Below are 144179 nucleotides of genomic sequence, written 5' to 3'. Positions count from 1 at the left end.
ATATCTTCCCTCCAGCCCCTCCTATGCCATGTCCATTCGAAAATGAATAGCCTCCATTTCTTTGATTATTAAATACAAACTGCTGAACTACTAAGTTTATTTGTGTTTTTTTTTTTAACTCATATGGATTCTTTCTTAACATGAGTACTACATGTAAAAATGAAAGGACAAATCTTTTTAAGTTCAGGCTCCACTTTAGAGAACCTAACCTAAGTCTGAATTCAGATAAATGAACAGACCAGTACCTAACATTAGTTTCCAAGTTACTTCCAAACAGAACCTGAGCCTAGCTCCAGTCTCTAGACTCACCCCCAACAAGACTTGTGTCTCCTTGCATCTTCTGGTCACACCCGAAACAAGATCAGTGTCTCCAGGTTATTTCCCCACCAGATCTGCACCCCCAGGATACAAGCATAACGACCACCAATGCAGAAATTAAGTTTATTACATGACTCCTAGCACCAGCCAATTATGTTAAAGGCCATAACAACTTTCCAATTAGATGCTTGCACACTTACCTTCCTGCTTGTTGCTTACTATAAAGTTTTGCTGCAATAGACATTTGAGGCTCCCTACCCCCCCACACCAAAATTGTCCTAAGTGATGGTGGTGTTTTGGAGGGGCCTGAGCTAGCTCAAATAAAATATAGATCTTGCTGTGAGTTTCATAAGATCTGCTCCTGTTTGGTTTTCATAGAGATCACTACACTCACCTGGCAGGACAAAAGCCCATTTCTATGTCTACTTGGCAAAATTCAACCAAGGACAAATGATATATCACAATAAGACAGTTCAAAAACAAGAACTAACATGAACCTTTAGTACTGGGTTGTCTATAACCTAGCTGGCAATAGGAACATCATTATTGTTCATACAAGTAATGTCTGGATCTACTAAAGACAGAAATTGCTGACTTGGGTGAACGGAGATCTTCTGTTAATGGATGATGAGGACCAGTAGTGTTTCTGAGGACAATTAAATGAGGCTGCTAAAGGATAATAAAGTAAAATAATGTAAAATAGAACAAAAACTAATACATCAGGATAGAACAAAACAAACAAACAGAAAGAAGAAAGCCCAAGAGAAGGAAAAGAACCAGAGACATTTGCACATTCAGGAATCCCCTATAAACACAAAGAGGAAGCCATACTCAAAGGACTTGTAGGGTATAACAAGAAAAAGTAGATAAAAATGAAATAAAAGTATAAAGTAAGCCGGGCGGTGGTGGCGCACACCTTTAATCCCAGCACTTGGGAGGCAGAGGCAGGCAGATTTCTGAGTTCGAGGCCAGCCTGGTCTACAGAGTGAGTTCCAGGACAGCCAGGGCTACACAGAGAAACCCTGTTTCAAAAAACCAAGAAAAAAAAATATAAAGTAAAGGATATATATATATATATATATATATATATATATATATATACATGAGAAAGGGAACCCCCAAACTCCAAAGATGCTGTTGAGTTAATTTTCTGTTGGCCCTTTACTGCCGGACATGCAGCTTATACTTAAGAATTTATTTATTTATTTATTTATTTATTTATTTATTTATTTCCCCAGTTAAGACTCCCTTGAAGAAAACATAACATTTTCACTTGCAGTTAGTTACCCATTGAAGATTGCTTCTGAGTTAGGGATGGGGACATGTGTTCATTTCTCCTTTCAGCTACAGTGCCCCAACTGGAATGGACTTTTTGCATACTGGCACAATCTCTGTGAGTTAATATGAGCATCAATCCTATTGATTTAGAGGGCTTTGTTTCCTTCATCCCCTCTGGCTCTTATATACTTTTTCTGCCTCCTCTTCTGCAGGGCTCCCTAGATCCCTGGGGAGAGAGATTGAAAGGAGACACCCTGTTTAGGGCTGAATGCTCCGAAGTCTCTCATGGTCTGAATAATATCTAGCTGGGTCTCTATTAGTTACTATCTGTTCCAGGAGGAAGTTTCTCTGATGAGCAAAGTATTGCTCTATGCATGTAGCAGAATGTCATTAGAAGTCATTTTATTTCTATGTTCTTTTACTCCAAAGGTAGCATTTATTTTTCCCTAGGTCATGTGGCTATCTAGTCTTTTGTACTTGGTCACCCAAGCAATGTTGTATATGGCTTTCATCTTGCAAAGTGGTCCTTAGTCAAATCAGTTGGCTACTTCCACAAGCTTTGTGTCACCATTGAATTAGCATGTGGGACCATGAAAGGATTGCTTGGTTTCTGGTGAACCACTGGCTAGAATTGGCCAGAGACCCATCCTGCAGGAGATGGCATACATTTCGCCACACTCCAGGCTCCTGATATGTGCCTTTCAGCCACATAGGGCAATACCCCTACAGTCCCTCCCAAAGAGAGGTTTGTGTCACCTAGCACAGGTAGAGGGTGTGATTACAGGCCTCAGAGCCTCAAGAGATCTCCCTATTAATGAGATACCTAAAGGCCAGAGGGAATAGCCAATTAAGCATTCCTTCCCAGACCCTCCTCCTTACAAACAGTACTTAACCAAAGGCCAGCCCCGGGGGTAAGGGGGTACAACCACATCTACTTTCTGCCATGACAATAAACCTTTCAAAACCATGGACTTCCTCGTGTCTTTGGGGCCCCGCCATGGAGAACCATGGAGAAGGCCTTTGACTACCGAGAGCTGTTTAATCTCTTACTAGAAGACTTCTCTATGTTCCAGCCATGGAGCCCACTGCCAACTCAAACAAGCCGAGATAGTGCCATAAGCAAGATTCTCTCACCCCGCAGGGCACTACCAGAGCATCTCTCCCTTGTCCCTCTTGGCTGTGGGCTGGTCCAACCCATATGCCCTTGTGTCTCAGTTCTGTGGCTCCCAGCAGCATCTGGAAGCCCAAGGACAGAGACCACCAGTCTCCCAGTCAGCCACTTCGGACCTGGAGATGCCCAAACCAGGAGCTCTGCTCCCACAGGACTTTAGGCTGAGACCTCTCCCTAGTGAGCTCAGGAAAGCTTCTGCCTTCCTGAGCTGCAGTAGATATGCTGGAACCACGACATAGCCTTACAGGACCCACACCCACACTCAAGCTACAGCCCCACATTAGCATACCTTGCAGGCATGTCTCCATTGTATATCAAAGGGTTTGGAGCTGTGTTGGTGTTTATGTTTCTACTTTGGTAGCATGCAGAATAACTTTCTGTACCAAAGATGCTAGCCAGTAGGGGTGAATGTTCTATGTAGGTTCCAGCTCAACTTCTTCATGCTCGGTGAGTCGTATAAGTGTTGCATTCAACAACAGGGCCTTACCATCAGTTTGTGGAGAGCAATGTATACTCTTGGCAAAAACCTGGGTTGTGTGCAAATTTCTATGCTATGTGACTCCTTTGGCCAATAATTCAATCAGATAGCACCCATTGCCAGTACTAGGAGCTTCATTTGGTAATAAGCGCTGTTCTTTATTTGATAGTATAATTTAGATCACCTATATGCTTCTACTATATTAGGTTTCTATGTATCACCACTTCATCCTACCACAGAAACACTTGTTCAACCATGTTCATTACTGATCTGTTTATAATAACCAGGAATTGGAAACAACCTAGATGTCCATTACCAGATGAATAGATGATGTGGTGCATTTACACAATAGAATATTACTTGGCTGTTAAAAAATTAAACCATGAAATTCTCAGGTAAATGGATGGAACTAGGAAATCCACAACACAAATCCTGAGTGAGGTAACCCAGTCCCAGACAGACAAACATGATATATATATTCACTTATATGAGGATATTAGCTGTTAGTCAGTAATAATCAAGCTAAAAGATATGTAACCACAGAGGCTGGGTTTAGAGTAAGGGAGTAGTGAAGGACAAATAGATCTCCATAGGAAAAAGAAATAAAATAGATATTTATGGATAGATGTGTGGTTATTTCAACAAGAAGAGCTAGTGGGAAGGAGGAAAGAGGGGCATGAGAGAGAGAGAATAAGTGTGCACATTGTCTAACCAATAACCAAGTGTTCTGAAGCTTAGCATTAGACCAGATGCACTGCAAGAATAATCACAGAGGTATATAAGACTCTGCCCAAGCGTGCCCATGCAATCTAAATGATCTTTCACAATTTTTATGTGGTTAAAGTCACATCTGCCCTTAGTTACCAAATTTTCAATAAATATTTTTCAAGAATTAATGTTTATAATTTTTCTTTAATTTAAGGATTTTATAGATCAGTACACAGTGTTTGTATCATTTCTGCCACTTTTATCTCTCCAACTCTTCTTATTTTCACCCAATCAGCTTCTTTCAGATTCATAGCCTCTTCTTTGATTATCATTTATAAATTAATGATGCCTGTGTTTACATGCATTTAGAACTGACCTCTTAAGACTGGTGTGTGAATCCTAAAAATCAATCAAACAAAACTCCCTTTTCTGTGTATACAAGTAACATTGTACATGCTGAGCAGGTTAAAAAAAAAAAAAAAATATATATATATATATATATATATATATATATATATATATAATGAAATATATATATTATGAAATATATATATTATGTAACATGTATATGTATGTGTAACAACAATTAAAGAAAAAGAGAGAATATAGATATGAAAAAGAACAAAAGGTTTACATGGGAGAGGCTGTAAGGAGGAAGGGGACAAGGAAATGAGGCAATTATATTTAAATTTGTGAAAATAAAGTGTAAAATTTAAATATTCAACAACAACAGCAATAACAACAACAACACACACACACATAGAGAGAGAGAAGCACACACACAAACTGGTCCTTCTTCCTTTGGCAGCCATTTACTGCCTATAGATTTTCATGTAGTAGTGAGTCATTGTGAAATTTCTATCATCCAGTTTGGTTTGTCAACTGATGTGTTCTTTGCAGTTCTTGGGCAGATAACCATACCACACTGTTGATAATTCATGGGTATAATATCACCCCTCTACTGTGCGAATGACACTATTCTACAGCCATTTTCTCAGTCAACAGACTCCTGTAGTCTTTACGCCCCATTTTCCATAATGTTTCATGAGCCTTCTGTTTCAGAAGGCTGTTCTGTTACTTCTGTAACATATAGTGACAGGCATTGGATGGTCACTTACTCTCACATTCTACTGCATTTTAATTTTGGATTTTTTTCCCCTGTTATAAATCCAAACTTAGTTGGGTAGTAAGTTGTGTATAGGTATCATTATCTTAACCAGTTGTCTTCCTAATGGCTTTCTAAATGTACAACACACTCAGAGGTTAGCATTATGTCATCTATAAAGCAAAACCTTTTCAAAGTACGGACAGAACACAGTGATATTCTGAACTACTATCCCATAACAAAACATGTAGCTACAGAAGCGAACTAGGTAAAACACAAAGTCTGTTGTCATGTGTTCTGAGTAAGTGTCAGATGACCCCAAAGTTTCCAAGTAAGAAGTCAAGCATAAGTCAAGCATATACTGAAGTCAAGCACAAGCAAATAGAGCATAGAAAGGCTTCATCCATTTGTGTCAACTGTTTTCTTTCCACAAGATTTGGTGCAAACATGGGTAAGAGGCACTTACTTAATTAACTCTCTGTGACCCTCAGTTATTCTTTCTGAGCCATTGCATTTATTATCCTGTAGCTCTTCGATGGAGCCTTGCTTTATTTCTCCATGCATGCTGCTGAATGACCTCATTGGGCCTCACACCTATTCATGGCCACAAGTAAGTGTGGCCCTGCTCTCTACTGCTGCATGGCTGGTTCCATCTCCCAGTGGCCCTGTATTGACACTATGGCTGTAGCCGTAGTTGTGTTGCCTCTCTACTCACCATACCTGGCTGTTGGGGAATTTCTGGCTAGACAAACCATCTCCACTCCTAGAATAGCCTTTTGCTGGAGGAAAATGTACCCTCCTTAGTCTTTGGTCATGGATAATTACCCACACCAGAACAGACTTGATCGCCTTTCTCTGTATTTTTCTATCTCAGATGTCTTCTGGGAACTGCTCTTCCGGCTTCAAAGCCTCCAGAAGCTCCTTAGCACACACAATTTGTCCTTCTTTAGGAATCACAACTCAACACAGTCCTGCAACATTTGTCTTAGAGTAACACAGACAGGCTTCTTCCTTTGCTTTACCATTTTCTCATCTTCTCTATTTTCTGCTCTCTCTTTACAGACACTCTTGGCATGCTGTTACTAAATCTGCCAGAGCCTTTCCTTCTTTATAAAGCTCCCACCCCACCAAAGGGCTTAGCATAGTCACTAAAAGTCCATATGGGCCTCAAGTTCCTTGTTAAAACAGCCTCCTCTGTGAACATAGTTCTATCTCATCTACTGAACTGGGGTTCAGACAGAGATCCTCTTATTTTTAGCTCCTATAATAGCATCTTTTCCTCATCTATTGTTTTACATTCCTGGACATTTACAGGACCTTCAGAGAGGGGGACGGGGGAAGAAAATCAAGTGTTCCTGATGGCTCTGCTAAGCCAGTCTACCAGGAACAAGCTTTTCTCATAATAAATGAGTGAAAAGACACATTTGTAAGTTCCTCTCTTTGTAGTTTACTTTTCTTCTTTCTTTTTCTTTCTTCTTATTTTTTTTTTAACTTGGATCTCTCTAAGTAGGCCAGTCTGGCTTTGAAATCACAATCTGTGTTCTTCAACTTCTTGAGTGCTGGAATTACAAGCTTAGTTCTGGTTTTCATTCATCTCCTTCATTGACAAATCCCATGAACTACTGAATTTACACACACTTGAGTCAAATTGTTGTCAAAGACAGGGCCACTTAAACCTGTTACAGCTGTCACATACTGTGGTGATTGCTATGCGTCTCCAAATGCTATACATTGCTATGCATGGACCATACAGCCTGTGCAGGTACAACTACACAGCCCTCTTCTTGCAGACTTTAAAATGAGTACTAACAAACTAAGCAATGGAACCCATCGTTTAATGACAATTTGTTCAGAATTATCTCCTTTTACCTTTACTCTGTTTACGTCATCATTAAAACATGTTGTTTTTAGCACTTGACTATTACACAAATGTAATATGTGAAATATTTAAATGTAAAACATCTTTTTTCTTCAGTGAAGACATAGTCATTTTTATTATTATTATCCCAATAGCCAACACTGAAAGTTTAGCTTAAGCTACCATTGCCCAAATTCATTCAATTCTGTCTATCATCTGAAACAATTACTATAGTATTTTAGTAGGCTCCTTCTTGAATCTGTTGCTACCCACCTTCCCTTATCTTCAGAATGATATCACCTTTTAGTAAAATTTTATAATATTCAACCAAATTCTCCAAATACTCCAAGATACAATTTGATCCCTTGACACTATACAGTACTTTTACTTCACTGAAACCTTTTATTGATTAATCTTCTAATTGCATCAGCACATACTTGCATATCATTCATTTCTGAAAATAAAATAAACTTTTGTGTTTTCACATACTGATCCTCTCTACTTAGAATACTGATTATGATATGGAAAAATACTATTAAATGCACTGGGCAGGGTTCTATAGAGTGACAACTCAGAGGATGTAATAATAATGCAATAAGAGATTAATGTAATAAGAGACTTCTTAGGTTCACTTACACAGTTGAGACTGAGTTGTCCAAAAGTGGCCATTTGCATACTGGGTAAGCTGAAAGCCTGCTCAGTTCACAAAGGTGAGTAACTTAACAGTCGTTATCTGATCATGGCTGAGTGGCTGGTATTCAGTCATTACAGAAGGGCTAGGTGTCTGGTGTCAGTGAAATGCAGAAGTGACTTTAGATGCACCCTCTCAGAAAGAAGCTAAGGCAGGCAAATGAACATGCCCCCCCCCCAACTCTTTACATTGCGCCACTCAATGGACTGCACTGCCCACTTTCAGGGAAAGACTTCCCTAATTATTTAACACTCTGGAGATACTCCTGAAGCACCCCTACAGGTGTGTCTCTTAGGAGATTCCAGATCTTGTCAAGTTGATAACCATGTTTAACCATCATTGAGGTTGGCTCAGCTGATACGATGAAGCTCTATGAATATTTTTCTGAAAGGTTTTTAAAATCACATTTTCTATTTTATAAGCTCTTTTCATCTTGCATCTACAGGGAATTCTCTGCTTATAGACAGCCATTGTGGTGAACTATGAGCTCCTTGAACCTAAGACTATCTTGTTCATGTTCACAATGCTAAGGCACGAGTCATAGGTGCTCAATAAATAAATATGTGAGTTTGTAAATGAATTGTCTAGGATCTTAACTTTCATTTCTAGAGTTTGAGAAAGGATTGATTTCTATCAAAGTTTACATAGTTATAATTAAGTACACCCATGGGTAAACAGGTCCTTGCAGGGCTAGAGATTAAAGAGAATTCTCTTCTCTCGAAAAATGAGGTGGAAAAGGTGACATAAACCTCAAGTAGGGATATAGTCTGAATAATGCTACTGAATAATGTCAATGGCATTCAAGGTATTGTTTATTTTTTTTTTTTTTGTAACATGATGTCAGAAGGGCTGTCACATTTCCAGAATTATCTTTACATTGAAAGAAGGAAGAAGAAAGGAAGAGGCAATGAACTTTCTTGACAAGATCTTTTATTAACTTAATCAGGAAGAGAAGGCAACCTCAAATGATATTCTGATATACCTTTTGCTCCATTGGCACTAAGCAGCCAAAAAGAATGAGCTTGTCTCTACTGGCTCATCACACTCATGCCCTATTGTTGGAGATGGAGGCATCCTAGCATCTGTTCCTTATCACCTGGAGATGGAGGCATCCTAGCATCTGTCATTTGTCACCTGGTGATGGAGGTATCCTAGCATCTACTCCTCATCACCCGGAGATGGAGGTATCCTAGCATCTGCTCCTTGTCACCTGGAGATGGAGGCATCCTAATACCTGCCCCTTTCTTTCCATTTTATATGGACAGTAAAGTTTATGCCATGATAAAAAATAAATTGGAAGATGGCTTTTGGGTGTGTAATATAGAAAACTTGACCTAATTTTCAGGAAAAAAAATAACTTCAAGAAAATCCATGATACCCAAATGGATACAGCAAGCAAATATATGAGTAAAGTATAACTACAGTCCTGTGTTTATTTACAAGAAATCAATAAACAGCTGAATTAGCTTATAACAGGAACAAGGAGCTCTTAGTGAAACAATAGGGTCTTACCTATCTCCAAGATAAGGACCAAAATAATGAATAACAATGGCATCATTAGATAGCATGGGTTTATACTTGTTAAGAATTTTATAAACAAATACAGACACACAAAAGCCAAATGATAGTGTTTTTAGAAAATTGTCTCGCTGTAAAAAGCCTTAAAGGATGAAAATAATTAAAATAAAAGGAATTTTTGAACAAGGAAATTTACCAAATAAGAGACAAAAGTTGTCTATTTGGTGAACGGGAAAATCCAACTGTTCTTCACTTCTAAGCCAGGTGTATTAACTACTCTTGCTAGAAGTGAAGACTGCTTGTGAGTCTTGGCCTCATTGCATACACCCTGAAGTCCTTATTTCAGCCACCATAACCCTTTAACTCTTAACATACCATGTCTTTCTGTGGACTTCTATTTGTATATCTGTTTTGCTAAGGAAATGTTTATTATATCTATAAGATCACTTAAATAGGACACAGAAGCTAGTGTTACAAAATTTCTGAGTCAACAAACATTTGTAAGCTTAACTATGCTGGGCATTCATCAACACTGACAAATAGAATCTTGAAGTTTGAAAAATCCATTTTTCAGACATTCAACCTCATCACCTCCCTCTTTGTTGTTTGCTTGTTTGATTCTTTTGTCTAATATGAATATTCTTGTCCATAATTGTAAGAAGGGAATTGCTGGTATGAAGAAGACATGTTCATAAATATTTATTTTTACTATATTTTGTCAAAATGTGTATCTTTTAAAAATATATTCCTTCAGAGCACTTTGAGTTTTGCAATAAACTTTAGTGAGAGTTACTGAGTTTTGCTAAATCCTACACTTTCCCGTGAGGAGCTCTCATTGTAAATATCTACCTTTTATGGAATCTTATGTGAGAGCCACCCCTAAAACATTATATGCTTGCATGTCAGTCCAAGTACAATATTCAGAGTTGGGGTTTTGAGAAGTAACTCAGTCATGAGAGTAGAAACCTAACAGATGTCTCCATCCATACTGGATTCATAATTTGATGGTATTACTGGGAGATTATGGGAAACAAGAGATCAAACTCAGTTGAAGGAATTGGGTAACTGAGAACATGTTCTAAAGAAGATCCCTGTGTTGCCTCTAGTACCACCCCTTTCTCTGTTTCCTGACCACTATGAGATGAACAACTTTCTTCTGCCATACCCTGGCCCTGAGATGCTACAGTGTTGTCTGAGCTCCAGCAATGGAGTCAGCCAACCTTGGACTGAAGTCTCTGACACCCTGAGCCAACATAAATATTTTTTCCTTTTACTCACATTTCATGGGTATTTTTTTCAGAACATTAAAAGCCTGACTAATATAATGATTTCAAGTTTCTTTCTTTGTCAGTGTTCCTTTGCTGTGAAGAGACAACATGACCAAGGCAACTCTTATAAAAGAAAGCATTTCACTAGGGCTTGCTTTCAGTTTCAGAGGTTTAGTCCAGTCTCATCATGACAGGGACTATGGCAATGAGCAGGCAGACATGATGCTGGAGAAGTAGATTTAATTCTGAAAAGCAGAAGAGAAAACAATGTTAAGTGAAAATATTTAGAATTACAGTTTTAAAAAAGTTTAGAAGGAACCATGTAAGAAAAACAGTTTTTTAAATGAGATGGGATAAAAACCTAAGCCATTCTTTATAAGTGGCTTGGAGAAGTCTTTGGGGACAGTTCCATATCTGGATCCAAAGACAGCAGGAAGAAGAGGAACCCTTGGGCCTGCCTTGGGCTTCTAAAACCTTAAGACTCATCTCCCAGTAACATACTTCTTCCAACAAGGCCACACCTCCTAACCCTTGTAAGCAGTACAACTCCCTGATGACTAAACTTTTGACTATATTAGCCTGTGGGATTCATTCTTATTCAACCACCATAGTTGTAAAAGTGACCCTTTCTTCTGTCATGACAGAAAAATATATTTCATATTTAGTAAAGGCTAAAGAAGGGAACTATACATATACACTACACTTTATTACCCATGGCAATTTTGTTCAACCAACTCTCCAGAATGCCAGGTTCAAATATAGTTGTGCAAAAATAAAGGCAGGGAGTTCAGGTTGCTACATTTGCTGCCTTTTTATAACCAACTAACTGTGTGTGTGTGTGTGTGTGTGTGTGTGTCTATGTGTGTGTCTATGTGTGTGTGTCTATGTGTGTGTGTCTATGTGTGTGTGTCTATGTGTGTGTGTCTATGTGTGTGCCTGGAGCCACAAATGAAGAGACAACTGAGGAGAAGATGCTGATTTGCAAACAGAGCATCAGGAAGCGCAGGAGAAGAGGGCCAAGAACCCCAGGGAGTCACAATAACTTGCAAGTCTTTCCTGGAATGAGCTAAATATCAAGAACAACAGAGAATATAATTCAGGGGTGTGGAGCTTTAGAATAAACACGGCAGGCAGATTCAGCAGTACTGACAGCCAAACAACAGATCTGAAAGTGCTTACAGATTCATTTCTTCCATTGTTACAATTTAATGTTGGGCATTTAATTCTGAAAAGCAGAAGAAAAATAAATGTTGAGTGAAGACATTTGGAATACAGTTTTATAAAGAGTTTAGAAGAAACCATGTAAGAAAAACACAGATTTAGATGAGATGGAATAAAAACTTAAGTCATTTTTATAAGTGCCTTGGAGAAGTCTCTGGGGACAGATAAGAACTTCTGGAAGTGCCAACAAGATATATTTCATTGTGTTGTTGCATCTGGAAGGATGTTTGAAGAGGTGAAGCTGGTTACAGGATGAGGAGATCTTTTTAAATAAAATAAACTAAAAAGGCTGAACTGAAATCTGGCTTTCAGAATGTCAAGATTTAGTCATAGTGAAAATGATTCTTGGGAAAAACTGATAAGGATTCAAATGTTGACATCTTTTAAGAGTCTGATTTAAAAAATAATCCAATGAATTAATGTTGTGAGCAATAAAGGGATACTTTTCTATCCCTTTGCATAGCTTCCATTTCAATCAGGAGAAAAGAAAGCTGGCTTTAATGGGAGAAAATGTTACTTAGTGATTTTGAAAACGTTATAAAGCCTATGTTACTTTAGTGAAAATAATTAGAAAATGTGGATCAAAAGAGTTGGCATAAATACAAGTCTCTATTACTTCAAATAAGACACAAAAATTCATATTCCACTGCTTTAAAGTATTGTATTCCAGATTTATACAGGTAAAGAAACAGAACAAAAATTTATCTGAGTAATATCCATCAGTAGTCTTCTCCCAATAGACACACCACAAAACCTACACACCCACTACAACTAACACGGTCATATGAGCAACTGCAGTGACTGCTTTTAGTAGAACAACATAAAAACATATATTTAAAAATGTAGGAATAAAATGGCTGCCCACATGACTCTACATGTCTCTTAATAGCAGGACAGACAAATATTCTCACTGATTGGTTGAGGGAAAGATAGTTAAATCCTTGAAGCACAATATCATGTCCACAATCATGGTACCTAGTACTGGACAATGCCTTGCAACCAATGCCCCCAAACTTAGCCTATAGAACTGCTGTATCTTAGTATGTAAAGGGCATCACCACTTTTTGAACCCTGGGCGTCAGAGTAGAGAACCAGACATTGCCCTCTGGGGAGTACAAATGCTAAAGCACAGCTTTGGTTTAGAGCTCAGGGGCACGCCTACTACATTGAGACTCACTAGCACCAAGAAACGAATAAAAGACCTGCAATAGGCCAGAGACCACAGACTTTCGGCATTAAGAGATGACTTGTTGTTAGTAAAACAGATTAAGTTTCATCTAGCATTATGTCTTTCTTTGAATGAACTTAAGTTGAACCCATTTTATTTCTGATATTATGCAGGCCATAAGAGTTGTGACTTGAGTGTAATATAGTTTAATGTGAGTATTGGTGGCCAGCCCAAAGTTTCTGATACTTATAACCTAAATCTTGGGCAGTTTAACCATTGCCAGCCCAGCATTCACAGGTAAGACATAAAGTTTATCCCCCCACCCGAAATAGTGGAATGGACTTGTATTTTGGATTATTGTCAGCTTTGTTTAGATATTATTGTTTAGCTTTAGATATTATTGTCAGCTATGGGCATCAGTACACTGGAGATTATGGAAGTCCTTGATACTGTAAGACTCAAGAGTGGCTCAATTAAGATTAACCAAGTGAGACACAAAGCTGTCCATACTAATGCCAGCCTACAGAAGGCAATATGGTACAATTTCTCATTTACTGAAGTAGAACAAGATGGTACATAAGACTTTGTCCTTAATTTCAACTCTGGCTTGGTAAAAATTACCATTGGGCAGATCCTAGTGGCTCCTTGTTTCCAGGCTATCTGGAGATAGGACATCTTGAATACACGTGGTATCACATATCAGATATGTGGCTTCATACTAACAGACTTCTAGCCAAGCCACCATCTCCAGTGACTAGTTGCACCCTCCATAGGCTATAGAACCATCCCAATGATAGATACTTCTATAGCACTATGAGCCTGGGTTCTGCCTTATCCCAGCATTACATTGGGCTTTGAAGTATGAATATAACTCAGCAGCATTGGCAACACTTGACAATATTTAATGGACAAAGGTATAACATGATAGTGTATGAAGAATAGTTATTATTAAAATGAAAGATGTTAAGTGCTGGTGAGACTGTAAAGGAGGAGGATTCATCAAGCTTTGGTAAAAGTATATGTTATTGCAACCTTTATAGAGAATGGTAGGGGGCTGCTCAAATAAGTTAAAAAAAAAAAATAGTGGGTGACCAAGAAATCACTATTGTGTACAAGAAACGTAGTGAAGTTGGTATGGTGAGAAGACATCTGTTTTCACATGCTCTTGATAGTATTATTCACAGCCTGGAAGCTGAAATAACTGAAGTACCCTGAATGATTAGAAGGAATGTGGCATGTAGTGAACAGCTACTTGCCACTCAAAAGAGTGTATCACTGTCATTTAAAACAGAATGCAGCATGATGAAACTAGGGCTACCTGAGTGAAATGAAGTAAGGTTGTCATAGAAAGACTTTTTTTTCATTATTTCACTATTAGTAGAATCTAAAAATGTTGATCTTGCAGAAATTAAGAGTAGAACAGGAGTTACCAAGTTCTAGAAAAGTGCCTCAAACAGAGGTTGACCAGTGGATAATGAATTACAGTTAATAGAGTTGCCAAGGCTTTTTAAAGAAACAGAATGAGAGAGAGAGAGAGAGAGAGAGAGAGAGAGAGAGAGAGAGAGAGAGAGAGAGAGAATTTATCACACTGGCTTATGGAATATGACCCATACAATTCAGCAACGTCTGTCTTGAAGTGAGAAGCCAAGAATCCAGAGTTGCTCAGACTATAAGGCTGAATGTCTAAGATATATCTGGTGGCCTGCAGGATTCTTGAAGAACAGCTTGTCTTCAGTCTACAGTGAAATTGCAAAGAAACTGGTTCTAACATCAGTGAAGAAGTGGTCAAGCAACAGAATAGATGAACTTTGAGTGAGAGTGAGGGCTTGAAGTTAAAGAACCAAGGTTTTTCTTCCAAGCTCTCTATGTGGGTTATCAACCAAAGGTGTCATTCACACTTAAGACATGTCTTCCTGCTTACTAAAAGAAGCTGTCACAGGCAGGCCCAACACCTTGTGCTTTGGATGATTCCAGGTGCCTTCAAGTTGACATCCTAGATGAGCCATTACAGTTAGGAACAAAATGTTCTGATGTGAAATACACGATTCGGTACAATAACAATAAAGTGGTTGTTTATGGAAAAATTTAGAGGAAAATATTTTGAAACTTTTACCATAAAAAAAATAAATAAATGTTGCCCTCCGCCCCTGGCCCTGATACTGGTGGCTGGAGCAGTCTCCTAGCCGATCTGCTCCCCTCTGGAAACTGGAAACTAGAGGCACCCTAGGGAGGTCACAGACTGCAGAGCAGCAGGTAGGAGAACCTGCACTCTGCCCTAGGCCTTAGAAGCACAACTAGCAGTAGAGAGCCCCCAGAGCACACCTGGCATCCAGACCCTGCCCCTGCGGAGAGCCACTTCCCTTCCGCCCCTGGCCCGGATACTAGTGGCTGGAGCAGTCTCCCAGCCGATCAGCTCCCCACTGGAAACTGACTCCGGAGGCACCCTAGGGAGGTCATGGACTGCAGAGCTGCAGAGGTACCCAAGAGAGGACTGCAGAGCTGCAGAGGTACCCAAGAGAGGACAAGGACCATAGAGCTACAGGCATCCTAGAGAGGACACGGCCCACAGAGCTAAAGAGCAGAGGACACCATATCCTGAAGCTTCCTAGAGGAGCAACTACATTCAGAGCAGCAAACACATAGCTGGTCTACTTCTATGGAGACACCATATCCTGAAATATCCTAGAGGAGCTCCAGAGCAGCTGGAGCTCAAGATCATAGAGTCATCCGGAGGAGTTCTGACCCAACCAAGATAACTGGAAAGGCAGACTCCAGTCAGAACAAGTGAGTGCAAGTAGCATTACAGCTAACCAAATGTCGAAAGGCAAGCTTAAGAATGTAAACAACAGAAACCAAAGTTACTTGGCATCACCAGAACCCAGTTCCCCCACCACAACAAGTACTGAACACCACATCACGCCAGAAAAGCAGGACTCAGAATTAAAATCACTTCTCATGATGATGATGGAGGACTTGAAAAAGGACATAAACAACACTCTCAAAGAATTTGAGGAGAACGCAGGTAAGCAGGTAGAAGCCCTTAAAGAAATGCAAGAAAACACAACCAAACAGGTTAAGGAATTACACAAAACCATCCAGCATCTAAAAATAGAAGTAGAAACAATAAAGAAATCTCAAAGGGAGACTACCCTGGACATAGAAAACCTAGGAAAAAGATCAAAAGTCATAGACACAAGCATCACCAGCAGAATACAAGAGATAGAAGAGAGAATTTCATGCGCAGAAGATACCATGGAAAACACAGACACAATGGTCAAAGAAAATGTGAAATGTAAAAAGCTACTAACACAAAACATCCAGGAAATCCAAGACACAATGAGAAGACTAAACCTAAGGATAATAGGTATAGATGAAGGTGAAGACTCCCAACTTAAAGGGCCAGTAAATATCTTCAACAAAATTATAGAGGAAAACTTCCCTAACCTAAAGAAAGAGATGTCTTTAAATATACAAGAAGCCTACAGAACCCCAAATAGACTACACCAAAAAAGAAACACCTCCCATCACATAATAATCAAAACATCAAATATACAAAACAAAGAGAAGATACTAAAAGCAGTAAGGGAAAAAGGCAAAGTAACATATAAAGGCAGACATATAAGAATTATACCAGATTTCTCACCAGAGACTATAAAAGCCAGAAGATCCTGAACTGATATTATATAGGCCCTAAGAGAACACAAATGCCAGCCCAGACTACTATACCCAGCATAACTCTCAATCAATATTGATGGAGAAACCAAAATATTCCATGACAAATCCAAATTTACACAATATCTTACCACAAACCCAGCACTTCAAAGGATAATTGGTAGAAAACTCCAACAAAAGGAGGGAAACTACAACCTAGAAAAAGCAAGAAAGTAATCTTCCAACAACCCTAAAAGAAGGTAGCTATACAAATATAACTCCACTACCAATAACAAAAATAACAGGAAACAACATTCATTTTTCCGTAATATCTCTTAATATCAATGGACTCAATTCTCCAATAAAAAGACAGACTATCAGATTGGATACATAAACAGGACCCAACATTTTGCTGCATACAGAAAACACACCTTTGTGAAAAAGACAGACACTACCTCAGAGTAAAAGGTTGGAAAACAATCTTCCAAGCAAATGGCCCCAAGAAACAAGCTGGAGTAGCGATTCTAATATCAAATAAAATCGTTTTTCAACCAAAAGTAATCAAAAAAGATAAAGAAGGACACTTCATATTCATCAAAAAAAAAAAAAGTACCAAGAGGAACTTGCAATTCTGAACATCTATGCTCCAAATGCAAGGGCACCCACATACATAAAAGAAACTTTACTAAAGCTCAAAGCATACATTGCATCTCACACAATAATAGTGGGAGATTTCAACACCCCACTCTCAGCTATGGACAGATTGTGGAAACAGAAACTAAACCGAAATGGAAAGAGCAAACATTAACAACTTGACAGCACACCTGAAACCGTTAGAACAAAAAGAAGCTAATATACCCAAGAGGAGTAGATGGCAGGAAATAATCAAACTCAGGGCTGAAATCAACCAAGTTGAAACAGAAAGAACTATACAAAATATCAACAAAACCAGGAGCTGGTTCTTTGAGAAAATAAACAAAATAGACAAACCCTTAGCCAGACTAACCAAAGGAAGCAGAGACAGTACTCAAATTAATAAAATCAGAACTGAAAAGGGAGACATAACAACAGAAACAGAGGAAAATAAAAAAATCATCAGATCCTACTACAAAAGCCTATACTCAACAAAATTGGAAAATCTGGATGAGATGGACAATTTTCTAGATAGATACCAGGTACCAAAGTTAAACGAAGAGCAGATAAACCATCTAAACATTCGCATAACCCCTAAAGAAATAGAAGCAGTCATTAAAATTCTCCCCACCAAAAAAAAGTCCGGGGCCAAATGGATTTAGTGCAGAATTCTATCAGACCTTCCAGGAAGACCTAATACCAATTCTCTTCAAACTATTCCACAGAATAGAAACAGAAGGAACACTACCCAATTTGTTCTATGAAGCTACAATTACACTCATACCTAAGCCTCACACAGACCCAACAAAGAAAGAGAACTACAGACCAATCTCTCTTATGAATATTGATGCAAAAAATACTCAATAATATTCTCGCAAACCGAACCCAAGAACACATCAAAGCAATTATACATCATGTTCAAGTAGGCTTTATCCCAGGAATGCAGGGATGGTTCAATATTTGGAAATCCATCAATGTAATCCACTACATAAATAAACTCAAAGAAAAAAACCACATGATCATCTCACTAGATGCTGAGAAAGCATTTGACAAAATTCAACATTCCTTCATGTTAAAAGTCTTGGAAAGATAAAGAATTCAAGGTCCATACCTAAATATAGTAAAAGCAATATACAGCAAGCCAGTAGCCAACATCAAACTAAATGGAGAGAAACATGAAGCAATCCCACTAAGATCAGGGACTAGACAAGGCTGCCCACTCTCACCTTACCTATTCAATATAGTACTGGAAGTCCGAGCTAGAGCGATTAGACAACAAAAGGAAGTCAAAGGGATACGAATAGGAAAGGAAGAAGTCAAAATTTCACTATTTGCAGATGATATGATAGGATACTTAAGTGACCTTAAAACTTCCACCAGAGAACACCTAAACCTGATAAACAACTTCAGTAAAGTGGCTGGATATAAAATCAACTCAAACAAGTCAGTAGCCTTCCTATACTCAAAAGATAAACAGGCTGAGAATGAAATTAGGGAAATGACACCCTTCACAATAGTTACAACTGATATAAAATATCTTGGAGTGAATCTAACCAAGCAAGTGAAAGACCTGTATGACAAGAACTTCAAGTCTCTTCTATGACAAGTCTTCAAGAAAGAAATCGAAGACCTCAGAAGATGGAAAGATCTCCCATGCTCATGGATTGGCAGGATTAATTTAGTAATAATGGCCATCTTGCCAAAAGTAATCTATAGATTCAATGCAATCCCCATCAAAATTCCAAATCAATTCTTCATAGAGATAGAAAGAGCAATTTGAGAATTTATTTGGAACAACAAAAAAACCAGGATAGTGAGAACTATTCTCAAAAACAAAAGAACTTCTGGGGTAATCACCGTCCCTGACCTCAAACTATACTACAGGGCAATAGTAATAAAAACTGCATGGTATTGGTACAGAGACAGGCGGGTAGATCAATGGAATAGAATTGAAGATCCAGAAATGAGCCCACATACCTATGGTCATTTGATCTTTGACAAAGGAGCTAAAACCATCCAGTGGAAAAAGGACAGCATTTTCAGCAAATGGTGCTGGTTCAACTGGAAAACAACATGTAGAAGGATGCAAATCAATCCATTCTTATGTCCTTGTACAAAGCTCAAATTCAAGTGGATAAAAGACCTTCACTTAAAACCAGATACACTGAAACTAATAGAAGAGAAGGTGGAAAAGACCCTCGAATACCTAGGCATGGGGAAAAGTTCCTGAACAGAACACCAATGGCTTATGCTCTAAGATCAAGAATTGACAAATGGGACCTCATAAAATTGCAAAGCTTCTGTAAGGCAAAGGATATTGTCAATAAGACAAAACGGCAACCAACAGATTGGGAAAAGATCTTAAGCAATCCTACATCTGATAGAGGGCTAATATCCAAGATATACAAAGAACTCAAGAAATTATACTCCAGACAACCAAATAATCCTATTAAAAATGGGGTACAGAGCTAAACAAAAAGTTCTCAACAGAGGAAACTCGAGTGGCTGAAAAGCACCTTAAGAAATGCTCAACATCTTTAGTCATCAGGGACATGCAAATCAAACAACCCTGAGATACCACCTCACACAAGTCAGAATGGCTAAGATCAAAAACTCAGATGATAGTAGATGCTGGCGAGGATGTGGAGAAAGAGGAACACTCCTCCATTGATGGTGGGATTGCAAGATGGTACAACCACTCTGGAAATCAGTCTGGTGATTCCTCAGAAAACTGGACATAGCATTACCTGAGGATCCAGCTATACCACTCCTGGGCATATACCCAGAAGATGCTCCAACATATAACAAGGACATATGCTTCAATATGTTCATAGCAGCCTTATTTATAATAGCCAGAAGCTGGAAAGAACCAAGATGTCCCTCAAAATAGAAATGGATACCAAAAATGTGGTACATTTACACAATGGAGTATTACTCAGCTATTTAAAATAATGAATTCAAGAAATTCTTAGGTAAATGGATGGAACTAGAAATTATCATACTGACTGAGTTAACCCAATCACAAAAGAACACACATGGTATTTATTCACTGTTAAGCGGATGTTAGCCCAAAAGCTTGGAATAGTGAAGACTCAACCCGCAGACCACATGAAGCTCATGAAGAAGAAAGACCAAGAGGGGATGCCTCAGTTCTACTTAGAACGAGAAACAAAAATACTCAAGGAAGCAAACATTAAAAACAAAACATGGGACAGAAACTGAAGGAGGGGCCATCAGGAGACCATTCCACCTGGGTATTTATCCCATGTACAGCCACCTAAGCTAGACACTGATGTGGTTGGCTGGAAATGCATGCTGTCAAGAACATGATATAGCTGTCTCCTTAGAGGTCTGTCAAAGACTAACACATTCAGAGGACGATGCTCACAGCTAACCACTGATATGATCAAGGGTTTCCCAATGGAGAACTTAGAGAGAAGACTGAAAGAGCAGAAAGGATTTGTGACCCCAGGAGAAAAGCAACAATACCAAACAACCAGAGCCCCTCAGGGTCTAAACCACCAGCCTGGAGCACATAGGGAGGGACCCATGACTCTAGCTGTATATGTAGGGGAGGATGGCCTTGTTGGGCATAGGTGGGAGAGGAGTTTCTTGGTCCCATAAAAAATGAACACAGATGGGGGGGGGAATTTGAGGGTGGGGAGGGGTTAGTGGGGGGGTAGGTGCTGGCATTGCCTCATAGAAGCATGAGGAGGGGAGATGGGATAGGAGGTTTCTGGGTGGTGGGAGGAAGTGGGGTAAGGGGATAAAATCTGAAAGGTAAATATAATACCTAGTTTAAAAAAAGAGATGGAAAAAAGGGGGAAAGGAGAAAAAAGAGAAAAAAGAAAGAAAAAAGAAAAATAGGAGATTTAATAACACAAAGAGAAGGATTTAGAAATTTAGGAGGCAGTTTATGTTAATGGATACAACATCATAGAAACTGGAAAATCACACCTTCATAGAAGCACAAGGAGTGGGGATGGGATAAGGGGTTCCTGGTTGGTGGGGGGAATGGGATAAGGGGATAAAATTTGAAATATAAATATTACAACCAATTTTAAAGAGAAAAAAAAGAAAAGTTGTTAGAACCAACAACTTTAAAAAAAATGTCAGCCCTCTAGGAAAAAAAAATTTTTTTCTTAATACTAAAACTTGTTCAGAGAATTGTATATTGCAGAATACACAGCCTTGGTGCATCTACTCATCAAGCATACTGAGCAGACCTGCCCGAACCTCTGATGTCCTGGAATTCCATCTGGATGCAGTGAAGACACAGCGTCAGAGGCTTATCAACTTACTTTTCCCCCCACCCCTCTTCTAATATCTCAACGCCTGTAATCAGCTTGAAGAAGTTAAAGAAGAGTCAGTGCCCCTATTCACTGAGCTTGGGGACTAAGGTGGTTAATATTGGTCTGTCTTTCTAGGGAAAAGTAGTGGTTTTGTTGGAACAGGGAGGATTAGCTAGGACTTATTGCATAGCCATAACATATTGGTAGAAATCTGTATAATTAATATCAAGATGAAGTTATGATTTCTTAAATGGTACAAAATTTACTTTGATTTCAAATTTAAGGTTTTCATTGGTATGAGCTTCTTATTGATATAAAAGTGAGATGAATATTGATACTCTCATGGGCATTGTGCCTGTATAACACATTTAGGAATACAAGGCTTAGACCCAGTCCTTCTTTAACTCTTTTAATTGATTTGGGACGGTTAGCCTATGAGTTAAGGGACTACAGCAAATTCATGGCTTTGAGTTTATTGTTAGGGTGTTTTCCATTTTTTATTTAGAAATAGCTGAGAGGAGTTAACAGACAACAGTCCAGGTTACCTTACATGGATAGTTGGTTTTCAAAACGTCAGATGTCCATAGAATTGACGCTACAAATATTTATATATTAATGTCCATTCTGATTAGAGACCTGTCTGCTCCTGACAGCTTCCTGTTGTGGATTCTAAGAAGAAATTGAGCATCCTTGGTGTTACTCCAGTTGTGTGGTGACAGCCACTAGGCAAGAATTGCCTCTTTCCATCTACAGACAAATTACTGTCCAGAAAAGGACACACTTGCAGAATAGTCGACTGATTATATCTGCCTAGACAGAGTAATCAGCCTTTAATAATTCTGCATCACTAAGGTCTGTCAGATGATTCTGGGCCAGAAGGCTGAAGATTTGATGCTCCAACGTTCAGTAATATAGGGGCTTTCCAGGTGTTCAGCAGTCTCTATAAATTGGCTAAGTTTTAGAAGCTATGCTTAGTGCTTCCCATAATTTAACTCAGTCATTCTAGATTTCTGATGGGGTTGAAGACCTATAGTCTCATAGCCAATCCTGGCTATTTACTTTGAGACAAAAGACCGGAGTGGATGGTTTTCAGCTGACATTCATTCTAAAGCCAAGAAAAAAGCCAGGTTCAAAACTAAGTGTTTTAGTTAGGAGAGATGACAGAGGTTTTGGTTAGTCAACAAAATGTTGGACTGGGTATTAGGACTATCTTGTACCTCACTGGTTCAATTAGGAATAATTATGCTCTAATTGCATTTTGAGAGAAAAGTTTTATTTTATCAGGTAGGGTGAAGCTAGGTGATGAGAGAGAGAAAGGGGAGGGGGGCATGGAGGCAGATGTTCATGTGTCTCCACCAGTCAAAGATAGTTTATATATCTAGGTTGGGTATTGGGTTACACTTCTGACTGAGCATTACCAAACGTATAAAGCCTTTGATTAACATTTTTTAAAAATGTATAAAAGCAAAAAGGAAAAGGGGGCATGGGATAGGGGTTTTCTAAGGAGGGGAAATGAGGAAAGGGGATGGCATCTGAAATGTAAATAAAATATAAAAAAAATTAAAAAAAAGAAATTACTTAAAAAAAGAAAATAAATGTTTAAAAACTTAGATATGTTTAATCTTATTTAAATAATATATAATGTATATATGTGTTATCAAAGTATTATATGATACTCAAATTATACACACACACACATATATATATATAATCAAAATATAAGCTGAATAGAGTATAGAAAAGAGATTTATATAACTGATTACCTTGAAGTGAAAATATTTCTGTACTAAAAAACATGTAGCATAATCTATGAAATAAATGTGCATTTACTCAAGTGCTTCTTGGGATAGCAGACAGATCCTGGTTTCACACAAGGATAAGCCATATCACACTATGCATAAGCCATATCACACTATAAAACATTTTCTGACTTAGTTCATTTTAATAAATTATCTAAGATGTTTCACGGGACATATGAGAATGCTATGCTGATGTTTTGGACTTAATTTTCTTTCTTGTTTTGAGATTAAAAAAATGAAAACCAATTAAGCTAAATTTATTATTTAATTTACATTTTAACAGGGTACAAAATACATTTAAAAATATCAAATAGCTGAAAATGGAGGAATATTAAAGATAATTAGCACAATTTATAATAAAAATGTTAATGTCATGTACTCTGACAGTACTTATATATTGAGGTTAACCTTGATTTAAAATTAGATTAAATATATAAATTATACTTCTAATTTTTACCATAAGAATGTTGCTATAGATACATTACCCTGAAAAAATTAATAAATTGATAGCAAATTACATAGTAGCTAATCACAGCCTCTGAGAAATGGTAACAAAAGCTTACAATTCTTAGAAGTTTTACTGGCCTTCTTATTTACCACAGTTTCTCTCTCACATCAACATACCATATTCATCTTATCAAAATCTCAATGTTATTCTGCACAAAACTAGAAGAAATAATTCTATAACTCATATGGAAACACAAAAGATCACAGAGAGCCAAAAGAATTCTGTGTAAAAAGAAATGTACACCTTTGATCCCAGCACTTGGGATGCAGAGACAGATAGATCTCTGAGTTTGAAGCCAGCCTGGTCTACAGAGCAAGTTCCAGGAAGGCCAGGGCTACACAGAGAAACGCTGTATCAAAAAAACAAAAACAAAATAACAAAAAAAATCCCCATAGAGCCTTTTAGTATATATAATGAAAATCTGCTATTCTGACCTCACAAATGTCTTATAGAAACTGTTAACAAATATATTATTAACAATAAAAAATTGGGCAAAAGGGGAGGGGGTATATTATTTGCCTGTTAGCCAGTAAACATGCAAAGATTCTCAACTTTATAGCGATAAAATGCAAATTAAATTCAGTGGAAGCAATGCTTTCTAACAAGTCTTAGGTAGAGTATTTCAAATCTGTGGCATAGAATGTTGGTTACATATGAAGCAGCAGGCCTATCTTAGTTTGGTTTTCTATTGCTGTGAAAATAAAACAAACAAACAAAAATATGATCAAAAGCAAGTTGGGGAGAAAAGTGTATGCTTAGCTTATAGGTTATAATCTAACCAAAGAAAGCCAAGGCAGGAACCTGAAGGCAGAAACAAAATGAGTAACCATAAATGAATGCCTGATAGGCTTGCCTACAGGCAATCTTCTGGAGATGTTTTCTCAATAGCAGTTCTCCCTTCTCAGATTACTCTAGTTTGTGTCAAGCTGACAAATACTTAACAACACAAGGAGCTTCTGTTCTGTGCCCTGTGCTGTGAAGCACAACTTGGACCAAACACTATAGAATCAGATTGGCCTCCCATGAGTGTCTTGGTTAGGGTTTCTATTGCTATGATAAACTCTAGCATCATAAGCAACTTGGGGAGGAGGAGCTTATTTGCATACACTTCCAGATAACAGTCCATCACTGAGGGAAGTCAGGACAGAACTCAGAGCAGGAACTTAGATGCACAAACTGATGCAGAGGCCATAGCAGAATACTACTCATTGATTTGCTCTCCCATGGCTTGCCCAGCTTACTTTGTTATATATCAGCCAGGATCCCCAGCTCAGAGATGTCACCACCTCTCACAGTGGAATAGGACTTCCCATGTGAATTATCAATCAAGAAAATGTGACACAGGCTTGCCCACAAGCTAATGTGATGGAGGCGTTTTCTCAGTTGAGGTTCCTTCCTCTCTAGTGACTCTGGCTTGTGTCAAATGAGCACAAAACGAGCCAGCACAATGGTGCAGTTGACTGAGTATATAAATTGGACTCAAGGCTACCATTCCTGGAGTTATTGTTTATGATTATTCTCTATAAATTTTATAAGTAACCCAGATGTCCTCCAATGGTAAGTTTAGAGATGCATCATAACGTGGGAATGAAATACTGTTGAGCAGAGACGCAATAAAAGGAAGTGGAATGCAAAGTTCAGACAATGAAGCTCCCAAGTCTCATACTGAATGAAATAATAAACGCAAAATGTTAAGCAGAGTACAAATTCATGAAGCTGAAAAGTAGGAAACATATACATTAAGTAATAGAAACACTTAAAACCAAGGACAAATGAGACAGCCACGGTAAAAGTTGGAATAATGAAACTTGCTGGTAAGTTGGGGGTGGGGAACAGGGATCTTGGCCAAACCTGTTCAGTTTCTATTTCTTAACTTCCCAGTAGAAAGCTCATACATTGACACATCATTAAAAATCCTTTAAAACAACAGATACATTTAGACACTCTTCTCTGTAGGTTTCAATAAAACAAGATGGAAATTACACAATGAAACACCTTACTATCCTAAACCTGGATTACTATGCTTACTCCCAAAGCTGCATGGGGACAGAGGTTACTTGATTATAATTTTCTCAGCAATATGTTCCTGTCTCAAACTCATTGCCCCTTTAAAATAGCAAGTACAATTTCACTGTGGAATTTTGTTTAAGCATATGCAATTAAATAGTCACTTCTGAATTGTGGTAGTTTGTAATGTTTTCCAAGGGCTAGAGGTATCCCATACTATTATATGGTCTGAATCTGCTCCTACTGGACTTTACTTCATAAATTTATGTATTAAAAGTCTCTCCTTCATTATGACATACTCTCTGTCTGGATTCATAGGCTATAAAGTTCTTTTAGACAAAGAAAATACTGGTTCTTCATTCTAGAACATAGTACACACATTTAAATAGTATATTGTTAAACCCTAAAATTCCAGAGTGTTAAGTCTCTATATGCTGTGGTAGATGCCAAAGTCAGATCTGGACTATGAGAAGAAAGGACTCCTGTCCATTCAGCTAAAGAAGACTAGTTAGCAGAGGAAATCCACAGAAATGAATTGTAATCTCACTTATTTCTACTGCATTGTCTTTGACAGAAAACTCTTCAATTCAATGCGTTTCAAATGTCAGCATTTTCTCATTTCCTGCCTGCCATTCCTGCCTGCTCTATAATTTAAAACTGGAAATGTAGCTTTGAGTTTTCCTCCTTAGATGGATAATTCATACAAGATTCAGGGAAGATACCTTGAAACAAGCCCTGGGTTTTAGAAGACAGCTTCTATGTCCTATAATCCACTTTCCTTGCTAGTACATACAGCTATGAATAGGAGCATTTATATAAGGCTTAAATTCATCACTGTTTCACACAAGGTAGTAGTATATTAGAAAATGGATGGATTTGACCACTGGCAAGAGCTCCTGAATGCTAGCTTCTTTCTATGTGAGTCATGAGTATACTTTATGTCTATTATGCAGTAGATATAGGAGTAATAGTGTATAATACAACAGTTACAGTGTTCACAGAAAAGCCACTCTTGACATTCAGTCATGTGAGAAAACTCACCGTTTCTTCTCAAACAGATTCTACTACCACATATAGAAATATGCATAGGAATTATGTTGCAGACTTCTTGGAGCTAACAAAGAGCCTAAGCTAGACCAAGCTTTCCCCTAATAGTCTGGAAATTAAAACCACTTAAAACTTTAAAACTTATAAAAAGACACCAATAAACATGTGTGTGTGCATGTGTGTGTGTGTGTGTGTGTGTGTGTATTACCTATCTCATTTTCTTTCTTCCTAATAAGTCTTCAATTACAATCACTTGAGATCCATTCCTCTTCATTCTGAGAAAGCCATATTATGGTGCCGTGGATATGTGAATGTAGGTTTCTAAAAACCTATTTATCTAAATGCTACTAATGTGCTACTCTGTATCAGGGCTTAACATCAGTGATTCAAATTGAATATTATTATAGAATTTATCTTGGTTTTGACCAGCTTATCCTGAACCATATTAAAGGCCTGTAATATATTGTATAAATGTGTGTGTGTGTGTGTGTGTGTGTGTGTGTGTATGTGTAAGTGTACACAGAGAATAGGGATATAATTTAATATGCTTTTATAAAATAATCATAGTTTGCACTTTTAAACAGAAAAATACCACATCTTAAAAGTGTTTGCATAGCCGGGCAGTGGTGGCGCACGCCTTTAATCCCAGCACTTGGGAGGCAGAGGCAGGCGGATTTCTGAGTTCAAGGCCAGCCTGGTCTACAGAGTGAGTTCCAGGACAGCCAGGGCTACATAGAGAAACCCTGTCTCAAAAAACCAAAAAAAAAAAAAAAAAGTGTTTGCATAATTTCTTCCAGTCATCAGTCTGTCATCCAAAGAAGATAGCATCTGGCTTTTGATGCCATAGATTTATGTTGTCTGATTTTAAACTGTATGTATGTGAATCAAATTATATAACCTGGACTCATGTTTTCATGTTTTATCTACCAATCTCCCTTTGTGAGATCGTTCTTATTTATGTTTTCTCACATATATTACTATTTAGAATAAAATAACGATATGAATACATAGTACATCATAACTCATGAATACTAAAGTAATAGCATTTAAATATTAACACAGGTAATTGGGTCATATCTCAAGGTATAAAATAGATTGAAGGAACTAAATAAAAGTTACCTTAAGCAGTTCTTTTAAATTCCTCTATCCTACAAAGAAAAAAGACAACTCATTTCGATCTCAAATAGCAAACCCCTATTATCAGGATACTATAATTTACTTGATTCCCAACTTACCTCATTTGTTTGGCTATCTTTTATTAGGGGATAAACATCTGAGAAGAGGCATTTTTCTCTGTCTCTTATGTTTATTTTGTCTGGTTTATTTCTGGGATGAATCTCGGGGTTTCAGTCATCCTTTGGGGATATTAAATAGTGAGATTGAAATACAAAAAAGAAAAAAAATAATGAAGTGGTCAACTAGAATAGTATGGTACCAGTAACTTTTATTACAATTTCATGGTACTAAACCAACTTGTAGACTCATTGTTATTTAAAAACAGAAATTCTCTAAGTTAAAAATAATGTAGAAACTTTCAGTTACTACAACTGAGAAGCACTGCTGGCATATTTCATCCTTATAATTCGGTTAGAACTTGATGAGCCTTGCTGGGAATTATGGTGAATTTTACATTGAGCTCCTGAAAATCGGTAAGATCCAACTGGGGAAATTTGGTGTCTAGTTCATAGAGGAGTGTCATGGTGACATTAAATTTCTTTTAGGTTATGATTTCTTACAAGAATAGTCTTAATTTCTTGCCATTGTAGTAGGACTTAAGAAAACATCCAGCCACTTCACGACTGATCCTATGGGAAATATCCGAAGCCAATGGGCTTGTGAACATGGTTACTACCTTGCCAAGGACACAAAATGTCTCTCTTTATCTTCTTTTAAGAAGGCAGACTAAGTGTACTGTGATCTGAGATGATTTGCTTCCTGCTTACATAAGAGTGTCCCAGATGTGTATGGTGTGGAGGGAGGCCTAGACATGGTTCTCACCTTCAAGCTGGAACTGAAACTGGCCACATCTTTATGTGTAGTTGATTATTTCTACTTGCTCAGAAGGTCTCTTTATTTTACATGCATGGGTCTTAGACATTAGGTCACAGTAAACTTAACGTTATGCTTAGTCTCTTTTTTGTTAATAATTTTTAATTGTTTTGAAATTAAGTTAATAATTACATAATAATTGCATTATAATTGCATAATTGGCTGTATTTCTTGAGGACTGATAGAGACCGTGGATCCTATCATGAAACAGGACATCATATTAGCAACTTATATCTCTTATGTTTATGAGGACATCATGTGCCCTGTGGAGTTAAACAGTGAGGTTGGAAAGGCTGGTCTATACTATATTGTTGGCAATATGTTAGTTAGTTGAGGAATCATAAAAACAAATTAATTTTTTCTTACACTCCTTAAAGAGGAACTAGTTATATACAATTAAATTCCTAATTCTTAAATTTTTAGTTTTAGTTTTCCATGTTATAAAAAGAAAATCAAAAATTTGGGGTTTTTAAAGAACAATCTTACAGCAATGTTAAGCTTTAAAATCATTTTTAGTTATGAGAAACTATGCTTCTGATAAGTCTAGACTATTTTAATGAAAGCCATTCTCAAACTAAAAGTCAAAGTGTACCATGAAAATAATGTCAAACATTTCTCAGAAACCCCAAATAACTATTGAGTATTCAGTCTTCTTATGAACTGTATACAGAAGAGAAGCACCATAAAAACTTCAAACTGATCTTTCTTTTTTTTAATTGGATATTTTATTTACATTTCAGATGTTATTCCCTTTCCCCATTACCCCCCCCACCCAAAAATCCCCTATTTCATCTCCCCTCCTCCTGCTTCTTTGAGGATGTGACCACTCCCACCTCCCCACCCACAAATTCCCCCACACTGGACTAAGGGGCATCCAGCCTTCACTGGACCAAGGAATTCCTCTCCCACCTCTTCCCAACAATGCCAATGTCATTCTCCCCTACATATACAGCTGGAGCCATCGGTCCCTCCCTGTGTGCTCCCAGGCTGGTGGTTTAGACCCTGAGAGCTCTGGTTGGTTGGTATTGTTGCTCTCCTCATGGGGCCACAAACCCTTTCAACTCTTCAGTCTTCACTCCTCCACTGGGAACCCCATGATCAGTTCAATGGTTAGCTGTGAGCATCTGCCTCTGTATATTTCAGGCTCTGGTTGACCTCTAAGGAATCAGCTTTTTCTCATGCATGTTCACACTACAATTGCAATGTTTTAATAAATTTAGGAAGATTTAAAAGCATAAAATAAAACTCTTAAGGAAATACATGTATAAAAATATGTACATTTCCAAACTGGATCCAAGAACTCAAAGTGCTTACTATCTCGACTCCAGGTAGCTACTTACATAGCAGGCAAAGCAGCTGCTGGCCCGCTTTGGCACCTAGACAGGAGTCATATTTCTGGAGGCACCAATTTATTCTGAATAATGATCCAATGTCCTTTACACAGATATGGTTTTCTTTAATGCCAATGGCATGCCTTTTTCTACTTACATTTCCTGGAAAATACGTGCATATTTTGTAACCAGTCTATGAATAATGAAATGTCTCCTAATGAATGGCAGACTTCAGAAGGTTGAGAATTTTAACCTGGGTAAACAAGTACATGTTTGTATGTCTGTCTGCGTTTATGTGTGCTCATACTCCATTCCATAAACCATCTCACAAAAAGTCCTTTCTGCCACCCACCTCCCACATTTTATGGAGCAGTGGAGGAGGGTAGTTCTTCACAGGAGTCTAGTTATGTGTTTCTGTCTTGAGACAGTGCAGGAAACTTTAGAAACCAAAGCATGTATTCTCTCAAGATGTCCTTGCAGCAATAATATTTGGCTAGAAGAAGAAAGAGCATTCTCTTTGTTTATCAGATTATAGATCTTTTTCCTGTGGAAAGATTTTAACAGTGCTGAACACATGTAAAGAAAGGAGAGAGGATGGTGCTTGCAGCATCTGCCAGAGTGGAGGGCAAAGAAGAGCCTGGCTCCTGGGTGTCTCTGTCATACCTCTTTCATTCAGCATCTTATTGTCTTATTTTCCCATGTGTGTCCAATGCAGGTGGATGAAAATAGTAAAACCAAGAGTCATGGTACCACCCCATACAGTATTGGTGGAAAGGCATCTCTCAGGGTTTCTTTCTTAAACACAAATGATAGACTGTGTCTGTACATGGCTCTGCACAAAGCTAGTAACTTGACCCAGATTTTCAATTTAGACTTTTACCTTCTCAGATTTCTCAGAAATGGAATGAGATGAAAACTATGACAATAAATTCAAAAAATGCAATCTTATTTACTTTTGAAAGACAGCAGCAAAAAGGTAGCCATCATTTCTATGTTACTCAGATGATAGCTGTTGCATTTTTTACCCCCTCTGAGTTTTGGTTTGACAAGCACATTGGTGGTTTCATTTTTTCCCATGACTAACTTACCTCCAAGTTGGTACCAACAGTAAGATGCTGTGATACCCATGTAGGTCACCTTACAGGCCTAGTGTAAACTTTTCAAATGGAAAGCAAAACCAAAAGGCAAGAGTCAGTTTAACGTTCAAACATACAATTGCACACACAAACAGACACGCAAACTCATATGCATGTGCACACACACAGACCACAAATACCTCTAACAATGTGCATTGTAAATTCCCTTTATATGCATTTTACTTATCTGAGTTTTAAAAGTACAAGTGCTTTAAAAGTCTCTCCTTTTGTCAATTTTACAATCTTAACCAGAAAGAGACAGTAAGTGGGATATCGTATTTATGCATGCACGCCACTGTAGATCCTTAATGAAATGTCAGCTCTGTTCTACTGAATTGAGCCTTGGGTTTTGTAAGTGTTGGTTACACAGTAGTTTCAGAGATGGATCAACTGCGTGAAGTCGGATCACTCTAATTATGTAGCCATTTCGAAACAGGCGATAAACCTGAGGGATAAAAAGAAAAATAAAAGCCATTTAGCTACTAAGAAATACAGCTGTTGCTTTTAAAAGTAAAATGGCAGCTGATAATTAAGTAAAACTTTCACTTGCATGTTTGTTCCTCTTACGATACAAAACCATAGTAAAGTTACAGGAAGTATCAGCAACACTTCTGCACCCTGCAAGTCACTATCCAAGTTGCACATCTGTGCTGATTTGCATCCATCAGCGACCATTTCCACTGCTAGCTTTGAGGGGACAGGACTACTCCCTGGACACCTGTCACCACAGACACAGCTGTCTTCGATCCGTTCATGATCACGATACAAAGCATCTATAATTCTCATTTCCCTTCAGATTTCCCCAGGTTCCTCTATCTCCCAGTTTTGCTAAAGCCTCATCCTCAGCTTCATGTACCTGGGCAAAAGCAGGAAGCTCTGGTAAACCTCCCTTCTGTACCACCTTCCGACGGTTGCTCAGCTGTGTTTGTCACTCAGGCCTTGAGGCTACTCTATATTTATCAAGGAACTGAAAATACAAACACAGTTCTGCTTCTCCAACTCAGGCCACTGCGTTCAGGCTCTGTAAGTCCTCTGGGCTTCCTCCATTTTTTTCTGGTGTGTTGGCATCACTTTTCCAAAATTTGGCAAGATGGTGATGCATTTCTAATGAAGACTACTGTGAACCCTATCCCAACCCCTGCCTGTTAAGTGGACATTTTTGTTTTCTGACTTTCCTATGCCCCTCTGTCTCTCAGCACTCACCCAGACATTTTTGTTTCTGTTACATACCCATTTATCTTCATATATTAACTGTGAAATCCTCCTGAGAAGGGGATCTATGTTACCATTCCTGTTAATTTTATTAAACCCAGATGTCATGACTTGACTCTCAGTATTTGGTACTCTGTTGAAGGGAAAACAAAATCAAACCAGGGAATGTGTATTCAACATAGCAGATGTGATATATAATGAATGCTACACATAAATGTGTGTGTGCATGCACGCATGTGTGTGTGTGAGTGTGTGTGTGTGTGTGTGTGTGTGTGTGTGTGTGTGTGTGTGATGTAATAATGAAAATTTAATCCTGGGGCTGGAGAGATAGCTGAGATTAAGGACATTCCTCCTCTATACTTTATCAGATGACGACCAGAGTTCAGTTACCAGCCATGACTCACACCCCACCCCCCAATAACTCCCGCTTCAGGAGTATCTCTTGGTCTCCACAGTTTCCTGTACATACCTGCATGACACACACATACACATAATGAAGAAACAAACAAACAAACAAAAACCATGGTTTTTAAGAATATCTAGTGAAAAGTTCCAGTCTCAGAGATCTGTTTTGGATATTTCTTTTTGTACTTCCTGGAATGACATTAGAAGTAGGCTGTGAGTACTCTCAATTGGCCGGGATCATAGAAAATAGAACATGTGTGTGGAGAATGAAAATAAACAGCACCTACAGGGGAAATATGGAAACTATTTTTTAAACTTTCTGCTGAGTGATTCTTTGCAATGTTACTCCCTTTTGTTGTTGAGGGTGGAGTTACTGTCCTCGTAGGTCATCTCTAGATCATAAACTGGTTGATTTTCTTCTGGGCAGATGAAAATGTGGTGTGTTGCTAATGATGACTCCTACCCACAAGGCTTGGGCTCAAACTCAGACTGGTCCCCTAACAGCAGTCTTGTGGGTCTGCCACCACAGATTAAATTACTCATGGTCAACCAAGAGCTAAACAAGTTAAATGGAAAATTCCAGGCATAAACAATTCCTAAGTCTTTTTTTTTTTTTTTTTTTTTTACAGTATGTTATATGATGGTTCTGTTTCAGTATTGGCTATTATTGCTAATCTTCCACTAAATGTAATTTATAAGTTAAACTTCCCTATGGGTATGTGTGCACAGAAAACAAAACAAAACAAAGCAAAACCATCCAGAGAGCCATCTAGATCTTTGGTCATGAGCCCTACAGATTAGAGGGTATAGGGGTACCTCTTTCACTGGCAATTTTCTGATTATTCTCTCCAAGTCTGACCTATCTTTTTCTTCTCCACCCTCCCGTTTCTCTAGACAGAGGAATGTGCCTGGGTGTGTGAGGCCGTGGTTTACAGTCAGGCATAATTGGTCTAATCTTCCAGAGAATGTTTTTCTGAGATTCTGGCTGCGGAGAGAACATTGAATCCACATGTCTTCTTTTTTTCTCTTGTTGCTGCTGACATCCAGTGATCAGGATCTGCTCTGTTTTCAGTCTTATTACTTTTTCTTGCTTTTTGTTTTCACGTGGCCTTCTTACTTTTCTAAACTTACCCCAGATGCCAAGCCCTTCTAAATTCTAAACTTTTCTGCAGGTCGCTGAGTAAGGATTATTAGTTAGGTCTGTGAAGTGAAGGATAACAATCCATATTTACATTCTTTTCAGCTTTTCAGGAGATGAAGTGATGACTCAACCAAAATATTTTAAAGTTGAGTCCTGTGCTTTTTAAATTAAAAGGACATTTTAAAGCACGATTGATAAAATTTAGCCTTATTCGTGAGTACAACAGGACAGTTTAGTCTTAATCTCAGCTTGGCATGATTCTTCTTGATTTTCCACAAGCCAAGGCACTAATTCCTCCAATGTCAAATTTATTCATCTTCTGTTTGTGTTTTGTTTTTGAATTTGAGACGGTATTTTGTAGGTAGTTCTGGATAGCCTAATACTTACAGGCTAGTCTCAAATTAGTGACACTTCTCCTGCCTAAGCCTTCTTAATGCTCAGATTTTTAGGTGTGTATCACTGCGCCAAGCTGCTTCTTAAACCTGGTTTTGTTTGTCTCTTTTATTCTCACTCCCTACAAGCTGTTATTGATCTCAGGACATCAGACCTGCTAGACAGGAGCCCTGCCTCTCCAGCACACATCCACTCTCCTCATCTTACTCTGGAGCAGAGTAGGCTCTGTATGGGGTGAAAGAAGAGACACTGAGCCTATTATTTCCCGACTTACTGATATTTGAAAAACTCATGCTAAGACACTCCTTGGAGTGATTCATAGATTCAGCAGTGATCCTATGACCTTATGTTTTGCACTAAAATAATTATATGAGTCTCTGACTAGCCCTAATTTCAACTCCAAAACAACCACAAATTTCTGTTTATCCTTAACCTGCCCAGACTCCCTGAGTTCTCAGCTGTTTTGATTTTATATCTGGAAAGTACCAGGACCACCCTGAAAAAAGATGATAATTTTATCCTTCAAAAATATTAAATAAACATTGCTCTTCATGAGAAAAGTTGAACACACACACATCCACACCCAATAATTAGCTAATCAAGTTTGAATGCCCAAAAATAAATAGAAAAGTTAAAATTGGAACACGACTTTTATCAACCATTTGACATATATGTAAAATATTATAGCCAAACTGCAACTGAGTAGAGCTTAGGTTCATAAATGCCTTATTTCTCGATATAACTAGTCTATAAATAGTTAATAAAATTTTAATTAAACTAAATATAAAGTGCTATGTAAATTATTCTCCTTCATTTTTTGATTCTTTACTCATCATGGATAATTGAAAAAATACATTTTGAACAAAATATTACTTGAAATTATTTAGTTTAAAAATTAGCATAAATATTTCTGGCTATTCACATTTATTTGCTATATTTTCTTAATATTTCTATATGCGCTGCTACCAAATTGAATATCAGTGTAGTGACACATTGTATTGGGCATGAACAGGCCTCAGAGTTGTCACAGAACACAACTGGACTTCAAATTCTCAGTACAAAAGAATTTTATTTGCCTAGAAGGGGAAAATGGGGAGACTGGCTTCCACTGGATTGGGCAAAGAGTGTTGTTTTTAAGAAGTAAAAGGCAAAGTCCGTGTTAGGATGAATTGGTAAATCACAGTTGGACAGGTTAGCTAGTATAACCAAGCAATAAATTTTGATCATTGAGCCTTGATATTTTTGGTAGCTAGACCTTGGTGATCAGCCTTAGGAATAAAATGTGTCCAAATAAGAAAATGCACCTTAGTGGCTAGCTTAGGAGTATGGAAGTGTCTAAATGAGGGAATCTAATAGTTTAACAAGGGAGAGGGGAAAGGGAGGGCAATATCTGCCAGCACCATGTGTGTAGTGCTTAGGCCTGTTAGAGAGCCCTTCACTCCCACTGTTTGTTTTATTACTGGGTTGCTAGGTGTTGGGTAAACAGGCTTCATCCTGCTGGGTACTTCCTCCGGACATTGGGGCATCATTGTTAGGGCTATAAGGAAATTGGAGTATATTGTGCAAGGTCAGGAAGAGTGGGTTGTTTCACTTGATGTCAAGGGTCTGCTAGACCACCTGGGGCTAGGAAACTGTAAGTAGCATTGGAACAGTTTGTGAGGTTGGACCTTCTGGGGCTAGCCACTTTGGCACAGATACCAAAGGAAGCCCTGGGATGCTGAGATTTCTGAGCAGTCTGTAGTTGATCTGAAATCTACTGGAACAGATTGACTAGAGACCGAGGTAAAATTAAGGAGTTTATATGAAAAAAAATTTATTTTGAGTGTACATTTGAAACTTCCAGGTTCATGGTCATATTAGTTGGGGAGCACAGTCCTAAGACCAGGGAAGGTGAGAGGGATCCCACCTTCAGGAATAGTCAGGTAGGAAAACTTAGGCTGTTGGGTGAAGAGTATTTATTTAGTGTCCATTTGACCTGTGACAGGTGGATTCAAGTAGATTCCCTGAAGCTTCCAAGAATTTTTTTAAAGTTCATAACTGTACTGGAAGCTACACTGTAGAAAGGGCAGTAGATGTCTTTGAGTCAGAATAAAAGCTTAGACACCCCAAAATGACTTGGAGTTAAAGCATTAACACATTTTCCAGAGGCATAGATATATACATGCTTGTAGGTCTATTTTTAGAAGAAAACCAAAGGAATTTTTAAAATTTGAGCTTTTGACTGTGAAAATAGTAGTTGTGTATTATCAGGGCTCAAATAATACTTATCAGAACTTTACACAAGTTTTTATACCTTTATAAATTATATTTATAAACCTTAAACATCTTCCTAGGCCATCATAACTTAGATTTTTATATCCTCAGACCTTAATATACTTTCATAGGCCTTTATATTACATTTCCATATCTTAAAACATTTTTAGACCCTCACAACTTATTTAAGCTTTCATATCCTTAGTCTTTTATGACTTGTATTTATATATCTTAGAACACCTTCTTAGACCCTCAAAATTTACAGAAACATTTTTATCCATCCACTAACATAAGGCACAAGTGATCTGTGGGACCATGATAGGATGGCTTTGGATTTTGGTAGAAGCACTGGCTGGAAATAGCCCAGAGACCCAACAGGTGTCCATTGCCTGTGAGGGACAGGCATCTATTCTGCTGTGCTCCCAGAATCCAGGCTCCTGACACGTGGCAAAGACCTTCATTTGATCTGCATCATTCAGTCATGTAGGGCAATGCAGCCCTTCCCAAAGACCACAGGTAGAGGGCATGACTATAGGCCTCAGTCTCAAGAGATTTACATACTAATGAGATACCTGAAGACCAGAGGGCGTAGCCAATTAAGCATTCTTCTCCAGACCCCCTCCTCTTCTCCTTCCCTATTTAACTCAGGTCTCCCCGAGTTTCAGGGGGTGCACCCAGATTCAACTATCATCCACCATGTCAATAAAACACTTGGAACCCCGGACTTTCTTGTGTTATTGGGGCCTGCTGTTGTGCTGCTATCAAGGAGGACTTCTCTGCATTTTAGCCATGGGAGGCATTGTTCAAGCCAAGCGAGTATAACAAGCTAGCACTTCCTGTGGGGTGCTGCACCAGAGCCCTCTCCCTTCACACCAGAGCCCTCTCCTTTCCCCTCATCTCTCTCAACTTGTGGGCCGGCCACGCACTCATGCATTCCTCGTCTCTGTTCTGCTGCAGCCTCCAAGAGCCCCAGAGCTCCCAGAGCCCCAGAATTGAGACCAATCAACCCCAAGTCGCCTCCGGGCCCAGGGGTCCCCACTGGAAAGCCCTGTGCCCCCATGGAATCAAGCTTAGTTTACTCTCTGCCTGGGGGCGGCCTGAGCCCAGTGCCTGCCAGGTGTCACATGGAACGAACTCAGTCATGATCCCGCACACTCCTGCCACTCTGAGCCGAGACAGGTGCGCAGACCCATAACACAACAGAGAACTCACACCCTCGCCCAGGCGTGGTCCCTTCTACTTTTCCCCACAGTGATTGATTACCAACAGTAGTCATTTTAAAGGAAGTACCTTTAAATAAAAGAAGAGTAAGAAGTTACATCTGCTTAAAGAACCTGGTGGTAAGGTAAACTGTCTTTGTTTGTTTGTTTCTTTCTTTCCAATAATTTTTTATTCACTTTACATTTTAATCACAGGCTTCCTCCCTCCTCTCTTCCCATTCCCATCTTTACACATCCCTCCCCATACTGCTCCCTCCTCTTGGATACCACCCTACCCTGAGACATGTAGTTCCAGCAGAATTAAACACATCTTTTCCCACTGATGTCCAGCCAGGCAGTGCAGCTAGGGGCAAGGGGATTTGATGGCAGGGAACAGAGACTGAGACAACCTCTGCTCTGATTGTTAGGGGACCCACATGATGACCAACCTTCACATTTGATACAAATATATAGGGGGCCAAGTCCAGATTCAGCATGCTCCCTGGTTGGTGTCCCAGTCTCTGTGAGCCCTCATGGGCCCAGGTTAGTTGACTATGTGGGTCTTCTGGTGGTATCCTTGACCCCTCCTAACTGCCCACTTCTATTCCCTACTCTTCCTCTAGACTCCCAGAGCTCCACCTGATGTTTGACTGTGGGTCTCTGCATCTGTTTCCAACTGCTGCTGGATGAAGCCTCTGAGGAGATAGTCATGTCCTGTCTGCAATTATAGCAGAGCATCATTAATAGTGTCAGGGGTTTGTAAATAAGACAAATTTTTGGTTGAAGATTTTGTAGGTGGAGTGAGGTCCCCCTCCCTCCTCTGTAAGTTAAGGAACTGAGAAAGTGGCTGAAGCCTGGGAGGTACTGTTATCTTGATGCTGTTAAAGCATTCTTTAGTTTAGTCATCAACACCATCAGAAATCTGGGACGGATAAATTATAGGAGGATGTATAATACAAATGGCCTATATATCAATTAAAATAAAAGAGACTTACGCATTACCTAGACAGTTGTCTTAGGTATTTGTGGTCTCGATAGCTGGACAATGTTTGGTCATCACCTGTCATATATATAGATAGCATTTAAACATCAGCTGCTATACAGAGCAGCAGGCCTTCAGCTGTCAGACCAGGTCTGAGAGATTTTTCCTGTAGAGAAACTTGGGAAAACTGACCTTTCACTGATCAGGCAGAGCAGGGCAACCCAAAAATGTTCACAGTTAGGGCAGAACACTGGTTACAGGCAAGGCATGGGACTCATTTGACCAGCGGTTAGGATTACTGTAATTCAGGTGGAGTTGTTGTATATCATCTATTTTATTGTGAGATCATAAGATTCCCATTAGGAAGAGGCATTTGTCACTTTTACAGGAAGCTTAAACATTTTAAATGCCATCTTAGCAGATCTCTGAAGAGTTTGAGGACCATCTATTTAGTATACTTGATTTTAGGTTTAGCCTTAAAAACATATGCAAGAGTCTAAATAAAGCTTGTCATTAAATAATTAAATAACAGTTTAAGTCGATAGCTTTTTATAAGACTATGATTATATAGCTTTATTCCTGGTAAGTTTGAGCATTAAAAATTTGCACTAAAGATTTAATTGAATTTCCTTTAATATCAAAATAGTATATCATAGTTTTTGTATGACTTCGTTTATCTAAATAAGCTTTAAACTTTGTTAAACTTTAAATTTAGCAAATTAGATTAAATTAAATTAAAATTAAGAAATTAAGATTGTTAAAATTTAGTAAAGTGAGCAAACATAAAGAAACCAAGACAATATTTCTGTGAAGCTGAGTAAATCTTAGGACTTTACAAATTTTATTTATCAAATACACCTTATTTATCAAATGTACATTGTTATTTCTTTAAATTTGTTAGAAATCTGGTGTTGAACAGTTAGCAAAGACATCAGTAGGTAGGTATAAATCTCTAAGTCAGCTTTTATTAATATAAGTCTGTAGAGGAAGAAAATAAGATGAAAAAATGAAGTTCTGCTGGAGGGAATTTCTATAAACTCCAAGCGGAAGCTGAGAGAGAACATAGACCCCCCCCACCTCCCACCCCCCACCCACCCACCCCCCCACCCCCCCCCCCCCCCGGGCCCAAGCATAGAGAATCTGTGAAAGGGGGAGAAGCCTAGGAGCCAAGCTCTTCCTAGGAGGCCTAGGAAGATACAGTGCAGGCAGCTCCTGGGGGAAGAGGAAGCATTAGAGGGAGCTAAGAGCAGGAGCTGCAAGACTGGAGGCAGGAGCTGAAAGAGGCACAAAAAGTATTGTGCAGGCCAGGAAAGGCTTATGGAAGCTGCAGAATCCAAAGAGCAGGAGAGGAAAGGAGTCACAGTATATAGCAGGAGGGAGCTGAGAGAGGACAGGGTCATAAAGTGTCATAGAAGCCAAAAATGTATACAGAAGTGGTGTGAGCAAGAAAGGATCATAGCCATAGCCAGGACCAGAGTCTGAGAGGTGGTGGAGTGGGACAGCAGATGGGACTTGCAGTTTTTAGGGGAAAGAGACAAGGTCACATACAGGCCCCAAAAGGCATAAAGAGAGGTAGAGCAGGTAGCTCCTAGTGGGAGGAAGCAAGAATCCCAGGCTGCCAAAGGTAAGGTTGCATCTTCCAGGGGGAGGCAAGAGAAAGAAAGAGAGGAGAAGACAAGGGAAAGGGGAACATACGGGCCATTAGTGGAGATACTCAGACAGGTGTAGAAGGCCAGAGTCAAGAGATTTCAGATGATTGCCCCCGGTGGTGTCTTGGGAGGCTGTAGAATGCTCTAGGAGCTGTAGAGACACCTATAGCATAGATAAGGATGAGAACAGTTAGAGCACTCGGATAGGAAAAGGAGCTGAAAAGTTAGGTTTTAGAGTTGAGGGTCAAATTTAATTGAGAGGAGCCACTGACCAGGAGGGGTAGCCTAGGCCGAGATGAGAGGCAGAAAGGACTAGAAAAGGGACTGGAGGGAAGGGGCTGTCAAGGAAGGAAAGAGAAGGCAGGAGGAAGGGAGGGGTGGGTGTTTAATCAGTGGGATCAAAGATAGAGAATTTGGCTTTAGGGCAGGAGGGAGCTGCACAATAGCAGATGCAGCACTGCTGGCCTGATGGCAATCTCCTGGTAGTGGGGGAGGGTAAGACAGGGAGGAGGTGAGACAGGAGTGTAAGAGAAAGTGTAGGAGGTGAACAGAAAGGGTAAGGGGAAGGCTTGGGGCAGAGCTGGAATGCAGAGACAGTTCTGGAATGTCTGGAAAGGGCCAGGCAGGGAGGGAGAAGAGTAAAAGGGGATTTCCTTCCATCTTTCAGTGCCTATAAAAATTGTAAAGGTCTCTTGTTTGATTACCAAGAGGGTATAAGGGCCATTCAAGAGTGCACCAGTACTGTCATATAAGTTAGATTCCTTTGAGATTCTTTAAGGGACATCCCAGAGGCAAATAGATCGGGATGGCGGTGTTGTTGGTGTTGGCGTTGGTAGAAGCAGCTGCCATCAGTAGATGTGATCAAGAGAGCAAAGTTGGAGTTAAAGGCTTCCCCAAGACAATGGAGTGGTTTCAGGGAAGGGGTCTTGGATCCCAGAAATTTCTGGAGAGAGAGGAGGGTCTCTATGACCCTTTCAGCAGGAAGAATCCCTAATGTCCAGGAAAAATCCAGTGCCTGTCAATAGGATTTTGAGGAGGCAAAAATGCAGCAGAGCCAGATTTTCTGAAAAATTTCCACTATTGTGAGGTAGCCAATCTTTCCACAGCCCACAGTGTGCCTTAGAGGTCATTTGGAGGAGGGCACTGTGGCCTGCTGAAGGCAATGACAGGGTGAGTTCTCTCCACTCCTACCAGACACTGGACTACCCTGATGTTCTGGGGAGTCTTTAAGACTGCTAATTAAGGAAAACTCATCAATTAGCCTGTGTTACATAAAGAGAGCGGGTTGGTCCAGAAAGTGTGAGAACTGGACTGAGGTCCTAGAGATTGATCTGAATCACTATCAGTCTTGGTAACAATCAAGACGCCTTGGGGTCTGCACAGAACATACCCAGACAAGACACAAAATTCCCAGCATAAATGAGATTTATTTACTGGGGAGGGGACAATGGAAGGGGAACTACCACTGGATTGGGCAAAGACAGTCAGAGGAAGCTCTAGAGGAGTGCTATTATTTAAATTATTATTTTTATTCTTTAATCTTTTTTTTACAGTCCAGTTGTTATCTCTCTCCTGGACCACCTTCTGACAGTTTCTCATCCCATTCTTCCTTCACCAAGGATATCCCCAACCTCCCCATACACCCTACCAGACCTCCTCACTCTCTAAGGCCTGAAGTCTCTTGAGGGTTAAGTGCTTCTTCTCTCAAGGAGGCCAGACCAGGCAGTCCCCTGCTGTATATGTATCTATCCGGGGCCTCATATCAGCTGGTGTATGATGCCTGTTTGGTAGCTCAGGATCAGAGAGATCATGGGGGTCTAGGTTAGTTGAGACTGCTTGTCTTTGGCAGCACATATACCAAAGTTGAAACAATACAGAGAAGATTAGCATGGTTCCTGCTCAAGTAGTGTTTTTTAAGGAGTAAAGGGGAAGTCTGTGCTAGGATGAATCTTTATTGGGCAGGATACCTAGTGCAGCCAAATAATGCGTTTTGAATGCTGGACCTTGGTGGTTTGGTTGATGCATCTTGGTGTTCAGCCTCAGGAAAGAGTCAGGCAAAAGGAAGTCAAATAAGAAAATGTACCTTGGTGGCTAGCTTTAGGAATGTGGAAGTAGCTAAATGAAGGAATCTAATGATTTACAAAGGGGAGAGGGCAAGACCTTGTTTGCAATGCTTAGGCCTGTTAGATCTTCTGGGCACAAAGTAATATTTAGTACTTACTAAAAGATCCCATCTGTAAATTTCATATTTGGAAAAAATAAAGCCAGTGAAATACGATTTGATGGTAGAATTAACCAGATAGATTTTTTTTTTGATAGAGCATTCTCCAACCCCCAATACAATGTCTTAATGTCCAGAATTCAAGTCTGTCAGTACTACACTACCCTCTAGAGATCCTGATGTTATGTCCCTCACCCTGTAACATTGAGGGCTGCCACAGTTACTGGGATGCTCATTGTCTTTGTAAAAGCAGGAGCAGGCAGACCACTTGGCTTTTCCAGGACATGTTCTTAACAAAGCTGATGGCTACACTGATTCACTTTCCATCCAGGATTTCTTGCTTTCTAGATTTTGACAGGACTACTTTAAATTGTGAGATGGATTTTTTTGAAACAAAATCTATTTCTAGACCTGAGCATGAAATGGTTTGTTCTTCAAAAGACACCCATATTTACTGACACCTTCCCATTTGAGTTAAAGACTGTTATCTCAGTTTGCCTTACCCCTTGAATTATAGGCTGAGGAAGGGCTTAAGAGAAATAGAGTGCAGCAGTGCTTTGGCACAGATTGGAGGTGGGGCTATACATAGGCTGGATGGAAGCATCTTTTTAATAATATTTGACAGTTTACTTTGAAAATTAATTTTAATAGCATCTCCTCCCCGGATGGGAAGGCCCAATAGGATGTGTCTTGCAGTTGTTAATGGTGATGTTGGTTACCCAGTACATCCAGACCCTGGGCAAGGAATGGAGTGAAGAATTACACCTTATTCTCCGTGTCCACATAGATAAGGAACCGTAGGTCCTCTTATTGCATGTTTTGTAAAAGGATGAAGACTCCTAATCTTGATATTGCTGATGACTTGAGGATGCAAAGACAAAGAGTTAAGGAGACATTTCCCAATGCATATAGCAGAAAGATACAACTTCAGGGCCAGTGCTGGCCACAGTGGGGGAGACAGGCAACATCTGGGGAGTATGATATCCTGATGCTAGGATTATATGGCTCATTTCACTCTCCTTTTTGAGTAATAATTTTGTCTTTTTACTTAGTGCTCTTCTTAGTACATTTTCTTAATCATTGCCTGTGCTCTGAATCTGGCATCCCAGTTTTTCTGGAATTCTCTAGGTGGTCCAATAATGAAAATTCCCTTGAGATATATAAGACAAGAAAGTAGGGCATAGACTATTTGTATAGAAGGGACACGTGACAGACAGAGAGGATGCAAGAGAAGCTAATGAGGTATAATGAATAAGACTGCTGTGCATGACACAGATGAATGAAAACCAGATAACGAAATCTCTCATTTGTACAAAGGAATACACACAATTTAAAAAGAAAATCCCCTAGGCTTAACTCAGTTTGACTTATATAGTTGATTTCTGTAAAAACAACAACAAAAAAAAATACTTGATGATAGCTAAATTTTTGAATGGCTTCTGAATGTGGGACTCTCCAGTGGCTGCATTTGCTTTGGTACAAATTCCAGTAGCCAGAGAGAGGTGTCCAGCTCAGCTCCTCAGCTTCAAGTCTTTATTCCACATTTCAGCCCTTTCAGAATGCCCCTGTCATAAACAGCAGCACATGAGGGTAAATGGCTCAGTACCACTTTCATGTCAATTCCTCAATGGCTTTAGTGTAAACCTTTGGGCATTAGGAAAACATACACAGAATTTACTAAAAGGTTTACCATTTTCTTATATTCTCTTTCACGAGGAGCACCAGGTCAGGAGGCTGCTGTTCAAGAAGGTTAGACAGAGTCTGTAGAATACACATGAAACTCACTGTTCACTCCCCAGTTAAGTCTTAACTTCTCAACAGCTTCCAACACATAAAGTGTAGAGAAGGAAAATGTGCCTTTTTTCCCTCTCCAGCATCTATCAAAACAGCATCATTATCTACTTTTTAATAAAATATACTGGGCCAATAAAAGAAGAGTAGAAATAGTAAGCCTGTTTTCTTTTGGTAGAAGCTCACAAAATACAGATCTCAACTTTAAGTTTTGCACATTTGTACCAACAATGAGTGAGTTCTAACCATTGCCTAGAGAAGATACATACACGCAATTCTGAAGGTCTAAAGAATTCCATTCATTAAAATAAAGGCAGGCACTGTGCTGTGTGTAGGCGAAGTTTTATTTTGTGAAACACTAGACTTGTAATTTTCCAACATCTGAAGGAAGTTAAAATACAATCACTCCGATCATTTTGGTTACTCTGAAGTATATGAGTAATGCTTTGGCATTTATGGGTCATCCAAAATCATCAAACAGACCTTCAAAAGTGCTCACAGTAGAAACCACACCTCTTTTTTTTCCTGGGCATGGAAAAAACATGTAAAACTGACTTTCAGTGAGGCCAGAATTGTAAGTAACAGACACTCAAGTTTATTTTTAGAGACTTGGTTACCATTAATATATATTCAGAGACTTTAGTCTGAGTGAAACACATAAAGCCCTTCTCAATTATTTATTCAGAAATGTTTCAGTCTCTACTCTATGTCCTACAGAGCACATAAAATATATACAGCCCAATAATAGGAACATACTGAATTAGCATACTGATAGATTCACTTTCAATGCAATTAATTTGCCCTAAACAGTACTCACTTTATGAGGTTTTAAATTGTCAGAAATAGGCATGCTCAGCCCCAACTTCAACATGAGGCAATGGAAGATATTCTTTTTATGTTTTTTAAGTTTGCTTTAATCCATTTTCTTATGTATTTAATGCTTCTCCTCCCCCCTCCAAGTGAGAACTAACCAGTGGCTTCCACCCGAGCTGTCTGTCTCCCTTTACAAAGTCTGCTCTGCTGCCATGATGCCTCTCTTTTGTTGGAAGTTGACACTGTACTAATAAAAATTGCTGGCAAGAGGCTATAATTAAGACCTGAGAGCTTGGGATTATTCAGGAGAGACAGTTTAGTTCCTTGTTGCCCTTGAGCACTTTCAGAAAGCAGGAGGTACTTTTTGCTTCTAATTAAAGACAAGAATACCCCTACTAAAGGCCATTACGAAGAAGGTACATATTTGGACAGGTTTTATTCCCAGTGGTTGCTTCATTTACAGCCTAGCTTTTTGGTTTGTTTTTTAGTCCAGGAAAACCAGTTTCATGCAACTTTTAAAACTAAGAATAAAGTAGTCATGTCCATGATGGGGGGCATGCTGCTGTAGCTTCTAAGAAGATAAACATAACTGACTGGATTCATGTTAGGGTTAGGAAGAGAAGGTTAACACATTAAGATAAGTGCGTCTTTGTTTTACTTTTTATTTTTAAAACATTTTCAGAGTTATGCAAGAGTATAAGTCATACAGAAAAAAAAACATAAGCAAACATGGATTAGGGTGGAGAAATGATCTGGCTTAAGATTTTTGGCCTAATTTTGTCCATCTATTCAGATGTGGGGTGGTGCTTGGTCATGCTTTATTAAGAATACATTAAGAAGGTATAAGGCAAAGGTTTACCACAGATATCTTAGGAAGACTTCTGTCTTTCGTGTGTATTTACCTCTGATATTTAGATTTTTAGGATTAGAATGTATGACTATTTTATTCACTGCTGATCTTGAGGCCTACAAAAGTAGCCTGTAGTGAAGACTCAGTAAACATTATAAGAGAGAGAGAGAGAGAGAGAGCAAAGGAAAGAAAGGGTGGAATGAAGGAGGAAGGGAGAGATGAGAGATGAGGGAAGAGAGGAAGCTAGTGAGGTAGAGTGGAACATTCTCATTGAAATCATTTAGCAGAAGGAATCTTGTGTATGTGATTTTAAGCAATCCAGTGTCTTTAAGAAATTGGCTGTGGTATGCACAAATGAATTCATAGCATTCCAAGACAATACGTTTATAAAACAGCACAAAAAAAAATCTCCTTGCTTAATATAGTTACCCTCCTTGCTGCATTCAATTCTGTCAATGCTCCCTCTCACTGAGCTCTCATTATCTGGAATCTTTGGCTGTGGGACTGTAATGACCAAGGATTATGGAGGAATGGGCTCCGATGAGGATGGCAGGAGTTGGCTCCCTCCCCACTCCCAACCTGGTGCTATGCTGCCAGCTACACTACCAAAAACCCTATTATCCTGAAAGTTATCAGGCTTTACTCCTGGTTTGACATTTTAAGATCCCCCTCCCCATGAAGCTCCTGAGTATGCAGATGAAATATCTTCCAGCACTCTTTTCTGGCCAATGGTACAAAGCTACACAAACCATGCCCAGAGATCATGGCCACCTCCCCAAGGGCATATTTACTCACCTGCCTCCCACCACCATTAATTGAACTGGTTCTCTGAATTTGTTCATGGATGCTAAGTATGTGTTCTTTGCCCTTGCACTGGAAGCAGATCACCTATCCAGGCTAAGCTTCCCTCCTTCCAGTCCAGCCCGGTGCATAATGGTCAGGCTACTCTGAGGGAGAAGCAATCCTGGAGGGCACTAGATGTTTCTGTGTTATTCAACATACTAAGTCTATATCTATGTTTACTTATTAATTTTCAGGTAGGGGTCAGACATTTATTCTTCCAGTGGGCCTCAGGCATGCAGCTACCCACAGCTCCTCCCAAATTCTTCCAACTTTCTACTCAACTTCATGCTCTTCTCTCTCTCTCTCTCTCTCTCTCTCTCTCTCTCTCTCTCTCTCTCTCTCCCTCTCCCTTTCTCCTCTGTCTGTTCCTCTATCATATACACACAAACACATGCACACACACACATACACACACACACACACAAAAATCAAAAACAAAACACACACACTTTTTTTAAAAATTACTTTTATTTTTGTACAGTCAAGTTGTTGCCTCCCTCCTGGTTCACCCTCCCACAGCTCCTCATCCCATAACTCCTCCCCCAAGAGAGACTCCTGTCTCCAAGAGAAAGTTTCCTCCCCAGTAGGCCTTCCCACTCCCTGGGGCCTCAAGTCTCTAGAGGATTAGGCCATGTTCTCTCACTGAAGCCAGACCAAGCAGTCCTATGCTCTATACATGTCAGGGCCTAGGACCAGCTCATGTATGCTACCTGGTTGGTGGGTTCAGGTTAGTTGAGACTGAAGAGTTTTTCAGACAAATAGATGGAACTAGAAAATATCATCCTGAGTGAGGTAACTCAGAGCCAAAAAGACAGGCATGGTGTCATGGTTTGAATATGCTTGGCCCAGGGAGTGGCACTATTTGGAGGTGTGGCCTTGTGGCCATGAGATTTAAGACCTTCATCCTAACTGCCTGGAAGTGAGTATTCTGCTAGCAACCTTCAGATAAAGATGTAAAACCTTCAGAATGCACAATGCCTACCTGGATGCTGCCAAGTTTCTGCCTTGGTGATAATAGACTGAATCTCCAGAGGAACCTGTAAGCCAGCCCCAACTAAATGTTGTCCTTATAAAAGTTGCCTTGATCATAGTGTCTGTTCACAGCAGTAAAACCCTAACTAAGACACATGGTATATACTCACTAATAAGTGGATATTAGCCAAAACAACAACAAACAAAACCTACAGAATACCTAGGATACAATCCACAGAACTCAAGCATGTTAACAGGCAGAAGGGATCAAATGGGGATGCTTCGATCCCAGTTGGGAAGGAGAAGAAAAATCACAGGAGGTAGAGGAAGAGAGGGACCTGGGTGGGAAATGGGACAGGGAGGGGAAAAGGAGAATATGATCAGGTATGGAGGTAAATGGGAGAGAAGTCCTGATGGCCAGCAAAATGAATAAAACTATGCAACCTTGAGGTAGTGGGAGGAGGGGAGAACCTCTACAAAGTACCAGAGACCTGGGAGGTGAGAAGCTTTCAGAACTCAAAGGGACCTTAGATGAAATGCCCAACAGTGGAGAGAGGGAACTTGCAGAGTCCACCTCCAGTAAAAAGACTCTTCCAGCATCAAGATGGGGTTGCCATTCCACAGTCAAAAACTGACTCAGAATTGTTCCTGTGTAAGAGAACTGCAGGAACACAAATAAAGAAGAGGCTGAGGGAAATGAGGGAAAGGAGGCTCAGTGACTGGCCCAACTTGAGATCTATCTCAAGGGGAGTCTCTCAAACCTGACACTATTCTTAATGTTACAGTGCACTTACAAACAGGAGCCCAGCATGGCTGTCCTCTGATAGGCCCAACAAGCAATTGACTGAGACACATGCAGATCTGTCTCCCTCAACCATTGGATGGAAGTTGGGGCCCCCTGTGGCTGAATTAGGGAAAGGCTGGAAGAAGCTGAGGAGGTGGATGACCTCAGAAAAAGACCAGCAGTCACACATACACATACCATTTACTCTTAAAAACAGATGTGGTCTACAAGCCAAACAATACAACATATGATAGATATAATAGCGTGGAAATATACTCAGCTGTCCCTAAATTTATCATATTTGAAAAGTACAAATTCAATTCTGTGTCATAATGTAAAAAAAAAAATAAATAAATCAGAGGAAACTCTGAACATTTTTAACAGGAGAAAGTGAAATTTTAATCAATACCGATCCCATAGACTATGAATGAGAGTATTATACAGAGTTAAATACTCATATAGAGTTTCATTTGTTGATTAATAAGGTGTCTATATATTAGGATGAAATATTGGAGACTCTTGTTGAATACTGGAGTCTTGTTTTGCACGTTTTACTCCAGTCATTTACATTTCAGCCATAGCATTTAAGAAATCATCAAGCTGGGCATTGTCAAAATATTTTAAAGTATTCTGACAGCTTACTATTAATCTTGGGTTTTGAAGTTTACTTTAAACATAGTCTTAGGCTATGGAAAGAGAAGTTTACATTATATTCACATGTTTTAGTTCCTTAAAACAGCCATCTCTATGCTATTGTATCGCTTATTGCTGATTTTCATGAGAAAACTTAATTGACATATGGCTAGGCAGGCTTGTTTGGTGTTGGCTGGTGTACAAGCATCTCTTTACATAGATGCTTCCAAGGATATATGGCATGCTTTTCAGATCACAGGCTACCAGACACAGGCCCTCCTGTGAGTCTGTTTCAATTGTTTTCTAACCTTTCTTCAAAACATAGCTTGAATACATCTGAAGGGCAAACTCTACCATATTTGGTCTTTTCTCTAATTCTCCAGATTTTAGTAAAAAGAAAGTGTTCAATGACAGTAATTCCTTTCATGGTATTTCCCTGGTTAAGGTTTTATGTAGTATGTGTGTGTGTGTGTGTGTGAGAGAGAGAGAGAGAGAGAGAGAGAGAGAGAGAGAGAGAGAGGGAGAGAGAGAGAGAGATGTGTGGAGATCAGGGAGACAATTTGCCAACTTTGGCTCTCTCTTTCCACTAAATGTGTCAGAGCAAATAAAATTTCAGTCCTGATGGCTGTTACCCACTGAGCCATCTCTCTAGACCTCATATCACTTTTCTTAAAACGTATGTGTCTTAAGCTCTTTGGGAACCATATGGATGGTATATAATTACTTGCTCCATATAAAGTTATTCCTATGTGTATAAAGCTTGGAATAATTATCTGTCTTTGGAAGCAGAAAGAAGAAAAGAAGAAAGGAAGGAAATAAAGAGAAGAGAGAAGCCAAAGATCAACAGCTGTTTTTAGATTCATTCTAGCTTGCAGATAAAACAGATATTGGAAACTCACTTGACTTGAGGAAGCAGAGCAGTAGTTTCCAAGAGAAACCCAGACCTAATCCCAGAAGCTTATGAATGTGATATTTGACACAGCAAGGGGGGGGTTAAGGCAGAGGATGACTTTGTTTGCTAGTAAACTGATCATTAAGTGGAGTGATTATTATGGGTTTTTACTAATGAAATCACAATAGTCTCACAATATTGGTAGGTTCTCCTTCCATCTCGCATCTCATGATTGTAATGCTGAAGTTCTTTCTTTTTTGCTTTCTCTCTCTCTCTTTCTCTCTCTTCCTTCCTTCCTTTCTTTTTTCCTTCTTTTTTTCTTTCTATATAAGTGTTCTGCCTGTATGCACATCTGTGAACCATTTAGATCTGGTACTAAACTTTAAGACAGTTCTGAGCATCCAAGTGGGTGCTGGAAATTGAACCCAGGTCTTTTAAAAGAACAGGCATGCAGTTAACCATTGAGTCACGTCTCAGCCCTGATGAAGACTTCTTAAACTCCCATCTCTATGCTGAAGAATGCTAGTGACCTTTGGAAGTGGACAAGACCAGGACCCTAAATGTTCCCTATGAATTCACAAAAAGGAATGTAAACCTGCAGACTCATAGATTAATACTATGTAGCTCACTTTACACTGTTGATTCCAGAACATTCAAGATAATGAATTTGAGTTATTTGAATGTATGCTTGTGGTATTCTTCCAAGCAGTAATAGGAAAGTAACACTTAGGTAATCCAGAGTCACAGTGGAGTAGCTTTAAGCAGTAATGAAAGCCATAGGGTTCTCAAGATAGTAGAACAACCAAAAGGGTACCTGCCTAAACGCTGCTGGCTGAGGGCGCTGATTAAGAGTAGAAAAAGGACTGGGGTCACCGGTTTACAGAAGATTCAAAACTTTCATGGATGACTCTTCCAGGAACCCGTCCAAGGTTCCTGAAAAAGAGCTAAGAAAGAAGCCATGAGGCTCAAGCAGAGAAGGTAAGGATATTCCCTGTGTGCTATCTACAGTAATGAACACTATGGCAGGGAAAGAACATTTAGTTGGGCCCTGCAGCAGTGGCCAAGGGACATGCATCCAATTCCACTTCTCTCTACTGTAACCATGAAAAAGTTGTCCCATGGGCTAAACATTAGTGAAGGGTACTGCTTACAGAGCAGACTGACAAAAAAAAAAGACACTGAGCCATACTTGCCCTTGCCACCACTGCAGGACACCAACACACAGTAGCAACAGTGAGTCACAGTTAAGAGGTTATGAGCAGGTACAAAGTTGTAAGCCTTTGCAGAAGTCAAGAGAAAGACTTTTTACAGGTGGTCATGGCAGGCAGGTGAGAATAAAAACTCTTCAGATTGCCTTTGTCAACCAGGATCAAACCTTGGGATGTCTGATGCTAGGCAGTTTCTTTCCAACATATTTAAACATAATATACTTAGGAAAAACAGTTTCTTGGTATGGTATAATCTCTGGTGCACAAGGAAGTGTAATCCCATCAAAATTCAACTCAGGGTACACGTCATTTCTTCCACAAAGATGGGTTCTGTAGATAGGCTACTTGTACTGGCTTAAGGGCCTAAGGAAGTAGCTAGTCTATTCTCAGTAATATGAACTACCTCTAATTCTGGTTGTGGTATCTTGGGGAGTTCATGGCCGTAAGGGTCATTTAGACTACTAGCAACCTCTGGTTATAAGAGCTTGATGTGGTCTGCTCTAACAGAGATCACAGATCACTGGGATATAACTCATTCCCAATTCCCAGCTTTCTGGGTGAAAGAACAGATATTACCTCTTTCCATTAGAAAACCCAATTCTGCTTTCCTAACATTCCTGCTGTCCCTGGAGATCTGTGGGCACAAAGTCCTTCGTCCTTTGTGCTGTGTTCCTAAAGTTTTCAAGTTCTGAGCCAGAATTTCCTAGGCATTCTGTCTTGTGAGCCCAAAAAGTCACCTTAAGGAATTTACAAAGACAAAAATTATACCCAGCATGTTCTCAAACCATAAACTAGAAATTAATAACAAAACGATAGCTAGAAAGTCTCTTCATGGTGCCAAAAGCAAATTCTACATTTTCAAATTACATGTAAGTCAAAGGAAAGCAAGGTATGTTTTGAACTGCATGACACACAGTGTATCCATATGAATTGGCTACAGTAAAGGAGCTCCCAAAGGTTAGAAATAAAAACAAAAATTAAAAAAAAAACAAACAAAAACCCCAAACAAACAAACCCCTGACAGAAGCTAGCTAGGTGGTTGAGTAATACAAGACTTGAATTTTAGTAAAATGTGGACCTTCTACATGGAACCACAGACTATCCTTCTGGTGAGCAGGGACTGCTGTGTATAGCTACACTGGATGGACAGCTCTCCACAAGGATGTTTATATTATCACTCATGTTACCAACTGTTGGTGGTTCTGCGGTGGAAGTAACCTTGGAAGGTGAATGCCTAGAAATGCTGCAAAGACCCCACTTTACAACAGATCTTTTTGTAAGCGATTTATTGGGATGAAGGGAGCAAGAGGGCTTCTCAGATCTGGGACAAAGGAGAGAGGGAAAAACAAAGAGATAAAAAGAGTGAGAGAGACAGAACTATCGAGCAACAGAGCAGTGATGGCAGGGACTTTTTAAAGGGCACAGGTATATTTGTCTGCTGCTATGACTGCTGGCCACGGAGTTAGTGAAGTCAGGCTGGGATTAATACCAATAATTTTGAGATATTAAAAATTTCTAATGAATTTTCTTTTCTTGGGATTATTCTGACTCTCACCAAGAAAGGAAGATTGCAGAATCTCCCTTAAGTGATTAAGTCAGTATGATGTACGCCAGGCACACTACAATAATGAATAGGAAAAAATAGTTTGTTTCTATATTTCATAGGTGGAAACAAACACAAAAAGAGAAGCAAGAGAGATTTTTTTCATAAATATTAATTCTTGAGTCCCTTTTATGTGGTTGAGATTTTCAAAAGGTGCTTAATATAAAGATCAGGACAGAACAGAAGGCAGGAAGCAGAGGCCAGTATTTCAACATCTTATCTGCTGGAGGGACCGGGCCCTGTGCGTTGAAAATGTTCCAGATGTTCCCATTACGCTGTTCTTGTCTTTAGGAACACAGTCCTGGGTACCTGGAACCTGTCAGTGCCTCAGTTCTAAGCCTGTAACAACCTCCTCCTCTCCTGTCCGGGAAAGGACCTAGCATCTACATCAAAAATCAGAACCAAGGCCAGTACTTTCTACTGTGAGCAGACACCCTCGCCATTGTGAGAATGTCTGCAGATCTTTCCAATGTAGATGGACAAAAAGTCCAAAGCGTGGTTTGCAGAGTGAGGCCTGTTATAGGGAACCTGGCAGGAGGCCAGCACAGTTCAAGTGAAGTCCTGGAATCTCACCCTTGACATGAATTGAAAGCAGCCAGTGTCCTCTTACAGAATCATCTTGTTAGTCAGGAGCTGACTGCCCCAACAAGATGAGCACACACTTCCTCTGGAACACTGGATACACACATTCCCTTGGTTTTGAAACTTGTTTCTATTATTGCAAGACATTTCAGAAATTTTAACTTTCTGGTTAAAAGGGGAAACCATTACAGCGGTTTAAATGTCATTTGTGTTAAACAATTGAAGGGTTGTAAAATTACTTGTATTTGTATTTGACTGTAAGGTTTATGTTATCTATCAGGAAGATGAAGTCATGATCAGGAGTCTCTGAGCTATTTCAAACATAAAGACTCTTATTTGTGATTGACAGCTGCGATGGTCAAACTCTTTGTTAGCTTCACTGGGTTTGGAGACACACTGATGTGTCTGTGAACATTTCCAAAAATGTTCAGCTGAGGAGTGGAAGACCCACTCTGTAGATGCCAACTTCCTTTGGGTTGGGGGACAGAATGAATTTCAAGTGGTGTGTGTGTGTGTGTGTGTGTGTGTGTGTGTGTGTATAAGTGAAAAAAATCCCTGTACATATCTGTGTTCACCTCTTGGTGCACCTTGACCAAACACCTCAAGTTCTCAGCTCCATCTCTGTGCCCTGACTGGAACTATGACCTGCCACACACCTCCTCTTTAACTGTTCTTTGTCAGGCTCATTGTCACAGCCAAAGGAGAATTAACTCATACAATAGTGTTAGATGCCCACCATTAAAATATTGAGTTACATGTTTTATAAAATGATATATCAACCACTAATCATTTGAATTTCTCTGCAAGATGATATTGTAACAATTCAGTATAGCCAGGAAACATGACATGTTTCCAATGACCTCAGTGTGTGCAGATACCATGATTCTAAGGTTTAACCCTACAGGAAACAAAGTGTCATTACGCTTTACACAGGCCTCACTGTGAGTCATGAGAAGAGACAGTTTGGAGTAGTTTGGGGTAGTTTGTAAAGGTAGGGACATTGTCAGCAACACATCTGGCAGCCTGTAGAAATGCACAGGTCAGAACTCAGCTAGACCCACTGAGTCAAGAAGAACCTTTGGGAGTGACTAGGAAGGCTCTGTGCTAACAGGACTTCCAGAAGGGTCTAAGTTAACTAGTGCTTGAGTAACTAGGGGTCTTGAGATAGATACCTTGTACTATGGCTTGGAAGTGACTTTAAATCTTATGTGCTAAAAAGCAACCCAAAACACAAGTATAGTGGAGGGGGACCATTCAGAAATGAGAAGGACATGATAAAGTTGCCCTTCTAATGAATTAATGACATTATTATCAGGGAGAATTAGTTATTATCAGAGTCTGGTCTTGATCAAAAGACAGTATAGCAGTCCTTTCCTGATCTTACTACACATAATTTCTCACCTTTTTATCTTTTTCCACAGGACAATGAGGAACAAAGGCCCTCAACAGATGTATGCATTTGGGCCCCCAGAACTGTAAAATAAAATAAAAAATAGCAAAAAAGATTTCACATACAACTTCAGGTATTCTTTCACATCCTAATGCCCTGTGTCAGCATGGGCTGTCTTCTGTTTGAAACATCTGAAAGCTTTGTGCTTCCTTCGTTTTGTCAAAAGAAGGCCAATGTGAGCTAGCTGTCCTGTAATGTTCAGATCGGGTCATGTTGGAGAATCAGTGTTCCAAGAGCAGAGTCTGCAGACATCTTCTGAGCAGGAGGCAGAAATGAGAGAACGGGGCAGGCAGTCAGACTCCAGTGAGTCGCTGGTCATGGAAAGCATGAAAAGAAACACGTGGGACTGTCTGGCAACATGGTGGTCCAGTCACCCTCAACTCACAGGGCAACGCAGTGAATGTCCAGCAGTCTACATGTTCTATGAGGCAGAAGAGGCACAAGAGGAACTTCATTACCAAGGACGAAAGCTTAGAACAGAATTCTTTTATAAAGAACTTAATTGAGAAGATGTTGTTAATTCACCAGAAAAGCATCTTCATGCCCAGTCATTAGCTGACTTACAATTTTTGCCAATTTGGATTATTTTCTGGTATGAAAACATCTACGTGTTTCTCTGGGCAATCTTCTTGGCAAAACAGCACAAGAGAAAATATTTAAATTAACTACATGGGGTTACAACACATAAGTTTCTAAATTGCCGTTATCAAATAGCCTGCTGAGGACTTGAAATGCTTTTGCTGTCCTTGACAGTGCAGTGACAAATGATGACCACAAGAGGGCAGTAAAAGAACATAGCTTGCCTTTAGATTGCAGATACTTTCGGGGGCTGGGGTGGTGGTGGTGGTGGTGGGGAGCAGGATTTCCTAGTTTGGCCAAGATTTGTATTCATAGGGACACTTCTCCTTTATAAATAAAGTAACAAACAAAAACACTAAAAAAATGAATTTATATATTATTATATTGTTTATTTCCATCAATAGTGTCTACATGACAACTTTTTTAAAATGTGGTTATGGACTATTGCTCAATTAAGCAACCAGTTCAACTTAACTTCATTGTCTTTCAGGTTCATGAAAGCATCTTTCAACATCTATTCACGAGTGTGGGCTTGCACAGTGAGTGATAGACTGTACATGCGTGTGATCACCCTGGGAAGTCTGAGTAAATAAGTAAAATTAACTGTAACCGTGACAGTGGGCCAGAAGACTTCATTTAGACATGTTTATAAGGTATTTTCATTTTGTTTCCTGTAACTCAGGAGAGCACCCTACCCCAGATACTCACAGTACCCCACAACCTTTACTCTCACTGAAGTTCTTGGGGTTCCACAGTTTTCTCATTCCCCTCCAAGTCTGGCTGGTTCGCAGAGTTAAGTTTATGACTATGAATAAAAACTAGAGAGAGTTAAAAAAAAAAAAGAAGTGTGCTTGCTGACAGGAGCTTGGTATAGCTGTCCCCTGAGAGGCTATGCCAAAACCTGACCAATACAGATGTGGTTGCTCTAAGCCAAACATCAGACTGAGCTTGGGGACCCCAATGGAGGGGTTAGAGAAAGGACTGAAGGAGCTGAATGGCTTTGCAGCTTCATAGGAAGAACAACAATATCAACCAATCAGACCCCCAGAGCTCCCAGGGACTAAACCACCAACCAAAGAGTACACATGGAGGGGACCCATGGCTCCAGCTGCACATGTGGCAGAGGATGGCCTTATCTGGCATTAATGGGAGAGGAGGACTTTGGTCCTGTGAAGACTCAATGCCCCAGTGTAGGGGAATGCCAGGGTGGTGAGGTAGGAGTGGGTGGGTGGGTAGAGATAGCACACTTATAGAAACAGGAGGAGGGGCAAGAGATGGGAGTTTGTGGAGGGGAAACTGGGAAGGATGATTTACATTTAAAATGTAAATAAATAACAAATAAAAAGGGAAAAAATTAACTTCAAAGAGAGAACTCACAAATTGAAATAAACAAAAGAGACTAGATTCTTGATAAAATGTGGTTGTTACAAGTTCTTTGCTAGCCTCCTCAATTCATCTAACAGAATAAGCAAAATTAACACTATTAGATTTTTAAGTAAAAAAAAAATATGGAAAATGAAAGTCTCTACTCGTAGTTAACATTTTCATAGTCAGATACAGAAATTTCTCTGCTATAACATAAAAGTTTTATTTTGTATCTTAACAATTTATATACAATGAAAGATAATTCTGTGGCTTGATGGGCCAATTTCCTGTTTTGTCTAAGACACTTTAACTTTACTGGAGTCCATATTACATACAACCAACTGATCTGGAGTGAAAGATAAACTTTTTGAGTCTGAAGTATCTATTTTCAGACAGACACATCATTTTCTTCATTAGAAGAAATAATAATGGAAAGCAATAGAGATATGCATATACAAAAAAGATTAGCCTTTGGGAGGTTCTGTGAGAGAACCTTAAGGTCAAAGTATAGGAAAAATAAAGATTTGACTGTTGACTCACTCGTTTTTTTTTTAAACAGGAAAGATAGAAAGTCTCAACTAAGCAACACTAGATGTTGGCTAGTTCGGTAATGCGTAAGACAATGTTTCTTTTCCTCTCACGTGTTACAATATGTTTTATAGCTGCTAATGTGTGAGGATTAAAGAACAGGATACAGAATCAACCCCATTCATAGAGTAGAATCTCCAAGGTAACACTGTGTAGCTATAGCAGTGGTTCTCTATTAGGACAAGTTTGCCATCCCCAACCCCTCAACCTTTTGAAATGCTTGGAGACATGTTCTGGTTCTTACCTCGGGTGAGAGGTGCTGCTGACACCCAGGAGCTCAAAGCAGGAAACGTTGCTCAATATTTACAATGAGCAGAATATCTCCGAACGTACTACTGAAGAGTCTGCTGGTCTGAAATATCCAGTTACGTTTTGTAAGTACTTAATTGGAAGTACTTGGCCTGTAAGTAGTTGGTTGGTTTGTATTCAAATACTATTTCTTGGTTACTGGACCAGAAGAAAACTTCTAAGTTGTTATGCCAAAATTAATGTTATTATATTTTATTCCACTAGAGTGATTCTTCTTTTCTGTCTTTAGAAATAGAGCATTGTGCTGTGTCTGACCTAACAAATTAGAAGCTAAATTTGCTTCACACTCCAGAAGCCAGAAATAATCATCAGATGGAATTTTAGTTAATAGAAATAGACAGGAGTTATGTTTGTTTTGCTAATTTTAAAAGAGGGAATGCATAACACTATCTATCATCAAGTTCTGACATAAAATTAGTGTATGTGTAATTGTAGATATGAATAAAAAATCATGTGGTGTGGTAGAGAGATTGAATGGAAGTGGAAGATTCTGTGTCCTCACATGTTCCTTTGGGGCAGAGTCACCTACTTGCTGAACTGCTGAACTGCTTTGAACCAAAGCTTTTTATTTGGGGGTGGGGGCACCTTTGTTACTTCAGCTTGACTGCTATTAATATAAACCAGATACGGTTTTACTTTCCTGAATGACGATGGGAGTAAGTAGCATTACAGGAGACAGACTGCAAACTCACATAGTTTATAACACTCAACACAAAGGTAAGAAAGATTGATCAGTACGTTATACTGACAAACATAAGGAGACGAGAGAGCAGGAAGGGAGGGAGAAGTCTGGAAGAGAGGGAGGGAGAGAGAATAGCAAGTACTCAGATGCTCAAATCCTGGTGATGCAGAAACAAAATCAATATGAAGCACACAGAGATATAAAATAGTATACATGTACTCACCAAAATCTAGTACTTTATGTCAGCCATGTCTACATAATGAGGCTCTGTCCCCCAAAACATCAGAAGAATGACTACAAGTATATTAAAAAACTCAAAGAAGACATGAATATGTTCTAGGAAAATAAAAGCAAAGGGTTGAGTAAAATAAGATCAATATAAGATAAAAAATGCATTAAAAAGCAGATAGTGTTGCTGAATAAAAGGCAAATTGAAGTGCGATAAAAATAAAAAAAAGAATACTCAGTAAAGCAATAATGTCTCAGCACAAAGTTTCACCAATCAGATGGGTCATATTAAATACAAAGTATAGGTGCTGGGAAATAAGGTGGGGGGGGTTGAAATACAAGATAAAGATCAGCCCAAATATAAAAAGAAAGTGAACAGAACATGGGAAAAATTCTGGGAAACAACAAGACCTAATATTCTAATAAGGACACAGAAAAAAAATGGCATGCCAAAATCAGAGAAAATATTTTTAAAAAATTTCAAAGAAAAAAATTTCAATCTAGAGAAAAAGATGTCCATTCAGGTACAAGAGACCCAAAAGCACTGAATAAACAGGACCAAAAAAAAAAATTCTCTATAATATATTGACATATTATGGTGAAAACATTAAAAGCCATTTGGTATCAGATAATCAATTGGTGTGCTCCTCCCTGGGAGTGTGTGTGTGTGTGTGGGTGTGTGTGTGTGTGTGTGTGTGTGTGTGTGTGTGATGAAAGATGAGGCCATGAATTTGAAAGAGAGCAAGGAAGGATGTATGAGAGGTCATGGAGAAAAGGAAAGGGTGCATGATGTAACTGTAATTTTAAAATAGAACTTTAAAAGGGACTGAGAGGAAGGTCTATAGATATTGCTTCTGGCTGTTCACCATAACTAGATGGATAAATAGAGAAACAGTCTTGAACTAATCAGGAAATTATTTCCTGATTGCTAGCTTTCACAGTGTAGATGGTGCTCTTCGGGCTGCCTGGGAGTAAAAGCAATCAGTTGTTTTACCCAGCACTGCATATCGCATGCTGAAATGGATATCAACTGCCAGGAGAAATGTGCCTATTTGTACAATAATGGCAAAAATGTTTATTGGGGTAACCAAAGCTTTTGTGATTAGATTTGAGGCTTATTCTGCAGTACAGAATTTATTCTTAGTCATGGTCAAAAGCCATGGCCAGGAGAGTTATAGGCCTCAAAGAAGGCAGGGAATAGTGCTAATTTTGTAAAGGGTCATACTGTTGAGCTGCCTTACAAATGTGTATGGCTTGGAGCACATATTTGCATTGTTCTCAACCTCAAACTGTGAAATTTCTTACTACAGTGGGCAATTGTTAATGCAGAGACTCATACTATTCAAAGTATGGAGAATGAATGGTTGTGAGTGCCAGATGCTGGTGGGACACCTCTAATAACCTGCTCCACACCTCCTTCTCAGGGCTAGGGGAACATTGAGTGAGAAGGGTTAAAACATTAGAGCTGGAGAATACAGTAGAGTGCCTTGAAGTGCTATCTATTAGGCATGACGTGACTATTGCACAAATAAACTTACAACTGTGATTATCTGTGTAACACCTACATCCAGTTAAAATTCCACCATGAAGTGGAGAGGGGTACTCATTCCCCACCCCTAGCTGGTAAGCTTGGATGCCGGTGGCTGCTTGAGCTTAGAGGATCACTTTCATCTGTCTATAGATTGCCACTGGAAGATGCCTATATCCCAGTGGCTGGCCTCACAAACATGTGCTTAGTAAGTGTATTAGCAGCACTTACTGAAAACTTAGTGGGTTAAAATCAAACAAATAAATGCATAAAAAAGACATGATGTTAGGATGGGGCTGATTTTGAGGTTCCAGAGTGAGTTGGGATAGGAGGAGAGAGATGGATGTGATCAAGACACAGTGCATGCGCACACATAGCATTTTTTGAAGAATAAATTAAAATGTTATTTAAAAACTCACCGGCCAGGAATTTCAAAACCCAAGCATCATAACATCCAAGACTTTGAGATCACCAAGACTGTTAGAGCTACAAAGAAGCTTAGCCTCCAGAGGATGCTGGACATGGAGTCTTAAGGATAGGTGAAAATGTAGGCCGATATGAAAATGTTTTCTACATAAAAGGGAAGGAGGGCTTATCACACGGAGATTATTTTTAGGGGGGTTATTGTTAGAGTTGCAAATGTTGATGGTAACTGACCACTTGGATGGTAAAATGGAGAGTCCTAGTGGATTTGCAGAAAATTAGAGTGAAAGAGACAACTCTTATATAAAACCTGTAAGAGTACAAGCCTGAAAGTTTCAGCTACTCATTCAACATGTACCCCACTAAAGTCTTCTGTAACCATAGAGCAGTAGAAGCAGACTGCTAAATCAGAGGCGATGGAATAACCCTAGCTCCTCATAGTCTTACACTAGCAGACATCTTTAGAAAGTTGTCTCCAGCTGGAATGGTGGTGCATGACTTTAGTCACAACACTCACAAGGCAGAGGCAGGGGCATCTCTAGGAATTCAAGGTTAACCTTCTTTATATAGTGAGTTTCACAATGTCCAGGGCTAATAAGACACTTATAGAGGTCTGATCAGCTGCACTCCTTTAAAAACAATTTTATTAGATATTTCATTTACATTTTAGGTGTAATCCCCTTACTCCACTCCCCCCCAAGGAACCTCCTATCCCATCCCCCTCCTCCTGCTTCTATGAGGATGTGCCCCCACCGAACACCCCACTCCCACCTCCCCACCCTCGAATTCTCCCACAATCAGTGTCCAGCCTTCATGGGACCAAGGATCTCCTCTCCCACCTATGCCCAACAAGGCCATCCTCACCTACATATACAGCTGGAGCCATGGGTTCCTCTCTATGTGCTCCCAGGCTGGTGGTTTAGACCCTGGGAGCTCTGGTTGGTTGGTATTGTTGCTCTCCTCATGGGGATGAAAACCCTTTCAGCTCCTTTAGTCTTCTCTCTAACTCCTCCATTGCAAACTCCTTGATCACTTCAATGGTTAGCTGTGAGTATCTGCCTCTGGATATGTCAGACTCTGGGGGACCTCTAAGGAGACAGCCATATCAGTCTCCTATCAGCATGCACTTCCTGACATCCACATCAGTGTCTACCTTTGGTGACTGCACATGGAATGGATACCCATGTAAAATGGTCTCCAGATGGCCCCTCCTTCAGTTTCTGTCCCACACTTTGTCTCCATATTTGCTCCCTTGAGTATTTTGTTACTCCTTATAAGAAGAACCGAAGCACTCACACTTGGTCTTCCTTCTTCATGAGCTTCATGTGGTCTGTGAGTTGAATCATGGGTATTTCAAGCTTCTGGGCTAATATCCAATTATCAGTGAGTGCATACCATGTGTATTCTTTTGTAATTGAGTTACCTCATTCAGGATGATATTTTCTAGTTCCATCCATTTACCTAAGAATTTCTCGAATTCATTGTTTTTAATAGCTGAGTAATATTCTCTTGTTATAAATATACCGCATTTTTTGTATCCATTCTTCTGTTGAAGGACATCTGGGTTCTTTCCAGCTTCTGGCTATTATAAATGAGGCTGCTATGAACATAATCAACCATATGTTCTTGTTATATGTTGAAGCATCTTCTGGGCATATGCTCAGGAATTGGCATAGCTGGATCCTCAGGTAATGCTATGTCCAGTTTTTTGATGAACCACCAGACTGATTTCCAGAGTGGTTGCACCAGCTTGCAATCCCACCAACAATAGAGGAGTGTTCCTCTTTCTCCACATGCTTGCCAGAATCTATTATCACCTGAGTTTTTGATCTTAGCCATTCTGACTGGTGTGAGGTGGTATCTCAGGGTTGTTTTGATTTGCATTTTCCTGATGACTAGGGATGCTGAACATTTCTTCAGTTGCTTCTTGGCCATTTGAGTTTCCTCAGGTGAGAATTCTTTGTTAACTATGTACCCCAATTTTTAATAGGGTTATATGGTTGTATGGAGCCTAATTTCTTGAGTTCTTTGTATATATTGAAAATTAGCCTTCTATCAGGTATGGGATTGGTAAAGATCTTTTCCCAATCTGTCAGTTACCATTTTGTCCTATTGACAGTGTCCTTTGCCTTACAGAAACTTTGCAATTTTATGAGGTCCTACTTGTCAATTCTTGATTTTAGAGCATAAGCCATTGGTGTTCTGTTCAGGACTTTTCCCCTGTGCCCAAGTATTCAAGGTTCTTGCCCACCTTCTCTTCTATTAATTTCAGTTTATCTGGTTTTATGTGAAGGTCCTTTATCCAATTGGACTTGAGGTTTGTACAAGGAGATAAGAATGGAATGATTTGCATTCTTTTACATGTTGTTCTCCAGTTGAACCAACACCATTTGTTGAAAATGCTGTTCTTTTTATACTGGAAAGTTTTGGCTCCTTTGTCAAAAATCAAGTGACCATAGATGTGTGGGTTCATTTCTAGATCTTTAATTCTATTCCATTGATCTTTCTGCCTGTCTCTGTACCAATACCATGCAGTTTTTAATCACTATTGCTCAGTTGTACAGCTTGAGGTCAGGGATGGTGATTCCTCCAGAAGTTCTTTTATTGTTGAAAATGTTTTTTGCTATCCTGAGTTTTTGTTATTCCAAATTAATTTGAGAATTTCTCTTTCTAACTCTGTGAAGAACTGAGTTGGGATTTTAATGGGGATTGCATTGAATGTGTAGATTGCTTTCAGCAAGATGGCCATTTTTACTAAATGAATCCTGCCAATCCATGAGCATGAGAGATCTTTTCATATTCTGAGATCTTCTTTGATTTCTTTCTTCAAAGACTTGAAGTTCAGAGACTTAAAAATGTTTCACTTGCTTGGTTAGATTCACTCTAAGATATTTTATATTATTTGTGACTATTGTGAAGGGTATCATTTCCATAATTTCTTTCTCAGCCTGTTTATTTTTTGAGTAGCAGAAGGCTACTGATTTGTTTGAGTAGATTTTATATCCAGCCACTTTGCTGAAGTTGTTTATCAGGTTTAGGAGTTCTCTGGTGGAAGTTTTAGGGTCACTTATGTATACTATCATATCATCTGCAAATAGTGATATTTTGACTTCTTCCTTTCCTATTTGTATCCCTTTGACTTCCTTTTGTTGTCTAATTGCTCTAGCTAGGACTTCCAGTACTATATTGAAAAGGTAGGGAGAGAGTTGACAGCCTTGTCTAGTTCCTGATTTTAGTGAGATTGCTTCAAGTTTCTCTCCATTTAATTTGATATGGCTACTGGCTTGTTGTATATTGCTTTTACTATGTTTAGGTATGGACCTTGAATTCCTGATCTTTCCAAGACTTACCATTAAAGGGTGTTTAATTTTGTCGAATGCTTTCTCAGCATCTAGTGAGACGATCATGTGGTTTTTTTCCTTTGAGTTTGTTTATATAGTGGATTACATTGATAGATTTCTGAATATTGAACCATCCCTGCATTCCTGGGATAAAGCCGACTTGATCATGATGAATGATTGTTTTGATGTGTTCTTGAATTCGGTTTGGGAGAATTTCATTGAGTATTTTTGCATTGATATTCATAAGGGAGATAGGTCTGTAGTTCTCTTTGTTTGTTGGGTCTATGTGAGGTTTAGGTATGAGCCTGATTGTAGCTTCATAGAACGAATTGGGTAGTGTTCCCTCTGTTTCTGTTTTGTGGAATAGTTTGAAGAGAATTGGTATTAGGTCTTCCTTGAAGGTCTGATAGAATTCTGCACTAAAACCATCTAGCCCTAGTCTTTTTTGGTGGGGAGACTTTTAATGACTGCTGCTATATTTTTAGAGGTTATGGGACTATTTAGATGGTTTATTTGCTCCTGATTTAACTTTGGTACCTGGTATCTGTCTAGAAAATTGTCCATTTCATCCAGATTTTTCAGTTTTGTTGCATATAAGCTTTTATAGTATGATCTGATTTTTTTTTTTTTTTTTGGATTTCCTCAATTTCTGTTGTTATGTCTTCTTTTTCACTTCTAATTTTATTAATTTGTATACTGTCTCTGTGCCCTCTGGTTAGCCTGGCTAAGGGTTTGTCTATCTTTTTAATTTTCTCAAAGAACCAGCTCCTGGTTTTGTTGATACTTTGTATAGTTCTTTTTGTTTCTACTTGGTTGATTTCAGCCCTGAGTTTGATTATTTCCTGCCATCTACTCCTCTTGAAAACAGCCACTGCAGCCTATGCACAGCCACTGAGAAATGGGATTAAAACATTAACGTTCACTCATGAAGTTTTCACATGTATGTAAACATCAAAGAACAAGAGTAATGCAGAACCTTCTACCAAAAATGTATGAGACTGAATATTTGCCTTGTCTTTGCTAGATCTTCAGATACTAAAGATTTAAGCATGTACCCTTTAGTACACTACACTTTAGTACAGTTCTCTCTTCAAATAGTTCCTATTCACCTGTACTTCTAGGTAGTAATACAAAAAGTTAAGATCAGACACCCAGGAGCCCAGGTCTGGGGTTGCTCTTGGGTTTTGGGCTCATCCCTGAGCAGAGGCTAAGTCTATCTCAATGTTGATCCTAAGAGTAGAATTGAGCCTAGTTCTTTATTAGTCTTATCTGAGAGACATGGCTGGATACAAGCCCTACACTGGCACTGGGGTGAGATTTAGTCTGGGACTGGGACAAAGGCTAAATCAACTGAAACTGGGCTTGAGGTGGAGTGTTGAGATGGGGCTGGAACTGAGCCTGTGAGTCTCCATAGCAACAAGGAAGTCAAGGGTGCTGCTCAGCTGTGGAACCTTGTTCTTTACAGAACAGAAAAAAAAATCTAACAAAGGAGTTCTGTACTTTATTTTTCAAGTGGGGTGTGTGTGTGTGTGTGTGTGTGTGTGTGTGTGTGTGTGTAGCTCAAGATAAATTTACAATTTTGAGGCAACTTCTCTTCTCATTTAAGACACAATGGTCTCTGCCAGTCTGTTGATCTTCAAAGAATCCATGCAAATGGATTTTAATACTGAAGTGATACATTTGCAAAGAAGGAAAATCTGCTGTTAAACACCCATATAAGTCAGATTTTATTTGTATTTCACTTTGAATAACATTGCTGGTGACATCACTTCATCTTTAGGAGCACAGATCGTAGAACATTGTATATCTACATTTTGTATTCCTTATTGTGTTCTTTCATGATATTTGTCCTTCTAAACTAGAATAATTTAATTTTGTTAACTTTGTTTCCATTTTATGGAGACACAATCTCACTCTATAACCATGGCTCCCTCAGAAGTCACATTACATATAATCTTAGGTCAGCCTCAACATCATGCACTCCCCTGCCTCTAGCTTCTCCTGTAGGCATGACAGGCATGGGACACCTGCTCAACTTCAGTTGAAACATTTTGATCATTTTTTATTTTCCATTTTTGCACGTAGAAATAACATGTTTAGTATCCCTGAGTAAACACATCCAGGAAGCTCAGGGTCATGAGAAAGTCATGACCCATGACACTGAAGAGTTAATACCACTGTGAAATTCAATAATAACATTGTTAAAAAAATATTATTGCTAAAATTACTTTAAAAGGCTTATTTTAAATTGTGTGGGGGGGCATGCATGTAGGTGCCAAAGAAGGTCAGAGGCATAGGATCCTGTGGAGGTGGAATTACAGGCAGTTGCAAATGTCCTGATGGGGATGCAAGGGATCAAAGTCCTCTGCAAGAGCAATACACACTCTTCACCACGAAGCCACGTCACTAGTCCTTCATAGCATTTTTGCTTAAATACTAATAGAAAACTTTATTGAAGTTACTCCTTAACACTGTAGTTAGCCTGGATAACATAGTTATTATGATAGTCTATGCTGCTGCTCTCTGGGACTGTGTATTCTGCAATGAGTCCCAGGACCTTGACCTCTGAAATAAAAGAACTTGACCTGTTATGGAAAAAACTAAAGATTCCATTTTCTGCTTTTTAAAATAATTGTCACTATGCAACTTGTGCATAGTAACTTATTAAATTAATTAGACTATGATTTGATTATTACAAACAAAACACGAAAGAATGATCAAAGGAGAAATGGCTGATTTAAGAAATATCAAGTTTTATCAAGTAGGAAACTGTGCAGTTTCAGAGTTAAATTGACATACAGATAACCATCTGAAAGTGGATTGGTGTAAGTTCTCTGATGTCATGATAATAAAACCAGAAACTAACTACTTTCTACAGTCTCATGCCATCTGTGTTCTCCTTCAGAGTTTTGTAATTCAGATAACTCTAAGCAGTACAGCATCATACAATGCAGAGTGCAACAGGGGAGAGACAGAGCAGGATAATGACTGAGCCTAAGCCAGGGACACCTCCTAACCCAATAGCCTAGTCACTACATGACAAATGACTATTGTTTGGTGTAGTAGGGTTGGTCTGGTGCTGTTATGCATTCAAATGCTAAATTCTGTACTGCAAGATATGGTTGCTTGAAGACAATGAAGAGATTGTCACATATACTAGCTTTTGTTATGTGAACCTTGCACCATAGTTATCCCTGATGCCCTGTAGGCATAAAGATGCCTACATCTTAGCTGGACAGAAGAAAGGGGCTGGACTGGGGTTCCTGACCTTGGCTTCTAGGGAAGGGGCCATGAGGATACAGGGGAAGAAGGAAGCCACTGTGTGGTGAGTGGATAATAAGTGCATGGCCATAAGGGTAAGCCTGTTGGTGTAGGAGTGGCTCAGGCACAACTGGACAAGTGATATCTCAGAGTTATTGACAGGAAGTAAACAAAATAGCTTAGAGGATTGATATGTGGCCAGTTCTAGTGCTTTAGAGCTTATTATAAACATAAAGGTTTTGTGTCTTTTATTTGGGATATAAATGCTATAAGTAGGGTAGAAACCCTCAAATAATATTTACCACAACAGTACAGATCCCCTTTATTCATGAATAGATTAAAGTACATACTTTTTCCTAAGTATTTTTTCCTTTGACTGAAAATGGATGTTTTCTGACATAATATATTCTGATCATGGTTACCCTCTCTCTCCTCCCCTTAGATCCTCCCCAAGTTCCCTCCCAACCAAATCCATCCCCTTTCTGTTTCTTATTCGGAAAAAAAAAAAAAAAAACAGTTTTCTAAGGAATAATAATAAAATATAATAATTTAAACTGAAGCCTAACATACATATTTTTATGAGCTATTATTTCAAGATGTGCTCTAATTTTAGGTTTCAAGATTTTCATGGGAACTTTTGAAGGCAGCTATAAGTAATAAATGTATTGGACTTTACAGAGTGCTGTCTTTATTTTATTCATAGTTGTCTTGGTTGGGATTACTACTTCCATGATAAAACACCATGACCAAAAGCAACATGGGAAGGAAAGAGATTGTTTATTTGGCTTACTTTCATGCCACTGTTTATTGCTGAAGAAACCCAGGGCAGAAACTCAAACAGGACAAGAATCAGGAAGAAAGAGTTGATGCAGAGGCCAAGGAGGGGGGGGGGGCTGTCTAGTTGCTTGCTCTTTGCTTTCTTACAGAACTCAGGACCACTAGATAAAGCATGGGACCACCTGTAGCTGGGTCCTATGCCAAGAATCACTAATTAGGAAAATGCCCTAAAGGCTTGTCTATGAGGCTTTTTCTCAAATGCAGTTCTCTCCTCTCAGACGACTTTAGCTTGCATCAAGTCGATGTAAAATTATTCAGTACAATATTGCTAATTGCATTAGCTTTATTATATACCATCTCCTTTAAGTTAACTCTGAGGTACAATGCACCTAATATACTCAGAGGTTCAATCCAATATCATCAAGGTGCAAGCATGATAGCATGCAGACAGGCATGATGCAGGAGGAGCTGAGAAGTCTACATCTTCATCTGAAGGCTGCTAGGAGAATTCTGAATTCCAGGCAGTTAGGATGAGGGTCTTAAAGGTAAAGTCCACAGTGACACACCTGCTCCAAGAAGGTCACATCTTCTAATAGTGACACTCCTTGGGCTGAGTATATATAAACCATCACACCTGGGATGTACTTTAAAATAATATAGGTGATATTACAGAAGAAAATAAAATCTCAGGGCTATAGAGATGTCTCAGAACTTAAGAGTACTGACTACTTATCCAGAGGGCCTAGGTTCAATTCCTGGTATCCATATGACCACTAAAAAACAGTCAGTAAATCCAATTCTAAGGCATCTAATGCCTTCTCTGGCCTTCATGAACACTGCATGCACATGAAGCGCTGGCATGTAAACAAATCTCTGTGGGGCAGTGGGCTGTGAGAGGTAGCTGGATACCTGGTCGAGCGCAGGCTTCGAACCCCAGAGACCCTAAAGGGACAGTAGATATTCAGCCTTGCACCTGGGCTCTGGTTCCTTTCACTTAGGACAGCCCTCTACAGCTCCTCCCAAAGAAAGGTTTGTGTCACGTAGCACAGGTAGATGGTGTGACTACAGGCTGCCTCAGAACCTCAAGAGATCTCCATATTAATGAGATACCTAAAGGCCAGAGGGCATAGCCATTTAAGCATTCCTTCCCAGACCCTTCTCCTACTTGCAAAGGGTATTTAACCTCAGGCCCACCCTGAGAACATGCGGCACAGCTTCATCCACTTTCTGCAATGACAATGAACGTTTTAAGATCATGGACTTCCTCTCATCTTTGGAGCCCGCCATGGGGAACAGTGGAGAAGGTCCTCAACTACCAAGCCACTGCCTAAACTTCTGAAGGACCTTCCATGTTCCAGCCATGGAGGCTGCACAGCAACTCTAGCCAGCCAATGCCCAGCCAAGCAAGTAGCTGTGACCAACAGCCTCATTTCCCTGCAGGCCCTGCATCTTCTCCCCCTGTCCCCTTTTGGCTTCAGGCCAGTTCAGCCGATATGCCCTGGTCTCAACCCTTTTATGGCCTCTCAGTGGCATCTGGGAGCCCAAGGGCTTGAGACCAGCCTGGAGTGGAGCTCCATGGCTTCCCATAGCACGCCCAAAACAGCATGGAGTGAACTCAGTCGAATTCCTACTATTCTGTCCCCTGAGCCATGGTTCCAAATGCCTGCAGGGGCAGACACAAGGGACCCACAACTCAGCCCAACAGAACCCATGCCCATGTACAAGCTATAGCCCCAGAAATCTATAAACATAACATAAAATAAAATAAAACCTTAAAAGAAAATGTCTTCATGAATTAAATAAAGAGCTTACAGCAAAGGGATATTGAAAGTTAATTAACTTTATTGTTTATTTAATGTGGTACTTTATTCCCAAGTTGCAGAAACTCCCAAACTACCCAGGAGCCAATTCTTATGCAAACACAGAGGGTCTTTTATTACAGCTGGCAAGCAAGGTCTCTCATCATCCTGTCACAGGAGATCAGCATGAGAGCCCTGACTCTAGGGTTGTAGGTTATCTATTGTAGTTACAGCAAGCTTGGGGAAGTTTGATGGGTCAGCAAATTATTATTTTAAAAACTGCACTTCTGGCATAATCTACAGGAATCAAACATGGTCAAAAAACACCCAACAAACACAAACATGGCTAGGTTATCTGTTCTCTGCAGGATGCCTTAGGTTATCTCTATGTACCTTGTCCCTGCTGTTGTAGCCTGACTGGCTGTTGCTGGGGGCGGGGAGTTGTCATAGGATGATTGCTCAAGTGGACTTTGTAATTTTTCTTCCCAGAATTGGAGTTTAGACCCTGGATTCACACAAAATGGAGTTTCTTCAAAAACGAGGTTGGTTGGGCTTTACAGAACTATAGACTGAACCTAAGATCTTATGAATGACAACACTATTGTTTTACTAATACTGCCGCTGCAGCTGCTGCTACTACTAATATTATTACCTTACTATTATTTTTCATTGTTTTATAAAATAAAAATTAAAGCTTTTTAGATTGTTAGAAAGCTAATAATAATAATAATAAAACTTCTGTCAGGTTCAAGTTCTTGAAATTAGACAAAGGCCAGCATTCCTCAAGAACTTGGTTCCAGCCTACCAGAGGAAGCATTTCCTTATCTTTGGCAGAAAGGACAAATGGCTATCTGTGGTGTCGTCTACTAGCATACCAAAGCACATGCAGGTCTCCTTAGTATCACAAGTTCCTGCTACACATTTTGGAGTTTCCGCCAGCATCCTTGCTTTTCCAACATTGTCTCTTATTCTAACCCTCTTCAGCTCCTGGGTTTTCTTCTCCCCAGCTAACCATTTCTCCTCTAACTTTGCTACATTGTTTACGCTCGCTCTCCCTTGTCTTCCTCTATTTATGCCCCCCTTTAGCCTCCACATTTAGTCCTCTCTTTGTCTTCTTCTCTCACTCTCACACTCTCTTTATCATCGCCAAATCCAGCCTGCTGGCCATGGTCAGTATAGTATTTTCTCTCTCTGCTTTAGACTCTTCCATATGGCTCTCAATGTACTATCCCATACCTATAACAAAAACCTTCTGCTTAACCATACCTTGGGACAGTCATGTTGTCAGCCTATACACCTAGTACTGAGACCCTCAGTTATATAATGTCATTGTTCCTTTATTACTTCTAGTCCATAAAATTCTAAACAAATATTTGCTTAATTTTCTGATATTTACTTGTAGTTAAGCAGTTAAATGTCATCTTGGAATAGACAGATTGGTTATAAACGAGATGATTTCTTGAAATGAGGTGGTTTTGGAATTGTGAAAGTCTGTTGAAATTTCAAATGTCAAAAATAAAAAACTTAATAAAACAAAAAACTGAAACAAAACAAAGCAAAAACACAAAACAATACCCAAAACCAAAACCAAAAGATTTAGAGTAAAACATGCTACCAACTCAAGTGAATTATTTTCCAATGAAGCCATTTAAGTTCAAACATAAAACATAAATAAACTTGCAATCCCTTCCTTCTCAAACTCAACATAATCCAATTGCTATCCAATTTAAAAATGCTTTCATTATGTTCTCAAGGTAAATCACTCACGTGTTCATTTGGTGATACAATAATGTAAGCAATATATATCTGTTGATTTATATATCTAAAATTTAATGTGTTATTCATCACATAGAATACTGTTTTTTAATGCAAATTTTTCAGAATTTCATATGGAAGTACAGTATTTACATTATTTTTATACTTCCAACTCCCCCCTCCAACTCCTTCAGCATACCTCCTCAGTCAGAAGTTCAAGATGTTTTGTATCTTTGTTACACACATTATATATGCGTGTGTGTGTGTTTGTGTGTGTGTGTGTTTAACCTACAGAGTTCATTTAATGTTGCTTTTAAGTATACATATTCGGATCTAACCATTTGGTATTGGGTAACCTATTAGGGGGCTCTTTCATGGTCTTCCATTCTCGAAAGCCATTGATTGCCTGAAGATCTTCATCTAGTCACAGACATTCAACTTTTTCTTTATCTAAACTGACATCTTGACTGGGGTTGTCATTATCTGGATCTTGCTTAGTTAGTCAACCATATTGTTGAGAAAAGGCATACCACATGCAAAAGTCAAATATGAGTCTGAGTTGTTTAGGAGAAAGAACAAGCACACTGAAGAGTATACTGGAGGCTGTTATCACTGCATGATTACAACAGAGAAAATGGGACAGTCAGGATCAAGGGCAAGATGATGTCTGATAAAATAATTCCTTAACCATTCAGTAAGTTTTATTTTCTTTCTTGCTTGAAACTTCCTCAAATCCTTTCTAAAATGTTTTGATCTAAAAATTCTTGAAGGTTCCATATGTGCTGCAGTACAAGTTGCTCAGACTTCGAATGAGAAGACTCTCTTCTCCCAAAGACTTTGTTGATGCTGTCTGAAGCTGCACAGTGGTGGGATCATTTCTTTATCAGATTTGTCCCATTTTCTCACACAGGCTGTGTATCCCAGCTTCACTCTGGCCATGACAGATCTTTGTAGGATTTTCATTTCCCCCAAATTCACAATGAGCCAGAATTATGTAACTTCTTCCATGAGATTCTAGTCATCTTGGTACATTTCTCCATTTGTTTAGCCTATGATATCCCTGTGTGTTCATGGGTACAATACCCCAAGTTAGTAAAAGGAAGTATTGGTTATTTATTTATTTATTTATTAATAATTAACAGAATGTTTGGCACACATTAGATATCACTAAAGATAGTTCTTTAAAATTGGGTTCATCACAGAACTGGCAAGTTATCAAAACTTCTCCCTGTTTACTAGAACATGATTTTTATGCTTATGTTGAATGAATTTAGAATGCTTTCCTCATCTCTGGTTTATTTTATCTCAACAGCTCTTGTTATTGGGAGTTTAATGAGCAAATGGGACACGGGGACAGAATGATTGTGTGATTAATATAACAAGACTGTCGGTTCCTCGGATTTGTGAAAATGATGGTTATAAAATGTCAATGAGTTGCCTCATTTTGTTGTGCCCACTCAGAAACTCTAAAATCCTACTCAAGAATTGGTAGGAGGCCACAATGCATGTGAAGACATGTGCCTTACTTTTTCTCTGACATATGTTCATACTTTGGTGTTTGTTTGCTTGTTTTGGTCTTTTTTCTTCAGATGCATTTCCATGTGTTCCCTTGGGGTTGTTGAATCCAAGAGTTCTGACAAATTCCTTAGCCCTTGGATACATCTTCCCCTTTGTCCCAAATCACAGATTCTCACAGCCACCACCACCATCACCAGTGAGTATTATAAACATCATCTGTATTCCAAAATAACTTGCTGGTTTTAGGTTACATGTCATGTGGGAAAATATTTTTTTTCTTTCACTGTTTGAAGATTTGCTACTATTCGTGCTGGTTGTTTACAAAGTTAGATGACTTTTATTTCAGTGCTTTGCAATATTTGAGATAAATAACTCATATGGAAGCAGGATTTATTTATCTCTTCAAATAATCCAGACATTAGTGTTGCAGATTCAGGCCAGAAGAAAAACCCATGAGACTGACATTGTGTTTGGTCTCAAGCACTGCTTCCCTAAATGAGATGCAGCTGAATCTGCCTGTGACTTTTGTGTTTTGACAGTGGCAACATTCTGTTTAGCCTTCAGAGCACCCTTTCTACAGGGAAACCATATGCTGCTTTCCCCAGTGGACGAAGTAGTAAATGGTTAAGTGTGGTAATGATTCCAAAAGTATCTGTTAGTCTTATGAAATTTAAGAACTTTCTGACACAATGTTTATTATCTAGTTTGTCACACATTTGAACACCACAGAAAGCTTGCATAGCATGTAAGAGACAGCAGTGGCTTATGTCTAAGGATGAAGTCTCTCACTATGATCCATATTTTATAGCTGGCCACAAGTAAACCAGAGTGAAGAATTTTAAACATATGTGTTTGAATGTTTAACTTAATACAACAACTTTCTATGGACAGTTATGAAGTTAACATTCTTTACAATAACTTCAAACTCAATTCTCAATGATTAAATATATGACAAAATTTATATTTTTTTCAGGAAGAAATAATTTCTCATCAGATCAGCCCTTTCATATATCACCTATGACTCTCAATTTTTCCAAAAAAAAAAAAAAAGAAAGAAAGAAAGAAAAAGAAAAAAGAAAACCCTTGCCTAGATCTCTAGAGATTAACATTGAGGGTAGTCACTTGGACAGCATTTCACACACACACACAAATATGAAGAATTCATTGCTAGAGCAGGATTACAGCATATTTTGGAGCCAATGAGATCTAAGATTCAAAGTTACCTCTGACCTTGTTTCTGGAAACATCGTTACGAAACCTCTTAAGGCCTATTTCATGGGTAGCACATTGGAGAGAAATGTAACAGGCTCAGTAAGTTCAAGTAATAAAGGCAGAAACAATGCACAGAATATTCCTGGCTTTTTTTCTTAATGAGAATAATGCAAATACATCACTATAGCAGTGCATCTTACATGTAGGATGGCCCACGTGACATGAAAGGCAATGTGAAATAATTTACCACCTTTAGAAACCAGGATGAAAACATCAACATTTTTCCTAACTAGAGATAATATCCCAGCAAATTCTCTAATTTAAACATAGAATTACTTTCAATAGAAAGTAAACACAAATAGGTCATCTAATAAGGTATTATTTATCTGACTAGTGTGGGGGAGAATGTGGCTGTGGATTTTGCGGGAAATCTCACTAGTAAAGGGCTTTCTGAGCCATATGGAAGGATTGCATCACTAAAGACACAAGCTTTACATAGTTGGTAATTATTTAGGAAAAAAATTCCATTTAGTCAGCATATATATATTCCCAAGTTTATTGTATCTTGTGGAAAATATTATTCCTGGGCTCCACTCTCTATGACAAAGTTTAAAACTATTAAAGAATTTCCTATCCTGCCTGTGCACATGGACTTGCTGTGATAGCCTATTCTTGAACCCATCCATACATGGTCTTAGAGTCTTCTTCTGTAAAACTGTGACAGCAGATTTCACTGAGGTTAATCATATAATAATCTTCAAAGTCCATTGAAAATTGACACAAAACTATTATTCCTGCTGTTGTGTTGTGCTAGGTTTGTAAAAGGTCATGGTCTCTGAAGTTCAGCTATACGACCCTAAACAACCACTAAACTCCACATTTGTGTTCCTGTTTCTATTACCCCCACTGGTGTTAATGAGAGTTCATCAAGTTAATATATACAGAGTGACAGAGGCTGGCCTGAGTGCAGTGCTGCCAGTATGTTAAATATGTAGCATGAAATTTTATGCCAGAAATGTCTTTCCCTCTAAGGTTCTGAAAAATAAGTTTCTAATAGAATCCAAATAAAGAAAAAGAACAGAACACCCAGTTTGTAATTAATAAACATAGATTAGAAAGTTGACTTGACCCAATAACTAAAGCAGGGTTTCTACATTCTTTTACCCCTGTGAATCTAGTTAGAGACATTGCAGCTGGAAAACCTTAGGCATTGATTGTTCCCAGGTCTCCTACATTAGAATAAACTCAAAAGGAAGACTACCACAGAATGGTAAGCGGGTCTGAGTAAAAATGGATTTGTTTTTATGCATGTGCACAGGTTGTGTTGTTGTGCCTGACCTGACATTCTCAATACTTAAAGAGCTCACATTCCTCACTGAAGGACTGACTATATCTCCTGCTGATGGTGTTTGACAGGAGAGATGCTGGAAAGAGAACTCTCCTGGTCGTCATTACTGGGGTGAATGTACATGACTGGACTTAATCTGACAAGCTCTTCTCATGTGATCGTCATCATTCCTGTGTTTGGTCCAGATACCCGTTTCAGCTGGTTTTCTTGTCTGCCTATGGCAATGAATAGGGCACTATTTTAAATGTTTTCCTTAAAAAAAATCTGAGAAACGAAGCAATTTCAAATCCTTCTGAAATTCACGCAATAATTTCCTTTAGTAAGAACATTGGAATACGTAAGTAGTTTTGATACAAATAATAAAGAAGTAATTTGGGAGAACAAAATTATTTTTTCTTGGATAGGCTTGTGATGAGGAAATGGGAAACATAAAAACATAACTATGAGGAGGCAAGATGTTTGTCTTCAATGTGTGTGTGTCTGTGTCTGTGTGTGTGTGTGTGGTGTCTGTGTGTCTGTGTGTGTGTGCATGTCTGTGTGGTATCTGTGTCTGTGGTGTGTGTGTGTGTCTGTGTATGTTTGTGTGTGTCTGTGTTTGGTGTCTGTCTGTGTTTGTCTCTGTGTGGTGTGTATCTGTGTCTTTTAACATGGGGGCAGGGCTTTCTTGGGAAAACTGCCCAGTGCACATGGAGCTAATTGTTCCATGCCATTTATGCTAGTTTCTGATATTAATATTTTTCTTTTATTTTTATGACTTATTCATTTTATATGTGTGTGCCTGCTTGTGTACCACATGCTTTCAGGTGCTCAAGGAGTCCAGACTGGGGCATCTGATTCCATGGAGCTGGAGGGACAGGGAGCTGTTTTAGTTACCAGGACCTATTCAGTCAGAATGGTGAGAACCGAATCTACACCTCTGCAAGAGCAATAGTGTGAAGACTGGTGCCTCTTCACTAATAAGCTCCAGCCCTGGTGATGTGTGTTAAAGTTCAGTATTTAGAGGAAATGGGAATGGAGGCGACTTTTACTCTCTGTCCATGCACTGGGCTTCAGATTGTGACATCAAAATTCCAGGCAGCACAATCCCCACAGAAACAATGGACTTATTTTTTGGTGCTATATTTTGCTGTGAGTTTCTAACACCTTCTGAGTTCTGTAATGGTGAACTTTATGAATCCATCTTTGGCACATTTTTTTTCAGTATTTGAGTAAACTTCCTGTGGAATTTAATCATGACCGAATTTCCTAACAACCAAATTAGAATATACCAATTTCCTTTGCTTAACACTGAATATTCTACTAATCTAAACAAAGATTGTTTTTGCTATAGCCCATTTAATAGAAAAGGACCAATACAATACAGATAAATCACAATCCATGATCAATACAGAGAAACGAATTACATTGATTTATTTAGGCATTGCAGTTATTTAATTTCTTTCAAGAACTATAATTTCTGATCATAATAACTAATGCTGTGCATTGAGTTTATTAATTTTTCACATAAAATTTTAATATTGCAAGAATAAAAATAACAGAGCATTTCAGAAATATGCCTATCAACCTGACGAGTGATAAAATGCATTCAGCATTCAGTACTATCTATCTATTCCTTTTACACTGATAGAAAGAAGAGGTCTTAAAATCTCCAAGGTTTCAGGTCTTAAGTGTCCAAACATTGACAACATCAGTCTGCTTCCTTCAGTTCTCAAGTGAAGATGTCAATGCATTCTCATGCCTTATTTTTTCCATACCCTGGGTACAGCTTAAAATCAGGATACAGAGTTGCCTTTTGATTCATTTGTACCCAGATTGTACTCCAGCACTTGGGGTTGGAGAATGGTGGGTGCTAAAGCCTGGAAATGGTGGTCTGCTTTGTTAAAACTCAACTGCACAGCACGGTTTGTTAATTGTCTCATTTTGGCTGAGTGGAAACCTGCATCCAGTAGCTCATGTCCTGAAGGATGTAAGGGACTTGAAGTATTGTCTAAACTTACAAAGCAGCATCTCTCTGAAATGGTCCCCCATGAGGAAGTAAAAGATAGGGTTGACAGCACTGTTCAGAAAGGCCAGAGGCCTGGTCAGGATGTATAAGGATTTGATGGCCTTCTGTGTACATCCCTGTGGCCAGTTATCCAGGCGTGAGGCGATCCTCACATTGCGCATGATATGATAGGGTGTGAAGAGTACAGAGAAGATCACTACCGCCAGGACCACCAGGCGTAGAGGTTTGTCCAATGGCAGGGCAGTTGCCTGCTGCTGGCTCCTCCTCTTTAGGAAGACAACCATCTTGTAGTAGAAGAAGCACATCACAGAGAGAGGAATGAGGAAGCCCAGCAAAGTCAGGCACAGGCTGTAAATGAGACTGTATTTAGGGTTTCCAGAACTTGCATAGTCGATGCAGCTCATGCCCTTTTCTGTTGGGACAGAATTGATGAAAGTGAGCATGGGTAGAACTTCTAAGGTCACTACGACCCAGACAGCCAGAGAGATTAAAATGGCAAACTCTTTCTTTTGTAGAATGTGTTCTCGGAAAGGGAACTTCATGAGGAGATACCGATCTATGCTAATGAAAGTGAGAAAGAGGATGCTGGTGTAGAGGTTGGCATGAAGCACGTATCGGTTGCTTATGCAGAGAACATCTCCATAGGTCCAGTTCTCGTTGGCATAACTCTTTATCAGCATGGGAAGGGTGCACAGGAAAGCAAAGTCAGAGATGGAAAGGTTAAAGAGATAGACGTTGCTACTGTTCCAGTTCTTCATGCAGAAGAGGTAGCCGAACACCACAGTGACATTGCCAAGCATCCCCAAAATGAACTCGATCCCATAAAATGCAGAGAGGTAGTACTTTTTCAAGATATTCTCCACTGCCAGCCAATCTTCACAAGATGAATTCTGTGCCTAAGGCAAAAGGGGAAATATAAGATCAAACATTAGATTGTGAGCAAGAACAAATGGTAGAACAGTCACTGAAAACCTAAAACATAACTGGGAGTGGTTGGTAAAGAATGCGCTTCTTAGTCATGCTTAGTGACTCATGCCTTTAATACCAGGGCTGGGGAACCAGAGGCAAGCAGATCTCTGTGAGTTCCAAGACAACTTTGTCTACATAGAGAATTTCAGAAAAGGCAGGGCCATATATGGAGGTTCTCTCTCAAAAATGCATATTTTATATGCATTACTACATTGAATGCATATGCACACATTATATGTGCATGTGGATACATTATTTTAACAAGGCTCCATTGATATCTTCACAGTGTATTCTTGTAGCTGGTTGTGACAACACAGAGTAAAGCAAGTGACTAATGTGAGGCCATAAATGATTTCCAGAGAAGAACCAAGAAAAAATATTTATGTGTGTATATATATATATATATATATATATATATGATGCTATATTATAGATGTGAATAAAAGGAAGTAATAATTGAAACATTAGAAGTGGAGAAGTGATGCCTATAGTTTGTTCTCTGAACTCCACACTTTCATAACACATATGCTTGCACATACCTGCACACACACACACACACACTAAAGTAAGTAAATAAATGATAATGAATGAATGAATGAATGAATGAATGTAATATGAATGTGAGAGAGTTTGGGATGGAGAATATGTGATTACCTGTCTAGAAAATAAAGATACACATCTCTACCTGAAAAAAAAATTGTGTCCAAATACAGGACAAACATGCCCAAAGCTCAGTGTAGAAACAAGAAGAAAGCTTAATAATCAGGAAATAGGTACAAGTACATGGTAAAATAAGGAGAAGATGCTCATTCACCTTTGTTTCTTCAGGGTCAGCCACAGATCTCTACAAATTCTGATGAGTTAAACTGACTTGAACTCTAACCCAGTAAAGGAGGTAAGGTTGTTGAATACAATTGATGTTTGAATAACTTTTATTTGGTTGTATATAGTTAAATATTTTTTATTTTATTATATGTAGAACATATGATGCCACTTCAAAATATAATGTCTTAAAATTTAAAACAAGACAGAAAACATCAGGAATAATAATGATGAACACCATGTTTTCAAAGCTAAGAGTATAACCAGATGTTGTGCTCACCAGTGCCTAATGGCTGATTCACTTAAATAGTAATGAAAATATAAAGTAGGGACTAGTAGAATCATTTGAGAAATGATTTCACTGAAGTGTAGAAATTCCAGTGTCTTAATTGCTGCCAGTATAGCAATATATCCTATAGTAGTTAACCTAGAAATCATAAAACTATTTTTCTTTGTTACACAGAAAAATCCAAGACTAAAGTGCTCCAGATTCACTGTTTGGTGAGGAGTCACACACACTCTTCTCTCAGCAGTGAAATAAGGGCATGGCAGCTACCTTCAGCCCCTTTATCAGGGTATGATCCAATTCATGAGGGCAAAGCTCTCACACAACTCTCATTCAGATTCTGACATTCTGTATGATTAATTAAGTCTCAGCATATGAGTTTTGAGAGCATACTAGTTACAATTAGCCTTTGGTGAAGTCATGTACCTAACTGCTCTGATTCGTTTCTACTGTGATAAAATGCCCTGACAAATAGTAACTTAGGGAGAGTTTAATGTAGTTCACTGTTCCAGGTTACAGTCTATCATAGCATGGACGTGACAATGGTGGGAGCCTGAGACAGCTATCCACATCACATCCCGTAATCAAGAGCAGAGTGAAACAAATGTGTGGGTGCTCACTTTCTTGGACTCTGCTTGAGTCTTACAACTTAGGAAGTTGCCTAGCAACTGATACTGACCATCATGGGATGGACTTCCTACATCACTTAATTAAGACAGTCTCCCACAAACATGCCCACAGACCAACTGAGTGTAGTCAGTCTCTCATTGAGCCTCTATTTGCAAGTGATTCTAGATCAAGCCATTGGTCTTTAAAACTAACAATCACTCAGTTAAGAAAACATTGTATTAAGACCCTCTGAATACTAATGCTGTGATAATGGTCACCAATCTCTGATAAAACATGAGGGTTTTGTTTTTGTTTGTTTTGTTTTTTGTATTTTAATATTAGACCCCAGTTATTTCTAATAGAGAAACCAAGGTTGAAAACAAAATTTTGTAAAAAGTTCCTTCTTAAGGTTCAAGAGTATTAGTTATAGTGAAATAATTACTTCACTATAAGTAAAAGTACCCTGACACATATTTGTGCGAAGCATTTACACAGTTAGTTTTCTGTGAGGACGATATGTAGAGAATATATGTACTTTTGTCAAATTCAAGTTTTATCCATGTTGATTGTTGCTATTTTGGCAGTGTTTTATTTATGAAAATACCTCAGAAAGTTGTAGATAACATCACTATTTTATTGTTACTTTTGTGAGGTGTGTGCAAGTGTGTGTGCATGTGTATTAGTGCATTTGTGTTCACATACATAGTGGCTGGAGGCGAGTATATATTTTCTCAGTTGCTACTTGAAATTTTGAGACAAGCTTTCTCTCTGAACTGGGAGCTCACCAGTTGGCTAGAATGATTGTTCAGAAAGCATCACAGATCCTCCCATCACCCATCTCCAACTTTGGGAATTTGCATACCCCACCCCTCTTTTTAAGTAGGGCACAGGGCCTCTGCCTCAGGCCTTCATGCTTTCATGCTTAACCCTTCATGGTCTGAGTCAGTTCCCACAAACACTGTTGGAGAACCAAGCCTTATATTTTCACTGTCAATTCTGCTGTAGAGGATGAGAGAATTGTTTCTCAGTTTCATATTTCTGTTTCAGTCTTCTTTCCAGCTACTTTACTCAGCTTGCCACAACTCTCAGACTGCTGTCTTTGCATCTTAGCTCACCAAGAGGGAGATTCTTCATTGCTCAATCTGGATCCACCTTTCTCAGGTCCCACAGCCTTTCTTAGACTGAGCACTTGCTGAGGTCATATCCCTAGTGTTCTAGCTTCATTTCCAGATTTCTATCTTGTCTACCAGCATGTAAACACCCTTGTCTGTGGATCTGAGAATATTTAGTGTCAGACATCCCTGGCATCCCAAGTTGCCTTCATCTTCAGGCTTGGTTTCTAGAAAAAATGTCTCACCAAGTGCTTTGACATCTGGACCCCATTTTCTGTCTAAAACACCATATTCTGGTTTCTGTCCCCAAATTCTCCCAACAGCCAGAACACATCACAGTCCAGTGGTTAGTTTTCACCAGTTAATTTATTAGCTGGCAGTAAAATTGTTAGGAAAGCATTCTTATTTGCCTTTCATGGCAAGACAAAACCCTGGCTTTCTTTTCCTCTCTCTAGTTGCTTTCTGCATCTTTTGTGGCTCAGGAGTAAGATGCTAAGTTTCTGTTTCATTTCTGATTTCCCTTTTCTATTTTTGTCTTGGGTGATCTTATCCATGTTCTACCTTAATGACTATTTACAAACAACTCCCACTTTTCCAACCCATCCCAGATCTCTTTGATGAATTCCAGGAGTTTATTATTATATATTGTAGGAAGCCGCTGTTAACGGTGATATAATCTTCCATTTCAAGATGGCGCTGGCTGCGTGTCTTCTCCAGATGTAAACAATTAACTGCGCAGCTGCAAAGGCAGAAAGCGCGCCAAAGTCACTGCCAATCCCGAGGCATAATATTGGGTGGTGAGCGAACAGCCAATCAGAAGTGAATACGTCACTCTAGACTGTATTTAAGCCAGGCCCCTTCCACATCTCAGCCCTTCCGCATTTTCCACGTGTGTGATACAGAAGTAAAAAGTCCTCATTTGCAGTAACTACCCGATCTCTGCCTCTTGTGTTTTCTCTTCCACGGATGGTAAAGGGCTGGGGGGGGGGGGGGGTGCGCGTTAGATCATATTACTGTGAATTGGTTTTTTGCAGGCACATCTGACTTAAAAAATTCTTTAATTTACTAACAAATCTTGAAGCACCTTTGTTAATAAAATAATTTTCCATTTATCTAAATGCTTACCAAAGAAATCTTTAGTTATCTGCAATTTAACCCCCATCTAGAACAAACTACCAAGTCTTATTGATTTTATTTTCTCTGTGTTTCTCAGATCTGCCACCTGTTGCTCACTATGTATCCTTATACCAACTGCAGAAGAGGACATTTATAAGTGTCATATCCTCCTGCTGTGCCCTCATGTCTTTTCTTATTATTATCCATTTCACCTTTTCCACAAATAGCCAATCTTGAAAAGAAAACAAAACTATTGCTCAAAATCAAATTATGTTGCTATCCTAAGTTAAAATCTTTCCAAGGACTAACTTTAACTTCTTAATGACTCCACCCACACCACTAGCATCCACACTCCACTCCAGCCTCTCTGCTCTGCTCTAATTCATCTCTCCTTCTGTCCTCTGACTGCACAAAGCAGTCACACTGTGCCAGCCTCTTCTGCATCTCTTCACTGCTGCTTTTTTTGCTTGTTAATGCTGCCCCCCCCCACTATTTTGTCTACCCCCTGTATTTCTTTCAAACCTCAGCTCAAAGATTGTTTTCCCAAGATGGCTGTCTGTCCAACAAATCTAAATAAGCTCTGTGTCCACAGCATATGCTTTCTTCATGCATTAATTTTTGTCTTACTTCTTTTTAAAAATTTGTTTTGTCCCTTGTTATCTTCTACATCTGCATAGTGGCTAACAGACAGTATGTGGTATGGAATTGCATGCTAAATAGAGACAGCTGGAAACCTAACTGTTCATGAGGCAATTTTATAAATTCTTCCTCCAAGGCTAGAGAAGTAGTAAATCCACAAATTTGATCTACTAATCACCATAAAATCTTATCCTGTGCATAATAGAATACACACACACACACACACAAATCAGTCACTGTACTTACTAATGAGACCTGCAAATACAAATACATCTGCATAAAGCAAACTTTAGCATGTAACTTCTAGACGTGGTTTGAGTATTTAAGACATTTAATAAGAATTTAATCTGAAATTGCTAAACATATAAAAGTTCAAAAAGAAATAAACTAAAATATTAATAGTTTCAGTCTTACCAGTAAGAATCCAGATTACTTTTGTTGTGTCATTTCTACTTTGGTTTATCTGGATGTTCTGTCTGACTGTCTATGCTTATGTAGCATTTAAAACTAAACCACAGGATGCATACAATTAATAACATAAAATTTAAATTCCCAGAAATTAAAAACAATGCAGCCTGTACATCAATTCACACAGGTAAGAATGGCTCCCACTCTTCATCAAAGAAGTTTTTTCCTCTTCCCCTCACCCCAGATGGACACTATTACAGAGATCCTCAACTGGTCAAAGTAGAGAACAAGGGACCATGGGTGTGCAGCCCCAGTTAGTACATCCACAGCCTCTAACCCAATGTGCAGAGAACATTGTGGAATGGAAGCCGAATGACTTAAGAAGCAGAGAAACAGATGGCTACTGTAAATATAATGCCTTCTAGACATAGCACAGAACTTGCACCCATGAAATCTCAACAAAATGGTTGCCTTAACAAGACTTACATAATGACAACACCTGTTGACATACCAATGTGAATGGGACAAGTTTCAGAAGAACCCATCTTTAGATGAAGAGTTAGAGACAACCAACAGCTGTTCAGAGAGGGAAAATCAGTTCTCTCTTGGGACAAGTCCCCTGGTAGGTCATCAAATCCCAAGTGATCACATCTAAACATGTATTTTTTCAAGCAACACTGAGTGAAATTAATGGCAAGCTGTATGTGAATATAGATGTACACCTATATCTGTATCTATTTAAATCTGTCTCCCTCTGTGTGTACATGTCTTAGACTAAAAATTACAGAAGAAATAGAGGAATGGAAGAACACAGGAGACACTGAAACAGGGAGAGGAAGAAGAGGAAATAATGTATATAGAGAATATATGTGTGAAATTTGAAAAAAATCTCTTAAAAATAAAGTTTGAAAAGGAAGGGCTTCGACTTTTGAAAAGTGAACATGCATTGCTCTTTACATAATGGAATTCTCTCACCATTATGCTCTAATCTGCTTCAGCATCCAATGCCCTAAGTCTGGAAACTTTTTCCTCCCTGCTTTCTAGAACATTGCAATCTCTTTCCCCCCTTTCTCTACTGACCAGATACCTTGTAGCTAATTCTTGTTTGCCTAGGCTTTAATGCTGAAGTTCCTCAAGACTTAATGTGTGATCCTTATGTCATTTGAGAAATACTAAAGCGTCGATACACACATTAAATGAAAACTAAGACAATAGAAAATTTCCTTGAGATAAGAAACTCATTTGTTTTGTTTTGAATTTCCTCTTCCTCTTTGTCTGACAATCTTAGATCCCATATAAGCTGAGGAAATGCCAGAGGTTTATGGAATTTGTATGGATCACAGAATGGGATGGAAATTGTATCCATGAAGACGTGCAACTAGAAGCCAGGCTGTCGGTAACTACCAATCCCAAGTCAGGGGTCAAGTGGAAGTGATGAAGAACTCTGTTTTTTAGTGACCCAAAGAGACTAAAGACTGAGTGTTTAGTAAACACAGACAATAATACCAGGGCCAGAGTAAGAAAAACGAATGAGGAATAAATTTATTCATTACTTTTTATCATTATTCTGTACCTTTGCCTTGTTTGTCATACAATAACTCTTCTTTAAAAACAAACAAACAAACACACAAACACTACCAAGACAAAACACTTTGAAAGTGTTCTTTTCAAGTTGACTGTGTGACATTGGGTAAATAGTTGGTGTGTGCTTCCCTGGGAAAGACCATTTCTCCCACTCTCAGCCCATAGTTGACTTAGTTCTTTGTTTAGGGTGGAGACCTCCTGGGCCTTTCCCTGTCTATTTCAGCATGGCTATTGTTTTTGCCCTTGTTCAGCTCAGTTTAGGAATTCAGGTCGGTGAACCTTTATGGGATGTAGCTTCTGACATGACTAGGAGACACAGTTTCTCGGAAACACCCTGATCTTACAAGCTTTTTTTCCTCTCCTCCACAATGTTCCCTGAGCCTTAAGTATGGAAGTTGTTTTGTAAATAATGTTACACCAAATGAGGAGTAGTGTTTATGAATATAAATGTTCAAATATGCATGTAAGAATAATTAATGCAAAAATGAGGCCATAAATTAGAAAGTGAGCAAGGAGGGTTATATGGGAGAATTGAGAGTGAGGAAAAAAAAAGGATAAAATAATGTAATTATAATATAATCTCAAAAGTACAAGAAATATTTAAACAAACATAACAAAAAGTGTGTGGATAAAATACATATTAATTGTAAACTACAGTGTGGATACAAATAACAAAAAATCAGGGAAAGAAGTTTAAGCCAATTAGTCCTATTATTTTTATGCTTTAATGATACTGAAATTTGTTTGTTAAAATGAAATTCTTCTTTTCATGATGTCTTATAATCTATTCATTTAATATATTTTCAACTTGTTTTATTTTTATCCCTCTTCATATTCATAGCACTAACAGATTATTATTTTATACACTTAGGCTCTCTAATACTTATAGGTTGATTTAGCTTCACAAGGACGCATTTTGAGAATATTGCATCAGGTATATGTGCACCCAAGTGTCTTTTTTTACGGCATAATTATACAAATTAGGTACATAAGGTGTGTTCCTTTAGGCAAAAACAGCAATTCAAGGTGAACATTTCCTATCAGACATCACTAGCCTTTTCTGTACTTTCCATGAGCTGTCCTGTTCATAGGCAACAGACATGGAGACAAACATGCAGTGGCTTACTGAAGTGAACCATTAACAGAGAACTTCCTTTTAAAAACACATTAGTAACTAAAGGGAAATGACTATTAGCTCCTAGCCCACGGTCACAGAGTATGTTATAATTAATAAGCTACATGTAAACTGAACACACCCACATGAGAAAATTGCTACTACTCATTCTTAATTTAGAATGATGAAAACTCCTTATAAAGTTAGTTTTCTAAATGTGAAAATAGTGCATGTTCCTTACCGGAAATTTAGAAAAATTACATTAATGAAAAACCTGGTAATCCAATTCAAACCCTTTTTCTATATCCTTGACTGTTATAGAAAGCCTAACAAAAATTAAAATTTTAACTGCCACTGAAATGTATGAAGTTATTTCAACAAGTTACTTTCATTAGTAAACAATTTAAGTGAAAATGTGTTTACATGTATAAAAATATAAGTATTTGGTATTCATTAATTATTTCACTTTTATATATTCCACAAAGTACAACAAAATATTAAACATTACAGTGTGTATCAAGTTGCATTTTTCATTAATAAGTTAGGGACTAGACTATACAGTTTGAGAAGTAGAATAACAATCACTCTGCAGTTTACCATTTTCTTTAGTAAATCTAATTCTTAAGTCAACTCATTTTGACAAATGTAAATGCAAATTTTAAATTTTGGAATGATTTAAAATTTACTGTATATTTTCTTAAATTTACATGGTAAGTTATTTTGCAGGATGCAAGTTATTTTCCTTTTCTGTAAATAATTTTACTTTTCAAATCATTCTAACTATTCTTGTTGAGGCATTATTAAAGACAGTAAGCCTTTTAAAGCAAAGCAAATGAAGCTTTTGGCAACTAAATCAATGCATTTAGAGCCTTATGAAGTAGATGTGAAAGTCAGTAATGATTGCCTTTGGCTGCTTCACATCAACTTAAGAACAGTTCCCTGGGCATCATTTAGCTCACAAAGCACTTCCAAAAGAAGCTCTTAGCAGAAAACTTGGTCTTCTTTTGTGTGTCTGAGAGACCTGAGCTGTAGTGTCCCTTACCATTCTGCTGATGGCTTCTTTCTTGACAGAAATCTCTGCCAGGAGCTGGAGACAGCTTCTGACCCAGTGCTGTGTTGCTGGAAATGGCCAGTGAAGTCTAATTTGCATATCATGCTGCCAAGATTAATAATTCAAAAGGCAGGGGTAATTTATTCAGAAAAATCTCCAAGTCATGCAGAAAAACTCTTGAAAAGTGAAAACACACAACAGATGACTCATTTTGTAGAGAATAGTTTTAACAGAGACATTAGAGAACACTATTATTTCAATTTATTTTATACACACCCCAAACAGCAAAGAAGCATTCGATCTTCCCATGTGTATGCACATGGAAATGTGTATGCACATTTAGGTAATAAGGAATAGCAAACATTTTATGTTTAATATATAGTTGAATTAATTTTTCATTTTTTTTTCACAATTTTTGGTGACTTCTATACCAAGCATACGATAACTAAACTGCTTCATAGTAATCCCAAGGAAACTATAATTTGTGTACTTGGGAGCCAATCTGAACATGAGCCTTGTCAGAACACTGCAGAAAGGCTGTTAGAACCTTAGGTAGTATCCATTTTATTTCCTGTGATTAAATTCAGGAAACATAAAAAAGTACATCAGATGGCTAGGGATTAAGGAGAGAGGCATTATCGTATATGACAATCTTAAGAGACAGCAGTAAACTTTCCCCAGTCAGTGTTCTGAATAGCACCCGAAAGAGTAGACTTACTGTTACAGACAGGAAACATACCTGGCCTTTTCTCAAGGCTACATCAGTTTAATATTCAAGCAAAAACCTGGTTTGGTTGACCTGAAGGATAGGGATTACACAGGCATTTTCTACTTGTAGAGAAAAAAATGGCTAGAGATTACTTAGGGATACAGTTTTCAGAAAGAAAATAGAGTAGCCAGTTGTGGTTCATGGATATCTCCGAGCTAAAAAGAAAAGTGAGAGTATTTTGTTAAGTTCTGACCACCACTACGTAAGAGTGGTTGGGGTGGTGATTCCCTCTTTGTGGGTGCCTGGAGTTCCCCAGAGCTTCCTGTTTCTTGTCCTTACTTCCTGATGGCCAAAAATGTGGTCTGCACTTCTCTTTTTTTCCCCATAGGACTGCAACCTGATAGCTTGGACTTCCTGTCAAGTGCCCCATTGCTCCGGACCACTCCACTGGCAACAGGGCCGGCGTAATAAATAGACTGCTGTTCTTTTCATACCATGACACCTTATTCCAGGTTACAGAGCATAGGTACAGAGAATCTGTCCAGCAGGGCGAGTGTCCCTGTCACACTTCCGGGCAACCTCACAGGCCCAAATGTAAGCTCTGCACTCTTCATACGACATAATGTGGTCACACTCTTGTAAATTTGTATTAACTAACAAGGGACAAAACATTTCTCTTGTCCTGGATTTGCAAATTATGTTGTCACTTCTGTTCAGCCTATAATATTTCAGTGGGCAAAGCTTCTAAGTTTTGTTTTCCTTGTTTATAGAAACAGTGTAACATATTGAATCTCACCAAAGATTCTTTTTCAATTCTTTTAACTATAAAATAGGAAAACTTGTGACAATACTAGGGAATATATATATATATATATATATATATATGTCTATAGTATACTATACACTGGGGGTTAGTCATAATGAGCTGTTAACTAATATAACATGGCATACGTGCTTGCTAAAGATTTACATTTTCAATAAATCAAACTTCCTTTTGTATAACTTTAATTTAATGCTGTTGGTTTCAGCACAGGAACACAAATTAAAATAACCTTACAAAACCCAGCAAGGTAAAAAAAAAAAAAAAAAAAAAAAAAAAAAGATCTTTGAATCCTTGTTCTGAATTTGCATTTTACTAGCTGGGTGATCTGTGAAACAAACTTGCCTAAGCCGATTTCCTTGTTCAGAAGGGGCCAGTGACTCTATTCCATTAAGTTCCCAACGTTCACAGTACAACATAAAATAATATTTGAAAGTCCAATGAGCAGGCCATGCAAGAGAAATTTGAGGAAAATCAGATCCACTCCGCAGAAAACTCAAGAGAAAAACAGAGAGAGGAGAGCGTAAATGATGGTTCAATCCAACTCACTGCTTCCCAATGTCCACTGTGGTCCCTAGCGCATTTACTTTATGTACCAGAAGTCCCTTTATAGTTACATGAATGTGGTGCAGAGCAAACTGTCAGTGCCCTAATTTTCAGTTAAGGAAACTGAGGCCCAACAAAACCTATATCCGTTGCACACATTGCACAGCTGATTAAGGAATGAGCCAGAACTTTGGGTCTTTTCTCTTAACTTGATTTGGCTTTATTCGCCTGTCATAAAAAAGAATAACCTGCTAGGTCAAAATGTACACTTAGTACCATTCCATAGTTTTTACCATAAATATGTCAATTTCATGTGATTTTTCTCTAATAAAGTAAATTTAGAATAAAGTTAGCAATGGTTTACAAAATTTATTATTTATCAAACTTAATGATTAGATTTCCCATCTACAAAACAGAACACTTCACATAAACAAGAGTCAAAGATAAAACACTGAAGTGTTTATGGGAAGGTCCTATTAGCAAGGCCTCCGGGCATGCTTACAAGATACATTCTTTCATTACAAAAATAGTCTGTGTGGACAAGCAGCTGGCCTATGGCTCACACTCATTTTTCCTGGATCACAAGCCAGGAAACGGGAGGACAATCAGTCATACCAAGAAATGTCTTAAATCCTTAAGGGGAAATATTCACAACAACCCCAAAGGGTTTAATCAAGCTAAGGACACAGAGGCCTCCAAGAAGATTTTTTTTTTTTTTTTAACACAGCACAGAGTAGAGGTTGGTGTAGGTTGTGATATACTTTTCCAGTTTCTAGACACCAAACCAGCACTATTAGCTGAGTTTACATTACCATGAAATACAGTCTATTCTTAATTCTGTCTGAGTCAAATAGTCCATTTCTTCTCTAAATAAGAAACAGGGAAAAAAAAAAAAAAACCCTTGTTTTTTAAGAGTTACTTTCTTTTCAACAATTAATTCAAAGCTAAATCTTGTTCATTCATCATAGTCAATCACAGCAAATAAGAGTACACATAGGCATAAAACCCAACCTCAAGGATTATTTTTCTATTTCTTGAGAATTTTCTCCATGTACTATGATAACATCTTTCTCCATCCACTGCATGGACTCTCCCCATGTATTTTCTTCCAGCCTCTTGCACTCCTTTTTATATTCACTATACTCAATTAGTGTTATCTGTGTGTGCACAAATGTGGAGTCATGAATCAGGATATGGGCAACCTATAGTGGCCACACTCTACGAAATAAATGCCTATCCCTCTCCCAGCTACTACCAACTGCCCGCAGCACCTCAGCTAGGGCTGAGGTTTCATAAGCTCCTCCTACATCCATGTGAAATTCTGCCTGTCTTGATCTTATTCAGGTAATTACAGCCTCTGTGTTCATGAGTGCAACAGCCATGTCATGTCCACAGGCAGCATTTCATAGTACTCCTTCCTCTTTTCCAGCTCTCTTACATAATTTCTGCTTAGTCTCCTAGGATATTCCCTGAGGCTTGCCAAGAGGGCTGATGTAGTATCCCATTTACAGCTTTGATCAGTTATGAATCTTTGCATTGACCACTGCTCAGTGAGGGGAAAAAAAACAACCAAAAACCCAAAACAGAACAAAAAAAACCTCTCTGACAAAGGCTGACATTAGCAGAAGTGGATGCACATAAACATATGTTCAGAAGGAAGTTTGATAGTGTATCCTCTGTGTAAAACAACCACCTATGGCCTGTGAACTCCAGAGCAAAAAAGCAACCTATGTGCCCATTAATCAAATGAATGGATAAGAACATATGGCACCTATGCACATTGAAATATTTCTTAGCTATACAGAAAAATTGAACTTCAAGGAAAGTGTAATTAAGCAATTACATTGAAGCTCAACAGTGTAACTTAGGTACAGAAGAACAAACAGCAAGCTTCCCCTTACACACAAAGCCTAACTTCAAGTATTTTTTTTGTGTGTGTCACCCCAAGGATGTTATTGTCTTCCTACTTAAGGATTTTTTTCCAAATTGTCAATGCTCTTGTTAAGTGTGAAGTTTCCTTTTTCAGCCTGTTTGTATAACATTAGCTAATCTATAACACGGTAATTATTTATGATAAAGTGCAGCAAAATTATTGAGTTTAGACAGTACTCTATCAAATGGCTGTCGTACCTGTAATCTCCACTAGACAATATGTCATTTTGTTGATTTGCTAAATTAAATATTATCTCATATTTGACTTTGAAAAACTGACATCATCATTTGACCTTTTGTTGTTGTGTGTATGAAGCAAATTTGGGCAGAGTTACAGATGGCAAACAAGAGATAGACAGACTGTCTTCCTCTACACTTGGTTCCACGCTCATCACAATTTGTCTAGTTCTGGTTGGTTTACTGTGCCATAATTTTTCTCAATGTAGTGCTCCAGGGATCCGTATCAATTACATACCACCCTCTCAATGTGTATTGAATGGAACCTTTTCTATAATACTGTAATAACAAGAAGAAGAAGAAGAAGAAGAAGAAGAAGAAGAAGAAGAAGAAGAAGAAGAAGAAGAAGAAGAAGAAACAACAACAACAACAACTTGATTTTCACTTACACAACTGGTGAATTTGAATATAGTTGACCCACTTACTATGGCTTTTGAGGGTTTGTCATGTCTACAATTTTTGTTTAAAATTTTCACAAAAAAAAATACGATCTAAATAGTGAATGACTGGTTTAATGTTCACTCATTGTGTTTAGTACAACCTTTACTTTAGGCTTATAGGATCACAAATTAGAGGAATCCAGAACATTGCTGAGGGATGACTTATAATGCTACATACAGTTAATCTTGTGGTTTCTGGGTTTGTGACTGATCAAGAAACTGTGCTATTTCCTGTTGGTTACATAAGCCTCCTTTTATAATGGGGAGAAGAGTCATGTACATAAAGAAGGACAGGATCCCATCCGATCAGATAATTTGAGAGAAGGGAAGGCAGGGGAGAGTGTTCTAACACTTTTCATTACTTCTATGAATTAAGAATAGAATCTGTGAGAACAAAATTTGAAAGCAGCATTGTAACAATAACAAAAATTCATGGTCAGCAAAGACCACCAACAATTTGTTAAATATAGTCATAATAAAAATATTAAGCCCCTGCAGGGGCAGGGTGACAAAAAATAAAGGCATACAAGGGCATGCACAGACAAGTCCAAACAAGCCCAAGTGAGTAATGGGCTATCTGGTGTTTACTTTTCTCTCCCTCCCTTTTCTGGGAGGTCCGAGTTTCTGCAAGTTCTGCCAGTTCTGCAAGTTGCTGATGTTTGAAATATCCAATCATATGTAACCGCGCCAAATTTTCCCGCTCTCCCCAACCCCTACCGATAAATATCCCAAGTTCCCTGGGTCCAGGGCGCGGAACCTCTATCTCCTGTGTGAGATATGTTCCAGCCCGAGGGCCCTCGTCATTAAACCTCCTCTGCAATTGCATCAAGAAGGTCTCTCGTGTGTCCTTGGGGCGTGCAGGTCCGGACTTGGGTGAGGGTCCCCTTTCGGGGGGGATCTTACAGAGGGTCCCCTTGCGGGGGGGGGTCTTACAAATCAAGGTACAGAAGATATGGCAAGAAACAGAGAAGTAATACACTGAGAAATGAGAACATCACAGGGTCATGCTGATGCAGGGCATGTGTGGATGCTGGGTCTGTGTGCTAGTCCAATGGACACTGGGAAGAGCAAGCAGGTCACTGACAGCAAATAAATAATACATTTAGTAAATATGTAAAATATATATATTCCAAGGAATATGGCTTATTTCCCCATAACAGTGCCAGTTTATTTTAATTATTTAATTTTCACAGTATTCATCATTTATTTTATAACTGTTACATTTTATTAATACAGATGGAAAAGATTTTTCCAGAATTTATATCATTTTATTGACTATGATTTGCATGCCATATCTTAAAGAAATTAATTGTTGCCGCCTGCAGCAACAGCTGAATGGGTTCACCTGAAAGCGAAGCAGAGAATAGGGGAACAGCGGGAAGAGATGAGGCCAAGACAAAGTTCTCTGATCAAGGCCTCAAGTTTAATAATTTGCTTTCACATATAAAGGGGAAGACCCAACCCCCCAAAGTCTCTTCTTGGTTCAGCCCAGGGGCTGGGCAAGGAGATAGCAGTCTGGAAGGTGTCAAGGATAGCTCAGCAGCCTGGGTGAGGGTTGTGCATCCTTAATCACAGACCAGAGGTGTAGAGAGCAAGCTCAGCAGGCAATCCATTCAGCTCAACTCCTGTGGCAGACTGCAGGTCTCCAGCTTCCCAGATCCTTTGTTATCTCTAGTGGTAAACAGCATGTTCCGGCCTGCTCAACCTGGACAGGTTGGCAGCGTGGGGGAAGGGCACAATTAATAATTGGTGTTTATACCTATAAAGCTTGCTTATAGATGTTCCATTAAAACAAAGTATTACATTTGTTATAAAATGTTAAGACTTTTAATTCTGGAGAAATAAAACTCATGTATTGTTTTTGATAATTAAACCAGTATGTAACATCTACCACTACATTGAGAATAAACATAAAAGGTAAACAAATTTTGGCAGGAAGAAAATGTAACTGCAGAGAAAAGATTAATGTGGCCAACAAGTTTCTACTCATCTTGACAGCAAAAAATATAAATATTGCTCACAAATGTGCTTCATATACGTATTTTTGCTTAGTGTGTGTTCTGGTCATATTCTAATATTAACTACTTTATTGAGGATACTTATCATGTCATGTGCAGTTATTTGAAACAACCAAGCAAAGTCAAAGAGTCAAAGGTATACTTTACTCTCTCTCTCCTGGTCCAATCCTACAAAGCTGGAGGCTATTATTCTCCCTGATAAACTTACTCAGAACACAGTATATTTGTCATCGCAAGGAGCAGCACGTTGGCCTTCCATATTCTGGCCATGCCTCAGTTTCCTTTATCCTTAAATATTTGTAATATAATATTCATTTCTATAATAACCATGAATTATGAATGGAAATGCAGTCTTCTAGGACTTTGTGATTCTCTGGGTATTAGTTCTTTTAAGAAAAAGTCTGACTGCAGCTCCAAACAGACCACTCCAGACCATGCGGTTCCAAGGGGGGGGGGGGAGGTTTATTTAGGGGATAGGGCAAAGGTGGGGAGAGGAAGGTGGAAGATAAGAGAAAAGAGAAGTAGAGGCCAGCCATGACCACGTGGAGAGAGAGGAAGGTGGGGGAGGGGACAGAGAGGCAAGAGGGTAAGAGAGAGAGTAAGAGAGTAAGAGAATAAGAGAAAGAGGAGGGGGCAAGCAGCCCCTTTTATAGTGGATCGGCCTACCTGGCGGTTGCCAGGTAACTGTGGGGAGGAGCATACCTGGCTGTTGCCAGGTAACTGGAGAGGTGGAGTTTAGACAGAATACTAACATTCCTCCCTTTTTGGTTTAATTAAAAAGAAAAATTAGAAAGAGGTGACGGTGAAGCAGGAATAGGGACGTTGTGATATCTGGCTACTTCCTGCTGACATTGGGGGGTGACGTGTCTCTAGAGGGAACATAGAAGAATGGGTATGGGGGTGTTTGTCTGGTCGTAGGAGAGTTGGCTGTTTTCCTGCTGTCCAGGGTCTATGGAGCCATCTGAGGACAGGTCAGAAGGAGCAGGTCCAGTAGAAGCAGCTGTGTATGTGCCAGGAGATGGAGCATCTAGAGGTTGCTTCTCTGGAGTTGTTCTGGATATGCCTGGACTTTACAAGATGTAAGGAATAAGATTAAGTACATTTGGGGGAAAGAAAATTTTTCTAAGATGTACATTTGAAACCCAGAGGGATCCCACCCATTGGAATAGGTAAGTGGGAACTTTAGGCAGATATACTTATCCAGATGGCATCTATTTGGTCCGTGAAAGGTAGATCTGAGTGGGTTTCCTGTAGCTTATAAGTTTACAAAAGAGATAACAGCATGAGTTAATAACATAAGCAGTCTTTAAGATGAACCTTTGTTGGATCGTATAGTGGCATGTTTTATTAGAGGTAGGCGAGTTTATAGGAACTCAGATATTAGGACAGTGGCATAGCAAGAAGAGGAAATAAGAAGCATTTAATTGATGGCAACTGAGTTTAGTTAATGAGGTAACAGATAATATCTGTGAAAGCTTAGCTGTCAATGTAGTCAGAAGTCTGAAAGAGCAAACAATAATCTACCAGTTATATATTATTTTTAAAAAATGACAGAGTCCACTAGCCAAAAGTTCCCATGGTCTCCATAGTCTCTTGGGCAAAGTCAGTTTGGCTTCCAAGTGCAGAAGATGCAGAGCTTTTTCTCTGTGGAATGGATATGCGTGACATGAGAAATGACTTACCTTGGTTTAGCCAAGTCATTTGACTCACAGCATCCAGTTTAGCCCACTAACACTGGGGATATAGCTCTGTTGTTATATTTGTTAGTTCATTCATCTTTCGTTCTTTCTTTTTATTGCTGAGGACTGTTCAATGGCATATATATATATATATATATATATATATATATATATATATATATATCATTCAACAGTTGAAGGACATGCTGAATGTTTCCAATGTGGAGCTATTAAGAATAAAGTTGCAATTGATAATAAGTTCAAGTATGTATGGGGCCAGGCCAAATGAGCAGGCCCACCATCCACGTTTGAAAGGTATTATGTAATTGGATCCCAGCTTGGGCATTGCTAGTACCAGCTTGGGCATGATGTTAGTATGGAGAATCACCTGTCATGCTAATGAGGAGATAATGAGAGTACTGTTTGATAAGAGCAATGAGCTTATCAGACATAAAAGAGAGCCCCTTACAATTACTTTGGCAGTCATGAAGGGGCAGGGGCTGGTGAGAGCAGATACTGACATATCTATTCTACCCCTACAGAATTCCAGCTATGACAACTTAAAAACAGCCATAGATGAGGACATTAAAGAACTTAAACGAGAAATAGCCCACTTAAAATCAATGAACTCCATGACAGAAGTTGTGTTACAGAATAAAAGAGTGTTAGACTTGTTCTTACAGCAGAGGGAGCTACATGATGCTCTAAAAGAGAAATGCTGTTTTTATGTGAATCATTCCAGGATGATCAGGGAATCACTGGCTAAAGTGAAAAACAAACAAACAATGACAGCAACAATAACAACAAACTGAATAAAGTTGCTTTCAACAGGCACACGTAGGTTTCTCAGTAAAGGTAAGCTTTACTTCTCTAGGATAAAAACCTGAGTGTGAACTTTGGGGGTTACATGACACAGCATGTTCAGTGTTGTAGGCACTGTATGTAGTAGTATTGCTTCATTGTTTTTCCACCAGAGTGTGTGATTCTCCAAGTTTCTCTACATGCTCACTAGCATCTAGTGCTTCTCTCATCTTAGTTTCAACTGTTTGGAAAGATATTTAGCCAAACACATCTTATGTACTTAGTTCCCTTCCATATGTCTTTTATTAGTGAAATGACTGTCTCTGTATTTGTTCATGTTCTAACTTGACTATATCTGAGACATTTTTTAGTATGTAATATGAATTGGTCTTGAACTCCCTCTGTTTCCCATCTCAGCCTCTTGACTGCTGGGATTTAAGGTTGTGCAACTTAATATGAATATTAAGATTTATTAAATTATTAAAGACTCATTCTATTATTACCTGTATTTATGAATTTTTAAACTCAAGACAATTTATATGAGTTATTTTAACTACTAAGGCTAATTTACATATTAGACTTTTGTCACATATGTACTGATATGTTTTCACTCATTCTGGATTATTTATGATTCCCTTGCAGGGCATAGGTTGATACTGTGATAGAGAACATCCCATGATCACTGCATAGTGGTAAAGGTCTCCAGTCTCTATCCTGTAGGTTTCCTGTGATGTTACTCCAGCAGAGAGCCAAGGAGGTGCTTGCTCCTGTTAGGTGTCTATGACATCAAACTGCTTGGGACCTGGGAAAACTCACTACTGCTAGGCAGCTTTATGATTCTGGGCTCTACCCTTAGCCATTCTTTGCTCTGTGCAGTGCTGGCCCAGGGGTTTTTGTGGAATCTGAAACAACTGGAGTGGTGTTTTCTAAATCTTGTCTGTGTTGCTCTACTAGGTACACAGAGTAGGTTTTCCATTCCTTTGGTAGATACTGGTTTCATCGAAATTCTCCATGTTTCTTGTCTGTACCAATTGTTCTTTCAGAAACATCAGCTTCAGTATCTCCTTGCCTGGCCTACATCAGACATAAAGAAATCTAAGGGGAGTAAAACCATGTATGAATGCTTCAATTCCTTCAAATTTCCAAGTCATACTTTTCACATCCATGGTATTGTTTGTCAACACACCATGCTGTACGTAACTGTACTTGAGACTAAGTGTCACTGACATGCCATTATTTGTCACAAATACATACAGCTAATAAAAGTGTGCCATGCATACATGTACATGATTGAAGACATATGTAACATACACAGGAATCCACTATATTTTAAATCACTGTGTATATGAAAACTATTCTGTCAGAAACTAAATATTTTAGGAGACACAAAATCGACTTGAAAAGGTGCTTTGTTTTGTCTACATGGAAGGATCTAATTTTTAAAAATATGCAAAACTATCAGCACGTCTTCGCCTGCACCCTTACCTAGTTTGCACCTTAGAATCATGAGACAAATGTTTCTTGAAAGTGGATGGTGTGGTGGTTTGAATAGGTATTGCCCCCATAGTTTCATGTGTTTGAGTGCTTGGTTCATAGGGAATAGAACTATTAAGAGGTGTGGCCTTGATTGTGTAGGTGTGGCCTTGTTGGAGAAAGTGTGTCACTGTGGGGGTGGGTTTTGAGTTCGCCTATGCTCATTTTTCTACCCAGTAAGGCATACAATTTTCTTATGCTGCCTGAGATTACAATGTACAGCTCTTGGCTCCTTCAATACCATGTCCACTAGTACACTGCCATGGTTCCCACCTAGATGATAATGAAATAAATCTTCTTAAATTGTAAGCCAGCCCCAATTAAGTGTTTTCATTTATAAGACTTGATGTAATTATGGTATTTTTTCATAGTAATAAAACCCAAACTATGACAGAATAGTAATGAAATAGTTAGAGAAATGATTACTGAAAAATTCCTTTTGTGAGAGCACACTAAATTCTTTCTCTGAAATAAGTTAAAAGCACACATACTAGAGACTGTCATGAATCCCATTCTTATAAGGCTACTTCATAGTGAAGGACAGGAGATTCCTTTCTCACAGTGATGCTACTACCAACCAGAACAAAAGGTGTTGCAGTTCAATGGTTATAATGATACATATCTAAGAGAGGAATTGTATCTATAACATTATTCTTTGTGCGAGTTTGTCTAAGGAATTAATCCTATCACACATACTTAGTACAGGAGGCCTTATTAGAGCTAAGAGTCAAACATGTTTCATTTATTTACTTCTGTATTTTTTGAGATTATAATAAAATTACACCATTTATTTCTTCTCTTTTATTCATCTAAACCCTCCTACAAAATCTTCCCCGTTCTTTTTTAAATTTATGGCATTTAAAAAAATGTTGTTGTTACGTATGTGTGTGTGTGAAAGTTTATATACTCTTAACAAATAACTACACACTGCACAGCCTATATAATGTTACTTGTATATATATTTTCAGAGCTGATCATTTGATAACATCAAGTTGTGCTCTTCACTGAGAAGATTTTCTCCTATTTTCAATATTCTTTAGTTACATGCAGTTCTTTGTCAGGTTGAGGCCTCCTGAGCTTCCCCCTGTCTAGATTAGCATAGCTATCTTTGTTTGTAGAAGAATTTTATCCCAGCAACCTTGCTACTCTGATCACATCCAAAGACCTTTTAGGTCTGTGTGATCTGGTTGGAATTCAGACATGCCCTTAAAATATACCTTTAATCTCTTTGGCTAGAATCCTTTAGTATACAAATTAATTTCCCCAAAAATGACCTCCAATTGAGGGGCAGACAAAGTGACAAATCATAGAAAAATTTGACAGAATGAGCCAGAGATAGGATATACTCAACACAGAAGAAAAGCTACTTAAGAGCAACACAGGGAGAGTGAGTAGGTTCAATCAGTTCTGTTGAATAGAGTTGAGTTTGGTGCAGCTCAACGTGGAGTTCAGCTGGGTAGAGTTGAGTTGGGAGTCAGTGCAACGAGTACAGTCCGGTGGAGTTGAGTTCATGAGTTTATGCAGAGGCAGTTGAAATGAGAGAATAAGAGAGAGCCAAAAGATGAGCATGCCAGAGATAGAGGCCAAGCAGAACAATGCAGAGAGAAGCCAAGAGAAGCCAGATTGAATCAGTCAGATTGGAGAGGAGTTTGGGCCAGAACAGCTGAGTTGAACCAGCAGCAGAGTTCAGAAAGAGCTAGAAAGGGTGAAACTAGTCATCAATAAACCTCTGAGACAACAAATATATTTGATGAATAAAAGTTGCTTTTAAGTTGTCATCCTTGTTCAGGTCATGTTTAGTAAGTAATATTGATGAGACTTTACAGGTGTAACATCTGGCATTTCTAGAAGTACAGTCTCACAAAAACTTCTGTTTTCTGGCCCTTACAATTTTTTTGATCTAGTTTACACAAAGATCCTTAAGGCTTAGGTGCAGGAGTTATGTTGTAGATGTATCTGTAGGCTTAGATTTTTCAAAACTTACTTTTAATAAGGGTTTTTAAATCCTGTAACATCCCTTTTAGACCACTATCCACCAGAGACAGTGGAAAGGAAAGGTTAATAGATCAAAGGAGGTTGTTGACCTGTTTAGAAATATTTCTTTGGAGCAAATCCAATCTGCTTTGTAAGGATATTAGCAGTTCAGTTAACATGAATCAGCAGCAACAGCAAACACCGTCCACAAATCAGCAATGGCAGGTCAATCCAAAAGAAACCACAAGGCTCTGTCAGTTGGCCCAAGTCTCAGGAAACAGCCAGAAGCTGCCAGAACACTACCAGGAGGTTTTTAGTGTGTTTCTTTTTATGCGGTCACAACAAACGATGACCAACAAAGAATAGTAAGGTGTACCAATACCACATATCATTGTCAGCAAAGAACAGCATCAGCAAAACCCACTGATGACCAGCAAAGAATGGCATGACATACCAATGCCATCCAGCACCATCCACTGACTATTGGGGTATATTTATATCCTTTCCAAATATCACATGTCTAGCAAAAATGTCACATGTTCTTTTTCCAGGCTGCCTCCAGAAAAGCACCACATGTCTGTTCTTAGGAAAATATACTTCCATGTGTCTACTTCAGCAAAAACATTCTCTCATAAGACAGTTTCCAAAAAAGAATCACATAACACAACTAAATCTCCATAGAAACCAAAAGTTTCCACTTCAGGTATCAGTTAGGAATGGTGTGCTATTTTAAATAATTGGTACTCTTCAATGTGAAGGGCAAAAGTCAACCCATTCTTAGGAATTTTCTGGACTTGAAAATACCCTTAAATGAAAATAAAGAAAAAATGCCCTAGAGTTTTCTATTTTTCTCAAAGTCAAGCCCAAACTTGTAATTAAAATTGTAAACTGCATGTACCATATGCCATCCCACCTCTTGATGTCCTTAACAAAAACATCATAGTTAGCCCTCAGTTTTAAAACATCAGTACTTTCAGGCATATGATTAAACAGCCAAGTATCTCAAAGACACTGGCTTTTATTTCTCCAAATCCATGTCTCTATGTGTATGCAAAGAGTTCACTGACATTTCTTACATGCCAGAGGTGAAGGCTGATGTGGGAACCCATGGTTATAGAGCCTTCCAAATTCTGAAACAGAGTTTATCACACAGTCTTAATTATAAAATATCTACTTGGACTTGCATATTTTCTCTGAGATTTAAAATACCAGAGATATAATGTTACAGGCTAAAACTTGTAACTTCTAAGAACATCCCCAATAAAGAGCATTCAATGTGTCATTTTTAGTGAGCAGTAATATATTAGGGCAATCTTTAATATTTTTCACAATAAAATTCACATGATTAAAAACCATTCATCAATCACTGAAATTTACACAAATGATGTAAACATATAGTATTATCTTGAATTTTTATCTCAGTTTTTGAAATGTTTATTTGTTTATGCTTCATAGCTTCTCTGCCTCCATATCCTGTGGAATTTGGCTCTTTGACCCTTTTTATATTTAAACTCCCACAGTTTACAACTTAGTGATGTTATCATTCCAAGAATGACAAGGGTTCTTCTTGCCCTGCAAATCTGAGTTCTAAGAGGGACAAGCAGTAGCATTACTTAATTAAATGTGTCAACAAATGACATACATTTTAGGATGCTTATATTTGTCAATGTCCTTAGAAATAACTGCAACTAACACTAACCTTTCTGTAATAAATGACTGCATATTATTCACCACCTCCCAGACATGAATAATAGAAACAAACTGCCATCTGTATACATTTTTTTAACTGAAAAATAAGTTTGTGATGTGCTTAAGCTATGTCTGCTATTATTTCCTATTATGCCAGTTATCTTGGGGAGCATTAAACATTCTTCAAAATGTCACTATATTAAAATATTTTATGTAATTATATATTTAAAATTCTCATTTACCACCCTGGAAGCCCTAAAGATGTCTAATGCTCAAATATTACTTTATATCTTCAAATGTTTTTAGGATTAATTAGCATGTGAATAAATATTTTAACCTAGGAAAGTACATGCTCATGGCTGAGTTTATCTCCATATGCACTGCATTTCATAATCATTGATGTGTTATCTTCATTAAATTACCTTCTATAACAAACAGTCTTGAAAAGAAAATGTGGAGCAAATACAGTCTGTCTTTACAAGTTTTATGCCAACTTGAAACAAGCATAGTCAATAAAATAAGACAAATAATAATAGTATTAAGTATGTTTGTGGTAATGGTAATAAAGCATTTAAAGCTGCCCATAAAAGGAAAGGAGAGAGGATCAATCACAAATATGAATTTCTACACCACACCTGTTTTCTATATTCATCTGGCCTTGTGGGTCTCTCATGACTTCTATGACCAAAAACAAGCTGGGGAGGAAAAGGTTTATTCGGTTTACACGTTTCCACATCATAGTCTATCCCTTTAGCAAGCCAAGACAGGAACTCAAACAGGGCTAAAAACTGCAAACAGGAGCTGATGCAGAGGCCACAGAGGGGTGCTGCTCATTGGCTTGTTCTCCCTGGATTGCTCTGCCAACTTCCTTATAGAACCTAGGACAACTATCCCAGGGATAAAACCACCCACAATGGACAATCCCCCATCAATCACTAATTAGTAAAATGCTTTACAGTGGGATATTATAGATGCATTTTCTTAATTGAGATTTTTTTCTCCTTTCGGATAACTCTAGTTTCTGTGTCAAATTGATATAAGATTAGCCAGCACAGGATCTAAGAGTATATAGGAGGTGGTGGAAAGATAATGGAGTATTAGATTTCTTCAGTGATACAGTCTTCCTGAACTATCATTCATATTAGAGTGGGACTCATCAGTGAGACAATCTTCTTCATCTATCACTCACATTCACTCACATTAGGAGATATACTCAAATTAGGGTAAGATATATCCAGATATGTTAATATGTACAAATTTCATAATATATTATATACTAGATACTCTCCTTCTCTCTATCCACCCAACTTTAAGTTCTTTCTCAAAAAGAAAAAAATCAAAACCCAATCCAATACAACAACAAAGCCTAAACAACAAAATAGATCATCAAGGAAAAAAAACTACAAAACAACCAAAAAGTAACAACAAAAATTAAAACCCTGCTGAATCTATAATTTTTTGGTCAATTACTCCTGAACATGAAGCCTGTACTGGAGTTGATATACACAATGTCACTCATTCCATTGGAGAAAACTGATTTTTTTCATCTTCCAGATGATATATGTTACAGTTGTTAATCTTTACCCTAGTCACTAGGCTTTCATTCATTTGTTCATTCATTCATTTATTCATTCATTAGTTTTTAAAATGTAATAAAATAAGTCATAATAGAATAAAACAAAAACTATCACATCAAAGGTGGACAAGACAAGACAACAGAAGGAATGGAGCCCAAGAAAAGGCATGAGAATCAGAAACCCACTCTACACACACTTGGGAATCCCATAAAAACACTAAACTGGAAGCCATAATTATAAATAAAATAGGACCTTGTGCAGACCTGTGCAGGCCCTCTGCTTGCTGCTTCAGTTTGTGTGGGTTCCTCTTTAATTCACTGATCCTTTTTTTAAAAATCTGCTTTGTTGTTTGTTTTTTTGTTTCTATTTTATTAATTTAATCCACAAGTTTGATTACTTCTTGCCATCTACTCATATTGGGTGTTTGCTTTTTATTACGTATTTATTTGTTTACTTATTTGTTCTACAACTCTTAGGTGTGCCATTATGTTACTAGCATGAGATCTCTCTAAGTTTTTAACATAGGAACTTAGTGCTATGAACTTGCTTTTCAGAACTGCCTTCATTGAATCCCCGTAGGTTTGGGTATGTGGTGTATTCATGTTAATTCATTTCTAGAAAGTCATTGCTTGCTTTCCTCTATTCTAATTTGAACAGTTCATTCAGTGGGCAGTTGTCTGGTCTCCACTAGTTTGTAACTCTTCTCGTGGTTGTTTCTGTTGTTCTTGATATCCAGCTTTAATTCGTGGTGGTCAGATAGGATGAAAGGTGCTATTTTGACTTTCTCTTACCTGTTGAGACTAGCTTTGTGTCTGAGGATGTGGTCAGTTTTGGAGAAAGTTCCATGAGAGTCTGAGAGGAAGGTATATTCTTTTACTTTTGGGTAAAATGTTCTGTAAATATCTGTTAGGTTCATTTGATGTATAACTTCAGCTAGATCTAGCAATTCTCTGTTTAATTTTTATCTAGAAAACCTATCTATTGGTGAGATAATGGTATCAAATTCTCCTGCTATTGGCTTATGTAGGTCAATGTGTGATTTATGCTGTGCAAGTGTTTCTTTGACAAGTATGTGCACTCTTGTTTCAGGGTAAAGATACTAAGCATTGCAATGTCCTCTTGGTGAATTTTTTTATGAGTGTGTGGTTTTCTTCCTTATCTTTTCTGATTCATTTTGCTTTGAAAACCATTTTTCCAAAATATTAAAATGGCTACATCAGTTGGTTTCTTAGCTCTATTTCTTGGTATATCTTCTTCAACCCTTTAACTTTAGGTGATGTCTATTCTTGATGTTGAAGTATGTGAGATTTGGGGGGAGGGCTGTGCAGCAGAAACATGAATTCTGTTTTTGCACTCCCTCTGTTTGTGCCTTTTAATTGGAGAATGGAGATTGTGGATGTTGAGAGCTATCAATGACCAATGACTGTTTCTTCCTGTTATTTTGTTGTTGTTGTTGTTGTTGTTGTTGGTGGTGGTGGTGGTGGTGGTGGTAGTGGTGGTGATGGCAGCAGAGTGGGCAGTGGTATGGGCAGCGGTGTGTGTCTGTGAGTTTTTTATTCTTTTGACTTTGTTGGTTTGAGATTATTTGTTTCCTGTGTTTTCTTGCATGTTGTTAACCCCTTGAAGTTTACATTCTAGCACCTTCTATAGGGATACATTTGTAGAGTTATATTGCTTACATTTGGTTTTATCATGGAATGTCTTATTTTCTTCGCATACAGTGATTGAAAGTTTTTGTAGATATAGTCATGTGGGCTGGCATCTGTGGTCTCGTAGAGTCTGAAGCATATATGTCCAGCTCTTTGGCTTTTAGAGTCTGCAATGAAAAGTCATGTTTATTTCTAGAAGGTCTGATTTTATATGTTTCTTGCTCTTTTTCTCTTGCAGTTTTTTAATTCTTCTCTCATACAATACATCCCAACCAGACTTTTCCCTCCTTCCAATCCTGCCAGTTCTGCTGCCCCAATTCCCCTCTCCTCCAGATCTACTCTTCCTCTGTTTTCTCTAAGAAAAGAGCAGGCCTCCCATAGGTAGCAACCAAATATGACATAAGACAAAAAACTAGGCACAAAACCTCATATCAAAGTTTGGTAAGGCAACCCAGTTGGAGGAAAATGGTTCTAAGAACAAGCAAAAGAGTAAGTGTCACCCCTACTCCCACTGTTAGAAGTCTCACAAAAACACTAAGCTAATAACCATAATATGTATTTAGAGGCTTTAAAACAGTCCCATTCAGTGTCTGCAATTTACAACTTCATTTCATGAGTTTGTATAAGCCCTGTTTAGTTCATTCTTCGGGCTGTGTTCTCCTGGTATCCTCAACCCCTCCAGCTCCTACAATTCTTCCCCCACCCCCTGTTCCATTTGGTTCCCTGAGCTCCAAGAGGAGAGAGATGATGAAGAGCTTCATTTGGGCTCTCTCATACGTTTGGCTCTGGGTCTCTGCATCGGCTCCCATCAGCTTCAAAATGAAGCCCCTCTGATGACAACTGGGTTTGGCACTGATCTGTGAGTGTAACAGAATACCATTAGAAATCATTTTATTAATTTCTTTATATTCCTTTATTCTTCTGTCATATGTCACTGTACTATCCAGCCTCTGGTTCTCATGAGGTAGTATCAGGCATGAGATCTCTTTTATGGTGTATATCTAATAGACAAGTCATGGATTTGGCTACTCCCACAAGTTTTGAGCCACCCTTTTGGTAGCAAATCGTACAGACAGGATAGATGGGGTCAAAGGTTTTGTGGCTGGGTTAGCGTAGAAGTCATAGCACTAAAAGCCTTGCCCAGTTATGTAAGACAGCTCATTTAGGCTCCTTATTCTCCGTTACTGGGAGTCCTCATTAGCGTTACCCTGGTAGAATCCGGGGAGTTTCTACTGCAGCACGATTTTCCACATTGCCTCCAAAATGCCTTCCAATTCCATCAGTCTCTCTCACACTTTCTTCTTCCACCTCTCCTTACTCCTCAGTCCTCCCTGTTCCCATTCCCACCTGTCCATAGTCCATGCACAAAAATCTATTCTATTACCCATGCCCAGGGAGATCCATACATCCTCCCTAGAGCCTTTTTGATACTTAGCCTTTCTTGTTCTGTGGATTGAGGCATAATCATCCTTTACTTGACAGTTAATACCAACTTATATGTGAATACATCATAATTACTTTTCTGGGTCTGGGTTATCTCGTACAGGATAATTTTTTCAAGCTCTATCCATTTGCTTGCGATGGTGTCATTTTTTTGTAACAGCTGAGTATCACTCCAATCACATTATCTTTATTTGTTCTTTGGTTGCAGGACATCTCGGTTGCTTCCAGTTTTGTTCTATTATGAGCAAAGCAGCTATGAACATAGTTGAACATGTGTCTTTGTGGTAGGATGAAGCATCCTTTGGATATATGCTCAAGAGTGGTATAACTGGATCTTGATGTTAATCTATTCCCAGTTTTCTAAGGAACCACCATATTGATTTCTATTGTGGTTATTTTTAATATTCTTTCTTTGTTTTATATGTTTATTGCTTTGATTCTATGTTGAAAAGACTTTCATTTCTTCTCAAGATCCAGTCATTTTGTTCATTTTGTGTTTTTGTTTTGTTTTGTTTTTGTGTTTCTTGTACTTAATTAGGCATCTCTTTGATTTTAGGTTAAGGAATTTTTTTTTAATAATTTTGTTGAAAATATTTTCTGTGCCTTTCAGCTGGGTATCTTCTCATTCTTTTATTACTATTATTCTTAGAGTTGGCTTTTCATAGTGTTCCAGATCTTCTGCGTAGTTTGTGCCAGTAGTATTTTTATTGATATTTTAAAACAATATATACATTTCTCCTATTAAGTCTTCAATGCAATGATTCTCTATCCTCATATTCTGTTGGTGAATCTCGCCTCTGAGATTCCTGTTCAAGTTATTCTTGTTCTGGAATTTTCAGTTCCAGTTTTCTTTTTCATATTCTTTATTGATTATATTTCCACTTTCTGGACTTAAACAGGTTTATTTATAGCTTTCCATGGCTTGTTTGTGTTTTTATAGATTTCTTTAGGGATTTATTTGTTTCCTCTTTGTAATACTTCTATCATATTTATAAAAAGCTGTTTACAGGTCCTTTATTTGTGCTTCAAATAAGTTGAAATTCTCAAGGCTTTCTGTGTTAGGATTGCTTGGCTCTATTATAGTCGTATTGTCCCGAACGTTACTGGTTATTTTTATAAATGGCTTCTAGGCATCTGGGGTTGGGGTGTTTGTAATTCTAGATGCTGATATCTAGTCTTGCCTTTGTTGGGTGTGTGTTTTGTTCCTTAGTTTTTGTATACTCTCAAGTTCTTAGAAGAGTGGGCAGCCATGTGTGTTTTTTTTTTTTTCCTTTCTTTCTTTCTTTTTTCTTTTTTTCTCGTTGCCATGTGTTATCTATAGGAAAATCTTCTGGTTTCTTGATAGTGTGACGACTGATGGTTCTAAGTCAAATGTGTTTCTGGTTGTTGGGAGCTTGCACCGAGGAATTGGAAAGGACTGGAGTATTTATTGTTGGGACTTCTCACGAAGGCAGGAACCTGGGTGTTTCACCAGGATCTGATTAGTTAGACCCTGGGGATGAAGGCTTGGAATTAGAAGAAAGAACAAGAGAAGGTCTTCTAGAGAGCTGAGAATGAAACTGGACAATTGAATTTGGAGCACTGGAGGAAGAGAGGAGGACATGCAATTAGCTTACCTGTTTCCCTTGTAGGAGGCCCCTGTCAGTTCCCAGAAAATACCTGCTGGAGTTGGAGGTCAGGGAGAGACAGGACCTTGGATCTGGGGAACCAGCTGGAGATAGAGACAGGCTGGAAAGGGAGGCTGCAGCAGGTATTTTGTTGCGGAGCTGGGCATGAGGCTGGGAAATTTTACTTGGAGGAGAATGAGAGGTGAAGGTCTGTAGTTAGCCTACCTATTTCCCTGGCAGGAGTACCCTAAGTGTTTCTTAATGCTATAAAGATAACAATTATGATCAATTGTCACATACACAATAGAGTTGCATTTAGCCATAGATAAAAATAAAATTATGTTTTCTACAGGAAAATGTATGTAACTGTGGATCGTTGTATTAAACAAACAACCCAGTCTCACAAAGACAAATACTATATTTTATTTCATATGTGGAACCTAAAATGCACATGCACATAAGTACACACACACACACACACACACACACACACACACACACACACCATAAAAATAGAAAATAAATTCATTACAAACAGGAGGCAGTAAAATGACAGTAGAGGCTAATGACAGTTAAATGCAGTCAAAGAACATTGTAAACTTAGATGAAAATGGCATTGTAAAACCTATCATGTTGTACAGTAAATACACAATAAAAATGACATAAAAGGAAATGGTCCGAGGTGTAGGATATGTTCATTATCTTCAGGTCATCATGGTTACCTGGTAGGCAGTTGTGTCAAAAAATGACACACTTCAAATCTATGGATAAGATACATACAAATCTATGGATAAAGAGTGTGTGGTATGTTAGGTAGTGTGGCGTGCGTGTGTGTGTGTGTGTGTGTGTGTGTGTGTGTGTCTACAAATCTCACGATGGATGAGATGGGTCTCTTCTCCCCATATGACTTCACCTTAGTTCATGGAATACTATCGTCTCTAAGTTGCTGTAAGGCAATGGTGTCTGTGATTGAAGGCTTCAGGAAGGCACCACCAGCTGTTGCTTTCCATCTTTTGCAGTAGAAAACAAAGAGAACAGTGTTTACACTCGTTTATTTAGGTGAACATCATATAAAATAGGAGGCTCCCTCATCTACTTGTTTCTTTCTTTGGGCCAGTTGAATCTCTGTGTCAGTGTTACTCAAGGTGGTCATTTCCTGTTATGGCTTAGAAGGAGGTAGACCCAAGTTATATGGGTAGATTTATTTTTATCTGAATTTTTATAGTTATTTTAAAGTGTTTGATGATAAACAAATATATAAAGTGAGAAAATAGTCTTTTGTGGCTTAAAATACATGTATAAATCATTATATTTGTTTTGAAATTAAAGTAATAATTTCAGTATTAGTTATAAGTTTATCACTTTTACCATGTGTAGAAATAAAACATATACTAATAGGGAATAAGGTAATGGCAACACTGTAGGATATTTTATCTAAAAAATTCTTATTTAGGTAAGAATTTTTATTTTGCTTATTATCAGATCTAATAAAATAAAAATTATCTCAAGAAAGTAATACTGGGAGAATAATTAAATTGCTTTATAACTAATCACATTAGCTTCAGAAAATCATGTATATATTACACTCAGTGATTTTTAAAATTCTGCTTCTTTATGACATTGACAAATTTTGTAGATCTTGAATTACTTGTGAGTAGAAGCCAAGTTTGAACTTATTTTTTAAGTTGGTAGATGATTGTAAAAATAATCCAACTAAAACACACAGTTAACAGTTCAGTCATCTTCCTCCTGCTTCTGTCCCTCTGAGTGATTTTATCTGACCAGTGAAACCTCCCCAGTATATTTATTTTGGATCTGATAGGCCAACAACGTGAGTTTGGATCAGTTGTCCTCATCAGTGTTCACTTCACTTAATTGATTTGTTTCTTTTTCTTGACATAAGCTTTATTATTTTGATGTTTTCTTAAAAAAACCTTTTATTTCAATTAAGTATATTTCCGTAATATTGTTAACATTTCATACTTGGCACTGTGAAATGTTGAGAACCGAGCTGGCCCACGTTTGGAGGCCAAAAAATGTTGGGGCCTAGGCTGCCCCACTTTGGGCAGCCAAAAATGTTGCAGCCCTCTCTATTCCACACTTGGCGGCCACTGTTTCCCGGCATAAGCTGCCGCTCTGGTCTGCGGGTCAGGGTTCAGCAAGAGAGAGAGAGTGAGGATGGACTCGAAGTATGGAGACCAGACAGAGTGTGATTCAATCCCGTTTATTCTTCAGTCTCTCTTCCTAGTCCAAGTCCCAAGTCTTGAGTTTCTAGTCCCTAGTGCCTAGTTCCTAGTTGTACTCCTAGTTCCTAGTTGTACTCAATCTGTTCTCTTCCGAGTGTCTAATGTCTACTCCTACTCCTAGTGTCAGAATCTGTGTTACTCCAAATTGATCTCTACTCTCTAAAGTGTCTGATTCTCTCTAAAGAGTATATCTCTCTGCCGTCTGCCTCTGCCTTTTATATGTCTCACTTCTAAGCCATGCCTTTAAGTTACACCTTTAATCATGCCCTTAGGTCTTGTCTCTAAATCTGATCTCTAAGTCACACTCTTAAGTCACACACCTTTAATATCACACACCTTCAATCTCACACACCTTTAATCTCACACACCCAAGGAAATTCCTGGGTATCCAAAGCAAGATGTTATCAGAGTGTGCTCAGCTGTTGTAGGCTATTGTAAAACAAGTCTCATGTCAGGGTATATGGCTCAAGATGGCTGCAAAGCTGATAGCCACTTTCTGCTAAAAGTAGGCCCCCAACAGTGAAAGTCATGAAAGCTTGCTATTTTTTACTTTTTTCTCAGAGTTTATAACATCCCTTCTTCTTATCTGGGGAAGGAGCACTACAGATTGCTATCAGGTGCCAATCCTAGCATCACACGGGTTTCCTAGAGTTTGATACTTTCCTCCACCAACATGGCTGCGGTTTCCTTATTTTGTATTTTGAGTCTCACCTTACTTGGCTCATTTTATTTTTTGGATGGCTATAGTTGCTGAGAGCTCAAAATATAGAGAAAAGTATTTTTGTTTATGTTATCCAATGCTGGGGACAGCATACAATGACAGGGACTGCCTGCAGTAGGCCGGGATAGAGACATCCCAGTAGCCAAGGCAGCTCTTTGTAAAAAACAGTTGTTCCCATTTTTCCTAACCTTAACCCTGGACAAGAGCTGTATAGATTTCATTTGTGCATGACTGTTTTTCAATTGACCTTGGTGTGCATAATTATTTTATTCTATCTGACTTTATTACTTCTTTCTCTTTCTGCTCTGGTGAATTCTGTGAAACTAGATGTTCCTTGATGTAATGATTCTTAAACAATTAGAGGCATAGGGCACAGCACAGCAGAGTTTTCATGGCCCAGGTGTATCTTGTATGTTCTTGTCTTGGAAACAATGCAATAACTGCACAATGGTAGTTCCAGATTAATGCTTGACTTGCAAAGAAAGTTTGAAGAAATTATTAGAAAATGAAATAGAGCCAACAATGGGACTCCAAAACAGGAAAAATCTATTGAAGTTATGAAATAAGTTTTACATAATATTTAAGAGTGGTTCCTAGATAAGGAAGTATAGAATACGTAAAATCTTATACTAGTAAAACAAAGCCAAAACACTGGGACTCTTAGGAGAGTCATTATGTGCAATGCACCAAAGTAAAAAATTAGTGGAACTACTGAGTTAAGGGATAACTTGATTCTTTCTGGCCACTTCCTGACAGTTTTGCCCATGTCATTTGTTATTAGAGCTTCACAAGAAAATGCAAGTAGCTGACCTTAGAGCTCTGAGCTCTAAAGTATAACAAGTTAAAAGTTAAAGTTTAAATAATGATAAGTTTGCAATTACTATTATTATTTTGGCTACGGGGCTTGAAACTTTGGAGAACAATTGTAATTCTTAATTCTTTGTGGGATGTGGTTATTCTTCTGAATTTGATTTGTCAATGACTAGACAATGTCTTTTTTTCTACCTGATTTTGAAGTATCAATAAAAGACTGGGGCAAGAGAAAGGCGAGGAAGCATATGAGGTGAATATGGTGTGTGTGAGAGAGAGTGAGAGTAAGAGAGTGAATGAAAGACCATGTAGAGAGTTAGTGAGAGAGCATGAGAAGAGCATGAGAAGAGTGAGTGAAGAGAGAATGTGAAGAGTGAGTAAAGAGAGAATGTGAGGTGTGTGTGGAGAGTGTATGTGAGTGAAAAGAGAGTACATGTGGTATGTGTGAGGTGTATGTGAGATGTGTGTGAAGAGTGTGTGTGAGAGTGAGAGGGGAATGCACAGAGGTGTGTAGGATTGTCGGAGTTCAAGAAAAAAAAGCGCACAGGAAAAAAAGCAGAGTGCGCAGGAGAATACAGAGTGGGTGTAGCCTCAAGCTGAGAGTGAATGAGCAAACAAGAAAGCAGAGAGTGAGAGAGAAGAGGGAGAAACTTTAAGCCTTGAAAAATTGCCTGTCAGCTTGTACCCAAAAAGTACTTTGTGTATATTTATCATGCTCCTTCCAGATATCCCTGCTTCCAGTTGGGAACTCCGATCCTGTGTGGAGGCTGGACCCCGACAGTACAATATGTTGCATTCTGCTGGTAACTCAACTTACCAAGAGAAAATAATGGGAAATAAATAGCAAAACAGAAAGTAATTTGAGGAAGGTTTCTAAACTTTGAAGTAGTGAGCTATCAAAATACCTTGAAGACCACAGAGTCCCAGAAATTAGTATTGAGCTTTTTCTTGGAGCTCAAACTGTCTGCAAGGTCAGTGCAGCACTTACTCATCCAAACCATCCCCAATTCAGGTACATGCTTAGAACATCACAATTATGAAAACAAAGTACACAGACACTTCAGTGTGGAAACTGTAGTCACAAACGAGACCAGCATATGTTACTAAGTAATTCACCAAATCGTACACTGTTAATTTATAGACAAGAAAACTGAGTTCCAACAATTGATAGGATAACCAAATTGTTTGAGATAACCAAAGCTTTATAGGCCAAAGCTTTCCCTAAGATGAAAGAAAATGGTGTTTGGGAGTCTGTGCAGGTTCTGGGTGCACCTGAAGGTGCACATCGCATAATTTGGATCCTTTGGTTTCTCTTGGGTTTTGATTTTGAAGCGATTCACTACCTGATCCTTTGCATTCTACATATTATGGCTGTTAGCCCAGTGGTTTTGTGAGACACCTAAGAGTGGTCTCTGACTTTTGGCACTCTTTTCCTCTGGTGAAGTTGCTTTGTCTAGCCTTGATATGATGGTGTTTGCCTGGTCTTATTGTATCTTGTTTTGTTCTATTTGACTGTTGTCTCTTGGAGGTTGCTCTTTTCTGAAGAGAAAAGAGGTGGAGGAGGGGGATTTGGTGCAAGGAGGGGGATTAGGGGGAAGCCAGGAGGAGTGGAAGGAGAGTAATCTGTTGGTTGGGATATATTGTATGAGATAAGATTCTGTTTTCAATAAAGATTTTAAAACGACAATGATATTGTTATAGTGAATCTTCTGACATGACTCAGTTCTGATTCAAACTCTACTCTCAGCTTACAGGGCATAAGAAACACTTTATTATGGAGCCATTATGAGTAGCCATGGTCTGGGAACATGGATCCAGGTAATCTGGAATTCCATGTTCCAAAATAGTAACGGTTTCATAGTAACAGAGCAAGTGAAATATAAATCAACATATTTTAAAGTCATGTTACAGCAAACTGGGGAAATCCCTATTATGGGTCTCAAATGCTAGCTAATGACAATCTTTGCTTTTGGGTTTGTAGACACTACTGATCCCTTAACATATTGTAATTGCTCCACCTGCCATGCACAGGATGTTAGGTGAAACATGTTAAGTGGGCACTGAATGACTCTTAATGAGGCTAAGGATATCTTAAGATAATTGAACTCTGTCTGCAACCACCCAGCTCCCCAAAGCCATAGTAGTTCCAATCAGTTAAACCTGTAGAATTTTTAACATAGTTGCAGATATATTTCTCCACCCCTTCCACCACCACCCCCTCCCACTGCACCAGAAACTTCTGTCACATTGGGAAGATGACACCCTAATTTTGTATAATGTTTGTGTTCATTATTTTATTTATCTCATTTAAGAAGTCATTTAACCCACCCAAACCCAGAAAGCTGGAAATCTATGGTGTCACCTAAAAGGAAAAATTAACAGCATATGCTGTAACTCATGAGAGGAAGGTGTGTACCAGAGAAGATAAAATGAAACATGAATAAGAAAAACTAAGTCGAGGATAATATTGACTAATGATATTGTAGCTTAGAGACTGCCTGTTTAAACAGTCAAGATTTAGACATCAAAGGACAGTAGTCATAGTTAGCTATTAGTTACCAAAACATGTCACAAGGCAGTTAGTTATCACTGTACAGTTTTTACAACCCATAAGTATGAACATTTAAAAATGAAGCTAGCCAGGGCTGACACTGTCTGCTGGAGTCTAAATCTGTCTTGTAGTGTCAATTACAACACACTATGGTGGCTGTATAATTTGCCTGAAATAAAAATAACTCAGTTGACAGGTTGTTTTTTTTTTTCAGACAATCATCAATGTTTTCTAAAACCATCCATGGTACATTAAACACATGCAAAAGGCCACCTGGGAAAGGCCACCTGCCAGGCTGCACCATGTGCCAGTTCTTGCAATTGTCTCAGTATTCTGATTTCTGTAATATACTACATTCCTGTCTTAAACTCTACAGAATATAATTAATGTTGAGGCTCTGTGGTCTTCCTTTCCTTTTTGTTGTTATATCTACTGTTGTGCTTGTTCAGTTCAGGCCTAGGCAACCATGTTAGTAAGACTTTAGGCCTGTAGCTTCTGAAAGTACTAGAGCTACAAGAAACTAAGGAAGGATGCTGGGGGTAGAACTAGTCTCCTCCAGAGAAGACTGCACCAACTGGCTCTCCAGTGCCTAATGATCAACTTTGAAAACATATGTAAAAGAAACATTATACAGATTGAACAGGGTATATTTTAGGACACACACATGCACAAACAATTTTTAACAACAAATAATGAAAAGTTGACCGTGAATTTGAAAGAGAGAAAAAATGGTATAAAGAGGGCTCTGAAAGAGGAGAGAGAAATGATGTTATTATAATCTCAAAAAGTAAAGGGAATAACACAGAGAAAAGAGGAAGACAAAAAATTGTACTCAAGTCTATTCACCTTTCTTTTCTTATTAGGAGCTAAAAAACATTGAAGAATAGAGAAAGTTGTATTGGATTTAAGAAAAGATTCAGACACCACTGAATGTTTAAAATGTAAGAATTACATAAATCTTCATTCAGAGAAGATTTGGAGATTTATTAGTTATGTATTCTAAGACTACTTACCTTCATTTCAGTTTATGGGATCAGTCTTCGGGAACCACAAGGGGGCAGAAGAGGTGAACTAATTCTCTAAATAATACTAGGTCTCATAGAAAGTTTTTATAATTTTATTTATTTTCTAGGAATATGAAATTTGTTGAAGGCGCTGGTAAAAGTTTTGATTATAATTACATAACAGTATAAGATGTAAAATGCCAGGTCTTCTGGTTTCTAACATATTAATACAGAGTAAATGACCATATGGAGTATATTCTTCTGATAGAAAGTGGAAAACAACTGTCAATTGAGGGCTAATAAAAAATAAACAAATGAATAAATGTGATTAAGATAAATATATTATACCACTGGTACCAGAGTCAAAAATTTAAAAATAAGATAAATCCTCTGTTAAAAGTAATTAAGGATAGATTCTGTACTGTCTTAAGGACTGTGGGAAAATGAAAACTTACTAGGTTACTGTGCTTATAGGGGCTTGGATTGGGTAGGTTTTAGTTTTCTTTTTTTTTTTTTTTAAACCCCTCCCCACAAGAAAGAAATGTCCATTTGAGACTAAGAACTATGAGTACAGGATGCTCACAAAATGTGGCTTACTCTGCATACGTCCTCACCTGTCATACAGGTTTGCCTTCTCTGGAAGGAGCTCTGGGTCTGCTTTACAGGATATTCTAAAGTCTTTTATTAAATATTATCTCAGAGGGAGGAGGAATGGGTTGCAATGTGTGCGGGTGAGATACTTGTATGTTTTATTTCAAGCTGTTGGCAGAAAACTCAGTCTATCTTGCTTAAGAATCCCCAGGGCAGGGGTGTACTATCAGAAGCTTGGCAAAACTCAGCATCTCAAAACCATTAACCCCTCCCAGCAGTAGGTTATGTTTTGAATTATGGCAAATTAATCTGAAGGAAAATAAGTGAAACCATATCATATCCTGTCCTTGTCCCCTAAAATTACTGCAATTTTTTTCCACTGGAATTTTCACTTTTTCTTTTTTTCTTTATGTGAACTTGACGGCAGCATTGGGCTTTCCTATGAAATGTCTAGGGTCTTAAATAGAGTGTGCACTTCTAAAACCTTCAGAGTTCCAAAGATCAGAGTGAAAAGTAAAACATTAAAAAACCATTCTAGAAAATCTATTGCAGAAAATGGCTTTGGCAGAGTAGCAGACAAATAAGTTAAAAATAGATGGGTCACTATTTTGGTTCATAGTGTTTAATTTTTTTTTTTAAATTCTAAGTGTATAGAAATGCATTGAGATGTATAGAATTGAGGTCTAGTTTTTATTGGTATAATTTTTTCTTGGTTTTTAATTTTCAAGTTCTTTATATAAAGGTCTTATAACCTTTATTATAAAGATCCTACAAATAAATAATAACATTAAAACTAACCAGACTTGGTGTCTATAATAAACTTTCAAAATATTTGTAAAACATAAAAAGTAATAATAATTCCCTCCAGATCCTTGTACAGGAACATAACATTTGTTATGTTCCTGAATGGTGGCAGGCAGAGGTACAAGACCCTAATACTCAGGCTTGTTGGTGGCTAATTTCTTAGTGCTGCAGCAAGACTTGTGTGCCCATGAGAACCTCCCTCTCCTCCTCCCAAAACACTTAAAATGAATTTCTGACTTTTCCAGAATGTAAGATCTAAAATTGAAATAACTGCAGTAAAATTTCTGTGAGATCTAAAAGGCATCTCTGTACTTAAGTCTGGTTACCATAACACAGAGACAAAGCTAGAGAGGCAACTGAGGGCCCCACACAGATGTGCATTTCAGGTTAGTCTAGGCAGTTGGCTATGGTTTGGGTAGGCTAGACTTATGGAAATTCACCAGACTGGAGAAGCACACAGGATGTGCAATAGGCCAATCCTGGAATTTAAATAGGTCATGAGTGAGCTAGATACCAGCAGTCTTAGTAGGTTGAGCTGGTGCATAGAATAAGTGATTAGGGCCAAGCAAAGTTTGTATTTCAGACTGATATGAAAGATATACAATTAGGGCCAATACTGTAGATTGGAAATAGTGCATAGAGGGCTTAGGAGTCTAGGCTGATATGTAGGGTGTACAATCTTGGCTGGCTCTGGATGATGAGTTGGCACAGACAGGCTAGGGTCAGGCAGACTTCTGTTTTTGTTTACACTTTACTTGGAATTTAATTCTCATCCTCTTTATATTGCTGGGGGTTTTGTTCATGTTCTTTTTTAACTGTTGCTTATGTTTATGACTGCTCTTTTAAACTCATATCCTGAGGTTCATCTGGGCAGTTGTTCCTGGAGAGCATATCTACAGGACTCAATTGGGTATCATATTGTTTTAGCCTCTCACATTGCTTTTGGTGTTGTTAGGTGGTCCGGGCTTGTAGACTTTTTCATTGTGTGTCTGATATGAGTTATTATGCTGCCTTTGTTGAGTAAAAGTTTGGCTCTGTTTTTGCTATTGCTCAAGCTTGGTTGATTTCAGATAAGGTACGAGGAACTTGTATGTCAGCCCTCCAGAGGTTCCGAATTGATTTTTTTGATTGGAGTGTTGGGTGTGATTCTAGTTCAATGGTAACCAAGAAAGGGGATGAATCTGAGACTCCTCCCTGGGTCTTCCTGAGCAAGTGCAAAAGATGGGCTACCTGGGTATTGTGTTACAGTTTCTTTAATGAAAACCTTCCATCTAGGAGGGAAGCTCATAAAACACAAGACGTTAAAGGGGAGGTCAACATGGTATTTTAAGGTAGGCTCTTTTCAGGGAGGTGAAACAACAGAATGTCCTAAGGGTAAATAAAACATTCCTTCCTGAAGAGAAACTCTCTAATCTCAGGAACGTAATGGCTTCAGTAAGTCCCAGAAACTATCAGATTCACTAGGTCTTCCTCCCACATGAGTAATAAAGAGTCACTGTGACACAAGTTGAGTTGACTGAGACCAGTAGATAAGGCTGCAAGAGGCAGAGATTAGCTGAGCTTCCTGAAACCTCAGGTCAACTGAGTGACATGGAACTGAGTGACAGTGCCTGCAGATTGCATAAAGCCTTAGGTTTCCAGCCTTAATGTGCAGTCACCCACACTGGGGTAGGCTTCAGTGATGTAATTGCCCTTGAGGCATTTCTACTTTTGTAAGGAACCTTTCTCACTTATGTTTCTGTAAGCAGCTCTAAAAAAAAACTGGTTGGTTCATGAAGTTGAATTTTAGCATGTGTGTACACTGCCCTGCCTTTGGTTCCCTATCTGGAGTGAGTAGACATTTGTTTACATCCCCCCAGGAATAGTGTCACACCTGGTTAGAACTGGAAATGTAAAGAAGTTTGCACCAGGGATCATGGGCAGTCACTTCTCTGGGCCAAAATCTGCATGGCCTAATTTAGCCTGGGAGTGTGAGGACGTTAAGAGTATATGGGTGTCTGGGTCACTCACCAAGCTAGGGTGGTTGGCATACCCTGAGCTAAGCCTGGGACTATGTATACATTCAAGAAATGAAGTAATTTTCTTAGTAGAAAAAAACCCACAAGACCATCTTAGAGTAGTAGGTAGATAGCCAGAGCAGACCAGAGCTCACCTGTATAACCATGTTTGTCCAGTTCCTGTGGTCTTTTACAAATTAACTGTGATACAAAATATTTCAATAACTGCATTTTTAGAGTTTACTACAACAAACTCTGTTTCAGAATAACATAATGTGTCTTAATTCTACCTTTCTTGAAATTCATTTTTCAGAATTTCCTTCTAGTATTTATTTTGTATAAAATATAGTAAAAGGAGTTTTGTTGATTTTTTTTAATTTTAGCTAATATATTGGTTACTAATATAAACTGTTAAGAATTGATTTGACTAGAATTTCTCCATATCCTTACTTTTAAAGGTCTACATTAAAGAATAGTTAAAATTGAGTGGAACATTGTTCAGTATAGACCACTTGCTTAGTATATGCAAGTCCTTGAGTTTAATCTCTAGTACACACACACACACACACACACACACACACACACACACACACACACGAGGGGAGAGAAAACCAGCAAATGAACTTCAACGTAAAATTTTCAAGTCAAGTTTTGCAGGCGAATGGGTGGAACTAGAAAAATACCATCCTGAGTGGGGTAACTCAGACCCCAAAGGACATTCATGGTATGTACTCACTATTAAGTGACTATTAGCCAAAAAAGCACAGAATACTTAGGATACAATCTACAGAACTCAAGAAGGTTAACAAGCAGAAGAGCCTAAGTGAGGATGCTTCAATACCACTTGAGAAGGAGACGAAAACTATCATGGAAGGTAGAAGGAGGGAGGGACCTGAGTAGGCCGGTAGAAGAAGGTGAGGAAAGGGGGAACATGATCAAGCATGGGCGTGACAGGAGAGAAGCCCTGAGGGCCAGCCAAATGAATGGAATGAATGGAAATATAAAACCTTGGGAATCAGGAGAGGAGACCCTTTAGAAAATATCAGAGACCTGGGAAGTGAGAAACTCTCAGGAAGCAAAAGGAGAACCTTAGATGGAATGCCCAAGAATGGGGACAGGGCACTTGTAGAGTTCACCTCCTGTAGAAAGACAGGGCATACATATTTAAAGATTAAAAGATGACTTCCACATATACAAAAAAAATACTGTATTTGTCTTTTGGGATCTGTGTTATTTCACTCTGGATAATTGTTTCTAGATCCATCCATTTACCTGCATATTTAATGACAGAACTTTCTTTTTTTTTTTTTAATAAAATATCATTTTATTGGATATTTTATTTATTTACGTTCCACATGTTATCCCCTTTCCTAATTTCCCTTCCAGAAACCCCATATCCCATCCTCCATATCCCTGCTTTTATGAGGATACTCTCTCCACCTACCCACCCACTCCTGCCTTCCCGCCCTGATATTCCTCTATACTGGGACATTGAGTCTTCTCAGGACCAAGGGCTCTTCTCCCATTGATGTCCGACAAGGCCATCCAACTGCAGGAAATTTTTATGAGAGTTGGCATCCATCTCTTGTGGAAAATCACCTAGAAGTGGCATGCTTGAAGATGATTGGAGGTGTGTGTATTTGTTTTAAACTGAATGTTCAACCTGGGGAGAGTTTCCTGCATGCTGCAGGAGTCACCTCACACTGACTTGCATCCCTAGCTGAGGGTTTTGTTTTTGTTTTTAATCTACACCTTTCACCCCATCACCACATAGTATACACTGATAGTACTGAATTGAAAGGTGATTTCCTGGGCTGAAGAGATGGCTCAGTGGTTAAGAGCACTGACTGCTCTTCTGTTCAATTCCCAGCATCCACATGGTGGCTCACAAACCTCTGTAATGGGATCCAATGCCCTCTTTTGGTGTGTCAGAAGAGAGCGACACCATACTCACATACATAAAATATTTTTTTTAAGGAGATTTCCTGTTAAAGAATTTGACAGAACATACTTCATTGAGTAGGCGTGTAACAACTTCATTAACCGTTCATCAGTTGATAGAAATCTGATAAACAGGCTCTTTAAAATTTCTGGCTACCATGAATCAAGCAAACTGCTCCCTTTACCCTCTCTAGTGTTAGTAAGAAATTGTGATGTGAACATTCTGTTTAGGGGATAATGTACTTTTCTAGTACATTAAAAAAAAAAAAAACCAAATAGTGTTTGGCTGTCATATGGCATGAGGAAGTTGCTCCTACTCTGAATCCCTATCAGCTAACTTGCCCAAGATGGATGACTTCCTGGTTTAATTTTGCTATTACTAAAAACTTAGGATTGTTGTAAAATAAAATAAAAAAAAAAAAAGGCAGGGCATCAGGTGAAGGGATGGGGTTGCCACCCCACAGTCAAAAACTCTAACCCAGAGTTATTCCTGCCTGAAAGAACTGCAGGGACAAAAAAATGGAGAAGAGACTGAGGGAAAGGCCATCCAGTGACTGGCCTAACTTGGAATCCATCTCAATTGGAAGCTCCAAGGCTTGACACTTACAATAATATGGTGTACTTACAGACAGGAGCCTAGCATGGCTGTCCTCTGAGAGGCCCACCAAGCAGCTGACTGAGACACTCAGATATTTACACCCAACCATTGGACTGAAGTCAGGGATCCCTGTGGTTGAATTAGGGGAAGGCTGGAAGAAGCTGAGGAGAGACCCCATAGAAAAGGCAACAGTCTCTACTAACCTAGACTCCCGAGATCTCTCAGATACTGAACCACCAACCAGGCAGCATACCAGGCAGATGATCCAAGGGCCCAGCACATATAAAGTAGAAGACTGCCTGGTCTGGCCTCATTGGGAGAAGATTTGCCTAACCCTTGAGGCCCCAGGGAGTGGGAACTCCTTGCAGGGTTCAGGGGTTTGGGGGTGAGAGGGAGGATATCCTCTTGGAAATAGGGGTGAGGTAGGGGTGTAGAGGAGGAGGTATGCAGTGAGGAACTGTGGGAGGGCAGAAAGGGAGGGCGGCAATGACTGGACTGTAAAAATATAAAAGTAATAATAAAAATAGAATGTAAAGTTTAAGGCAAATAAAATAATTGATAGAAAAAAAAGAAAATTTTGAATTAAGTTACTAAATACTCAGAGTTGACAAAATTCCAAACTTACAAAATGTTTTGCTGTTTTTGATGCTGTGTTGATCCACATGAAGTTCCAATGTTCCCCAGCAATGTCAAGAAGAGGTAGGTACATATAGTATGCCCCAAAAGTCTCAAATAAGGATCAAAATACTCCTTCTGTCCCAGATGATCCGTCTGATCTTTGTATGTTGGGAATACAACAAATGTACTTTAAAACATCAGTGTCCAGTTTTCAGTTTGCTGAAGCATCTATGATAAACCATTGCACAGTTTCTTCAGCACACGTTTCCCTGCTCACTTTGAATTTCCTTAGGAAAAACAGAAATTATACACTGTAGATATACAAGGAAGAACTTTGCAAAGGAAATTGCGCCTATCTGCAAGCTCTAAAATATCCAACAGCATAAAATATTATGTTGCTAGGCAGTTAGTAAACAAACTACTTGCGTGTGTGTGTGTGTGTGTGTGTGTGTGTGTGTGTGTGTGTGTGTGTATGCATCACTGAAAAGTCAGAAAGAGCAGTATTTGCATCTAGTATCAACATGAAAAAGATAATTTGTATTTGCATATAGAATTGGCATTCCAGAACCATATTCACTCTTTATATTGCTTTAGATATTTTTGAACAAATAATCATATTCTATTGGAAAAAGTTTAACTTTTCCTTTTTTATTTCAGAGGCTTTTGTATTTTTTGTCATCATGTATATGAAGTATGATCCTTAGTATAATATTGAATGGAAATAGTAACACATGCTTTTTTATTTACTCTTAAAATGAAGTACTCAAATTTGTATTACTTTGCATAATTTCATTTGATTTTCTTCATAGACATTTTTATCAAGTCTAGAAAATCTAGGAAATATTTGGTATAATTTTGTTTTGAATTTGATCACTTTTTACAGTAAAGGAAAAAAAATTAGCTATGGGTTTTAAATTTTTTACATGATTTTAGAATTAATTTATTTTGTGTGCAAATCAAAATTTGAATTTCTAAGATAAGTCTGAGTTGCTGAGCATATATTTCCAAGTTGTTTTTAAATTATGATTTGGTCAATTCAATTTTTTATATATTTTTATACTTATAATTACATTACTAAGTTCTAGTTTTCTTCATTTGACATCTTTGATTTACTGGTGTGATATATTAAATCCAGTGATATGTGCTCCTAATTACTGAGCCACCTCAAAAGAACATTTTAAATATGAAAGTAATAAGACAATGATATAAGAAAAATAAATATATGCACAAGTAAAACACCAACCAAATGAAAATTAGATCACTTACAATATCATACAATGTAGATTCAAGATTAAAAAAAAAACAACACAACTGTAAACATAAAACCAAAGCAAACCTGAAATCATACATATCATTGTGAGGACCTGCGTTCGGAGCCCAATATCAATGTTGGGTGGTCCACAGCCTCCTGTAATTCTAGATCCAGAAAATTGAATGCACTCTCTGGCATTACATACACCCAGACAAAAATATCATATTCATATAATTTAAAATAAACTCTTTTAAGTTTTAAAGATAACTAAAATTGTTTTTCTTATTTGCAACCCATAACTTTGTCTTAGTTTTCCATATAAGACAATGTCAACATAATCATTTTTTTTGCTTTCTTTCTTCTTTCTTTCTTTCTTTCCTCCTTTTTGCTATTTTTCTTCACATAGGTCTTATTGTTTTCATCGGATTGTCCTCACCCATAACTATCTGACTCTGCTTCCCAAATGTTCCTCTCATGCCTGACCAAAATAATTGCCTTTGAATAAAAATGTTTGCACCATTCATATTTAATCTAATTCTTATGAGGTTAAAAACCATCATCTTGCTATAAATTTCAATTTTCTTTAATATTTTCCTTAAAATATTGAGATTGTCCCCCAAATATTTATATCTATATTTTATATTAACGTATGTTCTTTTATTTAGAATACTTAATTTTTAAAATTACATTCTACCTTCAGGTAGCCTTATATTTTTTCACACATTATGCAAGATCTATTCAAGAGACTATTCCTATCTCCCTCCACATTTTATTCTAAAATTGCTGTACATATTCTCATATTTATTCTATATGTATTATATTACCATTTAATGAAATATAAATGTGAAGACTTTTATGTTGTCTATTTATTTCTTATTTCTACTGATAGTCACTCATTTGTGTAGATGCAAATTCCTACTTATATTTACTTTTCTTCCATCTACTAACACTTTTCTGTGAATGTTCAGCTATAGACATATCATCTATGGCATCCTCAGTAGGCTCAGGGAACAGAATAAAGCCAAGTATATAAGAGTTGGAAAATAGGTGGAATTTTGTGAAATGCTGTCTTCTTGAAATGCAGGTATGGCATGGCTGTTGTACATACTAAAGCAGAACATCTGTGGTTACCTGCACAAGACCAGAACAAGATCAACACCCTTGTAATTTTCAGCATAGAACCAAGGAGCCCACCCTTGAGGACCTAAGGTTAAATGGTGGCTGCTTGCAGTAGAAGACTCACTTTACTTATGGGAGTGGATGAATACAGGATTGGTAGGATCTTCATGTCCAGTAGATGATTTTCCACCAAATTTCCACCAGTGTGCACTCAGGCAGCACTAATCGAATTCAATAGGCTATTTTAAAAATGGTATTTGGGATGGAGACGTGTTTGTGGGTGCCCAGAGCATGAAAGGGAAAGAGTGATGGAGTAGACAGTGTACAGAGCTAAAAACATGTAAAATAACAACAAAAGAGTAAGGAAGAAGGGGAAGAGGAGGAGGGAAGAAGAAAGGGAGGACAGAAGAATGGATGGAAGGACAGAAGGAATAATGAATGAAAGGAAGAAAGGATGGCAAAAGGGATGGTAAACAAAGGAAGGATGGATGAGAGGGAAGAAAAAAAGAAATACAGAAGGAAGAATGGATGGGAGGAAAGAAGGACAGAAGGGAGGAAAAGAAGAAACAAAGAAACAAAGCAGGCAGGTTAAGAGGCCTCCGTCGAATAAATGTCCAAGATCATGCTAGATTTTCATATATTTGTTCAGTTTCCAAACTTTTTATTGTTGCAAAATTTAGTTCCATGGCAATGTAAGTAGAAAAAGAAATGTTTCATGCTTTCTGCTTGTTTGCTTTTCAAAACCAATAATATTGAGCATTGTCTTGTGGCGTATGCGACACAGCCGCTCCTTGTGCTGATGAGAATGGATCTTCAGCAACTCTAGAGCACAATGGCCCGAGTTTATTTTTAGCTTGCAGTTCTGTTTAAATTAGAATACCATGTGATAGATTTCATCCTGGTATTTAAACAAATACTTGGTTTTAGTAGATCCTCCTCCTAGATTCCTACTTCCATACCCGCTCTCCCCTGCTGATTCCCTTTCCCACCCCAGCAATCCTTTTCTGCCTTCAGGTACAAGTGTCCTATTGCCCTGCCCACTCCTTCTGAAAACCTCTTTCTCCTTCTCATCATTCCCTTTGTATTTTCGTGTCTTACATACACATTTTCTCTCTCTCTCTCTCTCTCTCTCTCTCTCTCTCTCTCTCTCTCTCCCACACACACACACACACACACACACATACACACACATACACACACACACATGTGCATTCACATCCTTGTAACTATTTATATGAATTTAAATCTAGACTCATTTATTTACCCATAAGTAAGAATTTGCCATTTTGTAAAAACAAAGATGAAGCTGAGAATTGTTCAATGAAGCAAACTAAGACAGATACAAAAAGATACATATGGAGTGTTGTTTCTCACATGCTTGGTTTGTTTCAAACCCAGGTCACATTCATACACATGTCTCTAATAGTCCAGTGTAGAGAAGTGACCTGGGTGTCTACACTGATATATATCCAGCAATGCCAAATAGGTTGCACTCCTGTGCTGCTTCTGTATTTGCTCAGTAGATATGGTTTGACTCATATATTAGTGTAATCTATATAGAAGTCTGGACTAAGATATTTTTAAATATTATTAATTATTTTATTTCTAATATTTTAGGTAGTTTGAATTTCCATCCCAAGCTAATCATTTAAGTCAATATAGTCTTTGGTTTTCTCTTCACAGGATAATTTATCATATTATTGCTAACATGAAACACCACCCTGCTGGAGCCAAGAGAGCTTGTACATGGCCTGAATTTGGTTTCACACCCTAGTGTCAAGAACTTCTAACAGCCTGTAACTCCAGCTTGAGAGCAACCAATATATCTGTCCCCAGTAAGTGCTGGCACATACATGCATACATCTTTATACAGATACATATAAAGATAATTAAAAATTAAAATAAGTCCTTAAGGCCCCTCCCTGATCCAGAGACATCTTCTCATGCAGTTCCATAGACAAGATGGTGAAGGTTGATGTGAATGGATTTAGCCGTACTGGGCTCCTGGTTAACAGGGCTGCCTTTTGCTCTGCATCTGGCAAAGTGGAGATTGTTCCCATCAAGGACCCCTTCACTGACCTCAACTACATGCTCTACATGTTTGTGATGAATGTGAACCACAAGAAATATGACAACTCACTCAAGATTGTCAGCAATGCATCATCCTGCACCACTACCTGCTTAGCTACCCATGGCCAAGATTATCCATGATAATTTTGGCATCATGGAAGGGTTCACGACCATGGTCTATGCCATCATTGCCACTCAGGAGACTGTGGACAGTCCCTCTAGAAAGCTGTGGCGTGATGGCTGTGGAGCTGCCCAGAGTATCATCTCTGCATCCACTGGTGCTCCTGAGGCTGTGGGCAAGATCATCCCAGAGCTCAACAGGAAGCTCACTGTCACGGCCTTCTGTGTTCCTACCTGCAATGTATCCATTGTGGATCTGACATGCCACCTAGAGAAACCTGCCAAGTATGATGACACCAAGAAGGTGGTGAAGCAGGCATCCAAGGACCCACTGAAGGGCATCCTGGGCTACACAAAGGGCTAGCTTGTCTCCTGCAAGTTCAAAAACAACTCCCACTCTTCTACCTTTGGTAGTAGGGCTGCCATTGTTCTCAACGGCAACTACTTATAAAGCTCATTTCCTGGTATGACGATGACTACAGCTACAGCAACAGGATGGTGAACCTCTCATGGTCTACATGGCTTCTAAGGAGTAAAAAAGACCTGGATCACCCACCCCAGAAAGGACACTGAGAGCAAGAGAGAGACCCTCAGTTGCTAAGGAGCATCTCCCTCACAATTTCCTTCCTAGACCCCTATAACAGGAGGGGCCTAGGGAGCCCTCTCTACTCTTTTGAATATCATCAATAAAGCTGCTGCACCCACAAAAATAAAAATAAATAAATAAATAAATAAATAAATAAATAAAATAAGTCTGTAAAAGGAACCAGTATGCTCTTTATGTTCACCAAGTCAAAGTTACCCTTACTATGATAGTAACAATGTGCTACCAGGCTTCTATGTCCCTGAAGTCTTCTCTGATGGAACTTTTTTTAGAGACTTCATTGGGTTCTTATACCTGTGCCTCCACTTTAACCCTTATCCCACCCTAATCCCTTTCAACTCCTTAACGCTAGATAGGAGAAGAAGAAGGTTAGAGGGGAAAAGGGATATAAACCTCTCTAGACTACTTCCTGCTGATTAGGGTTGTCTGTCGGGCAATCTACTTGAGGCAAGTTCAGTCTTCTGGGTGAGGATATCAACAACTTCTCCTTGTCTCTTTGTTCATGACCATTTGACAAATCACAGCATTAATGGGAACAACAGCCGTCTTAGAGTGCACCCGTCTTATTTTTTGGATCCACTCCCAGTCCCTTCTGTGAAGCAGCCTCTTATCCCACACCTGGGATTAAAACAAAAATATAGTCATATAACACACCTAAGTTTAAAAAAAAAAATCAAAATTCTTACTACACTCCTCTAATCAGACAATTGACATTAGAATGGAAACCTGCAATAGTTTTAAGTTAGGGAATGAAAAACTATGGTTCCTAACAAAACTTACAAAGATTAGATCTGACAAGGGAAAACCTCTTATCATCTGAGACATGAATGTCTTCAAAAGAAAATAGCCAAAGTGATTCATATCTCAGTTACTAATCTTTCCAAAATATGCATGTAAATCAATTTCAAAAGGTCTAGCCCAAATGATTGATCATACAGAGATTGGACAACACAGAAACTAGACAGGAAAAGATACAGCTAACTTTCCTGGGTTTGGCCAATATCCCAATTTTTATAGAAAGCCTAAAAGATATCCTTTCCTCCAGACAAGTAGAATGACTCCCCTATTCCCAAACGGTAAGATGAATATTGTTGTTTATTTGATGTATTATGGTTTTTATATAGAGTTGATGGTTGTTATTGGTTGTGGTCAGGGAGAAAACAAAATTAAATCCAGGATCTCTCTCCTCTATGTAATAATGGATAATGGGGAAAAAGAGAAAAAATGGGAATAATAGCAAAAATAAATAAATCAATAAATAAATATGTAAATAATTAAAATTATTTTTCTTGACTATTATTTAGTGATAGAAATTAAAGGTTACTTTATTTGACACATTGTACATAATTAGCTTATTTAAAATGTGATGTAAAATTCTAGTTTTATGGTCCTCATAGTTATTTTTATTATGTATAGACTGTGAATGTTAGAGAAAATGACATTTAAAAAGGAAAAACAGAAAGAAAAATATGAAGTGGAAATTTCTTGGTTTTTTTTTTCCAAGTCAGTTGTGTTATTTGATGTTTTTCTGGAAGCTGTCTTGTGAAAGGGCAAGTGATGTTTTGCTGAAAACAGAATTTTCAGAGGGCACATGAAGTTTAGAAAGAATATAAATAGTACCCCACAAACAGTGAAAGGGGACTCTTGCATTGCTATGCCATGTAACTGCTGATCTTCATTGGTCTTTACTTCATACAGAGAAACACACAAAGAACTTCTGGTGGTATTCTAGCTGTTTCTGCCTACTTCTGCTGACTCAGGCTGACTTGGGGGAACCTTGCTTTTTCTACTGGATCATGCCACTAATGAAGAATACTTGTTGTTAACTATTGAACTGGACTGCTGATATCCTGACAACCAAGGATGGAATACCCCATGAAACTTACTTCTAAACAAGTTCACAACACCCTTTTCTTATTAATTTTTTCCCCTACCTCTGGTCATTGGTCTAGAAGGGAGGGTGAAGCTTTGAGGAACCCTAAATAAAATAGGTTTTGAAAAATTTAAGCCTACAGATATATTCAAACTGTTAGCATTTTTTTCTAAGCTCTGCCCCACAGTTACCTGGCAATAGCCAGATATGCCTCATTCACTGTAAAAGGGCTGCTTGTCATTTCCACTCTTTCTTGTTCTTGTCTTTCTACTTCCCTTCTGTCCTTTTCTCCTTTCTCCCCTCTTTCCCCATTCTTTTCCTTCTCTCCCTCCATGTGCTCAGGGCCAGCCTCTACTTCTCTACTCCTCTCTCTCTCTCTCTCTCTCTCTCTCTCTCTCTCTCTCTCTCTCTCTCTCTCTCTCTCTCTCTGCATTTCTCTGTCCTTACTACCAGAGGAAAGGTATGCCACAGCATGGGCCTGCAGAGGCACCCCCTTTTCCCTCACCTGACTACACACCCAGCAAAACATATTGCTTCCTACTTTATATTTTTATAAACATATCACAAACCTAATGTGAGCTGTTTGAATATAGTTGTAATTATTCTTTTCATTTATTTGTCTGATTATATTTCCAAGACATACTCAACAAATTCCTTATTGTGGGACTAGTAATCTTTGAAGGAGACAGGGTACCCTAAATTTTCTTGCTGTTTTCATGCTGAAACTGTACATCTAAAGTGATCTGATTGAGTAAAAGTGTGGATTAGTAGTTAGAGGTCTGTGGACTTGAGGCCTGTCATCTTCAGAGCTAAGCAAACTGAGAAATACTGATAGGAGTCCTAAGGTCCCTGGATCTCATTACCTGAAAAACACTTTTTAAAATTGGATATTTTATTTATTTACAGTTTGTATGTTATCCCCTTTCTCTATTCCTTCTCTCCCCCTAAAAAAAAAAACCCTATCCCATCTTCCTCCTCCGTTTTGCTTTTATATTATTTTAATTGCATGCAATTATTATTATTATCAGTTCTAGGTTGAGGGACTAGCAATACAATAGATGCAAATAGTCAAGGGACAAGCAAGACAATAAACACAAATAGTCAAAGAACAAGAAAGGCAATAAACAAAATTCCATGAACACTTGCATGATCACTGTTTCTAAGGGCTTATCAGGATGAATGAAATATCTGAGCCTACTTCCTTGTCTTAGACCAAAGTCATTTTCATGCCTAAAGCCTACTTCTTTCTCCTAGCCTAAGATTTAGATTCTTGCCAGAAATTACTTCTTTGTTCTAGCCTAAGATTTAGATTCCTGCCTAAAATTAATTTTTTTGTTCTAGCCTAATGTCAGATTCCTGCCTGAAACCTACTTCCTTGTCCTTGGCCAATGTCATATTCCTGCCAAGCAGCCCATTTCCTTGACCCTGGCAAATGTCTGATTCTTGCCAAGCAGCCACAAAAGTTCTCCACATATCCCCCTCTTTTACTTCATAAACAGGACTGGGTCTGTCTTAGGTCATTCTGACAAAAATGTCTTCCTTACCTGTTTTGGAATATGCATAATCAAAAGCAATGCACTTCTATCTTAGGTTGGTAAGGCTCTGTGCAAAATCTTACCTGTCCTTGGCTTGCCAGCCTATTAATTTAATAACTCTGTCTCAGGGTCCATTTATCCGGTTTAGGAGTATTCTGGTGGAAGTTTTGGGGTCACTTAGGTATACTATCATATCATCTGCAAATAGTGATATTTTGACTTCTTCCTTTCCTATTTGTATCCCTTTGACCTCCTTTTGTTGTCTAATTGCTCTGGCTAGGATTTCCAGTACTCTATTGAATAGGTAGGGTGAGAGTGGGCAGCCTTGTCTAGGTCCCTGATTTTAGGGGAATTGCTTCAAGTTTCTCTCCATTTACTTTGATGTTGGCTACTGGCTTGCTGTATATTGCTTCTACTATGTGTAGGTATGGCCTTGAATTCCTGTCCTTTCCAAGACTTTTAGCATGAAGGGATGTTGAATTTTGTCAAATGCTTTCTCATCATATGAGATGATGAGATTATGTGGTTTTTTACTTTGAGTGTGTTTTTATAGTGGATTACATTGATGGATTTCCATATATCAAACCATTCCTGCATTCCTGGGAGAAAGCCCACTTGATCATGATGGATGATTGTTTTGATATGTTCTTGGATTTGGTTTGTTAGAATTTTATTGATTATTTTTGCATAGATATTTATAAGAGAGATTGGTCTTAAGTTTTCTTTGTTAGATCTTTGTGTGGTTTAGGTATGAGGGTAATTGTGGCTTCATAGAACAAATTGGGTAGTGTTCCTTCTGTTTCAATTTTGTGGAATTGTTTACAGACGATTGGTATTAGGTCTTATTGTAAAGTCTGATAGAATTCTACACTAAAACCATCTGGCCCTGGGCTTTTTTTTTTTTTTTTTTTTTGGAAAGACTTTTAATGACTGTTGCTATTTCTTTAGGAGTTAGATGGTTTATCTGAACCTGATTTAACTTTGGTACCTGGTATCTGTCTAGAAAATTGTCCACTTCATCCAGATTTTCTAGTTTTGTTGAGGATAGGTTTTTGTTGTAGGATCTGATGATTTTTTTAAATTTCTTCAGTCTCTATTGTGAAAAGAAACTTTTATAGTTTTTTTTCTTTTTTATTGGATATTTTCTTTATTTACATTTCAAAAGTTTTCCCCTTTCTAGGTCTTTCCTTTAGAATCCTCCTATCTCATCCTCCTCTCCTCCTGCCTCTATGAGGCTACTATCTCACTCACTCACCCACTCCTGCCTTCCAGCCCTGACATTCCCCTACACTGGGGCATCAAACACCCTCAGGCTCAAGGGCCTCTTCTCCCACTTATGTCCAACAAGGCCATCCTCTGCAACATATGGGGCCAGAGCCATGGATCCTTCCAGGTGTACTCTTTGGTTGGTGGTCCAGTCCTGGGGAGCTCCTGGGTGTCTGGCCAGTTGACACTGTTGCTCCCTCCATGGGGCTGCAAACACCCTCAGCTCCTTCAGTCCCATTTCCAAGTTCTTAATATGTTATGCAATAAATTCTTATTTAAAACTTTACTTAACATTTTTGCTACTTAAGTGTATTACTGAGACATTATTGCATCTACTATACTGGTGTGAGAAAGAGGTGTGTATTCAAGCTCACACAACTAGTATAGAAGAAAGCCAAGCATATATGAGATTAGTACAATATCTTAAACTTTAACCAAATATGCAGAACATTTTTACTGAGTTGGTGGGTATAGAAACTAGATAATTCACAAAGTAACCTTCACTACTTCCTGGATTTACTTCCAAGGTTCTAAAAAAAGAATGTTGCATGTGAAATTTTATTCTTTAGGAAGTATGAAAGTAGAACAACATGAATACATTTGCTGTGAGCATGTAAATTTTGAACCAATAAGTTGACATTCTCTTCAATGCCCACATAAAACTCTAGTTTGGAGGCATACATCAGTTGGTAAATACAGGATAAGGAATGAAAAAAAAATTGCTTGCTAATAATAAAATTAACAAAACATTGAAGTTATTAGCTCATTAGAAAAACAAAGCTTTTAAACAGTACATGAAACCTTAATACTATGTTTGCTAGTTTATTTTTTATTTTGTTGTTTATGTATCTTCAATAAATCATTTTGCAGGCTTTGCTACAGATTTTTGATAAGCCAATTAAAGTACTGATTTTGTATCCTATTTGCAATTTTTAAACCAGGAAAGGTAAATGCTCCATGGAATCCATCTTCAATATGATGATGAGTCACATGAACTCCAACATTCTGCAGTCGCTTGACATACATGATCCCATCATCTCTTAGGACATCATACTGACACGTGATAATATAGGTCGGAGGTAAATGATGCAATATATTGTCATTGGCCAACAGAGGGCATGCCTTTACATCTATGAACCCTGGGTATTTTTGAGCAAGCTCAGAGCTACCAGGAGAAGGATTTTTATAAAAGTGACCTTTCTTATATCTCTCAGGGAGCAAGGAACTCCAATTCACAAACTGAAACAAATGGCTGAATTCCATGGGTACATGCTGGTTGAGAAGCATGGCTTTCTCCAGGTCTTGGTCTGTAGTAAAGTATTCACTCCAGAACCTGACCATTAATGACTTGGTTAACAACAGAAAATGTGCATCCTCTTGTAGTGATGGTACATTCATATCAAGAGCCTGAAGGGCGGGATATATTAAGACTTGGACCTTGAGTTTGTTCTTGATATCTGGATCCTGTAGAAGCTGAAAAAAATTCAAAATTGCATTTGAATGACTATTTTAATTAGTAGATATACTTTCATCTAAAAATATTATGAAGAAATAAGATAGATTCAGATAATGAGGTTGAACAGAAATATTTCATATTTTTCCAGTTCTCTATATTGTCTACATGTACTAATAAACATTAATTTCAGTCAAATACCAAGGAAGATTAGAAGCAGAGCTTTAACTATTAATGAGCATTGTTTTACTTCGACACTGAGAATTTATCTTTTCAATATGTAAAGTGTGGTGTGGCTTATGCATGTCTTATTCAGGAAAATGAATAAGGAGAGGTTCTTCAATTTAACCTCATAACTCTAACTCTGAGAAGGTTCCAATACTTACCTCACTCAAAGGTGTTTCTTAAAGTAGTACATATGTTTTGGAAGACAAGACACTGAATTCTAGAGTTAACTGTGTGGAACTTCTTTGTCTTGAAAATGTTTTAGATCTAGAAATTTTCTCCATCTTTTTAGTCTATGATGGCCTACAACATATTGTATGATATTTTATAAAGATATTCAATAATTATTAATCAGAATTATTTAAAATTTACAGAAGTAGAAGTATATGAAAGAATAACTGATAGTTCAACAGGAAAAATAAATGTATGTTTAAAGATGTTACAAAAGAAGGGTAAATTCACAATTGGATACTGCTTTAGTTTTAAAAATTCTTGCCTCTTGATGTATACCTCATGTTATACTAGGTTGCCTTTCTGAGCAATGAGGCATATGGGGTACAGATTAATACTCTAGAATATTTTGGACATTTGGTTTTATAGGATATTAGAGCTTATCACAGAATTTGTAGCATATATTCTCTGGAAATGAAGAAGTTTCCTTTAAATATAGCACTATGTGGGAAATAAAATTCAAGCATAGTGGCTAAATATTCTGAAATGTTATGAACAATTAGATCTTAAAATTATCAATCTTGTCAAGCAAATGATAACTATAAACCCATTAATTAATTTCATACTTCTATGCTAACATTTTTCCTTTGGGAAATTTCATTATTCTGATACCAAAATATATAATATTAGTTTGGGCATATTCCAATTATCAATACAACAGTTATAGTAGTTGTTGTCACTGATCAATGATCAACTCTACTAGTAAAATCTGTCATAGTGAGATACATACTTAAGAGAGAGAGAGAGACAGAGAGAGAGAGAGAGAGAGAGAGAGAGAGGAGGAAGGGAGGGAGGGATATACAGCAAGTATAGAAGCACTGTGAAGACAAATGTTTACACACACACACACACACACACACACACACACACACACACACACATATATATATATATATATATATATATATATATAGAGAGAGAGAGAGAGAGAGAGGGAGAGAGAGAGAGAGAGAGAGAGGAGAGGAGGGAGAGAGGGATATACAGCAAGTATAGAAGTCATTTACTCCAGGTTCCCTTTTGATTATCCCACAAATCAGCATTTCATTAACCCAGCTCCCTTATTCTTAGAAAAAAACAGAAAACACATTATTTTTAATCATTGTAAATTAATTCAGAGATCTCCTTGCCTTTGTAATCACAAACAATATAGTTAGCTGGATGGAACACCATCCTGAGATCACCATTCTGACCATGCCAAGACCTAAATCGTGTCCCAGGCTGACTTTGAACTCAGGAATCTACTTACCTTTGTAACTGCTTGCCTTTGTATCTTTCTGATAAGCTAGCTGTTCTTTTTGGTCCATGAAACCCATCATATAACCCATATTGCATCCTTATATTTTGTATAGTTGAGAACTCGTATTTTCAGAGTTTTTTTCCCACAGCCTTAAGGGCTGTCCTGAAGGTCACAGCATTCACCATTTATGCTATAGTCATAGACACACCTTTGCCTCCTGGATTTGAGATGTCTCTTATTATTATGGAGTCATTAACCTTGGCAAAGAGGACCTTCTCCTATACCTTTGGCAGGGAGAATATTTCCTAAAGGAGGAACATGAAGTAAAAAATATATTCTCTTATATAAACAAAGCTCATGGCCAGCAGCTGTCAACAGCCATAAAAGCCTTGCCCTACTGGCTTTGTTCCAGGAGTGAGAAACTATGTTACCCTGTTCCTTCCATGACCATACAGGACTAAGTACTCAATAACCTTTAGAGTTTCTGAGAAAATAAGTTTACATATAGGGTGTTTTAAAATATCAAACAGATTCTCCTAGAAGCCTACCTGTTGGGTCACAGCTGCAGCTAAGTTTCCACCAGCACTGTCCCCAGATACACCGACTCTTCTAGGATCTACACCATATTTTTCAAGAATGTCTTCTTGCAAGAACCATCGTAAACTACTATACACATCTTCAAATTGTCTTGGAAAATGGTATTTTGGGGCTAAGCCATAGCTGTATGAGGAATAACAGTTTAAAACTTATGCAATTTAATTAAAGATATGTGGTGTATTTCTAAACTAAAAGTCCAAGTTTTCTTTAATAAACAAAATATTATTGCTAGCTTTATACCCACAGAGTCTCCATCATAAAGCATTCTTTAATTTAATTAGTATATGAGTAAAATCTTGAGTAAAACAAGTGAATTAGCCTTGTTGAATTCAAAAGAAAAAGAGTGAAAAAATAATGGGTAATATATACACTTAACAACATCTGCCAGTACATTCTTTTAACAATTATTATACTATACTGAAAATTAATAGAAGAAAAATATCATTAATTATATGTTATAACTTCATCAATAACAAAACTACCTATGTTATCATTGTATTTTATTAAACATGTCATTGTTCTGTTCATTTCTATCAAATTGATTTCTTATCAGATATTGCCCTAGTATGCTATGTTTAAGAATATATCTTTGCCTGTTTTCATATGTAGCTTGAGGATAAATTACTTTCAGGAATGATTGTGCCATGCTATATGGGGAATTAACCTTTAAATATAGTTTATCATGTAATTCTCAGAGAGACCATACTGTACAAAAATTATATGATTCTTAGTTCACTTGTGGATAATATAACACACACACACACACACACACACACACACACACACACACACACACACACCACATATAAAAAGTCTCCAGGCAAAATTTTAAATCTCAGTTTCCTGTGATTCTCTGACTCTAAGAATTCACTCTGCTGACAGAAACAAGGCTGCAGGTCCTTCGTGTACATGATGCATCACTGTTACTGTGTTCTAATGATTTCTACATTTTTTCTTTTGATTCCTGGTTAATTTGAGTGTTTCATGTTGTTTTTGTTGTTGTTGTTGTTGTTGTTTTGGTATCTCTAACTCTATTCTTGCCAACTTAAGTTCATTTTTTTTTTGCTTACTCTCTTAATTTCATTTGAAGCATTCCAATAATAAATAAGATATTGATTTTTTACTATAGAATGGCTAAGCACTGAAGAAGCAAACCATGGTCTTACTCGGTTGACACGACAACAGCATCAAGTTTATGGGCTGTCCGTCTCGATAGAGTGTCATAGATGTAGTTAGCTGAAATCAAGAAAACTGAGTGAGAGGCTGGTAAGCAAATGGATGGAAAGCAAATCAGCCAAATCACATCAGTGTATGCTTCTCCTCACAGACAGTCTACAAATGAGGCAAGGTGCTTGCTCTGTCCATTTCACAGTGCCTACTCTAAAGCTCTGTCATTCTTATCAAGCTTCATGTCTTTCCCTCTCATTTAGCAGATTTTACCTTTACAGATTTTAAGAATATTACTGGAAGTACAAATAACTATAGCAGACTTTAAGGAGAGTTTAGTCTAGAGTTAGAAGTTATAAAAAAGCACAGATACGTAATACTTGTTCTAATGGCATTGTATAGAGCACAGTACCTAGAAATAGTGTAATGTTTCAATAAAACTGCCAGAAAGAGAAAGAGAAAGAGAAAGAGAAAGAGAAAGAGAAAGAGAAAGAGAAAGAGAAAGAGAAAACCTAAGTCCTTATTCACACATCCATCCATAACTAGGGAGAGAGGGATAAATAATATTTTGGTGTTTTTCCCCCTTAGCAATGCAATGGGTTAGGAATGGACTATATACATTCACCTGGGTTTGGAAAACTGTTCCAAATACAGATAACATAGGTTAAAAATAAACCAGAGCCTCCAAGTTCTCAAGGTCAAAAAACCGTCTTTCTTTAGTCTCACACCTCCCATTCCAGAATACCTCATATTCCACCATCTTAACATCAGCTTATGAAGCTGTCATAGGCTCCTTGAGTTATTATAAAATACATACATTATAAATTAGATTAGATATACCAATTATATGTTATTTGTACTTATATACTTACATTAATAAAGTCAAATTACAACACAAAACTATATACAGTAAGATATTATAATCTATGTGCCACAAGTGAAATATGTAATGTCAAATAAATATAACATGTTTGGCTCTATGCTTTTGCACCTAACATCTTTGTCTCATTCACTTTGTCTTAATGCTTTATAAAAGATCACAGTCACCATCTCTATTAGCTGCTATTTCACTCACTGTTCAGTTCACACCACTTTTGTTCTCACTACAGCATTCTACCAATTATACAATAATAAAGTTCCATGTTTAAGAAGCCATTTCTCTTCTTAAGTGAGATTTTTTTCTATAGCTTTGAGTAGTAATTAATTAATTCACCTTTCAGAAAAGAGCACATTAAACAATTGAAGTATTATCTAAGTTACATATGACTTTATATGTCTTTTTATGCTCAGACAATATTTTATGGGATAAACAAGAATGTTCAACCAATGGGACATACCAGCACTTCCCAAACACCAGCCACCACCATGAATATAAAACAAGCCACGCCTGAGTGTTGTTGACTTCCTTTTGGGTATGTATATGCGAACAGGAACACTGTCAAAAGTTGTCTCCATCACCGTGACATTCTCATCAGATGTGGGTGGGACTTCCTGAAATGTCATAAGTAATCGCATCGTGTCCATGAAATGACTGATTCCCAAAAGTTCGACAAAAGAAGCCTAAGAAGAGGGAGAGAAAAAAAAAACAATTATGTGTGTGTGTGTGTGTGTGTGTGTGTGTGTGTGTGTGTGTGTGTAAATGCAGCCTGCTGAGCTCCTCTAGTGTTGCTCATATGAATATGTATTTACAGCTGACTGCTTGGGATTGGATAACCTGTCAGGGTCTTTTCCCTGGAGAATTTTGTTCCACTCTTGCCAGTGAACTATCACCTGTTAAAGCTATGGATAGGGTCTTATGACATTTCTGCCACCACACTAGAAAGTCAGCTGGAGTTGGTAGTACCCTGATCTTGCTTAGGTCACCAATTTCTAAGATTTGTTGGGTGCTGTTTTCCTATTTTATACATCTATATATTTATACATATGTAGATATGAGACTCTATGTTACCTCAGATATCTTGGTCCTCTGGCTCTTAATCTTTTTTGTCCCTTCGTGTATCATGTTCCCTGAGCCTTAGGTATAGGAGTAGTAGATGTATCAATTGGTGTTGAGAATCCATAGTCAATTGTTTTTTAGGTTTGGGGGTTTATTTTTGTAATTTTACTAACTGTAGCTTTTTGTTGTGGTCTCTGTATGTGTGTCTGTGGTAAGGGGATGAACATTTAGAAGGCAGTGAGAAATTATACTAGTTTAGTAAACTGGTAGGGGTAAGTTTTCCTCAAGGACAGTGACCTCACTAGCCATAGTTCATTGACTGGGTTTATGACACCTGATCAAATTTCCCTCCTATTGAGCAGGCCTTAAACCCAATCAAATCAATGTTGGTTACCCAAGATGTAATTATTACTGTTGCACCTTGGGAACCATCTTGCAATGCTGGCCATTCTTGTACTTACTAGGTATCATAGCTGGGTAGGACATTTATTGCTCTACTCTGTCAAAAGCTTGCACAGCTCCTATGAGAGCTAATTGTGAAGGCGAGAGCTTTCCAGCTCTAGCTTGATTCTTCCAATTCTTGTGTTGGAAGTGTGTGGTGTCTTCAGCAACAAGGTCTTGCTTTCAACTTCTTGACAGCCACCAGTAGCAATGGCAGTCTTTTGCATCAGAATTTTTGTTAGATATAGCTGCTGTGGCTCTTGATGGGAGGATTTTTACTCTCAGGTGAAATTTTTTGAGTTAACATAAAATAATGTTTACCCGTGATATTTTTCAGACAACCATAGAGTTCTCTCTCTGTCTCTCCTCTCCTCCCCTTGCATTGTCCTCCAACCCCAGTTTCTGTTGGGAGCCGACTTTAGCAGAAAGCGGCTAGATCAACTTTGCAGCCATCTAGAACCATATACCCTGACGAAAGATTTGGTTTTCAATAGCCTACAACAGCTGAAGCACACTCTGATATCCCACATATTTTGTGTTGCTGCTTACTGCCCCCAGCTGCAAAGTGCACGTGGTGGCCACGCCTGCAAGGTATTGCAGTTCACGTGCTGTCCACGTGCTATCTACGCCATACATGCCTTTAAGGCACACGTGCTATCCACGCCTGCAAAGCATTGCAGTGCACGTGCTGTTCACGCTATAGACGCCTGTAAGGCTTACATCATATCAACACCTGCAAGGCACGTGGTATCCACGCGCCTACAAGGCACGTGGCAAAAGCCTATAAATAGCTCAGAATTCCCTTCAATAAACGAGACTTGATCAGAATCTCTGTCTTGTCTCCATTCTTCGCGTCTCTTCCCCTTTATCCCCACTCTCTCTCTCGCTAGACCCTGACCCTCGGACCAGAACGGGCAGTACGGGCTGCAACAAGTTTCCAGTTAATCCCTAGGCCTTGACTTCCCTTTCCTGCTGTGTCCTCCTATCCCCTCTATTTCTCTTCTTCCCCTACGATCTCTACTACCTTCTCTGGTTTCTATAGTGTCTCTAGGTTATATACTAACATTTAAATGTTGAGAACTATAATCCACACATCAAGAACATGTAGCAGCTGTCTTCATGGATTTGGGTTGCCTCACTCAGTATATTTTCTTTTGTAATATATTCTTCCCTTATACATTACATCTCAACTGCAGCTTCCATTTCTATGATTTCAGCTTTCTTCAGAGATGAATAATATACTATAGTGAATATGTACCACATTTTCATTATCCATTCGTCAATTGAGGGATATTTTGATTGTTATACTAGCTATTGTGCCTAGAGCATCAATGAACATAGCTGAAAAACTATTTGTAGAGCAGGATGTTGAATCCTTTGGCCAATGAGTGAGAGAGATGGGTCTTAGGGCAGATCTACTTTTAGCACTTTGAGAATTTGTCAAGCTGATCTTCACAATGCTTGCAATCCCAGCAACTGTGAATAAGAGAAACCCAGGCCAGTTAGCACCAAAGATGACCAGATGGTGAGAGGCAAGTGCAAGATCATAAGCCACAGAAGCCAATGTACTTTGGCACCATCAGAACCCTCTTCTCCCACCACAGAAAGCCCTGGATACCCCAACACACCTGAAAACCAGGATGCTGACCTAAAATCCTATCTCAAGAAGATAATAGAGTCTTTAAGTAGTTCTTTAAGGATATAAATAGCTCACTGAAAACAATACAGAAAAACATAGGTAAACAGGTTGAAGCCCTTAAAGAGGAAACAAATCCCTTAAAGAGCTTTATATTTAAATTTTAAAAAACTTTAATTTTGTCATTTTTTTCTTGATTCTTTCATTTTGACTTATTTTGTATTCTAGATATTAATCTTTTATCAAATATATAGCTGGCAAAGATTCCCTCCCTTTGAGAAATTCCTCTTCACTGAACTGATAGTTTGCTGTTCAGAAGTTTTTTAATTATCTGAGGCCCCGTTTTTCAATAGGTGACGTTAATTCCTTGGTAAAAGATATTCCGTACAGAATGTTTCCCACACCTATGTTGTGTAGGGTATTGACCACACTTTCTTCTAGCATTTTAGCTTTCACATTGACCTCATTATTTTAATCTATTTGGAGTTGACTTTCATTCAGTATGATAGATAAAGTTTTGACATGTGCACATGCAATTATCTCTCTAAATTTTGTTGAAGGTGCTGTCTTCTCTTGTGTGTATTTTGACATCTTTGTCAAATATCAAAAGATTTTTAAATGTGAATATACTTTTGGGTCTTTTCTTTCACTAATCTACAAATTTTAATTTCTGTTGATGTCATTACCATTGTAGTACATTTCATGTTGTTTTATAATTTATCATCAAAACATGAGATGAATTCTTTTATACTTTTTACCTATAGAATTTTATTTTAGTTAGAATGCTTTACATTTAGTAATCATATTGCATTTTTCATTTAAAAATTTCCATACAATATATTCTAGTTATATTTCCCCACCTCACTGTTCACACAACTTAGTCTCTCTCTCTCTCTCTCTCTCTCTCTCTCTCTCTCTCTCTCTCTCTCTCTCTCTCTCTGTGTGTGTGTGTGTGTCTCAAAAAACCCACTAAAATGAAAACTAAAGCAACCAAACAAAGAAACCCAATATAACAGAAAAAGGCCAAAACGAAACAAAACATAATCATATTTTTAGCAAAGGCAAAGGAATAAGGTAATATTAAATTGTCCCCTATATAGTGCAATCAAAACATTTTTATAATGGTCTCAAATATGTATGTGGAAGATTTAAATGTTATTTATGATATGATGAAACATATTCATAGATGACTGATAGCCCACAAAGATGCCAAAGTCATGTACTGGAGGAAAATAGTGATTTGGGCTGCTACAATGGGATATCCAATGGGATGTCCACTTGTAGAATAACTAAATTACACACTTACCTTTCACTCTGCACAAAAATAAAATGTAAATTGATAAAAAAAAACTGCAATAGTAACCCCAAAACTCTGAAACTTCTAGAAAAGATTTTAGGTTGCACTCGAAATTTACAGGTACAGGAAAGGATTCTATAAATATAACTCCAGTTTTTTGTTTTTTATAAATTAAGAACAACAACAGACAAATGGCACCTCACAGAACTGAAAAGTTTCTATACAGTAATGGAAGCATACAATAGAGTGAAGAGGATCCTATACAAAATGCCCATAGATGCAATAGTGGCTCCAACTGAGAATTATATGGTCTTGTCTCTTGTGTTGCTGGGTTGTTTGTTTGTCTGTTTTTTGTTTTGGTTTGTTTTAACCAATCAGCCTTACTAACTGTCCCACATGCACAGATTTCCATGCATGAATCTAAACCTACTGCATAGATTTCTATAATTAAACAGAATACTAGGCCATTCTCCTTCACTGAAGTTGATTCTTCTAAAAACCTTCACCTGGGAGTACTGTAAAGCAAACTCTCTCTGTATCCTCTATTATTCTTTTCCTTTCTCTCTTCTTGGTTGCCTTCTGTAACTGGAATCAGATCTAGAAAAGGATCATGCTAAGAAACATCTTTCAAAACTCGTACTTTCTCTTTTTTAAAGTTATTCAGCATTCATAAGGTTGATAAAATTCAGAACTTACCAAATCTGTTGCTATTTTTGGAAGTGTAGTTTGCCATACTAGTTTCCAAGGCTCTTCAATAGCATCTGGAAGAGGTTTATAAACATAATAAGCTACAAGCACCACAGAGATGAGAAGAAAAACGGTTCTCCCCATGTTTCCTCCTGCTTTTTCTACTTTTGGTAGCTAACAAATACACTGATTTCAAAACTTTGAATGTTGAATTTTAACCTGTCATAAAGTGTTACCTAACTTTTTCAGTCCAAATTCCACTGTGCAATCTCTTAGTGCATAGGCGCCCCAACTCTACAAAGAATTTCAAAGTAGAGGTTCTATCTCCAAGTTACCTTCTTATCTATCAGCAACAGTCTGTTGCCAAACAGTTTGCTATGAAAACACATCATAACAAAGGCATTATTATTCAGACTCTTTTACCTGTATGTAGTTGCAATATTTGAGAAAGACAGTAAATATGTCAAGTAGAAACTAAGAGAAGATCAACAGCACCTTTAAAACTATGTGAAAATTTAAAAAGATGTCCATTTCCTTTCATTTCCTCCGTGCCTTACTTTCCTCCCTGCTGAGAAACTCCAGGAGTTTTTAGTAACTGTTCAAGGGCTCTGCTTAGGAAGTATTTTTCTGTTTATATTATTGTTTTTATTTTGAGATTATAGTATAATTATGTCATGTTTCTTTTCTGTTCACAGCTCAACTGATTCCAGTCTGTACAGCCTCGACTTTGAGAAACCTATTTCTCTTCATTTTATATTTGGCTGAATTGATAATTAGACAGTTTCCACCTCTTAGTCTGATATTCTAATTTAAATCATCTCTTTAGATGTTAAGTTTATGGCTGCCACCAGTAAATCTGCACCAAAGTCACTTATCTGTCCTAATCCCCATTTGTTTGGATAATGAATGACTCAACTGTTGAATGACTCAGGTATTAAATTCTGTTCAATTGAGCTTCAATCATATACCATGTCAAATTCAACCTAATTACTTAACTTTCACAATAAGTAGATCGCATCAAATAATCTTCATATCAATATGGTAGTGGAAGGATGAATATTACCAGACCACTTTTTAAAGAGTAAACATAACTACATATTTCTAAAAATAATATTTTATATTTGATTCTCTGTTTCACAAAGGCTTTTTCCTATAGCACTATGAAAGCAAACAAGAGTAGAAACCTTGGTCTACTTTTGTCTAATTACCACACATGATTGTCTGTGTTATGCACAGAGTGTTTTTCCTCACATGCTATGAGACATTGTTAGGTGGACAGATGGTCTTGCAGAAGAGATCAGTGAAAGTGAAGAATAAAGAAGCCAGGAATTTGAAGAGCAGAGAAGGGTCTGGAAAAAA

At 38.3% G+C, this 144179-nt stretch overlaps 2 protein-coding genes, 2 long non-coding RNA genes, 1 other non-coding gene and 1 pseudogene across 8 annotated transcripts; 3 read left to right on the top strand and 3 right to left on the bottom strand.

The window, feature by feature from the left end:
• The first annotated feature begins 42301 nt into the window (after positions 1-42301).
• Positions 42302-42410, top strand: LOC117707943 (U6 spliceosomal RNA). The gene has a single exon (XR_004606685.1). It is a non-coding gene; the product is annotated as a U6 spliceosomal RNA (small nuclear RNA).
• Positions 42411-57673: 15263 nt separating this feature from the next.
• On the top strand, positions 57674-76030 carry LOC143441994 (uncharacterized). Of its 3 annotated transcripts, none has more exons than XR_013109844.1 (4): positions 57674-58017; positions 70481-70533; positions 73336-73460; positions 75893-76030. It is a non-coding gene; the product is annotated as an uncharacterized LOC143441994 (long non-coding RNA). The 3 variants fall into 3 exon arrangements; XR_013109842.1 differs by lacking the exon at positions 57674-58017 and adding an exon at positions 60512-60598 and having other exon boundaries at positions 75795-75919; XR_013109843.1 differs by lacking the exon at positions 57674-58017 and adding an exon at positions 60528-60598.
• Positions 76031-76335: 305 nt separating this feature from the next.
• LOC117707322 (glyceraldehyde-3-phosphate dehydrogenase pseudogene) lies at positions 76336-127318 on the top strand (annotated as a pseudogene). Its single transcript, XR_013109840.1, has 3 exons — positions 76336-76719; positions 79627-79693; positions 126129-127318. The product of XR_013109840.1 is annotated as a glyceraldehyde-3-phosphate dehydrogenase pseudogene (transcript).
• Sucnr1 (succinate receptor 1) lies at positions 77298-88612 on the bottom strand. Its single transcript, XM_034500704.2, has 2 exons — positions 87531-88612; positions 77298-78725 (listed from the first exon to the last, which is right to left on the bottom strand). The coding sequence occupies exons 1-2, from the start codon at positions 87636-87638 to the stop codon at positions 77775-77777; spliced, it is 1059 nt and encodes a 352-aa protein (XP_034356595.2). The 5' UTR covers positions 87639-88612; the 3' UTR covers positions 77298-77774.
• On the bottom strand, positions 80816-85072 carry LOC143441995 (uncharacterized). Its single transcript, XR_013109845.1, has 2 exons — positions 84277-85072; positions 80816-82604 (listed from the first exon to the last, which is right to left on the bottom strand). It is a non-coding gene; the product is annotated as an uncharacterized LOC143441995 (long non-coding RNA).
• A 5137-nt stretch (positions 127319-132455) lies between the features above and the next one.
• Aadac (arylacetamide deacetylase) lies at positions 132456-143018 on the bottom strand. Its single transcript, XM_034501183.2, has 5 exons — positions 142830-143018; positions 138161-138383; positions 136823-136892; positions 135608-135779; positions 132456-133386 (listed from the first exon to the last, which is right to left on the bottom strand). The coding sequence occupies exons 1-5, from the start codon at positions 142962-142964 to the stop codon at positions 132790-132792; spliced, it is 1197 nt and encodes a 398-aa protein (XP_034357074.1). The 5' UTR covers positions 142965-143018; the 3' UTR covers positions 132456-132789.
• Positions 143019-144179: the final 1161 nt, after the last annotated feature.

This window comes from Arvicanthis niloticus, chromosome 4 (genome assembly GCF_011762505.2).
Source record: "Arvicanthis niloticus isolate mArvNil1 chromosome 4, mArvNil1.pat.X, whole genome shotgun sequence".
In the NCBI taxonomy this organism is placed as follows: domain Eukaryota; kingdom Metazoa; phylum Chordata; class Mammalia; order Rodentia; family Muridae; genus Arvicanthis; species Arvicanthis niloticus.
Note: the sequence above shows the minus strand (reverse complement) of the source record. Positions and strands in the feature narration are given on the sequence as shown.

Coding starts and splice junctions, on each gene's coding strand:
- Aadac (XM_034501183.2), bottom strand. CDS start 142,964: ATGGGGAGAACCGTTTTTCTTCTCATCTCTGTGGTGCTTGTAGCTTAT. Junction 136,893..138,160: donor CTGGTGTTTGGGAAGTGCTG/GTATGTCCCATT, acceptor TCTTGATTTCAG/CTAACTACATCTATGACACT. Junction 135,780..136,822: donor GCTGTTGTCGTGTCAACCGA/GTAAGACCATGG, acceptor TTCCTCATACAG/CTATGGCTTAGCCCCAAAAT.
- Sucnr1 (XM_034500704.2), bottom strand. CDS start 87,638: ATGCAAATTAGACTTCACTGGCCATTTCCAGCAACACAGCACTGGGTC. Junction 78,726..87,530: donor AAGAAGCCATCAGCAGAATG/GTAAGGGACACT, acceptor CTTTTGCCTTAG/GCACAGAATTCATCTTGTGA.